Source organism: Hyla sarda, chromosome 4 (genome assembly GCF_029499605.1).
Source record: "Hyla sarda isolate aHylSar1 chromosome 4, aHylSar1.hap1, whole genome shotgun sequence".
In the NCBI taxonomy this organism is placed as follows: Eukaryota; Metazoa; Chordata; class Amphibia; order Anura; family Hylidae; genus Hyla; species Hyla sarda.
In genome coordinates, this window is record NC_079192.1 from 76,333,577 (window position 1) to 76,455,472 (window position 121,896).

The 121,896-nt window shown below is 43.0% G+C and overlaps 4 protein-coding genes across 5 annotated transcripts; all 4 read left to right on the plus strand.

Annotated features, from left to right (window-relative positions):
* Positions 1–3,667: 3,667 nt before the first annotated feature.
* LOC130366838 (gastrokine-1-like) lies at positions 3,668–15,002 on the plus strand (the record flags this gene model as incomplete). The annotated part of the gene is made up of 6 exons (XM_056569217.1): positions 3,668–3,706; positions 7,133–7,180; positions 8,202–8,339; positions 10,684–10,791; positions 13,372–13,501; positions 14,157–15,002. Coding segments are annotated over 6 exons (537 nt in total), but the record flags the coding sequence as incomplete, so codon positions are not given.
* A 17,588-nt stretch (positions 15,003–32,590) lies between these two features.
* On the plus strand, positions 32,591–43,039 carry LOC130367376 (gastrokine-1-like). Its single transcript, XM_056569793.1, has 7 exons — positions 32,591–32,757; positions 34,258–34,333; positions 38,462–38,515; positions 39,444–39,581; positions 40,753–40,863; positions 41,380–41,518; positions 42,839–43,039. Exons 1-7 carry the CDS (start codon positions 32,591–32,593, stop codon positions 42,928–42,930), a joined length of 777 nt encoding a protein of 258 aa, XP_056425768.1. The 3' UTR covers positions 42,931–43,039.
* Positions 43,040–67,987: 24,948 nt separating this feature from the next.
* On the plus strand, positions 67,988–118,669 carry LOC130368112 (gastrokine-2-like). Of its 2 annotated transcripts, XM_056571411.1 has the most exons (8): positions 67,988–68,385; positions 71,938–72,000; positions 99,993–100,135; positions 109,040–109,093; positions 113,894–114,031; positions 115,445–115,555; positions 117,723–117,861; positions 118,449–118,669. In XM_056571411.1, the coding sequence occupies exons 3-8, from the start codon at positions 100,124–100,126 to the stop codon at positions 118,535–118,537; spliced, it is 543 nt and encodes a 180-aa protein (XP_056427386.1). In that variant the 5' UTR covers positions 67,988–68,385; positions 71,938–72,000; positions 99,993–100,123; the 3' UTR covers positions 118,538–118,669. The 2 variants fall into 2 exon arrangements, with proteins under 2 accessions (XP_056427386.1, XP_056427385.1); XM_056571410.1 differs by lacking the exons at positions 67,988–68,385; positions 71,938–72,000 and adding an exon at positions 95,564–95,620.
* Positions 84,254–87,078, plus strand: LOC130368111 (protein spinster homolog 1-like). Its single transcript, XM_056571408.1, has 2 exons — positions 84,254–84,375; positions 85,516–87,078. The coding sequence occupies exon 2, from the start codon at positions 85,541–85,543 to the stop codon at positions 87,053–87,055; it is 1,515 nt and encodes a 504-aa protein (XP_056427383.1). The 5' UTR covers positions 84,254–84,375; positions 85,516–85,540; the 3' UTR covers positions 87,056–87,078.
* Positions 118,670–121,896: the final 3,227 nt, after the last annotated feature.

Below are 121,896 nucleotides of genomic sequence, written 5' to 3' on the forward strand. Positions count from 1 at the left end.
GACAGCCACTGACTGTCCAGGCATGCTGGGAGTTTAGCAACAGCTGGAGGCACCCTGTTTGGGAATCACTGGCGTAGAATACCCCTATGTCCACCCCTATGCAATCCCTAATTTAGTCCTCAAATGCGCATGGCGCTCTCTCACTTCAGAGCCCTGTCGTATTTCAAGGAAACAGTTTAGGGCCACATATGGGGTATTTCCGTAATCGGGAGCAATTGCACTACAAATTTTGGGGGGCTTTTTATCCTTTTATCCCTTATGAAAAGGAAAAGTTGGGGGCTACACCAGCCTGTCAGTGTAAAAAAAATTAAAATTTTACACTAACATGCTGGTGTTGTCCTTTACTTTTTATTTTCACAAGTGTTAAAAGGAAAAAAAGCACCCCAAAATTTGTAACGCAATTTCTCCCGAGTACAGAAATACCCCATATGTGGGCGTAAAATGCTCTGCGGGCGCATAACATGGCTCAAGAGTGAGAGCGCACTATGTACATTTGAGGCCTAAATTGGTGATTTGCACAGGGGTGGCTGATTTTACAGCGGTTCTGACATAAACGCACAAAAATAAATACCCACATGTGACCCCATTTTGGAAACTACACCCCTCACGGAAAGTAACAAGGGGTATAGTGAGCCTTTACACCCCACAGGTGTTTGATGAATTTGGATGGAAAAATGAAAAAAAAAGAACATTTTCACAAAAATGCTGGTGTTACCCAAAATTTTTCATTTTCACAAGGAAACATAGGAAAAAAGCCCCTCAAAATTTGTAACCCCATTTTTTCTGAGTAAGAACATACCCCATATGTGGATGTAAAGTGCTCGGCGGGCGAACTACAATGCTCAGAAGAGAAGGAGCACCATTGGGATTTTGAAGATAAAATTTGTCCGGAATTGAAGGCTACGTGTGTTTACAAAGCCCCCATAGAGCCAGAACAATGGAACCCCCCACATATGACCCAATTTTGGAAACTACACCCCTCACGTAATGTAATAAGGGGTACAGTGAGCATTTACGCCCCACAGGTGTCTGACAGATTTTTGGAACAGTGGTCCGTGAAAATGAAAAATGTAATTTTTTTGTTTGCACAGCCCACTGTTCCAAAGATCTGTCAAACGCCAGTGGGGTGTAAATACTCACTGCACCCCTTATTAAATTCTGTGGGTGGTGTAGTTTCCAAAATGGGGTCACGTGGGGGGGTCCACTGTTCTGGCACCACGGGGGGGGGGGGCTTTGTAAACGCACATGGCCCCCGACTTCTATTCCAACCAAATTCTGTCTTCAAAAGCTCAATGGTGCTCCTTCTCTTCTGAGCAATGTAGTGGGCCAGCAGATCACTTGATGTCCACACATTGGGTATTTCCATACAAATTTTGGGGGTCATTTTCTCCTATTACCCCTTGTAAAAATATAAAATGTAGGGGAAAACCAGCAATTTAGTAAAAAAAAATTTTTTTTTCATTTACACATCCGACTTTAGCAAAAAGTCGTCAAATACCTGTGGGGTGTTAAGACCTCACTGTACCCCTTAATGTGTTCCTTGAGGGGTGTAGTTTCTAAAATAGTATGCCATGTGTTTTTTTTTTTTTTGCTGTTCTGGCACCATAGGGGCTTCCTAAATGCGACATATCCCACAAAAACCATTTCAGAAAAACTCACTCTCCAAAATCCCATTGTCGCTCCTTCCCTTCTGAGCCCTCTACTGCACCCGCCGTACACTTGACATACACATATGAGGTATTTCCTTACTCGAGAGAAATTGGGCTACACATTTTAGGAATATTTCTCTCCTTTTACCCCTTGTAAAAATTCAAAAACTGGGTCTACAAGAACATGCCAGTGTAAAAAATGAAGATTTAGAATTTTCTCCTTTTGCTGCTATTCCTGTGAAACACCTAAAGGGTTAACAAACCTTTTGAATGTCATTTTGAATACTTTGGGGGGTGCAGTTTTTATAATGGGGTCATTTTTGGGGTATTTCTAATAAGAAGGCCCTTCAAATCCACTTCAAAACGGAACTGGTCCCGGAAAAATTTTGATTTTGAAAATTTGGTGAAAAATTGGAAAATTGCTGCTGAACTTTGAAGCCCTCTGGTGTCTTCCAAAAGTAAAAACATGTCAACGTTATGATGCAATCATATAGTAGACATGTTGTATATGTGAATCAATATATAATTTATTTGGAATATTAATTTTCCTTATAAGCAGAGAGCTTCAAAGTAAAAAAAAATGCAAAATTTTCAATTTTTTCATCAAATTTTTGAATTTTTCACCAAGAAACGATGCAAGTATCGACAAAATTTTACCACTAACGTAAAGTAGAATATGTCACGAAAAAACAATCTCGGAATCAGAATGAAAGGTAAAAGCATTCCAGAGTTATTAATGCTTAAAGTGACAGTGGTCAGATGTGCAAAAAATGGCCGGGTCCTACAGTGAAAATTGGCTGGGTCCTTAAAGGGTTAAATGTTATAGCTGACCCATCAGATTTGAATTTTTTGAAGGCTATTTTTTTGTTGTTTATTGCTCTTTTCACCTCATTTTTCAGCCATGTAGGATTTAGTTTTAATCGTTTATATTTGTTCCCCTTTGGTACATATTTAGCTGTATAGTTATTTAGAGTTGATTTAAAGATGTCCCATTTACCTTCTGTATCAGTATTTGAGAACACCTTCCCCCAGTCTATGTCCTGTAGTGCAGCTCTCAGCCCAGGGAAATTTGCCTTTTTAAAGTTATATGTTTTTGCTTTCCCCGTCTGTCTTTGTTTTCTACATTTTAAGTCAAAAGTAACTATATTGTGGTCGCTATTACCAAGGTTTTCCCGCACAGTTACATTACCAACCAGCTCTGCGTTGTAGGAAATGATCAGATCCAACAAGGCATCACTTCTTGTTGGGTCCTCCACAAACTGGCCCAGAAAATTATCCTGCAATAAATTTAGGAATTGTCGCCCCTTTGTAGTTTTAGCCAACCCCGGACCCCAATCTATATCTGAATAGTTAAAATCTCCCATTATTACCACTGTACCTGCCCGGGCGGCCCTCTCTATTTGTTTATACAGCCGACCTTCTATCTCTTCAGTGATATTAGGGGGTCTGTAGATTACACCAAATATTATTTTTTCAGTATTTCCCTCCTTTTGTAATTCTACCCACAGTGATTCCACATCCTCAGAATCATCACACACTATGGCATCGTTCCCACTGACTTTCATACCACTTCTTACATACAGACAGACTCCACCACCTTTTCTGTTCATTCTATCCTTGCGAAACAATGTAAACCCCTGCAGATTAACAGCCCAGTCATGCGAGGAGTCCAGCCATGTCTCAGTGACCCCAACTATATCAATATGTTCCTCCAGTATCAAGGCCTCAAGCTCCCAAGCTATGGGAAAGAAGGGGGATGTAGCGTAGCTCTGCATATACCTATGGGAAAGAGGGGGGGATGTAACTCTGCATATACCTATGAGAAAGAGGGGGTTACCTGGCTACCTACCTACCTGCCCTTTTACTGTGCAGGACACCAAGGAGGGAATTATTACAGTTTGTGGGCCTATAGATGGAAAGATTGTGTAGAGGAGGGCAATGAATATATGCAGAGTCTGACATGTTTTTCCTGTAGATATTAAGAGATCCACATGGCGGTCATATACAGACGGAGAAGAAAAGGAAAAAGGACGCCACTGATCAGAAAAGATGTAATTGTGAGTCCCAAAATGTAACTGTAATCACTTATATGGTATACACATCCTGTGTACAGCTGATATCTACCGCCATATGGTCCTGTATATAATCACTTATATTGTATACAGATCCTTTATAGTATACTGGTCTGTATATAGTGGTTTTATACAGTATGGCGGTATTATCCAGTTATTGTGTGGTGGTATACATTTACTCCTTGTATCCCAGTATTATTGGTCATGGAAATTTACCTACGTTAAAGTGTTTCTTACATATATAAATTTTAATTTATTGTGTGTGGGATTTTGGTGGAATAGTAGCACGGCAGAAGATTGACGAGCTGCAGAGCCTAGCAGGGGCCCTTGCCTTTTCTTTGGTCCGGGGGCCCAGAGTGTTGTCAGTCTGCCCCTGGGGGTGGGGAGGGAGGGGGTGTAATTAAGGGGGGGGGGGGTGTGTGTGGGGGGGGTGCCAAACAAAGGGTCCGCCCCGGGTGCCAAATGCTCTAGGTACGCCCCTGCTCAGAAGAGAAGGAGTCATATTTGGCTTTTTGAGAGCAAATTTTGCTCGGTGGGCATGTCACATTTAGGAAGCCCCTATGATGCCAGGACAGCAAAATAACCCCCACATGGCATACCATTTTGGAAACTAGACCCCTCGAGGAACGTAACAAGGGGTACAGTGAGCATTTACCCCCCACTGGTGTCTGTCAGATCTTTGGAACAGTGGGCTGTACAAAATTTTTAATTTGCACACTGTTCCAAAGATCTGTCAGACACCAGTGGGGTGTAAATTCTCATTGCACCCCTCATTACATTCCGTGAGGGGTGTAGTTTCCGAAATGGTGTGACATGTGGGGTTTTGTTTTTTTTGCGTTTGTCAAAACCGCTGTAACAATCAGCCACCCCTGTGCAAATCACCTCAAATGTACATGGTGCACTCTCCCTTCTGGGCCTTGTTGTGCGCCCCCAGAGCACTTTGCGCCCACATATGGGGTATCTCCGTAGTCAGGAGAAACTGCATTACAAATTTTGGGGGGCTTTTTTCCCTTTTACCTCTTGTCAAAAGGAAAAGTATAGGGCAACACCAGCATGTTAGTGTAAAAAGTTTTTTTTTACACTAACATGCTGGTGTAGACCCCAACTTCACCTTTTCATAAGGGGTAAAAGGAGAAAGAGCCCCCCAAAATTTGTTAGGCAATTTCTCCCGAGTTCGGCAATACCCCATATGTGGCCCTAAACTGTTGCCTTGAAATACAACAGGGCTCCGAAGTGAGAGCGCCATGCGCATTTGAGGCCTGAATTAGGGATTTGCATAGGGGTGGACATAGGGGTATTCTACGCCAGTGATTCCCAAACAGGGTGCCTCCAGCTGTTGCAAAACTTCCAGCATGCTTGGACAGTCAACAGCTGTCCGGCAATACTGGGAGTTGTTGTTTTGCAACAGCTGGAGGCTCCATTTTGGAAACAGTGGCATACCAGACGTTTTTCATTTTTATTGGGGAGCGGGGCTGTGTAGGGGTGTGTGTATATGTAGTGTTTTTTACTTTTTATTTTATTTTGTGTTAGTGTAGGGTAGTGTAGTGTTTTTAGGGTACAGTCATCGCAAACTTGCAGCCTGATACTCACTGTAAGCCCCCTGTCCATGTGAATGTACCCTGTACATTCACAGGGGGGGACGGGACCTCCAGCTGTTGCAAAACTACAACTCCCAGCATGCACAGTCTATCAGTGCATGTTGGTAGTTATAGTTTTGCAACAGCTGGAGGCACACGGGTTGGGAAACACTGAGTTAGGAAACAGACAATGTTTTCCAACCAGTGTGCCTCCATTTGGTGCAAAACCACAACTTCCAAACATTCTCAGGCATGCTGGAAGTAGTAGTTCGGCAACATCTTTAGAGACAGATTTTGCCGAACTACAACTCCCAGCATGCTTGGAGTTGTAGTTTTGCAACATCTGGAGGACTACAGTTTGCAGACCACTAATACAGTGGTTCCCAATCTGTGCCCTTCCAGATGTTACAGAACTACAACTCCCAGCATGCCTGGACAGTAAGTGCATGCTGAGGATGTGTAGTTTTGCAACATCTGGAAGGGCACAGTGGTCTCCAAACTGTGGACCTCCAGATGTTGCAAAACTGCAAATCCCAGCATGCCCAGACGCCAAGTGCTGTCTGGGCATGCTGGGAGTTGTAGTGTAAGGGGACCAGATGGAGCAGTCCAGATCGCATTACGGCGGTCTGGACTGCTGCAAAGGTCCCGCGCCGCCGCCGAAGATCAACTCACCTGTCGCCACCGCCGCCGCCTCCTCCGATGGGATCCGGGTGTTCAGGGACGAGGTAAGTATCGAGGCCGGGCCCCAGCACTCCCCCGTCTCCTGTTGCGTCCTCCGGTCTTCCTTCCGTTCTCCCCGGACTTCCAGGGGCCGGGCAGGGAGGGAGGAAGTAACCCCCCCCCCCCCTGCGATTGGTCGGTTATCTAACCGAAGAATCGCAGGGGATAGGAGGAGGTGGCAGGCTTGCCACCTCGCTCCTATACTCCAGCATGGCCCTGGCTGTCTGTGACAACGGGGATCATGCAAAATTACTGGGCGGTCGTATCCCAGAGACCCGATCAGCCCGGTATCGCTGCAGATCGCTGTTGTGATGTGATGACGTACCCTCCCATAGACTTGCATTGAGGGGGAATGGTCATGACATCATGAGGGGCATGGCTGACCTCCGCAGTGTGAAAAACACCATTCAGAACATTTAGTTCCGAACTCTGGCCAGTGGAGTACCCCTTTAAGGGGTTCACAAGCCTAATTGTATTGGTCCCGAAGGGGTTACAGAAAAAATCCCCCTACATCAAAAAGTTTGGACAGCCCTGGATCAGTCAATAGTAACTCCTATAAATTAATATTCTCAGTACTATTTCCATCTACAACACGTTATAGAATTCTCAATAGCAGGTTCATTCTATCTGCAATGAAGGACCAGATCCCAATTTTAATGACTATTACGTTGCACAATACTTGGCTTATTGGCTTTAATTCCGCTTCTACTGTGCCCCTCCTTTAGCATATAGCACAGATTAAATAATGCTATAAGTCCTCAACCTAATGGTATCAGTAGTCTATGTATAAGTCATTTTTAATGAGAACGGTACATAGAAATGGGCAGAGCCTTCTGTGCTGTTATCTTGACCCTTCCATCATATCAGCTCAGATAGTGAGTGTGAACTCAGCTCAGAACAGTAAACAAGGAATTTGATGCCATTCCTTGGGTAAATATGGTTCTTGTATATAAAATAATAATGTCAATTGGATTATACACTAGAGGTGCAATATCCCTTCACCCGACAAGAATCCACAATGAAATTCCTGGTGAGAATATGTTTGAATGGCTTATCATGTAAAGTAAAGGCTTTTAAGGATTTTTATAACAGTTCATTATGTTCCTCTCCTTAGATTGTGACCATCCTTGGAGTCTTCCTGACTCAAGCTCTAGCAAATGATGTAAGTAACTGGATGTATGTGGTTGGGTTCATAGTGGGAAGTAATAGAAGTTTTCTTACATTATAGGGGTTGTCCAGTGCAAGAAACAACCTGTGTATAGTGTCAAAAAGTCTAAGAAAGCAACTTAATAATATGATGTTGTTATCCATAGTGCAGAGATCTCTCCATATCAGCTCAGCTCTTTCCGTCATTGCTGTGATGTACCGTCAAACTCAAAGTTCTATCCCTGACCTTCTGTCTGCTCAGGAAGAGACCAATAATGTGAAGGAAGAGGCTCATTAGATTTTAAGGCAGACGGAATCCTTTCTCAGTCACAATAGTTTTAGTCAGAACAGGCTCACTACTGTCTTATCTGACAAATACTTCTAGCGGCCTTAAACTCTAATGAGCAGTGATAGGAGCTCTTCTCTTCACATGATTGGTCTGATCCTGAGCAGACAGAAGAGGAGAAGGGAGCAGGGAAACATTAGTAGCATAGAAACATTGTTTATGGAAGGCCATATATTAGTTCCCTAAATACCTAAAGCAGTGTATCCCAACCAGGGTGCCTCCAGCTGTTGCAAAACTACAACTCCCAGCATACCTGGACAGCCATTTGCTGGGAGTTGTCGTTTTGCAACAGCTGGAAGCACAATGGTTGGGAAACAATGACATGATTATACCTAGAAGCCATGTTTTCTTTACACAAAGATATGACAGGCAGCATGAATACCTTATATTTGATATTTGTCATCAAAGTATATGCATCTACTATGATAGTAAATGTAAATTGCTATTATTTGGTACCTATAAAAATGTTTGTTTTTCTGTTTCAAAGACTAGAAATGAACCACATACATTTTTATTTACTTCACTTCATCTTAATATCAGACAGAATAACTTACCCACATCAACTTTGTCACTAAAATAAAGTTTTTATGATTTCACCAGTTGTAAATTCACAAAAAAAATACAAATAAATTGAATTAGAATTCTAATTCAAATTTTTTTATTTTTATTCTATTTTTTTTTTTTTTTTCAGAATGTCAATATAAACAATTCAGGTAATGATGGCGGCAGTGTTAACCAGCAAGTGAACATTAACAATCAGGATCAAGTAGCCAACATCAATTACCCCAATGGCTGGAACTCTTGGGACTCCGTCTGTGATTTTGCCAAGGTAAGTATTCTTTAAATGCTTTGCATGTATTAGTTTTTAGCCCTTTGCTTTCTAGGTACAGCTAGTGAGAAGGGAAATTTATAAAGGAAAAATAATTTATTGAGGCACAATTTGTGTCATAATGTATATCAGATCTTCTTCTCAACAGAAAACTAACATAATGGAGCTAGAAGGCAAAAAGCCATCACCGGGGCAAATTTACTTATCCTGTTTAATAGACTGCTCAAAAAAAATTAAGGGAACACTTAAACCACACAATCTAACTCCAAATCAATGACACTTCTGTGAAATCACACTGTCCACTCAGGAAGCAACACTGATTGACAATCAATTTCACATGCTGTTGTGCAAATGGAACAGACAACAGGTGAAAATTATAGTCAAATAAAGACACCCCCAATAAAGGAGTGGTTCTGTGGATGGTGACCACAGACCATTTCTCAGTTCCTATGCTTCCTGGCTGATGTTTTGGTCCCTTTTGAATGCTGGCGGTGCTTTCACTCTAGTGGTACCATGAGACGGAATCTACAACCCACACAAGTGGCTTAGGTAGTGCAGCTCATCCAGGATGGCACATCAATGCGAGCTGTGGCAAGAAGAATTGCTGTGTCTGTCAGCGTAGTGTCCAGAGCATGGAGGCGCTACCAGGAGACAGGCCAGTACATCAGGAGATGTGGAAGAGGCCATAGGTGGGTAACAACCAAGCAACAGGACTGCTACCTCCACTTTTGTGCACAGAGGAGCAGGAGGAGCACTGCCAGAGCCCAGCAAAATTACCTCCAGCAGGCCACAAATGGGTATGTGTCCACTCAAATGGTCAGAAACAGACTTCATGAGGGTGGTGTGAGGACTCGGCATCCACAGGTGGGGGTTGTGCTTACAGCCCAACACTGTGAAGGACGTTTGGCAAAGATTGGCAAATTTGCCACTGGCACCCTGTGCTCTTCACAGATGAAAGCAGGTTCACACAGAGCACATGTGACAGACGTGACAGAGTCTGGAGACGCTGTGGAGAATGTTCTGCTGCCTGCAACATACTCCAGCATGACTGGTTTGGGGGTGGGTCAGTAATGGTGTGGGGTGGCATTTCTTTGGGGGGGGGGACCACAGCCCTCCATGTGCTTGCCAGAGGTAGCCTGACTGCCATTAGGTACCGTGATGAGATACTCAGACCCCTTGTGAGACCATATGCTGGTGCAGTTGGCCCTGAGTTCCTCCAAATGCAATACTATGCTAGACCCCATGTGGCTGGAGTGTGTCAGCAGTTTCTGCAAGAGGAAGGCATTGATGCTATGGACTGGCCCACCCGTTCCCCAGACCTGAATCTGATTGAGCACATCTGGTACATCATGTCTCACTCCATTCACCAACGCTACATTGTACCACAGACTGTCCAGGAGTTGGCCATCTCATCAGGAGCATGCCCAGGCATTGTAGGGAGGTCATACGGGCATGTGGAGGCCACACACACTACTTAGCCTCATTTTGACTTGCTTTAAGGACATTACATCAAAGTTGGATCAGCCTATAGTGTGGTTTTCCACTTTGATTTTGAGAGTGAATCCATATCCAGACCTCCGTGGGTTGATAAATTTGATTTCCATTGAAAATGTTTGTGTTATTTTGTTATCAGCACATTCAACTATGTAAATATGAAAGTATTTCATATGATTAGTTCATTCATTCAGATCTAGGATATTGTTATCTTAGTGTCCCCTTAATTTATTTGAGCAGTGTATAAAGATAGTATAAACTTAGACCAGGCATTCTGAAGATGCATCAATTTTATTATAGGGGCCTTAATTATACATTTGGTGCAGTTAAGACACTGCTGTCTAAATTAAAGGGGTAATCCAGGAATTAAAAAAACAGAGCTAATTTATTTCAAACTGCTCCCCATTTGTCCCCAGGTTGGATGTGGTTCTGCAGCTCAATTCCATTGAAATAAATGGAGCCAAGTTGTGATACCACACCCAACCTGGGGACAGACATGGAGCTGATTTTGCAATAAATTTCTTCTCTTTTTCTATTCCTGGATGACTTCTTTAAAACCGCCTATTGGTTGGCTTACCTTGCCACAATTTTGGTGCATGGTGTTACATTTCCGACCAACATCTAATATTATAGAGTCAACAAAGTTCAAGGCATATACTATAGTATCTGGTGCAAATAGAGCAAGATTTTTTTGTACGCTTGAAAAAGGAAATTTGCCCCCAATGTTCCTATAATCAATCTCCTATTTCCTAAAGTGCTACATAGAGGGTAGAAAAGCATAATTGGTTCCAACAGTGAGAAATTGCAATGTTATTTTCTTCTACCTTAAACTTTCCTATTTGCACCATAGGGATTTGCTGCCACAAGACTGTACAACAAGAAGATCTGTGTGGTCACCAAGATCAAGCCAAGTTTCCCCACCCTGGCACAGCTCAGCACCATTGCCAAGACTAAGAAGGTAAATAATATCAATATTCTTTTCATGCCAGAAACACATTGACTAGCCCTGGAAGTGGTGGAATCAGTTCTTTTCGACCTTGAATTTTGTAGCATAAATGGAGAAGAGACTTTTTAAAGAACTTCTCATCTCTAGATGGCATATGGAAGTCGGGTTCATCCAGGAGAGCTAATTTAGGGAGATTCTGCTTAAACCACAGACTTCATAAAATACTAAATTGATGCCCAGCTCTTGGCCCTACAACTATGAAGTAAAGGATTTCAGAGACATTCACAATGGCTTTTTGGACAAACCCTTTTTGAATTGTGGGTTTAATTATGATCATCATTATAGGGGTCTTTCTGCCAGGAGTCCTACACTTTGTTCTTTGTATATGGTAATCTCAACCTGCCCAGGAACACCCCCAAACAACTTGGAATGCCCAATCTGCCCAATTGCCCTGAGAAATTGTGACTCTTAAACATATCCATCATATTTAATAGCTAAGAGAAGTCTTTCATGGCCTTAGGAAATACTTTCCAGCTAGAGACATACGGCATGCCAATTTAATATTACTGTCAATAGGGGACAAATCACACCAGGGAGAGTGGCTTATATCTGTGTAAAAACATTCATATATGAAGATTTAGTTCCCCTTACAAAAACATGTCCTCATAGTCCGTGGTTGGAAAGAGAAGCAGCCAAATGACAGTGAAAGTCGTATTATCTTGAAGGGATAGTGACTAGATTTAACTTCTCCCGATTCTAAAGTTGAATTCTAAAGCTGTACTGCAGCTGTAATTCAGCCTTTGCCATTCTGTGATCAATCTGACTGCTGGCAAACTCTACTGTATGACTGCCAAACACTCCAATAGAGGCTGAAAAGTGTAACACAGAAATAATATTTTCAATACAATGAAAAATTTACTTATAGACACGCATAGTGATAGTAAAGAATTATACATAATCTGAAAAATAAGACATATAAATCACTTAGTTGTGATAAATTAATCTATTCCACAATAAAGCATGCAGTGTTGTTCTTTATTATGTCCAGTAGATGTCTCCAGAGTAACTGTTAAATGCCATTGACTGGATGCCGGTACACCGGAGCTCAGTTCCTGTATCTTTTTCTTTGTCTCTCTCCAGCTGCTCCGCCACCTCCCCCCTTCCCTCTATACAGAGATCTATATGCAGCATGGCACTCACCTCAAGGAGAAACATTTACTTTTTGGTCCTATGGGAAACATGTAACATGATCCCTAAGTGAATTAATAGTCAGTCTCATTTGTCAGATTATTCGCAGTAAATTTATAGTTAATGATTGAGGAGACAGGAGGAAAAATTGCTTAAAAAATGGAGAAAGGCATTTTTCTCTAATAATATTATCTTGCACTATTGATTTTTAACCGCTTAACACGATTGAATGTAAATGCAGGTCTTGGTGCTCTGATACTTAATGTATTAGAATGTACATTTACATCCTAAAGGGCATTTTGACTTTGAAGTGAGCAAAGAGGCAGAAAATACAAGCAGATCGACAGTTTTACTGATCGGTGCTATGCCTGAACAGTAATAGCAATCCAAAGACTGCTGTAAATAGAAAATTGACCCTCTCCTAAGGGCAAAGGGATGCCTATACCCATCATAGATTAAGATCATATATCATATAAATAGTGCTATATTTATCTGTTCATTTGTCCAGTTATTTTAGAATACACTGTTATTTAGAGCATGGGGTCATTATGTTTCGGCAGAAAGAATGAAGAATGCACTCACCCGATGGATTAAATTGCTAGAAGAACTTTATTCTAAAAAGCATTGAACGTACTGCGGGAAGGATCAGGAAACACCCCGCTGTACATTCACTGTTTTTTAGAATAAAGTTCTTCTAGCAAGTTAATCCATCGGGTGAGTGCCTTCTTCATTCGTTCTTCACTTTTTGCTATTGCTGAAAGACTCTGCTTTTATAGAATAGCACCCCTGTGATCCTCCGTTTGTGCCTCAGTCTCTCCAGCGTTTTAGACACATTACAGACTGTGCAGTACCGGACATACCTTTTCTTCTATTGAGTGACTATTTTATTATCTACTAGCTTAATACCCGGCGTTGCCCGGTTTTTCCTTCCTAATCCTGGGGAGGAAAATAAACAAGGTAGGAAGCTTTTGACTAAATATCCCGTCCTCATATATTGTTGTCATATCCCAACCCCATATCCCGTCCTCCTATCCCGACTTCCTATCCCGACCTCCTATCCCGTCATCATATCTCGACCTCATATCCAGTCCTCATATCCCGTCCTCCTATCCCGACCTCCTATCCTGACCTCCTATCTCGACCTCCTATCCCGACCTCCTATCCTGACTTCCTATCCCAACCTCCTATCCCATCCTCCTATCTTTTCCTCCTATCTCGACCTCCAATCACGACCTCCTATCCTGTCCTATTTAGCCGTTTGGATGTGATGCTGGAACATACACACACACACACACACACACACATACACACGTTGAGTTTTATATATATAGATTTAGATATATGATATACAATTCTAAATCTCTTCTGGCTATGATTTGCAATGTATGTATCTTTTATTTAAAGGTCCCTACCAACACCCAGCTGGTGACCTACACAATCAACCAGAAACCTATTGTTAACATCGAAGAGTATGGCCAGCATATCAATGCTCTGTGCAAGGGAATGCCAGCCTACACTGCTCAGGAGATGCCCAGTAAGTATCTTTCTTTTCTGCTATCTTTGCAGCAAAATACTTGTACAGAACAAACAAAAGCTTGTACAGAACATACAAGAGTCTTTAATGTGAAATTGACAGTCAGTTCATTGGCAATAGACCCAATAGAGTTATAGTGCAGGTGATCTGGATTAAAATGAGGTATTACTTACGCGTCAATTAACATATTAGCAATGCCAGCTTATAACAGATCTCCCAAACCGGACCCCGGTTTCTGGAAAGTTATACCTCATTTTTATGTGGTTCACCTCTGCTATATGCCCCTGTATTGGGTTTAGTGCCAGTGAACATTTTATTGAGTTTAGTGTGTAAACAGTATGTAGTGTGTCTATGCTCCCTCTAGTGTTTGGTGCAGGTAACAAGAATTAATTAAAATTTTACTCCAAGAAGCCCTGTATGAGGAAAATGTGAATCAGCACACATTTTTTTTACCTGTTAAGATTAAATTAAGTTGTGTTCAAAGGTAGATATTCATTTTAAGGCTCAAGTCATCCTCTCATCCCATACCACAGTGGACCAATGTTTTTCTGCAAAATCTCCACATTCTTGCTTTCCATCCAGATTCTGTTTCCTACGTGATTTCACTCCTAAACTTTACATGACTGTTAGAGCTATAACAAGAATGTCTTTTCAGATGTCGGAGAAGACTTTGCCTACTGCAAAGCCAACAGCATAATCACAATTTTGGGAATCAACTTCTGTTTTTAAGATGCCAGTACAACCGACCCCAGCCCACTAAATGGACACACATTGAAACTACTTCGAATTGTGGATCCTTGCAATATTCCCTAAATCACATCTAATAAAATATTATCTGTCGCTATTGGCTAGTTGTCTCTTCTTATAAAATGCAATGAGAAAGCATTTATGTAGAATGTGCTCTAACAGACGTCCCTTTTCAGGTTCTGCCAGAGGGTACGGGGTCTGCTGCAGCTCAAGCCAAATCACCATTTTGGGTATCAACTTCTGTTTTTAAGATGAACGTTCTTAAGTCAGAATCATTTGGATACTCAACAATCCCAGAGACTCCCCCATGATCTTCTTGACACTGAACACCTGCAATAAAACTGCTTTTTTCAGGGAAAGATGTCTCTTTGTATAATGCAACACTAAAGGTGGTCTCAGAAACTGTCTGGGGGTCTGTGGATCAGGATGTATAATAAATCCACTTCTTTTATTGTTATATAACAATATGGAGAGAATAAATGCAACAATACAGGTGTAATGACTAAAGAAAAGTTATGTGATACCCTGGGGGAGTAGGGTTTATGGGGTGTAGCTGTGCGGTGACTAAAGGGTGTCTGGTTAACCCTTTCTATTCGTGAGGCCAGGGTGAGGGCTATTCTCTGTATGCTTGTCCTACCACCAACCTTCCCAAGAGCGATAGGGAGATAGGAAATAATCGATTGTCCACAACCGGAGATTTGCAGAAACTTGTCAATAATGAACAGGAACAGAGTCTATTAGAGCTTGACAAGTGTTTGGGACCTTGTGAGTCTATTGAGCTTAGGAAGATAATTGTTGCGGTGATCCACTGGATTTAGGGGTTTAGATTCGGTCCAGTAATCACGCTAGCTTTAGCGGGGATCTAGATGTTAACTCAGGTCCTCCAACATTCCATAGAGGAATTAACATAGTCACATGACCGAAGGTCCTGCGACGCTAACAAGGCAAGAAGACTAATATACACTATATTAAGTATACACACTATTAAATATATACATGATAGCATTATAAAATTAGTAGGAGGAGGCGGAGGCGAGGAAGAGGAGGCTACTAGGGGCTGTCCCACCTGGGGAACCCTACCTGAACGTAGTAACTCTGACTTTGGGGACCACCATACAAGGTACGGTATGCAATATGGTACCGGGACATCACAGTTACAGCACAGAAATAATAGTCCCAGTGATGTCACAGGACATAAAATAATAAGTACCATGGGGTCATAGGAAATTATTTTTGCATACAGTGATATAATGATGTCACAGAACAGCAGTAATGTCCAACACAGTCATAAATAACATAATGATGATATGGATAATGGCTAAGGACCACAGGGATGTCACAGCCCAGGAATGATACACGTAGCAACATGATACAAGAATATACATGTACAATGTACACAGTAATGTCACAGTGATGAACACTAAAGGGGTACAACACAAACACTGAGTTTTCCAACGTGCAGAGGGTTAGCAATTGCATCTTCAAAGCATTTTTTTGAACAGTAGAAGTAAGAAAATAGTCACAACTCAGACTCCTAGCCAATAACTGCACGAGTTGTCTAAACTCCACCAATCAAGGCTGGGAGAAGACTTGGATCTTGATGTCTAGTTAGTGAGTCCTGTCTACAACTAAGATAAGCCTGGGCCTAGCCCAAGTACTTCTGTAAGGATTGTCCAGCTCTTAAAAATTCTTGTAAAGCCTTGTTCACACGACCAATGTGCTTCGGTAAAGGGAGCTTTGTCTCTCAGCCTGTTAGAAGGAAAGAAAAAAGCTTCAGCCTCTCCTGTTTAGTGGCAGCATCATATGTTAGGAAACTAGGGCCAGTGAGGAGGAGAGATCGACTAGCCAATTGTGTCTGGCCTTAGCGACTACATCCTCTGAAACTGGTCTATTTGAGCTGCACTCTGCTTTCAGACACTTGCCTGAGATAAAGGATTCTTCTTTGTCCCTGGATCTGGTTTTGTTATATCCTGTGCATCTTTGTATTTTCTTGGCTGATTCTCTGACTCCTCTATTGCTTACTGTATCTGTACTGTTTGCTCTCTCTGTTACCCTCTTGGCTTGTTTCTCCCTCATTTGTATGTGCTCTCCCTCTTTGTCTTTTTGCTTTGCTCTACCAAAAAGGTAGAGACAGAGGGTGTGAGTCAGTTCAGGGCCACACTTATCCCAGCCCAGCTTGACAATTCTCCTTTAAAGGGTTTCACAGGTTTAAAATAAACAGGACCCTATTTTCTTCATACTGGATCTAATTTTACCCACCCAGAACTTTGCCTGTATATGTTTCTCTGACTGTCTTGTTACAGTATGTCACAAAAATAAGTGGAGTTCTACAGTCTCCTTTGCCACATTTCACCCTTACCCGTGAGATCCTTGTTGAGTTAGCTGAAGCAAGGAGGACCTTAACCTGTTCAGGACGCCGGGCGTATGCATACACCCTGCATCCCGAGTCCTTAAGGACGTGGAGCGTATGCATACGTCCGTGGGAATTCCGGTCCCCGCCGCTAGCCGGTTGGGGACCGGATAGGGATGCCTGCTGAAATCATTCAGCAGGCACCCCGACACATCGCCCAGGGGGGTCCTGAGACCCCCCCCATGTCGGCGATCGCAGAAAATCGTACGTCAATTCAGACATGCGATTTTCTGCTATTCCGGGCTGATCGGGTCTCTGGTGAAAATAGCGATGATCGGAGCTGTCAGGGACAGCCCTGATCATCTTGAGGGCTAAGAGTGAGGTCGCAGAGCTGCGATCTCCTCCTATCCCCTGCCATTGGTCAGAACTGATTCTGACTAATGGCAGAGCAGGACAGTGGGTTGCCATGGCAACCCCCGTTCTGCCCTCCCCTGGATGTCGAGAGGATCGTGGGAAGAAGATGGAGGTCGGTACCTGCAGGAGAAGATGCCTGGAGATCCCCGATCGTCGCTGGAGACTGCTGGATCCTGGGTCAGGTAGGGAAACTACAGTGGGGGGAATTGAAAGTGAAAGTAAAGTGATCTTTACAGTGGCATCCACTAGGAAGGCCAAACTGCAACTCCCAGCATGCCCAGACAGCCAAAGGCTGTCTGGGCATGCTGGGAGTTGTAGTTTTGCAACATCTGGAGGGTCACAGTTTGGAGACCACTATTACAGTGGTGCCCAAACGGTAGCCCTCCATATGTTGCCAAACTACAACTCTCAGCATGCCTGGAATGCCCAGGCATGCTGGGAGTTGTAATTCTGTAACATCTGTCCCTTCAGATTTAGCAATTTCCATGAATTTTTTGAAAATTGCTGCTCTACTTTGAAGCCCTCAAATGTTTTCAAAAAGCAAGAACATGTCCATTTTATGATGCCAACATAAAGTGGACATATTGTATTTGTGAATAAAAATAAAATTTATTGTGAATATCCATTTTCCTTACAAGTAGAGAGCTTCAAAGTTAGAAAAATGCAACATTTTCAAAATTTTCATGAAATTTGGTTTTGATGTTTCACCAAAAAAGGATGCAAGTAATGCCAAAAATTTACCAACAAAATAAAGTAGAATATGCCACGAAAAAACAATCTCAGAATCACAATATTCTGTAAAAGTGTTTTCGGGTTATTAATTCGTAAAGCGACGGTGGTCAGAAATGCGAAAAAGGGCTCAGTCCTTAAGGTGAAAAAGGGCTGCGTCCTTAAGGGGTTAAGCTAGGGCATCAGAGTCACTGACATCTGTCTATATCTGTAGTAGACCCATTCAAGTTTACATACAAAATCACAAAAAAATAATTTCCTGCTAAAAGCATAGTATGCCAAAGGGACAGGGACTAGAATTAGTTTCTCCTGAGGCTAAAGTTGAATTCTAAAGCTTAACTTCTCTAAGCTACATTTCAAGTATATGTGCTATATTGAATTGCATCAGAAGTTAAAGTTGTTCACCAAAACAGGGGCTCTCATTCACAGGCTTTGCATAAGCTACATTGAAAAAGGACATTGTGGGGTTCACAGAACGACAATGACATGCACCACTTAGCCATGTGACATATTATGGACTACTACCTTCAACATCCCCTGCTACATCAACCCAGTGACCTGCCACAATACTCACAATACTCTTGGAAAAGCAGATCTGTTTTTCTGACCATGGACAACCCCTCTAAAAGTATCCTGACAGATTCGGCCCCTTTCCTGAAGCTATTCAGCAGTAATGTTGAGCGGCATAGGCCATATTCGAATTCGCGAATATTCGCGAATATATGGACGAATATTCGTCATATTCGCGAATATTCGCATATTCGTAATATTCTCGTTTTATTTTCGCATATGCGAATATTCGCATGTGCGAAAATTAACATATGCAAAAATTTACGTAAACATAAATGTGCATAAAACAAAAATTCGCATATGCGAAAATTAGCATATGCAAATTTTCACATATGCGACAATTCGCTCACCAGTCTCACACAGTAGTATTAGAGCTTTCTTACACCACATAAGCTGGAAGCAGAGAGGGATGATCACTGTGATGTGTACTGTGAAAAAAAAAATATATATATTCGTAATTATGAATATATAGCGCTATATTCGCGAATATTCGCGAATTTGCGAATATGCGATATTCGTGAATAAAATTCGAATTGCGAATATTCGCGAGCAACACTATTCAGCAGTAGGAAAAAATAGGCTCAGTTCTTACTCTCTTATCAAATTTTACATAAACCTTCATAGGAATATTTGTAATATTGGACTTTAAATAAAGTCCATGTGTTTTTACCATAGTATATGGAAACTTTTGGGTAATAAAAAAAAGAAATGCAAATGATTAAAATCCCTAAAATAAAGATGTCATTGTGTCTGCATTACATAGTTACACATTTTTCTTTGTAAGTGTTTGTGGCCACATCAGGCATAAGATCAAAAATGTAAATTTCAGTTTGATACATTCCGGGGGGAAAAAAAATTCAACACTTTGCAAATGTATAAAATGAGAAGATGAAAGCTTTTCAGCTGAGACTTGTATTAAAGGGGTTGTTTCACAAAAAATATAGGCCCAGATTTATCTGTTTTAGACAAAATACTGCCTGACTTCCCCATAACAACCAATCACAACTCAGCATTCATATTATAATGAGCTCTGGTAAATGAAAGCTGAGCTGTGATTGGTTGTTATGGGGAAATCAGGTAGTTCTTGTCTCAGATTGGTAAATCCGGGCCACGGTGTATTTGAACAGAATGTACGAATATAAAGTTGATAAAAAATCTCTTTTATGATTATACTGATGTCTGCGATAGCGTCCCTGTTGTTCCTTGCTCTGCTGATTTCTATGCCCACCTTCTGCAGCCTCTAGGGGTGGACACACAAGTTTGAGTGCTGGGCTCCTTACCAGGTGCATTGATACCGGTGTTGCAGTTTATACTGTACATCACATACTTCCTTTATGCACTTAAATAAGCCTGTACAGGTAAATATAGAGTACTTTTACAATACAGAAATTCATAAAAATATGTATTTCCCTAAGATAAAGAAAAAAAATGGATATATGCATCTCTCTCTAGTTACATACCGTATTTATTGGCGTATAACACGCACTTTTTAGGCAAAATTTTTTAGCCTAAAGTCTACCTGCGTGTTATACGCCGATAAGCCGCTGCAGTTCAATGATTTAAAGCGGGCGCTTTAAATCAATGAACTGCAGCGGGCTTGCAGGTGCAGAGACCGCCAGCACTGCCGGCTTCTCTGCCCCTGCCTGTGCTGGGGTCTAGAGCCCTCCTGCCGGCCCTTCTCTCCCCTGGCTTTCGGTGCCGCTGCCCGTTCTCTCCCCCTGACTATCGGTGCCGGCGCCCCATTGCCGGCGCCGACAGACAGGAGGAGAGAAGGTGCAGGGACACCCATTGCCGGCGCCGCTGCCCCGTTGCCTCCCCAATCCCCGGTTGTATAATTACCTGTTGCCGGGGTCGGGTCCGCGCTGCTTCAGGCCTCCGGTGTGCGTCCCCTGCGTCGTTGCTATGCGCTGCATGACGCGGCGCAATGACGTCACGGGCGCCTCTCTCCCCCTGCCTTTCCTGGGGGTGTATCAGGGTATGCGCATGCACACACACACACCCTCATTTTACCAAGGATATTTGGGTAAAAAACTTTTTTTACCCAAATATCCCTGGTAAAATGAGGATGCGTGTTATAGGCCGGTGCGTGGTATGCCCCGATAAATACGGTATACAGGCTTTGGGGCAAGCACACTACATTTCGTGAATTCACCAGCTGGATCCAGCAGGAGAATTTCAAAACTGTCTGCTGCCGTATTACTGCAGGATCTGTGCCATACCCTATTCAATCCAATGAGCCGAACAGAGTCAGCTAGTGACTCTGGTCGTCTCATTTTCTGACCACATCCGGCTTTTGACTCGGACTGAAAACAGTAGCAGAAAAGCTGGATACGGTCAGAAAATGACATGACCAGAGTCAATAGTTAGATTAAATAGGGTACGGAATGAATACAACAGGGATAGGGCAGCAAACCCTGGCTACTGGATGCACAAAACGTGGAAGTTCATAAAGGAAGAATATGAATATGAATCACAAATAATAAATACGAAGGATAAAATGGTGGGGAAAATGGAGAGGAAAATTAAGGCAAATAAGATCCCATAGAACAATTCAGTAGTGAGATTTCCAGAGCTATAAGTGAGGAATTACTTTATATGCGGGTCAGTGGAGGGAGGCAGGAGAAGTACCATCTGGTAACTAGGGAGTTTACCTAGGAACCAGACTGCAATGCATTCCTGGGAAAAACAACACCATCCCGGTCACATGATCACACTGGTTTCCGATTATAGAAAGTGAAGAGAGCTACAGAGAGACCAAGAAATTAGCTAAAAAGAGTAATGTAAACAACTTACGGTAACTTATGAGGCTCATGGGGAATTCTGGATCCATTGTGCAATGGAGCTCAATGGGCCCACTGGACCCCACTCAATTATAAATGGGTCTGTAAAGGTTCAGTTGTTTTGTCTGCAAGAATGGATAAAGTACTATCATCTTGCTAGCAAGTCTGATGAAATTGAAACTCCGGAGTCTCAATTTCATATGTGAACAGTCCCTGAACCTACTGCAGCCCTTTGTTTACTCTACTTTGCGATTTTAGGATGAAGTGACGCGACCATAAGGTGAGACAATAAAATGCAGCATGTTTTCTGCATATAGTGGGAGATTTATCAAAACCTGTCCAGAGGAACCAATCAGCTCACTTTCCAATCAGCTTTCATTTTTAACAAGGCCGCTGCAAAATGAAAGAAGCGTCCTGATTGGTTGCTATGGACAACTGGGCAACTTTTCCTCTGGACAGGTTTTGACAAATCTCCCCCATAATGTTTTATTTTATTCTACATAAAGGGTTATGTTTTATATCCTTATTGAAAACAGGAGAAATTGTTCTAAAATTATACACAAAACATTTTTAAGTAATAAAATAGATATTTGTGCTGCAGGGCATATAAAGCCATAGTTCTACTTAGGAAATATAGATACACTGCCAGATGAGCCACACTTAATGAATATACAAGGCATTTGCTTCATTTTTCTGCCAGTTCCTGCCTTCCCTCTAGCCACATTTATAGGGCTGTATTCCATAATTCATATTAAAAAGGTGATTCCACCCAAAACTGAAATGATGATTTCCAGTGAAATATCCCCACACACTGACTTATCCCTCATTCTGAATCCAGAGATCCGAAGTAATTTATCTGTTATTGAAAATATTGATAACAACTATCAGGGGTTATTTCCTATACACGGCGGCTCAGTGGTTAGCACCGTGGCTCAGTGGTACCGTTGCCTTGCAGCGCTGAAGTCATAGGTACAAATCTCACCAACGACAAAATCTGCAACAAGTTTATATGTTTGTATGTTCTCACTGTTTTTTGACCTGACGAAGAGGAGAGCAATCCCTTTGAAACGTGTTGTCCTTATTTGTGGCATTAAAGGGGTACTCCGGCACTTAGACATTTTATCCCCTATCCAAAGGATAGGGGATAAGATGCCTGATGGTGGGGGGCCGCACCCCGTTAAAATCAGTCCCCGGAGCGTGTTCGCTCCGGGTCTGATTACTGTCGATCACGGGGCCAGAGCCTTGTGACGTCAAGGCTCCGCCCCGTGTGACATCATGCTCCACCCCCCTCAATGCAAGCCTATGGGAGGGGGTTCCGGCCCATGATCGAGAGTAATCAGACCTGGAGCGAACACGGGGTTCAGCATGCAAGATCACGGGGGTCCCCAGTGGCGGGACCCCCACAATCAGGCATCTTATCCCTTATATTTTGGATGGGGGATAAGATGTCTAAGCGCCGGAGTACCCCTTTAAAAGCTGTTTTATTTTTTTATTAATTTATTGTCAGACATCGGTTATTTCTAATCCTTTCCTCCGACCAAGTGAGTGCCAATGAAGCATCAATTTTTACTTGCTTAAGGATCCACTGCTTCTTCCTGATGTTTTATTGTGGCTTTGTTTGGGTTGGAGCCATAATAGGAGTCTATATAAATGCAAAAAAAAAAGTGGTATGCTCTACAAGATCATTGCTTCTAGGGTTAAATATCTCCTTTCATACAGCACCTTACAGAACAGTTACAGTGATATACAGAGGTAGTACAGCTTCATATAAAGGAGCTATACAGCCTACATGCACCACAATGACCAACATTTGAAGTGGACTCCAAACCGTGGCCCTCCAAATGTTGCAAAACTACAACTTCCAGCATGTCCAGACAGCCGTTGGCTGTCCGGGCATGCTGGAAGTTGTAATTTTGCAATATCTTGAGATGCGCAGTTTGGAGACCACTGCCTTAGGGTAAAAAACAAATTTATTGAGTTATTATTTAAGAATAATATTTATTATTATTTGAATTGTTATTATTAATTATTATTGATATCATATTAAAATATAGAAAGACACTAGAGATGAGCGAACTTTTGAAAAATTTGATACGGCCGATTAGATGAAATTTTCAAAAAAATTTGGTTTGATTCGAATTTATTTGCGGACCATCTATATTAAAAACTGCTATTTCTGGACTACAGACAGCCGCAATAGGGGTGTAGAACACTTTGCTGTGTTCTAACACGCATATGGAGTGTGCTGGGGTAGTGAAATAATACTGTTATTCAGTATGACATGCAGATTACAGGCATCACTTTTACAATCACTGCCGCAAAGCGGCACAATGACAGAGCCTGGAGGTGGCATCAGTATGAGAAGACCATTGCTGAATGACACAGTGTGGAGGCTGAATGACACAGCTTGGATGTGGCTGAAGCACGAGGAGACCATATAGTGGCTTAATGACACAGCGTGGAGGTGTTGGCAGCATGAGGAGACCATATAGTAGCTGAATGACACAGCTTGGATGTGGCTGAATCATGAGGAGACCATATAATGGCTGAATGACACAGCGTGGAGGTGTTGGCAGCATGAGGAGACGATATAGTGGCTGAATGACACAGTGTGGAGGTGTTGGCAGCATGAGGAGACCATATAGTTGCTGAATGACTCCCGCCATGGCTTCCCGCCTTCCCAGAGTTTCTTGCCATATGTACTGACATTTGGATCCGCCATTTTAGATGCCCTGGAGCCTGGACCGCAGTAAATGGAGTTTAATGAAGCGGTTTGCATGACAGAATCTTGGCAATATTTGCATTTGTTGCAATTTGAATACTTCCTGAAATTCGCAATGAATTCGGGGGGGTTAGCTTTGATTCACTCATTTCTAAAATACACCAATGTGCAACATGAGGGGGTTAATATGCCGCAAAAAGAAATGTATGGTGTATGCATACAATAGCAAGTATATGAACAGCTTTTATGTGAAACAAGGTTTTGGAACTAGTGAAACGTCCCAATATATGGGGTCAATAACACCCTAGAATATAATCACATTGGTAAAAGCTCTAGGCTAATGTACAGAAAGATATATCACATAGGTTACCACATAGGTAAAAGCTCTCAGCAATACACAGAGAATATACATACATATACACCGTATAAGGCAAAAAAGAAAAACTTAATATTAACAGTTTTTGGAGAGATGACATCATAGAGAGACACATTAGCAGGGTGTTGGAGTCGGTAATATCACACTGTGGTGTCCCGGTACTGTACGTGTACTGTACCTTGTGTAATAAGTCCCCAAAGTCAGAGTTCTTCGGTACTGATAGGAAGCTCTTGGTGGAATAACCCCTAGTCGCCTCTTCCTTCTTCAATTTTATGCATATATTTTATATATTGTATAGTGTAAATGTTGCTTCCAGGACCTTAGGTCACATGATTAATAATTATATTGTTCTGCTAAGGTTAATTACCTTCCAGGTCTTGTGCTCATGTCACGTCGTGTACCACAATACTTTGTAATAGGACTGACAGGTCTGGAGGACCAATAAGCTTGAAACCTGCCCCTTTAGATATAAGGGCGCTGTCATTCAATCCTTGCTCTCTCGGGTTCCGGACTAGCAGAGAGAGAGAGAAGCTCCGTGTATACCTTCAAGACAAATCTAGGCCTGAAGCCTGCTATCTTCAGCCGAATACAAGACCGTGAGTTCAATCTAACGCAATCCTAATCCTACGTGACTGCTGGACCTAAAGAATACCTGTTACGCCGAGCGCTCCGGGTCCCCGCTCCTCCCCGGAGCGCTCGCAACATCCTCGCTACTGCAGCGCCCCGGTCAGATCTACTGACCGGGTGCGCTGCGATACCGCCCCCAGCCGGGATGCGATTCGCGATGCGGGTGGCGCCCGCTCGCGATGCGCACCCCGGCTCCCGTACCTGACTCGCTCTCCGTCGGTCCTGTCCCGGCGCGCGCGGCCCCGCTCCCTAGGGCGCGCGCGCGCCGGGTCTCTGCAATTTAAAGGGCCACTGCGCCGCTGATTGGCGCAGTTGGTCTAATTAGTGTGTTCACCTGTGCACTCCCTATGTATACCTCACTTCCCCTGCACTCCCTCGCCGGATCTTGTTGCCATCGTGCCAGTGAAAGCGTTCCCTTGTGTGTTCCTAGCCTGTGTTCCAGACCTCCTGCCGTTGCCCCTGACTACGATCCTTGCTGCCTGCCTCGACCTTCTGCTACGTCCGACCTTGCTCTTGTCTACTCCCTTGTACCGCGCCTATCTTCAGCAGTCAGAGAGGTTGAGCCGTTGCTAGTGGATACGACCTGGTTACTACCGCCGCTGCAAGACCATCCCGCTTTGCGGCGGGCTCTGGTGAAAACCAGTAGTAACTTAGAACCGGTCCACTAGCACGGTCCACGCCAATCCCTCTCTGGCACAGAGGATCCACCTCCTGCCAGCCGAATCGTGACAATACCCCTAAATCTAGTGGAACAGCGTAAAGCAATTACTTCAAGCTTATTCCCTACAAGGTCCCAACCAAACCTGTGAAGAGCCTAAAGTCCGGTCCTCTGTAAAGACTGTTGCTACGTTTAACCTGCATAAAATCTGCAGTAAAGTTATCCTCAGTTTACTAAAATTCCGGTTGAGGACAATCCTTTATTCCTCCCTATCGTTCCTGGGAAGGGAGGCGGTAGAATATATATACAGAGAGGAGCCCGCACCCTGGCATCACGACAGTTAAGGGTTAATCCAACACCCTTTCATCACTGCACAGCTACACCACCTACACCCCCAAGCTACCACAACACCATGATTTCTTCTGGTGGAGGGACAGTATGAATAAATTACTACATCACTACTTTCCCTACTCACTCACTCCAACCTATACTCACCCTACCCCCCACTTCAATCGCCGGCTGTCCACTATATGGCTCTAGATCACCCTACTGACCATATGAAAATTGCCCTAATGATGATGCATCACCATTTACAAATCTTAGAAATAGTAGTGAAAAAGTGCAAACAATGTTCTCTAAATTATATACAGAAATATACAATAAAAACTATTCAACACATTTTTAATTTTTTTTGGTCATTAACCCCTTAAGGACGCAGGACGTAAATGTACGTCCTGGTGAGGTGGTACTTAACGCACCAGGACGTACATTTACGTCCTAAGCATAACCGCGGGCATCGGAGCGATGCCCGTGTCATGCGCGGCTGATCCTGGCTGCTGATCGCAGCCAGGGACCCGCCGGCAATGGCCGAAGCCCGCGATCTCGCGGGCGTCCGCCATTAACCCCTCAGGTGCCGGGATCAATACAGATCCCGGCATCTGCGGCAGTTCGCGATTTAAATGAACGATCTGATCGCCCGCAGCGCTGCTGCGGGGAGCCGATCATTCATAACGCCGCACGGAGGTCCCCTCTCCTTCCTCCGTGCGGCTCCCGGCGTCTCCTGCTCTGGTCTGTGATCGAGCAGACCAGAGCAGGAGATGACCAATAATACTGATCTTTTCTATGTCCTATACATAGAACAGATCAGTATTAGCAATCATGGTATTGCTATGAATAGTCCCCTATGGGGACTATTCAAGTGTAAAAAAAAATGTAAAAAAATGTAAAAGTAAAAGTAAAAAAAAAGTGAAAAATCCCCTCCCCCAATAAAAAAATAAAACGTCCGTTTTTTCCTATTTTACCCCCAAAAAGCGTAAAAAACATTTTTTATAGACATATTTGGTATCGCCGCGTGCATAAATGTCTGAACTATTAAAATAAAATGTTAATGATCCCGTACGGTGAACGGCGTGAACGAAAAAAATAAAAAAAGTCCAAAATTCCTACTTTTTTAATACATTTTATTAAAAAAAAATTATAAAAAATGTATTAAAAGTTTTTTATATGCAAATGTGGTATCAAAAAAAATTACAGATCATGGCGCAAAAAATGAGCCCCCATACCGCCAATTATACAGAAAAATAAAAAAGTTAGAGGTCATCAAAATAAAGGGATTATAAACGTACTAATTTGGTTAAAAAGTTTGTGATTTTTTTTAAGCGCAACAATAATATAAAAGTATATAATAATGGGTATCATTTTAATCGTATTGACCCTCAGAATAAAGAACACATGTCATTTTTACCATAAATTGTACGGCGTGAAAACAAAACCTTCCAAAATTAGCAAAATTGCGTTTTTTGTTTTAATTTCCCCACAAAAATAGTGTTTTTTGGTTGCGCCATACATTTTATGATATAATGAGTAATGTCATTACAAAGGACAACTGGTTGCGCAAAAAACAAGCCCACATACTAGTCTGTGGATGAAAATATAAAAGTTATGATTTTTAGAAGGCGAGGAGGAAAAAATGAAAACGTAAAAATTAAATTGTCTGAGTCCTTAAGGCCAAAATGGGCTGAGTCCTTAAGGGGTTAAATACGGGGAAAATGAGTGTTTGGTCCTGATAGAAAGATATCGATTCCTTATTATTATTTTTGACAACTGTACGTTATTGGCATATCATGGCGTATAATCCTTATCTATGGTGTTCTGAACATATATAGTGAATCTTATTGTTGGTGATCTATGAGATATATCTACTGTGCATATAAACAGTGCTTGAGTCTACCTATGGAGGGCCTGGATGGTCACGTGGACTCTATGTTCAAAAACAGAGCCCATGTGACCATCTCCGGATACCAGCTCAGCTCTGTTCCATATATGGTTTACGGGCTGGCTGAGGGTTGGTGCGCTCTTACTTAGAATCTGGCTGAATGCGCAGGTCATTTCCCTTTGCACGCACCTCCGATAGACTACTGGGAGAGAACATATGTCATCTGCGGTTTGTGCGTTCCACATCGGAACACGGTGGAACGCACACGTCGGATCGGTAGCATTTGTGGTCCCTTAGTAGCTTCGGCGAAAAGGGACATTGAACCTGGAACCTTGCAGGTACCTTTTGGTGCGGATGCGAAGGGTAAGGTTTGTTGGAGGGCCTCTCTCCTATCGGAGAAGGGCTTGTGATAAACCGCATCCTTTGTGCATAGTTTTTTAAAGTGTAACACGTTTGCACTTTTTCTTTCACTTTGAGTGATTCGAGAGACCGTTCCTCGGCTAAAAAAAAATTGATAAATAAAATTGGGAAGTTTCACTAGTTCCAAAACCTTGTTTCACATAGAAGCTATACATATACTTGCTATTGTATGCATACACCATACATTTCTTGTTGTGGCATATTAACCCTGCATGTTGCACATTGGTGTATTTCTATATTTTAATATGATATCAATAAAAGTTATGTCTTAAAAGGGTATTGTGCTAAAAATTTGGTTAGTCTTTGTAATTCCGTACCCACACTGTTTAACATTATTTAGTTGGTAAATTCTTTAATTATTGTTATTGTTATAAAAAAGATTTTTTGTTGAGTTATTTGATAATAGTACTAAAACTACTACTAATAATAATATTTTTAAATTATTATTACTATTATTATTAATAATACTATTTATTATTATTATTATTATTATTAATAATGACAATATTTAAACAATTATGATGATAACAATAATATTACTACTACTAATAATAATAAAACAATAATGTATATACTGTATAGGTAAAAAAATAAAATAAATACAGATGCCAAAGAGACTGAACTATGATGAGTTCCCACGAAAAACCTCACACATTTTCAGGTATGGTGGAGCCCATGGTCATCTGATTCTAATGTACAATGACTGCACAGGTAATCTAAGGATAACCCCACAGAAGAAGAAATGTGTATTTTGGGTGGAAATGCCTTTTAATAGTTAACAGCTGGCATATGGGGACAGTTATAGAAAAGAAAATCCTTGCAGATAAAAACATTTCAGATTTACTATTTGGAGAAAATAAGCCACACCTAGCTGAACCATGTCCAAAGATGTCTGGGAGATATCATGACCGTCTAACATCTCTGCTAACAATTTATAGGATTATGCCTGTTGTAGCCCAACATGATGATGCTAGTTTTCCATCCATTGTGGGATTGGAAGGCCCAATACACAAAAAAATGTGGATTCACTTTAGTCTAATGTACACTTACTGCCCATTTTATTAAGTACACTTGTTCAGTTTCTTGGTAAAACAATTAGCTAATCAGCTAATCACATGGCAGCAACTCAAAATATTTAGGCATGTAGATGTGGTCAAGACAGTTTGCTGAGTTGTATTCATCAGAATGAGAAGAAAGGGGATTTAAGTGACTCTGAACATGTCATGATTGTTGATACAGATGGGCTGGTCTGAGTATTTCAGAAATTGCTGATCTACTGGGATTTTCTGGGAATTGCTGATCTACAAGAGAAAATATCCAGTAAGCAGCAGTCATGTGGGCGAATGTTCCTTGTTCACGTCAGTGGAGAATGGGAAGACTGGTTTCAGATGAGAGAAAAGCAACAGTAACTCAAATAACCACTTGTTACAACCAAGGTATGTCAAACAGCATCTTTAAACAAACAACACGTACAACCTTGAAGCCAGTGGTGTACCAAGGCGGGGGGGGGGGGGGGGGGGGGGGCAGCCCAGGCGGCCCACCCCGGGTGTCACTGACAAGGGGGGTGCCATGATGGAGTCGCCCCCCCTCCAATCCAGTGATGTAGCGGCTGGGGTGCGGACCAAACCAGGCAACATCAGCCTGATGGGGTGACACCGTGCCGCCATGACACCATGACGCTCAGCTGCGCTCGCTCCCGTCCATTAGCACCCCATTACCTCGCTCTACCGACCCCCGTTTGCAGCTGTGCTGGCGGCCGGCCCGGGTCTGATGAGGGATGTCGCACATGTGATGTCCCTCCACAGACCCGCGCAGGAGGACGTCAGTGACGTCACTCATCAGGCCGCCGCCAGAGTGAAGAAACGCTGCCAGGTAAGTGTGTCTATGTGTGTGTGTCTGTCTGTCTATGTATGTGTGTGTGTCTGTCTATGTGTGTGTGTCTGTCTACATGTGTGTGTCTGTCTGTGTGTGTCTGTGTGTCTGTGCTTGTCGGGGGGAATCTATGCTACCTAATGTGGGGAAACTGCGCTTCCTAATGTGAGGAATCTATGCTACCTAATGTGGAAAACTATGCTACCTAATGTGGGAAATCTATGCTACCTAATATTGGGAAACTGCGCTTCCTAATGTGGGGAATCTCTGCTACCTAATATGGGGAATCTATGCTCCCTAATGTGGGGAATCTGTGCTTCCTAATGTGGGGAATCTATGCTACCTAATGTGGAATACTATGCTACCTAATATGGTAAATATATGCTACCTAATGTGGGGAATCTATGCTTCCTAATGTGGGGAAACTATGCTACCTAATGTGGGGAATGTATGCTACCTAATGTGGAGAAACTGCTACCTAATGGCCCTATCCACTGCTGCTTTTCCGCCCGGCGCCTGCATCTGTGGAGTAAGAACAGCATGGGGAGGAGTGTTGCGGTGGTGCGCAACGTGGCGTCACGACGCTGACGCCGCCTTCACCGATCTTTTAAAGGTGCAGAAGGATCCATCACCAGCGGTCAGACGGAGGCATCATCAAAATGTAAGTAAATAATTATATGTGAAGGGAGGGGGTGTAATTAAGGGGAGGGAGGGTGGGGGAAGGAGGGGGTGTAATTAAGGGGGGTGTAATTAAGGGGAGAGAGGGAGTGGGGTGTAATTAAAGGGTACCTCTCATAAAAAAAAAACTTTTGATATATTATAGATTAATGTATGCAGGATAACTTTACAATTGCATGTTATTAAAAAATATGCTTCTTTCTATTTAATTTTCCACTTTGAAGAAATGACCACTAGGGGTCTCCCTACCAGTCCTGGCAGCAAGCATTTCAGACTCAGGCTGGAGTCCTAAACACTACGAGCTGCCAGTCTGCTTTGTTCACAAAGGAGAACACTCAGAGCTGCCAGCCTGCTTTGTTCACAGAGTGTTTAGGACTCCAGCATGAGTCAGAAATGCTTGCTGACACGACAGATCGGGAAAAATACAATAGAAAGAAGCATATTTTTCATTAACATGCTATTGGAAAGTTATTCAACATTCATTAATCTAAAATATATCAAAACCTTATTTGATGAGAGGTATCCTTTAAGGGGGGGTGCGGGTGGGGGGTGTAATTAACCCCTTAAGGACCGGAGGTTTTTCCGTTTTTGCATTTTCGTTTTTTGCTCCTTGCCTTTAAAAAATCATAACTCTTTCAAATTTACACCTAAAAATCCATATGATGGCTTATTTTTTGCGCCACCAATTCTACTTTGTAATGACATCAGTCATTTTGCCCAAAAATCTATGGTGAAACGGGAAAAAAAATCATTGTGCGACAAAATTGAAAAAAAAAACGCTGTTTTGTAACTTTTGGGGGCTTCCGTTTCTACGTAGTACATTTTTCGGTAAAAATGACACCTGATATGTATTCTGTAGGTCCATACGATTAAAATGATACCCTACTTATATAGGTCTGATTTTGTCGGACTTCTGGAAAAAATCATAACTACATGCAGGAAAATTAATACGTTTAAAATTGTCATCTTCTGACCCCTATAACTTTTTTATTTTTCCGTGTATGGGGCGGTATGAGGGCTCATTTTTTGCGCCGTGATCTGAAGTTTTTAACGGTACCATTTTTGCATTGATAGGACTTATTGATCACTTTTTATTCATTTTTAAATGATATAAAAAGTGACCAAAAATGCACTATTTTGGACTTTGGAATTTTTTTGCGCGCACGCCATTGACCGAGCGGTTTAATTAATGATATATTTTTATAATTCGGACATTTCCGCACGCGGTGATACCACATATGTTTATTTTTATTTTTATTTACACTGTGTTTTTTTTTTTTATTGGAAAAGGGGGGTGATTCAAACTTTTAATAGGGGAGGAGTTAAATGATCTTTATTCACTTTTTTTTTTCACTTTTTTTTTGCAGTGTTATAGGTCCCATAGGGACCTATAACACTGCACACACTGATCTTCTATGTTGATCACTGGTTTCTCATAAGAAACCAGTGATCGATGATTCTGCCGGATGACTGCTCATGCCTGGATCTCAGGCACTGAGCAGTCATTCGGCGATCGGACAGCGAGGAGGCAGGTAGGGGCCCTCCCGCTGTCCTGTCAGCTGTTCGGGATGCCGCGATTTCACCGCGGCTATCCCGAACAGCCCACTGAGCTAGCCGGGATGCTTTCGGTTTCACTTTAGACGCGGCGTTCAACTTTGAACGCCGCGTCTAAAGGGTTAATAGCGCGCGGCACAGCGATCAATGCCGCGCGCTATTAGCCACGGGTCCCGGCCGTTGTTAGAGGCCGGGCCCGACCCGCTATGACGCGGGGCCACGCCGTGGCCCCGCGTTATAGATCGGGAGTGGACACATGACGTTCCAGTACGTCATGTGTCCTTAAGGGGTTAAGGAGGGGTGTAGGTGGGGGGGGTGCCAAACAAAGGGTCCGCCCCGGGTGCCAAATTCTCTAGGTACGCCCCTGCTTGAAGTAGATGGGCTGCGGCAGCCGAAGACCTCACCAAGTTTCACTCCTGTCAGCTAAGAACAAGAAACTGAGGTTACAATTCACACAACTCACCAGAATTGGACAGCGGAAGACTGGAAGAATGTTGCCTGGTCTGAGGAGTCTGGATTCCAGCTGCAACATTCCAAAAACAGTGTAAGAATTTGTCATAAACAACATGAAAGCATGGATCCATCCCGTTATCCTTGTATCTTTGTATCAATGGTTCAGGCTAGTGGTCCAGCAGGATAATGCATCATCTCCCATCACATCATCTTATACATTATATGTACAGATTATAAATATATATATATATATATATATATATATATATATATATATATATTTAGATAAAAGAAATGCATATAATACATAAAATTTATCTCACATATACCTCCAATGGTGTAACCAATAAAAAATTAAATACATGTTATACAGTTAATGACCTTTCCCTATATTGGAAATCGCTACAAACAAATGCTCGGATTAAAGTGCATGTTCAGACATTGTAACACCTAAACAGTGATCTCATGTGCTCATGTGCTGGATGCGAGGTTAGCAATACAGTGGGAGGTGTGTCCGGGGAGGTTGTGGGAAGTTAGAAGAGCTTTGGGGGGGACAGGCGACAGCTAAGGGACGAGGGGGGTGTAAAAATTGGCCTAGAAAGTTTCAGGTTATACCGGCACTCCTAGTTTCACATTATACTGGCGCTCACTCCTCCAGCGCTGAAGCACTGATGTCAGGACAGGGGACGTCCTCACTCTTCACAAATGTACCAGCCCAAGGTAGGTCTGCTTGGTGGCTTCTAAAGTGGCAGGCACTGATGGATCAACCAGGTATATTGTGTGGTGAAGGCTGGCACAGTTTCATAGTTACATATAGTTCTTAAGGCTGGAAAAAAAAAAGAAATCCATCAAATTCAACCGACATTCCTACTGTGCCCCTACTCTGTGGATCCAGAAGAAGGCAATAAACTTTTATGAGGCTGATGCCAATTGCGCCATGCAAAGGGAAAAAAAATTCCTTCTCAACTCCAAATATATCAGAATAAATCCGTGGAACCGCATTTTGTCAGGCGGCAGTAAAAGTATTATGGTGGTCAGTGCAGGCCCCAGTGGATTGCGACTGTTAAGACCATGATACCTATGCCGCTAGTAAAAAAAAAAACAACCATTAAAAATGTAATCCCACAACACTCCAAAAATTGTGGAAATCAATGTGTCCTTTTATTCCCCCATGATAGGAGATGCCAGTTGCAGCCTTTTTTAAGCATGCACTCAACAATTTTTGGAGTGCTGTTTGATTACTTTTGGAATAGATAGATAGATGATAGATAGAAAGTGTGGTAGCCCAGTGCGGGAGGTGTTACCCTGTACCCTTGCTGCCCTGTCAGTCAGCCTCCCTACAGTGTCCCCTGGGCCCCTTGCATCTGTCCCCCTATGTAAATATATTTCTAATGTATTATACCATGTAATGTGTTTAGAAAGCGTTGTCACTTTAAGACTGTTTACCATGTGACTTGACATGTGATTGTTACCCAGGAGGTACCAGTGACCAGTTGATCCCAGGGGTGACCTATGGGCTCCCTGCTAGTCTCCCCCATATAAGCTCTGGGTGGAGCTAGCTCTCTCTCTTTCCTTAAGAGTCTTTGCTGAGGTCAAGTCGAGTCCTAGAGAGTGTCCAGAGTCATTGGAGGCCTCAAGTCCAGTCCTGCAGCCACAGTCAATTGCAAGTAAGCTACAGTCATAGCTTTGTCAGTCATCAGTCAAATCAGTCCCTGTCGGCAACTGTCAAGTCAGCGTGGCCTGCATTAAATTGTCCAGTCCTACTACAAGTCCCAGCAAGCCCTTAGAGTCTCTGAGTCACTGGTGACCTCCGTGGACCCTGGCTGAACTGTATAGACTTAACCATCTGTCATCTCTACCTCAGTAAAGCTACTGTTATCCGTAACTTGGCGTCGGAGTCTTTATTGCCCCCGTGCCCAGCCCAGGATCTAACGGGATACCTTCGGGTGGTATCGAGGATAAACCACTCCCTGGCGTCACGAATACAAGGGGTTAATGCCATCTGCCCCTAGGGTAACAACATCTGCCCTCATCACACCCTGTTACCACAATAGATAGATATGAGAGATAGGCTGACTGATAGAGTCAAAGAAGCCTTGGCCCGACAAACAAAAGGATAACAAAACATTAAGTGTAAAACCACAAAAAAAACTATATTCATCAAAAATGTTACAAAAATGTTGAATTGCAGGGATCACCCCAACTGATAAAGAATAGTGACCATAAATAATATGTAAGCAGGTGAAATACATTTACTAACTAATTGAGTAGATTTCTATTGTTTGTGGATGTCACACCTTAGATACACCAATTATGGACTTTACAGCCAGTTATCGGGCTAGTCTAAAAACTGGTTGATGTCTTTGTATCCTAAAGTGAGGGAATGAGATATGGTTAAGTTAAGTACACTACATTATTATTATGGTACATGATTAGGAGACCTGCCTAATATTTATAGATTTGCGTTACTAGATTATGATTCACGTCTTTACTTTTTGGGCCATCACTTCGTACAAAATACATTTTCTCCTTTGTAATTAAACTCTCATTCCATTCTTCATGGCATTTCCACACCCTCATTCTGTTTGCTGTTCTGTCCTATGCTTGGTTTATCATACGTCTATGGAGGGAAAGGGTCATAATAGTGGAATATTAAACCAATCCTTTTTAACAAACATGTATCACCCACACGTAGGGTTTACTCTGGTGTATCACAGATTGGAACTCTTGGGCTTATCTCACCCCATTGTTATGTGGTGTTGGCTGGAACCTATAAAAGTGCAGATCACAACAAATCTCCACTCTAAAGGCAACACTGAGAATGGGTACTATGGTAAGTGCTGCGGCAGGTACTGTGTAAGCATACCTGTACTACAGATGTATTTATATACAACATTCTAAATTTATTATGGAATTTAGTTAGATTATAAAATAAATGTTTATATAATAACATTTTGTATAAATAATATGTCTATCTAAATATAGTAGAAAGTATTATACTATAATATTATTAGTAAAAGATTTAATATATGTGATGTTCTGAAGGCTTACCTTTTACATTACAATGTTAGCATTGGAATGGGAGCCCAAGAGTCACTTCTGTCCACCAAGTGTTAAGGGTTGGGTAACGGGCAAGCGGTGGTGTGTTGTATCGTGAATTACTTCATGAGGTTGGACACTCTTTGTTCTGTGCAAGTTCATGGTAATTAACAATAGTATTTAAGTGAAGGAACCTGACACTACTACCCAATTTTCAGGTACCTCACAACAGATTTACCAAAACTGTTCATAATTATTAGATTTTTTGGTAATTCATCATCTTGATTTTGGCATTTAAATCTCTGGCTGGGTTCCCACATTACATTTTGGTCAGATTTTTTGCCAAAGCCATGTCAAAAACACATAAATACAGTGAAGGAGTTTAAGCATGCATGGGATAGGCATACGGCTATCCTTCATATAGGGCCGAGACTATTGATAGGATTCAGAATATTGGGCTAACTGGATGGGCCAAATGGTCCTTATCTGCTGACACATTTTATGTTTCTATAAAAAGGTGCAAATCTTTCAGTTATAGGTTTTCTCTCTGCCATTTCTACTTGGTTTGTTTACTAGTATATTAAAGGAGTTGCTTAAGGGGTATTCCGCCCCCAGACAGCTTATCCCCTATACAACGGAAGGGGGTGTGGTGTGTGTCACGTCTTCTGCCACGGGAACCCAGCATTCTAAACATACTGTTTGGAATGCCCGGTGCTGCCCGGAGATTGCGGGGAGTATATTCTAGCAAGAAAAAAGGAATGACCAGCAATTTCAGGAACAGACCATGGATATGGAAAGTGACATTTATGGAAAAAAGCAGACCATTTTTCTCTAAATACAATGCTATAAAGATATTCAAGGAATTAGTTGTAATGGTTTACAAATACAGAATAAAATAAGCAACCTGAAACAACATCTAAATATGTGAAAACGTCCCCACAATTTTTTTTATTTTTATCTAAATTTTACAGATATATATATATATATATATATATATATATATATATATATATAGATAGATATAGATACAGTGATCCCTAAACTTATAATGGCCTCAACATACAATAGTTTCAACATACAATGGTCTTTTCTGGACCATTGTAACTTGAAACCAGACTCAACATACAATGCTATGGTATCTGCGTGTCAATGGCTTGAAGAACTGACCAATCAGAATGGATATTTCACTGGTAAAACCTGTGTATTCCTAAAGTGCATGCACTGACTGGTGTCTGGTAGTGCTCCCTACAGTACCGGGAGGTATTACATGTTCTGTACTCTTTACCTGTACCAGGGTTAGCTGCTCCTTTGGGCATCAGGTGAGGGTGGCACCATTTTCCTTTTTTTAGGACATTGCGTGTTCTTTACAGGACCCTGAAGAAGCTTCTATCCTCTACATAGACCAGTGTTTCTCAAAGAGGTTGCCTCCAGCTGTTGCAAAACTACAACTCCCAGCATTCCCGGACAGCCTTTGGCTGTCTGGGCATGCTGGGAGTTGTAGTTTTGCAACAGCTGGAGGCACCCTGGTTGGGAAACACTGAAATAGACAGTGATTTACAGCTCCCAACAGCTCTTTCTTACTTTTAACTGTAAGGATTTGCTTTATCTGTATTAGTTATCTACCTATTTATCTTTAATCCTCACTTTTTCCTATTTTTGGATGACATTTTGGTGGTTTCAGAACCAATTACCAGGTTTCCATAGAGTTATGGTCTCAACGTACGATGGTTTCAACATACAATGGTTGTCCTCTGGAACCAATTTATATTGTAACTTGAGCAACATGCATCCAAATTTCAGGTATAGACATAGATTACAACACAATATACTGGCTGCCTACAGCTGCCACTGGGACTAGTTTCTGTGCTTACTGCATACAGTGTTCTTATAAAGTTCAATGAACAGCCAGTATTCATTTAGGTTCCTTAGCTCCCTCCAGTGGTGGCTGGCATCCAAAACCAGAACTTCTAGACACATTTCTATCCAGGAAATTTGGAGCGCTGTATCATAAAACATATATGTCTCAGGGTCTTCTTTCAATATGATTGGACCACATTAATTATATAGTTAATTACTTGTTGTATAAATGGTGCAGTTGGTGGCTAGGGATCCCAAATGCTGCTGTCTCTGGTGGATACTAGGTGAGCCTGTGGCTGATGGGGGTTGTCAGGGTAGAGATCATGCTGGGGGGCACTCCTGACATCACAAGTGACATGTGCCGCAAAATTTACTGGGCCGCGGGCACATGCATATCTGGTGGCCAGGCGAGGAGCAGCTCCTCCTTCTGACCCATTATCCTGCATGCATCATCAGTAACACACGCAGAGACAGGCCGAGTCAACCAGGGAGGAGCAGGCATGCTATTGATGTTATTGTTAACGAATAAAGTTTTGGACGGGCAGCACAGCTGCTTTGGGCTATCTAGAAATCACTGGGACCAGGGCAGCTGCCCCTTCAGCCAGCCCTGATATGTCCCTGCAGGGTTTAAGCAATGAAGATCAGGAATTAGCACAGAATTATGTACTTAAAAATGATATTATAAAAGGTGTAAATTCACTTTAAGGTCAGAAAAAAATCAATTGTGCATCAACTGGTGCAGAGAGACTAATCACGTCAGTACTGCCCATAACCCATTTGATACAGAAGGCTAAGATTTCTTATAATCTGTTAAAGTACTCATCCTTTGCTTATATTCAGTTCTTGCACAAAGATAATTTTTTGGATAATTTTTTTCCCCTTATTCTCTCTTTCCATAGCTGCTGTTTCTGGGCTTTTTGGCCGTCTTCATAAACCCACTACGGGGAGATGAGGTAAGAGATTGATAATCCTTAAATTGTTTTATGAGCCTTTTGTGGCATATCACATATGGTATTGGCCAACAATATATTTTGTCTGCATGTCATTTTTTTTTTTTAAATATAGTCTTAAAGATGCAAAGTGCTGTGTCCAATGTAGACTTCAACAACAATACAATTACAATACAATTATTCTGTAATGTTAGTAGCAAAGTAACATTTGCTGAGGTTTCTTTCTTCATATCATTTCATTAACTTAATTAATGTTCTATTATATGCTTAGCACAAACAAATCATAACTAAGCAGTTTGTCCCCTGTTTACCTTAAAGCGGTACTCCGCCCCTAGACATCTTATCCCCTATCGAAAAGATAGGGGATAAGATGTCTCTACGCAGGGGTCCCCCCGCTGAGGACCCCCGCGATCTCCCTTCTACACACGGCATCCGTTTAGAGCGCTGGGTGCACCGTCGAAGGCTTGTGATGTCACGGCCCCGCCCTCAATACAAGTCTTTGAGAAGGGGCGTGACATCACGAGCCTCCGCCCCCACATCGCCAGTTATCAGGCATGGAGCAAAGTTCGCTCCGTGCACCAGATGTCTGGGGTGCCACAGCAAAGATCGCAGGGGTCCTTTGGATAATGGGGTATAAGATGTCTAGGGGCAGAGTACCCCTTTAAGCTGACTTGACATGCATAGAGCATAGTTATCCCAGATTGGACCACCCAAGCCCATTGAGCCCTTACATCTGCCCAGGTTTGTTTGTTGCTTATCCCAGCTCTTAATGTAAGCTGTAAGGGGCGTTGGGGGTAAGAAGAACATTCCCAAAACCTCCTCCCTATATTTTCATTTAGCTTTTGTTTGACAATAATGCATATGGTGTAGCAGAGCATCTGTCACCTGACCATGCAGTGCCTAAATTCATGTTATAAAATATGTCTTCCAGTCATTCCAGTACTTAGGAACAGGATACAATGGAGAGAATGAATACCACACTGTGACGGTCAATGAGCAAGTCAAGGTTGCTGTGTTTAATGTGTACTCTGGAAGACAGTCAGCCAATGCCGTCTTCGATTACAGCCAGGTAAGAGGCTAGGATGTAAACCTTACTTTTCGTATAAACGGTGTCACTGTCTCACTCATCATCGTACTGTGTATTTTTCGTGGTTAGGAGATTAAACAAATAATATAGATTGTTTCTTCAAGAAATATTGCCAATATGTATAAATGGACTTGAGTTGAACTGGAGAAACCATCCATGCTTGCTTTAAGGGGAACTCCGGTGGAAACAAGAGGAATACAAATGTTTTCAAATCAACTGGTCCCAGAAAGTTAAACAGATTTGTAAATCACTTCCATTAAAAATATGAAGCCTTCCAGTACTTAGCTGCTGTATACTACAGAGAAATTTGCGAAGTTCTTTCCAGTCTAACAACAGTGCTCTCTGCTGACACCTCTGTCCGTGTCAGGAACTGTCCAGATTAGAAGCAAATGCCCATTGAAAACCTCCCCTGCTCTGGACAGTTCCTGATACGGACAGAGGTGTCAGCAGAGAGCACTGTTGTCAGACTTTACAGAACTTTACAAATTTCTCTGTAGTATATCTGTAGCATAGAGCAGCTGATAAGTACTGGAAGAGTTGATATTTTTAAATAGAAGTAATTTACAAATCTGTTTAACTTTCTGGAGCCAGTTGATTTGAAAAAATATGTTTCCACCGGAGTCCCTTTTTAATTTCATCAAACCCCCTTAACATATATTGTATCTGCACCGGGATGACTTGTACCTACTATCGTTTTACAATGTAATGTTGCCAGTTGATTGTACCAATCTCAGAGCACCCATTGGTCCCTTACAGAAAACAACTCATTATGCTAGGGCTATCTGACATCACATGGCACATAGTACACAGTGTTGCTACAGTGTATTTTAAATACTGAATGCGCATGTGGTCATGTTACGGCAGAATCAATCTATGATTAATTTCCATTTAGAATGTGATCATAGCAATTTACAACCACATTCACATTCATTAGTTGTGAGGCAGGTAGCACAACACTGTGATCTTTGGCCATGCAATGTGTTGCTGTATATCTCCAACCTAACGCTGCTCCATATAAGTACATATGGGTAAAAGGCATTTACATACAATTTCCTTGTAGAGTCATTTCTCATGTCTACCATTCAGGCAACAAGTGTAATATCTGCTTTAATAAAATACAATGATAACAATCAATCATTTTCTTTGTTTTCAGAACATTGTTGCCTACCACATGCCCTACAAAGGTATCTGTGTCCTGGCACACATGGATATTGCTACCTTTCCAGGCCTTGGAAGGATAAATGAGTGGATTCACACCAAGAGGGTAACTATCTTTGCCATTTTTTTGTTAAGACACCTGGGAGGACAATGGGACATATTAGACCTATTTCTTAAATGTATATGGCCTGCAAAAGTTGGAGTTTACTATCATATAAACTTACACAACAAATTAGGCTGAAAGGTTGAAACTGTCTCCCAAACCCTAAGCAGTTTCCGCCTTCTTCACCACATTGTATAAACATTTTAGATATTCGAATCCTCTCATAGAATATGGCCAGATTGTACCCTGCATACATCTAGAATACATCTTGAAGAAGATCTCTGTCATGGGTCCTCTAATGACTTGAAATGATCCTAATTAAATTTACTAAAGTGATATTAGTGTCCAGCCCAGATCCATAATACATAAAGAATTACATTTCCATTAATATTAAGGTGACATAATTATACCTACATACCTATGTTACAAGGTTCCTAACATTTCATGCAATACTATAGCAATGTGTACAGTTATGGGGGAGTTTCAGATATTGACATTGATGTTTTTTTCCTGCTACAGGAACAGAAAAAGGACCTAGAAGAGCTGCGCAAACATTACTTTGTGACCAACCAGCAAGTGTACGATCTTGCCCAGTACGGTAACGCCATTCAAAGCCTTTGCTGGGGAATTCCAACCTACTGGGCTCGTGAATACACTAGTAAGTACAAACCTGGTTGTCCTTTTGCGTATCTCTGCCCAGTACTTCACCAATGTCAGACACTCTTTTAAAGGGGTACTGCGGTGCTAAGACATCTTACTAAGACATCCAAAGGATAGGGGATAAGATGTCTTAGCACCAGAGTACCCCTTTAAACTTCATCGGTAACCATTGGGGAGATTTACCAAAACCTATGCAGAAGAAAAGAAGTGCAGTTCCCCATAGCAACCAATCAGATTGCTTCTATCATTTTTATATAGGCCTCTGAAAAATGAAAGAAGTGATCTGATTGGTTGCTGTTGACAACAGCACCTCTCTTCCTCTACACAAGTTTTGATAGATCTCCCCCATTGTCTCTGTTCCCAAATGTTTACACGTGTTATCTAGCTAGTAGTGTTGCTCGCGAATATTCGCAATGCGAATTTTATTCGCGAATATCGCATATTCGCGAATTCGCGAATATTCGCGAATATAGCACACTATATATTCGTAATTACGAATATTCGTTTTATTTTTTTTTGTAATTTTTTTTTTTTAGTAATTTTTTTTTCACATTACACATCACAGTGATCATCCCTCTCTGCTTTCAGCTTGTGTGGTGTAAAGAAGGCTCTAATACTACCGCGCGAAGTTTCGCATATGCGAACATTTGCATATGCTAATTTTCGCATATTCGAATTTTCGCTTGTGTTAATTTTGTATATGCTAATTTTCGCATATGTTAATTTTCGCATTCACGAATTTTCGCTTAAGCGAAAATAAAATGCCAATATTACAAATATGCGAATATTCGCGAATATATGACGAATATTCGTCCATATATTCGCGAATATTCGCGAATTCGAATATGGCCTATGCCGCTCAACACTACTAGCTAGGACAATTCATTTTTTTAGCAGAAAGGTTTCCCATTACTAAGCTGATAGCATGGTATGCCAATCGATCAGTTAAAGTCAGTGCTGGAACCCAGTGGCAACTGTTCAGTTTTCCTGCTGCACCCCCACAGGTGAAAGATAGTATTACAAGATGCTCATTTAGATAAATAAAATCCCTGAGATTCTGGCTTCTTTAGATTGCGACATGTTCATTGTAGCTGTTCTCCAGTGTGGCTTATAAATGAAGGGCCAAATAAAGTACCAACTTTTATTAACTCAGAATACTCTGATAAAGTATTTTCAAACCAGACACCCCTTCAATGCCAAGATGATTTATATTTTATATTCCTCCAACCCACAGTCTGAAGAGTACTTTGAAATGAAACAAGAGATATCAAAATGAATGATGAATATATTGTAAATGACGCAATGTTCTTTTCCCCAGGTCCTCATGAAGGTTTTGCTGGTGCTAATGGATGTGCTGGTATTCATTTATTCTGCCTGCGTATCGGTCTCTGTGCAGGATTCAATCTGTAAACTTCAATCTGTACAACATCTACAAACACTATGGTGCTGTCCTCAATAAACCCTGACTATCCAGCTGCAAGTGGTGAACCAGTAGAATATGTAACATGCTGGGGTTACAGACCACTAATAAAATAAAAATAAACTATTAAAAAATGACTGTGTTTTCATTAAGCAGTAACTTATTGAAATTCAATGGTAGTACAATTACTTTGTCTTTAGAAGTATTTTCTGATGAGTGTATATAATGAGTATATTAGTCATCATATCCACATTGTATAATACTGGGCCTCATCTTATGTCTATAAACAGTACATAAGTAATAAACAAGACAGTAATAAACAAGACAGTAATGGACAGAAACAGTAGGCTCCAATCCAGAAATGAAAATTCTAATGAATTGATGCTCTCTAGATAGACTAATATCCCATATAAGGGAGAATGAGGGCTGAATAATAATGATAATAATATTTATATATGTGTGTGTGTGTGTGGATTTTAACCTTTAAACATTTAATACATATTTTTTACTTAAAATAAACTTCAGTTTATTATTATATTTTAGGGTTTTCCACATTTTAGGGGTTGTCCTGTAAAAGACAACATATTCCCTACAGGATAGGGGATAAGTGTCTGATCATGGTGGTCTGACTGGTGGGACTCCCCGCAATCTCCAGATTGGGGCCCTGGCCCTCAGAAAAAGCATGTGCTGCATCTGCACTGTATTCTCTTCCATGGCAGCTCCAAAGATATCTGAGTGCTGTACTCTCCAGTGTAATGAAGAACTGTGTCCCTGTAGTGGAATATGACCCTCCAAACAGGGACACGGTTTTCTGGTTTGAAGCCTGCTCCCTCTTACTCCATCCCCACTACCCTCTGTCAGGGGGACACATTTCCCTGCCTTTCTCCCACCCACACCAAACATCTCCCCCCTATTCTTTATCCTGTGGATGGGAAATATTGTCTTTCACTGGACAACCAGTTCAGTGTAGAAAAGTCTAAAATATATTAACAAGCTGAAGGTTATTTATTTCAATTCATATAGAGAAAACAGACATGGTCGCACATCCACATCATGCACAATGATCTAATACTTCTCAGCAATATTCATTAAACTAACAGGTCGTTGGTGTACTTTATGATCATGAAGTGCAAGCCTACCAGCCACGTCTTGGCCACCTGTAAGTGGTGGGTCCCTAGCATAAAATGGCGAAGCACTGGGTGGCGACCACCACTGCTGCAACACCGGTGCCCACAAGGGGAGCGACCCACTGGCAGAGCAGCCCCAATGCCACTCAAACCAGTCCCAGGGCCGCGCCTCCCCACAGACATGGCACCCAGGCAGCAATGGATGCCGCACAGCACCAAACCAGTGTGAACAAGGTGTAAAAGCTCACTTACCATGTGCTCCCAGTCAGAAGCTGGGAAGCGGCCAAAAAGGAAGGAGCCCTGTGCAGCTTCCTGCTAATTTATATATGCATGGGCTGAGGGGGAGGGGCAGATTGCAGACCGAGGCAGTGGTCACCACTCGGCGCTACACCAGTATCAGGTTATGGACCCACTCTGACTAAGTGGCCTTGACGTGGTGAGTGGGCTTGTACTTTTTGATCAAAATGTATACTAACAACCTGCTAGTTTTTGAAATTCTGCTGAGAAACAAGTACCGTATTTATCGGCGTATAACACGCACTTTTTAGGCTAAAATTTTTAGCCTAAAGTCTATGTGCGTGTTATACGCCGATACACCCCCAGGAAAGGCAGGGGGAGAGAGGCCGTCGCTCCCTGCTTCTCTCCCCCTGCCTTTCCTTGGATCTAGAGCCCTGCTGCTGGCCCTTCTCTCCCCCTGGCTATCGGCGCTGCTGCCCGTTCTGTCCACCTGACTATCGGTGCCGGCGCCCCATTGCTGGCGCCGATAGCCAAGGGGAGAGAAGCGGCGCCGACAGCCAGGGAGAGAGAAAGGGCAGCGGCACCCATTGCCGGCGCCTCTGCCCCGTTGCCTCCCCCCATCCCCGGTGGCATAATTACCTGGGTCGGGTCCGCGCTGCTGCAGGCCTCCGGCGTGCGTTCCCGGCGTCATTGCTATGCGCTGCACGGCGCGTCGCATGACGTCAGTACGCCGCGCCGTGCATAGCAACGATGCAGGGGACGCGCGCCGGAGGCCTGCAGCAGCGCGGACCCGACCCAGGTAATTATGCCACCGGGGATGGGGGGAGGCAACGGGGCAGCGGCGCCGCTCAATGGGTGCCGCTGCCCCTTCTCTCCCCCTGGCTGTCGGCGCCGCTTCTCGCCCCTGGCTATCGGCGCAAGGGGGAGAGAAGGGCCGGCAACAGGGCTCTAGACCCCAGGAAAGGCAGGGGGAGAGAAGCGGGCAGCGACGGCCTCTCTACCCCTGCCTTTCCTGGTGGTGTATCGGGGTATATACGCGCACACAAAAACTTTTTTTTACCCAAATATCCTTGGTAAAATGAGGGTGCGTGTTATAGGCCGGTGCGTGGTATACCCCGATAAATACGGTAGATCAAAATACAAATGGTGCATGTGCGGCTTTGTTTCTCTATTTGTGTTGTGTTATTTATAAACTATCCTGTGGTCTGGTTGTCTTTCACTGAACAACCCTTCTATTTTTGTTAATTACATTTCTATGGTTCTATTTAAAGTTCAAAAGTTAGACTGCTCTAGATTGAACAGCTGTGAGTCCACAATAATTGTCTATAACATTATAAGTTCCAAGCCTTAAAATTGCAATTGTTGCATGCATACTAGTATTTCATTTTGTCATATGGCTGGTTGTATTTTGTGGTATTAAAAAAAAAAAAAATTTAAGAAAAACAAGTAATAAGTATACTTAGCATTGAGTTTACATATCAGGAGCCTTTAGAAAAATAATGCTTACTGTAGATTATTATGTCTTAATTCTTATTCTAGAGACATATAATGGAGCAAAGCACTTGCAGTTTTCAGTCAATTAACATTCTTAGAGCTGGTTCTTCAAAAAATAAAGTACAAAATGGAGTCAAACTAAATTTGTTCCCCCTGGTTTATAAGTTGTTATCAGAGTCTGCCTTTCTCCACAGTAGACACAGCATGACTGGTGTGGTTTAAGATTCCCCTTATAACCTTAATCCCTTCACCCCTTTATCCTCCTAACATGGCTCCCCTTAGCTTACCTGAAAAACTTTTTTTTAAATCAACTAGTGCCAGAAAGTTAAACAGATTTGTAAATTATTCTATAAAAAATTCTTAATCCTTCCAATACTTATCAGCTGCTGTTATGATCCACATGAAGTTCTTTTCTTTTTTAATTTACTTTTTGCCTGACCAGAGTGTTCTCTGCTGACACCTCTGTCCATTTTAGGAGCTGTCCAGAGCAGGATAGGTTTTCTATGGGGATTTGCTCCTGCTTTGGACAGTTCCTAAAATGGACAGAGGTGTCAGCAGAGAGCACCGTGGTCAGGCAGAAAGGAAATTCAAAAAGTAAAGAACTTCCTGTGGATCATAACAGCAGCTGATAACTACTGGAAGGATTAAGATTTTTTAATATAAGTAATTTACAAATCTGTTTAACTTTCTGGCACCAGTTGATTTAAAAAAACAAAAAAAAATTTCAAGTGGAGTGCCCCTTTAACCTGTTCAGGACCAAGGGCGTAATTTTACGCCTTTGCGCCCTGGTACTTAAAGACCAAGGGCGTAAACTTACGCCCTGGCGTTTTCCGATCCCTGCCGTGCGCCGGGCAGAGATCGGAACGGCATGCCTGCAGAAATCGTTCAGCAGGCATGCCGTGCAAATGCCGAGGGGGGTGCCAGGACCTCCACATGATCGCAGCAGAGCACTCGCAAATTCACGCGAGCGATCTGCTCTGATTCCGGTTATTCTGGTCACTTGTGATCCAATGACCCGGAAAAAGAAGGTGATCGGCGGTTTACAATACACCGCCAATCACCTCCAGTTGCTGGGGAGCGGTGACAATACTGTCACCGCCCTAGCAACGCTGCTATTGGCCAACGATCCTCCGGCCAATAGTAGTCCAGCAGAGGAGGGGTTAACGGTCCCCTGACGCAGCTCTGCGCGCTCGCTGAGTTCAGTCAGCGGGTAGAGCTGCCATGAGAGGACCAGGACCCCCCCCCTCTGCACCATCGGAGCCCCCTCAGGAGCCCCTAGATCAGGGAGAGCAGTATTCAGGGCAAGGTAGGCATTCTGTGTCCCAAAAAAAGTTTTAAAAAAATCCCCCCCCTGACCCCCTAATAGGTCCCCAAGGGTCTGCTGTCACCTTATCCGTGTGACATTGGGCCCTATTAGGGGTTCAGGGTGCTGCGAGTGCCACCCATTTTTTTTTTGGGCCGCAGCTTTTTTTTTTCCCTGTAAGTTTACACCAAGCACCACAGACTACATACTTCCCTGCCCCCCACCCGCACACAGACCCCCCCCCCCCCCGCTACCGCCCCTCCCGCCACTAGAAAAAAGGCGATGGCCCGCCGGGCATTTTCGGCAGAGGAGGCTTACGCTTTTTTAGCCTCCGACTCCGAATCTGCCAATGAGGACAAGGAAGATCCTAATTTTTTGTGTTCTTCCTCGCCCTCCTCATCATCTAGCAGTGATAATGAGTCCCCTGTACGGCGACGGAGACGCCGCCAGGCGAGGCCACGCACCCCCAAGGAGAGTGACCCAGTGGCCGACACTAGTACGATTGGCAATGCCGCTCGTAATAGGAGTCCGGCCCCCCAGACAAGTGCACCGGAGCCCCCTTCTGATGACCCTGTCTGGAGCCCCCCAGAGGGTTATCAGACACGGATTCCTGAGTTTGTTGGCGACTCAGGAATCCGGATTGACCATGCTGGATTCACTGATCTGGACTTTTTAAAGTTTTTTTTTCAGTGACAGCCTGGTCAATCACATGGTGGAGCAAAAGAACTTGTATGCCCAGCAGTTCATTGCCAACCAACCAGATTCGCTTTTGGCCAGGTCCAATGAATGGCACGCCATTGATGCAGCGGAAATGAGGACATTTTGGGTCCTCACGCTGCATATTGGCCTGGACAAAAAACCAAGTGCTCGTCATTACTGGAGCCGGGACGTCCTCTATCAGACCCCGCTTTGCAGTATAGCGATGACACGGAGACGGTACGAGGCCATTCGGAAATGCCTGCATTATGCAGATAATGCGGCATGTCCGCCCCAAGGTGATCCCAAAAGTTGCGGTCTACATGGTACAGGTTGCCATGTACAACGCTTTTGTACTATCCCAGTACGCTGGCAACACAGGGACATTCCTCCAGTACCAAGAAGAAGTCCTAAGGTTCCGTATCTTTGGCGACCGGGAAAGATCAGGCCGGACTTCCCAAGGGTCTGGAGTTATAGGTGCCAGGATCGTCCCCGGCCAACACTTTCCAGGTGAGGTCCCCCACACTCGAAAGAAGGGACGATCCCAGAAAAAATGCAGAGTGTGTTGCAGGAAGGGGATGCGGAGGGACACCAGGTACCAATAATCCCAGATGCCCAGATAATCCAGGCCTCTGCATAGGCTGCTTCAGGGAGCATCACACTTCCATGGAGCCCTAAATTTTCACTTTACATTTTGAAATGTCCATAATTTGACCAATGTACCAAGTCCAGAGTACATTCCAAATGTTAACCCCATAAATCACTAAATTGCCCAAAAAACTGGAAAAAACAAAACAAAAAAAAACCTGAAGACCTCTGTTTTTTTTTTTTTTAAAAATGGGTCATAGGTCACTGAGTAACTCTCATCGGGGACTTTTTATGTTGCCTCAAATGCGCAGCGCTCTCTCTCCACCTGAGCAGGTGCACATTTGAGGCAACAGGTTAGGGACGGCCACACACAACCAAAATGATGACTCAGAGCATAGGGTTTGGGGCGGGCATATTTTTTTAAAGTTTTGGCTATGCTCTGGGACATCATTCTGGGAACATATCCTGTTTTATTGTGATTTATAATTTTCTGACCCACTGTACCCCATATTACGGGCCTCTGTACCCCACTTGTGTACTCCAGTTATGGCCCGTTGTCCCCCATAGTGTTCCCCTATTTTAGGGCTCAGTGCTCCCCCCATTAATGCTCCTTGAGGGGGGGTCCCACATCCTGGCTCCATATGAAGCTCAAGGCCCCTGACTGACCTCACGCTATACCAAGACCCGCCTCCGCCAAGCCATAATCATTCAAAAATAAGGTATGTCCTTACTCCAAAGAAATGTATTTACAAATTGTGGGGGGTCTTTTTTGCTATTAACCCTTGTAAAAATGTTAAATGTTGGTGAAAACATAAATTTTTTGTGAAACATTTTTTTTTTACATATGCAAACGTTGTGAAACCCCTGTGGGGTATTAAGGCTCACTTAATTCCTTGTTACGTTCCCCAAGGGGTCTTTTCCAAAATGGTATGCCATATGGGGGGATTTCTGCTGTCCTGGCACCATAGGGACTTCCTAAATGCGACATGCCCCCCGAGCAAAATTTGATCTCAAAAAGCCAAATGTTACTCTTTCTCTTCTGAGCATTGTAGTTCGCCCGCAGTACACTTCAGCTCCACTTATGGGGTACTCCCATATTCAGAAGAGATGGGGTTACAAATTTTGGGGGGTCTTTTCTGCTATTAACCCTTGCAAAAATGTGAAATTTGGGGGGAAACATGCATTTTAGTGCAAACATTTTTTTTTTTACATATGCAAAAGTCGTGAAACCCTGGTGGGGTATTAAGGCTCACTTAATTCCTTGTTACATTCCCCAAGGAGTCTAGTTTCCAAAATGGTATGGCATGTGTTTTTTTTTTGCTGTCCTGGTACCATAGGGGCTTCCTAAATGCGACATGCCCCCCGAGCAAAATTTGCTCTCAAAAAGCCAAATTTTACTCCTTCTCTTCTGAGCATTGTAGTTCGCCGCAGTTCAGATCCACTGATGGGGTACTCCCATACTCAGAAAATATGGGGTTACAAATTTTGGGGGGTCTTTTCTGCTATTAACACTTGCAAAAATGTGAAATTTGGAGGGAAACATGCATTTTAGTGAAATGTTTTTTTTTTTTTTTACATATGCAAAAGTCGTGAAACCCCTGTGGGGTATTAAGGCTCACTTAATTCCTTGTTACATTCCCCAAGGAGTCTAGTTTCCAAAATGGTATGACATGTGTTTTCTTTTTCTGTCCTGGCACCATAGGGGCTTCCTAAATGCGACATGCCCCCCGAGCAAAATTTGCTCTCAAAAAGCCAAATGTTACTCCTTCTCTTTTGAGCATTGTAGTTCGCCCGCACTTCAGCTCCACTTATGGGGTACTCCCATACTCAGAAGAGATGGGGTTATAAATTTTGGGGGTCTTTTCTGCTATTAACCCTTGCAAAAATGTGAAATTTGGGGGGAAACACGCATTTTAGAGAAATGTTTTTTTTTTTTTTTACATATGTAAAAGTCGTGAAACCCCTGTGGGGTATTAAGGCTCACTTAATTCCTTGTTACATTCCCCAAGGGGTCTAGTTTCCAAAAGGGTATGGCATGTGGTTTTTTTTTCGCTGTCCTGGTACCATAGGGGCTTCCTAAATGCGACATGCCCCCCGAGCAAAATTTGCTCTCAAAAAGCCAAATTTTACTCCTTTTGGGGGGTATTTTCTGCTATTAACCCTTGCAAAAAATGTGAAATTTGGGGGGAAACACACATTTTAGTAAAAATTATTATTATTTTTTCACATATGCAAAAGTCGTGAAACCCATGTGGGGTATTAAGGCTCACTTAATTCCTTGTTACGTTCCTCAAGGGGTCTAGTTTCCAAAGTTTCCAAAATGTTATGGCATGTGTTTTTTTTTTTTTTGCTGTTCTGGCACCATAGGAGCTTCCTAACTGCAACATGCCCCCCAAAAACCATTTCAGAAAAACGTACTCTCCAAAATCCCCTCGTCGCTCCTTCTCTTCTGAGCCCTCTACTGCGCCCGCCGAACAATTTACATAGACATATGAGGTATGTGCTTACTCGAGAGAAATTGGGCTACAAATATAAGTATACATTTTCTCCTTTTACCCCTTGTAAAAAAAAAAATTGGGTCTACAAGAACATGCGAGTGTAAAAAATGAAGATTGTGAATTTTCTCCTTCACTTTGCTGCTATTCCTGTGAAACACCTATAGGGTTAAAACGCTGAATGAATGTCATTTTTAATACTTTGGGGGGTGAAGTTTTTATAATGGGGTCATTTGTGGAGTATTTCTAATATGAAGACCCTTCAAATCCACTTCAAACCTGAACTGGTCCCTGAAAAATAGTGAGTTTGAAAATTTTGTGAAAAATTGGAAAATTGCTGCTGAACTTTGAAGCCCTCTGGTGTCTTCCAAAAGTAAAAACATGTCAACTTTATGATGCAAACATAAAGCAGACATATTGTATATGTGAATCAAAAAAAATTATTTGGAATATCCATTTTTTTTTACAAGCAGAGAGCTTCAAAGTTAGAAAAATGCAAAATTTTCAATTTTTTCATAAAATTTTGTTATTTTTCACCAAGAAAGGATGCAAGTTACCACAAAAATTTACCACCATGTTAAAATAGAATATGTCACGAAAAAACTATCTCGGAATCAGAATGATAAGTAAAAGCATCCCAGAGTTATTAATGTTTAAAGTGACAGTGGTCAGATGTTCAAAAAACGCTCTGGTCCTAAGGTGTAAAATGGCCTGGTCCTTAAGGGGTTAAAGGATACTCCGCTGCCCCAGCATTCAGAACAATTTGTTCCGAATGCTTGGAGCGGGCGGTGGGGGTCTTAACGTCACGCCATGCCCCCTCAATGCAAGTCAATGGGAGGGGGCATGGCCGCACCCTTTCCCATAAACTTGCATTGAGGGCGTGTGATGTCACAACCCCTGCCAATGGCACCCAGCATTCTAAATTAACGCAGGATGCTGCACAGAGATTGCAGGGGTCACAGCTCTGGGACACCCGCGATCACACATCTTATCCCCTATTGTTTGGATAGGGGATAAGATGTCTAGGAGCGGAGTACCCCTTTAATTATGGTTGAAAAAGCCAAAGCAACTATTTTATTGAACATAACAAAATTGTTAAAATGGTCAACATTTCATATCATATCATATCATTAAACAAATTTAAATAACTTTAAATAGCATTTCAAACAATAAGATTTGCAAAAAGGGTTCCTGGAGGTCTTCAATGTTTTTTTCTACATCAGTTCACGAAAACCCATGCACGTAAGAACTTTTTATGCTTGGCTTCCTCCACCTGACCCAAGGACACCTATATATATTTACCTAGTGCAGCAACACAAATTATTCCTGGGCCGCCCAGAACCAAGAGGAAGGAGGAAAATTCTCTCTTTCCTGTGCTCTCTGGACCAATTATGGTTCACTGCAATCATAACTTGATCACTGCAGCTGCAATGGCCATCGTTTCTACCCTTGGACCTCTACTCAACCTAGTCACATCCAGGATGGAGACCTTCCTGTCCTCTTTCACCCAGGCCTCTTCCTTCCAGGGGCCTTTTCCCTACACACAACTAGTGCTACACTCCTCAACATGGCACCTGGCTTTTTCCATGTTTAGGTAATGCCCTACCACATCACCATTTTTCTCACCAAAGAGTTCAGTACCTCCCTATCTTGGTTACATTTACTCTGTCCACTAAGGGCTTGGCACTTGTCAGAGCAACAGCACTGTTCGACATTTAAAAGGGTCATGGTGCTCCTCACTGGTGAGGTGGTGGATAAGTGGCAGCGCTGATTATCTCCTCCACACCTTACATCTAGTCAAATCAGCTCCGATTTATTCCAGAAATTACAATGTCCTTTTGCCTCCCAGATCAAAAACATCAGCTATAGTGATCAAAGTAATGCATTTATTTCATATAATAATTGTTGGAGTGCCCTTAAACCCCAGTAATAGCAACACTGGCCCTTTCTCTCCTTAGTACTCACAGAATGCCCTACTAACCCCAGTAACCACATCAAGGTCCTTCTAATGCTAATAAAGTGAATTTTACCAAAAGAAAACAACCTCATATAAACCAAGACAGCAAAGGCATTTGTACATTTGTATATCGTCCAAACAGTGAAACAGTCACAGATGCAAGAGGATTAGGCGCTGTACATCAAAATAAGGAAAACTGGGATAAACAGCATGTATGGAATGTCGAGCAATCGTTTGTTCTGGTTTTTCCCCTAAAGATGTAACCATCATATGGATCACACCCATCTCGGCCAAGTACAGTTAGATTTGGCAGGACTTAAGTGAGAATTCTGTTCATTCATTGCCAGAACGCCATACGTTTACTTTGTCTTCTCACATCCTGTGTTGATGGGGTCCTACTGTTTTGGGATTTATTCTTTGTTCCATTTTAAAGAACATAAATCTATGGTCACAATAATTCTCAAAATGTGTTTAGAGGATTTCATCTTAAAAGTGAAGACAAATGTTTGTAAAAACTGTTTCAATTATCTTGAGTAAAGGAAAACTAAAAAGTAAAAACATTTTTTTTTAAATTGGCGGTATTCTATTAAAAATGTAAAATAGATAAAAATAAGACACGTCTCTTTAATCCCGTTTCTTTAACCAAGCAAATTTAATATTTTCAGTTTCTGTTTCTCCTTTAAAAGGACAAATGTTTTCCTCTTTGATCTTTTTTCTTTTCGGGGCCACTTTTGTGTAGATTGTTTCGATAATGTTGTTTCAGTATTTTTATATCTTTGACAATTCCACATGTGCTCATACCAAAAATGTTTATCTTTCTTTGATTTACATTTATTATATGAAAAATAGGATAATGGAGGTACATTTTTCCCCCCTAGGGCACTTGTATAAGCTAGTTGTCACGATGCCGGCTGGCAGGAGGTGGATCCTCTGTGCCAGAGAGGGATTGGCGTGGACCGTGCTAGTGCACCGGTTCTAAGTCACTACTGGTATTCACCAGAGCCCGCCGCAAAGCGGGATGGTCTTGCTGCGGCGGTAGTGACCAGGTCGTATCCACTAGCAACGGCTCAACCTCTCTGACTGCTGAAGATAGGCGCGGTACAAGGGAGTAGACAGAAGCAAGGTCGGACGTAGCAGAAGGTCGGGGCAGGCAGCAAGGATCGTAGTCAGGGGCAACGGCAGGAGGTCGGAACACAGGCTAAGAACACACAAGGGAACGCTTTCACTAGGCACAAGGGCAACAAGATCCGGCGAGGGAGTGCAGGGGAAGTGAGGTATACATAGGGAGTGCACAGGTGAACACACTGATTAGACCCACTGCGCCAATCAGCGGCGCAGTGGCCCTTTAAATTGCAGAGACCCGGCGCGCGCGCGCCCTAGGGAGCGGGACCGCGCGCGCCGGGACAGGACCGACGGAGAGCGAGTCAGGTACGGGAGCCGGGGTGCGCACCGCGAGCGGGCGCCACCCGCATCGCAAATTGCATCCCGGCTGGGGGCGGTATCGCAGCGCACCCGGTCAGTAGATCTGACCGGGGCGCTGCAGCAGCGAGGATGCCGCGAGCGCTCCGGGGAGGAGCGGGGACCCGGAGCGCTCGGCCTAACAGTACCCCCCCCCTTGGGTCTCCCCCTCTTCTTGGAGCCTGGGAACCTGAGGAGCAGACTTTTGTCTAGGATGTTGTCCTCAGGTTCCCAGGATCTCTCTTCAGGTCCACAGCCCTCCCAATCCACCAAAAAGAACCTTTTTCCTCTGACCGTCTTGGAGGCCAGTATCTCCTTCACTGAGAAGACGTCAGAAGAACCGGAAACAGGAGTGGGAGAAACAAGCTTGGGAGAGAAACGGTTGATGATGAGTGGTTTAAGAAGAGAGACATGAAAGGCATTAGGAATACGAAGAGAAGGAGGAAGAAGAAGTTTGTAAGAGACAGGATTAATTTGGCACAAGACTTTGAAAGGACCAAGATAGCGTGGTCCCAGTTTGTAACTGGGGACACGAAAGCGGACATATTTAGCGGAGAGCCATACCTTGTCTCCGGGAGCAAAAATGGGGGGAGCTCTTCTTTTCTTATCGGCAAACTTTTTCATGCGAGATGAAGCCTGTAAAAGAGAATTTTGGGTCTCTTTCCATATGGTGGAAAGATCACGAGTCACTTCATCTACAGCGGGCAAACCAGAGGACAAGGGAATAGGGAGGGGGGGGAAGAGGGTGACGGCCGTACACCACGAAAAATGGGGATTTAGCAGAAGATTCAGAGACTCTGAAGTTATACGAGAATTCGGCCCATGGTAGAAGATCTGCCCAGTCATCCTGGCGGGAGGAAACAAAATGCCGTAAATAATCACCCAGGACCTGGTTAATTCTTTCTACTTGCCCATTGGATTGAGGATGATAAGCAGAAGAAAAGTTTAATTTAATCTTGAGTTGTTTACAGAGGGCCCTCCAGAATTTTGACACGAATTGGACGCCTCTATCCGAGACGATCTGCGTGGGCAACCCGTGAAGACGAAAAATGTGTACAAAAAATTGTTTAGCCAACTGAGGCGCTGAAGGAAGACCAGGAAGAGGAATAAAATGTGCCATCTTGGAAAATCGATCAACGACCACCCAAACAACAGTGTTGCCACGGGATGGGGGTAAGTCTGTAATAAAGTCCATACCAATCAGAGACCAAGGCTGTTCGGGGACAGGCAGAGGGTGAAGGAGACCAGCAGGCTTCTGGCGAGGAGTCTTGTCCCGGGCACAGACAGTGCAGGCCCGCACAAAATCAACAACATCCGTCTCCAGAGTCGGCCACCAATAGAAACGAGAGATGAGTTGCACGGATTTCTTGATGCCCGCATGACCTGCGAGATGGGAGGAGTGACCCCATTTGAGGATTCCGAGGCGTTGGCGTGGAGAGACGAAGGTCTTCCCTGGAGGAGTTTGCCTGATGGAGGCTGGAGAAGTGGAGATCAGGCAGTCAGGAGGAATGATGTGTTGCGGAGAGAGCTCTACTTCCGAGGCATCCGAGGAACGAGAGAGAGCATCGGCCCTGATGTTCTTATCGGCAGGGCGAAAGTGAATTTCAAAATTAAACCGGGCAAAGAACAGAGACCACCTGGCCTGGCGAGGATTCAGCCGTTGGGCAGACTGGAGATAGAAGAGATTCTTGTGATCGGTGTAAATAATAACTGGAAATTTAGATCCCTCCAGCAGATGCCTCCATTCCTCAAGTGCTAATTTAATGGCCAGTAGCTCTCGATCCCCGATGGAGTAGTTCCTCTCCGCCGGAGAGAAGGTCCTAGAAAAAAAACCACAGGTAACAGCATGCCCGGAAGAATTTTTTTGTAGAAGAACCGCTCCAGCTCCTACTGAGGAGGCATCAACCTCCAATAGGAAGGGTTTAGATGGGTCAGGTCTGGAGAGCACGGGAGCAGAAGAAAAGGCCGACTTGAGCCGTTTAAAGGCGTCTTCCGCTTGAGGAGGCCAGGACTTAGGATTGGCATTCTTCTTGGTTAAAGCCACGATAGGAGCCACAATGGTGGAAAAATGTGGAATAAATTGTCTGTAATAATTGGCGAACCCCAAAAAACTTTGGGTAGCACGGAGTCCGGAGGGGCGTGGCCAATCTAAGACGGCAGAGAGTTTGTCTGGATCCATTTGTAGTCCCTGGCCAGAGACCAAGTATCCTAGGAAAGGAAGAGATTGACATTCAAACAGACATTTCTCCATTTTGGCATAAAGTTGATTGTCACGAAGTCTCTGAAGAACCATGCGGACATGCTGGCGGTGTTCTTCTAGGTTGGCAGAAAAAATCTGAATATCGTCCAGATACACAACAACACAGGAATATAAGAGATCACGAAAAATTTCATTAACAAAGTCTTGGAAGACGGCAGGGGCGTTGCACAGGCCAAAGGGCATGACCAGATACTCAAAGTGTCCATCTCTAGTGTTAAATGCCGTTTTCCATTCATCCCCCTCCCTGATGCGGATGAGATTATAAGCACCTCTTAAGTCCAGTTTGGTAAAGATGTGGGCACCTTGGAGGCGATCAAAGAGTTCAGAGATAAGAGGTAGAGGGTAGCGGTTCTTTACCGTGATTTTATTAAGACCGCGGTAGTCAATGCAAGGACGTAGGGAGCCATCTTTTTTGGACACAAAGAAAAATCCAGCTCCGGCAGGAGAGGAGGATTTGCGGATAAACCCCTTTTTTAAATTTTCCTGGATGTACTCAGACATAGTAAGAGTCTCTGGGGCGGACAGAGGATAAATTCTGCCCCGGGGTGGAGTAGTGCCCGGGAGGAGGTCAATAGGACAGTCATAAGGCCTGTGAGGAGGTAGAGTCTCAGCTTGTTTTTTGCAAAACACATCAGCAAAGTCCATATAGGCCTTAGGGAGACCGGTTACAGGGGGAACCACAGGGTCACGGCAGGGAGTACTGGGAACCGGTTTAAGGCAGTCCTTGAAACAAGAGATACCCCAGCTCTTGATCTCCCCTGTGGACCAATCCAGGGTTGGGGAATGGCGTTGGAGCCACGGTAGTCCAAGGAGAATTTCGGAAGTGCAATTGGGGAGGACCAAGAACTCAATTTTTTCTTGATGAGGTCCGATGCACATTAGAAGGGGCTCCGTGCGGTAACGTATGGTACAGTCCAATCTTTCATTGTTAACACAATTGATGTAGAGGGGCCTGGCGAGACTGGTTACCGGGATGTTGAACCTGTTGATGAGAGAGGCCAAAATAAAGTTTCCTGCAGATCCGGAATCCAAGAAGGCCATAGTAGAGAAGGAGAAGGTAGATGCAGATATCCGCACAGGCACAGTAAGATGTGGAGAAGCAGAGTAGACATCAAGGACTGTCTCACTTTTGTGCGGAGTCTGCGTGCGTCTTTCCAGGCGGGGAGGACGGATAGGACAATCCTTCAGGAAGTGTTCGGTACCGGCACAGTACAGGCAGAGATTCTCCATGCGGCGTCGTGTCCTCTCTTGAGGTGTCAGACGAGACAGGTCAACTTGCATAGCCTCCACGGCGGGAGGCACAGGAACGGATTGCAGAGGTCCAGAGGAGAGAGGAGCCGGGGAGAAAAAACGCCTCGTGCGAACAAAGTCCATATCCTGGCGGAGCTCCTGACGCCTTTCGGAAAAACGCATGTCAATGCGAGTGGCAAGATGAATGAGTTCATGTAGATTAGCAGGAATTTCTCGTGCGGCCAGAACATCTTTAATGTTGCTGGATAGGCCTTTTTTAAAGGTCGCGCAGAGGGCCTCATTATTCCAGGATAGTTCAGAAGCAAGAGTACGGAATTGTATGGCGTACTCGCCAACGGAAGAATTACCCTGGACCAGGTTCAGCAGGGCAGTCTCAGCAGAGGAGGCTCGGGCAGGTTCCTCAAAGACACTACAAAATTCCGAGAAGAAGGAGTGTACAGAGGCAGTGACGGGGTCATTGCGGTCCCAGAGCGGTGTGGCCCATGACAGAGCTTTTCCAGACAGAAGGCTGACTACGAAAGCCACCTTAGACCTTTCAGTAGGAAACTGGTCCGACATCATCTCCAAGTGCAGGGAACATTGTGAAAGAAAGCCACGGCAAAACTTAGAGTCCCCATCAAATTTATCCGGCAAGGATAGTCGTAGGCCTGAAGCGGCCACTCGCTGCGGAGGGGGTGCAGGAGCTGGCGGAGGAGATGATTGCTGAAGCTGTGGTAGTAGCTGCTGTAGCATCACGGTCAGTTGAGACAGCTGGTGGCCTTGTTGCGCTATCTGTTGTGACTGCTGGGCGACCACCGTGGTGAGGTCAGCGACAACTGGCAGAGGTACTTCAGCGGGATCCATGGCCGGATCTACTGTCACGATGCCGGCTGGCAGGAGGTGGATCCTCTGTGCCAGAGAGGGATTGGCGTGGACCGTGCTAGTGGACCGGTTCTAAGTCACTACTGGTATTCACCAGAGCCCGCCGCAAAGCGGGATGGTCTTGCTGCGGCGGTAGTGACCAGGTCGTATCCACTAGCAACGGCTCAACCTCTCTGACTGCTGAAGATAGGCGCGGTACAAGGGAGTAGACAGAAGCAAGGTCGGACGTAGCAGAAGGTCGGGGCAGGCAGCAAGGATCGTAGTCAGGGGCAACGGCAGGAGGTCGGAACACAGGCTAAGAACACACAAGGGAACGCTTTCACTAGGCACAAGGGCAACAAGATCCGGCGAGGGAGTGCAGGGGAAGTGAGGTATACATAGGGAGTGCACAGGTGAACACACTGATTAGACCCACTGCGCCAATCAGCAGCGCAGTGGCCCTTTAAATCGCAGAGACCCGGCGCGCGCGCCCTAGGGAGCGGGACCGCGCGCGCCGGGACAGGACCGACGGAGAGCGAGTCAGGTACGGGAGCCGGGGTGCGCACCGCGAGCGGGCGCCACCCGCATCGCGAATCGCATCCCGGCTGGGGGCGGTATCGCAGCGCACCCGGTCAGTAGATCTGACCGGGGCGCTGCAGCAGCGAGGATGCCGCGAGCGCTCCGGGGAGGAGCGGGGACCCGGAGCGCTCGGCGTAACACTAGTATTCAGTTGCTTATACAGGTTAATCACTTGATTGCTTAAACAGATGAATACAATGCCATTCTATTGCACTAATCCATTAAATTGTTGATTGACTATAGCAACCTGTACAAGTGGTCATTAATGGCAGCCAAAGTGGCCTAATAAAGGCCTCAAACTGCCATAACAATGGATTGACTTCCCAAGTCGCAAGTTCATGATCACTATATCATGTTCACGAACTGTGCACGCAACTGCTGTTTAAATTCTGCAGTCAGCATGAAGACTCAAATGAGCTTCTCAGTGTGTGTGTGCGCATAGTGGGGGTGGGGGGGGGGTAATTTATCATAGATTTTACCCTAGTTTTGTGGTGTACATTTGTCACACAGTTTGTCTCAGATGCTGTTTTGAGACTTTTCATTGCGACTTTTGCTTTAGAAGGTTTTTCAATAAGAACATACCAAGTTGTGATTTCAGTTGATATCATACAGTGGTCCGGAATTAATCTATCCCCAAAAAAAAGACCTTTATAGCTAGAGCGTGAAAACAATCAGCACCCACTTTTGTTTTGAGCTCATTTCTAGACTGAAGGAAATTCGTTGACTGTCTCTCTTCACATCACTGTAGATGGACCTCAAGGAGCTTTGAACTCCTGCGATTCCTCCCTTTCCTGGGACTTCATTCTCTCCTCTCTGAACGTTCACAGTTATTCTCGGAGACCGGTGCATTATATCTTTTTATCCTCCTTTGTGTTCCAATTCATGTTTTACCTCTCTAATGTCTTTATTTGTTTCTTAGCCTTTGTCTATGTCTTAGTCTTTCTCATCAGATACATCTTCTTTTTTGTGACATCTAATATTCGTTTTTATGCATTTTTTAACAAGACTCATTGCTTTCTAATGTTCTTATGTGAATTATTCTTACAGACTTGCTTCTGATATTGCTGATATCTGCTTTGTTTTGTGGATTATGCTGGAGTCACGTGACACACTGTATTCAGATGTAGCTGTGTAAAGGACTGCTGATACATGTATTATATAATCTTAAATGAAAAGCTATAATTTTACATGTGATGCAAATCTAGCTCTGCTACATCTGTAAGAGCAACTTTTCTTTCTGTATATGAAAAGTATTATTGCTGATCTTGAAGATATTTCTTGTATGATATCCGGCAGCAAAGTTTTTAAATGTTATTTGTGGCGAGGGTGTGATGAAAGGGTAGATGTTATCACTCTAGGGGCAGATGGCATTAACCCCTTGTATTTGTGATGCCAGGGCGTGGTTATCCTCTACACCACCCAAGGTATGCCCGCTGGTTCCCGGGCCAGGTGCGGGGCAAATAATCACTCCGATGCAAGGTTACGGAACAACGGCAGCTTTACTGAGGCAGACGAGTGTTATAGTCTCTACAGCTCAGTTAGGACCAAGGAGATGACCAGTCACTTTAGGAGACTTGCAGGCTCGCTGGGACTTGTAGTGGACTTCGCCTTAATTATGCAATCCCACACTGACTTTAGCAGACTTGACAGACTTGACTATGACTGACTAGACTTCTCACCTGTGGTTGCTTACCAGGTTTTGACTTTTACCTGAAGGGGTACACGGTTAATGGAAGCGTGGCTGCGTGGTTAGGCCTTGGTCTCCCTTAGGACACCAGACAATCTCAGGTCTTGACTGTACTGTTCCTCAGCTTAGACTGACTAGGCTAGCTCCTCCCTGGTATATAAGGGAGGAGCAATTTGGAGGACTCCCATATGTCACCCAAAAGTCATCTGGTAACTGACAGCTTCCCTGGTTACATGACTTAACATGACTTAAAGACATATTCACTTAATACAACACATTCAATCTTTAGATAACCATAGTGTGCCGAGAGTCCTGAGGAGAGTGGGGCCAGGGGACTGAAACTGAGTCCACCTGAAAGGACCAAACAGTGTACAGAAGGGCCACTTCTGTACTGGGCCACCGCATATTCTTTTACCAATAAGAAACTACGACTGGTTGCAGACCCACCCATGCAGGATCAATGGCATACAGATGTAAACTTGTGGAACATTGTGTTAAATACCTCAATAGAATACATCACATTCACCTTCTCCATATTTACTTACATTACATAATATGAATATAGCTCTAACTGATAACATTATGAGGTGGATAGATTAAAGGATATAAAAATGAACAGATACAGTATATGGGAAATGTACTGTATAATCAACATGGCATCAGCTCATATTCAGTATGAATTCTAACAAGTAAAGTGACAAATCCAGCCATGTTACATCCTTATATTAACCTCTTGGGGATGCCCGCTCCCACGATATAACGCATATCGGGTTGGTCCCAGCAGCTAACGGTAGCCGGGACCCGGGGATAATAGGGAGCGCCACCGATTGAGGTGATGTGCGCTATTAACCCTTTAGATGCGGCGATCAAAGTTGATCGCCGCATCTAAAATGTAAAAAAAAAGCATTTCTGGCAGCTTAGTCGGGCTGATCAGGACCAGTGCAGTGAAACCGCGGTGTTCCCATCAGCTAGGACGTAGCAGGAGGATCCCTTACCTGCCTCCGGTACGTCCAATCGGCAATTGCTCCAAGCCTGAGACCTGTTGACCGCCGATAACACTGATCAATGCAATGCTATGGCATACAACTGAACAGTCCTGGCAATCAATGTACTGCATGTTATAGCCCCCTATATTGTGGGTTTGTTGGTGCAGTTTTGTGGTGCTCTGTTGCAATACCATTGCTGTTTTGCCATAATTTTTAAAAATCATGGCAACACTGAGACACTGTGAAGTGTTGTTTTCTTTATGGAATCCAGGTAAAGAAGAAGAGACTTCCTTCCTCGAAACTTAACGTGTCTTGCTGGTCATTCTACAATATACCTCAGGGTTAAGCTCACATCTTTGCAGCCCTGCTTTAGCCTTCTAGAAGAGAGGGATACCTGTGGAGTTTATGAGCCCATGACCATACCAGCTGGGGCAACAAAAGTTCCAGACTGCCCACAGGTATTCTTCCCAGGGAAGCCAGGTGCTAGTAATGACACATGGTTGTGCAGGTCTGCTTCCGACACCAGATGCTTATCTAACTTCACTACATCATCCATAAAAGACTCTTCCCCTCCATCCTTTCACCTGATGTGTCTGGACGAGAGAAGTCACACAGTTGATCTACTTCAAACAGCAAACTTAAAGGGGTACTTCACTTCATCCCCTATCCAAAGGATAGGGGATAAGATGTCTGATCGCAGGGGTCCCACTGTTGGGGACCCCCACGATATCCCTGCTGCACCCGGCGTTCATTTAGAGTGTCGGGTGCAGCGCCGAAGGCTCATGACGTCATAGCCGTGGCCCGCCCATGTTGTCACAGCCACGCCCACTCAATGCAAGTCTATGGGAGGGGGCGTGATGGCAATCACGCCCCCTCCCATATATTTGCATTGAGGGGGCATGGCTGTGACATCACCAGCGGGCCGTGGCCGTGACGTCACGAGCCTCTGCCCCGCATCGCCAGTCATCCACCAGTCATACTTATGAAGCACCAGTACAGTCTGCCTAAGCACTGCTTGATCTGTGACGTTTCAACTCGCTGGAATTCTACCTTGCATATGTTGGACCATCTGTAGAAGCAGTGTAAAGTGCTAAATGATAACATCATGCACCATGCCACCATAACTGGGAGCATGACTTTTTAAGCTCAGGCAGCTCTTAGGGAGGCCTTCTCAGGACCTTTGATGAGTTCACCATGTTTGTGGGACAACAACAGCATAATTGAAGTCCTCTTCCTGATATTTACTGTCTATTGGAGCAAACATTCATAATGATGCAACAGGTAGTGGAGGAAGTACAGCTTCCACATCTTATTCGCCACCTCAGGGACCAGCATGGATGACATCACATGCAGGAGAAAGTAGTAGTGGATAAGTAGCTCGGACAGTGACAAGGTTCAGCTCTTGCTTGGATGCCTGAAGAATTTTCGGAATGCTACAATCTGCTAAACCAAGTGCAAAATGTTCCACATACACCAACTCCTCAAAGCATGCATCCTGCAACACTGCTAACAATTGGCCCCCATTGAAGGAAAGGAGATATAAGGTTTTTGTTGATAATTAAAGAGGTACTCCCGTGGAGAACTTTTTTTTTTATCAACTGGTGCCAGAAAGTTAAACAGATTTGTAAATTAAGGGAAAAAAGGGGAGGTACCAAATGCCTCTAGACTAATACCATACAATGGTACATGATGATGGAATTACAGAAAAAATAAATCGGACTGTGCTTCACTTTAAATGATGTACAAATTTAATATAAATTAATATAAAATATTACAAATAAGACATAAAATAAATATGCAAATCTAATACATAAATGCCTCCTACCACAGGGCCCAGGAGGCATTTATGTATTAGATTTGCATATTTATTTTATGTCTTATTTGTAATATTTTATATTAATTTCTATTAAATTTGTACATCATTTAAAGTGAAGCACAGTCCGATTTATTTTTTCTGTAATTCCATCATCATGTACCATTGTATGGTATTAGTCTAGAGGCATTTGGTACCTCCCCTTTTTTCCCTTATATATTATTTTGTACTAGTATTTTTTTTTGGTGTAAATACTTTCCATTTAGCCTCGATTAATTTATATTGTGAGCTGCACATACCCTATTTTTTAGATTTGTAAATTACTTCTATTAAAAAATCTTAATCCTTCCAGTACTTTTTAGGGGTATATACTACAGAAGAAATGCTTTTCTTTTTGGATTTCTCTGATGTCACGACCACAGTGCTCTCTGCTGACCTCTGCTGTCCATTTTTGGAACTGTCCAGAGCAGGAGAAAATCCCCATAGCAAACATATGCTGCTCTGGACAGTTCCTAAAATGGACAGCAGAGGTCAGCAGAGTGCACTGTGGTCCTGGCATCAAAGAAATCCAAAAAGAAAAGCATTTCCTCTGTAGTATACAGCCCATAAAATGTATTGGAAGGATTAAGATTTTTTAATAGAAGTAATTTACAAATCTATAAGGGAAAAAAAGGGGGGGTACCAAATGCCTCTAGACTAATACCATAAAATGGTACATGATGATGGAATTACAGAAAAAATAAATCGGACTGTGCTTCACTTTAAATGATGTACAAATTTAATATAAATTAATATAAAATATTACAAATGAGACATAAAATAAATAATACAAATCTAATACATAAATGCCTCCTACCACAGGGCCCTTGTGGGGAGGTATGATATTTGAATACAAAGCATATATTAAAATTTTTTTAAATATAGCATGTGAATTATGTTCTACCGCTATCCCAATATATTTCAAACCGACATAGTGTACTTTTGTGCGGTACACTCCATTCTCATGTGATTTAGAACAGTTCACAAAGTGATATAGTTACCAACTCCTAAGGGTAGTTTTGGCTGGACGTCCGAGAGATGGATATATGGGGGCTGTATCCAGCGCTAGCGTGCGCTTACGGTGACGGGCCCGGATGCCACAGGCCAAAAAAGGTCACCGGTCACGGAGTAATTGCAGGCTCGATGGCAGATGTAGTGGAGGCTGTGTCCAGCTCTGGCATGCGCTTGCGGTGACGGGCCCGGTTGCCGCAGGCCGAGGAGAAGTCACCGGTCACGGAGTGGCTCCGGAGGTGGAAATGTACTCGGAGATAGATGGATCTTGCTCCGGAAACAAGGAAAGGAAAGCCTCGTGGAAGATCTCTCGGCGATTTAATTTACAAATCTGTTTAACTTTCTGGCACCAGTTGATTTAAAAAAAAAGTTTTCCACGGGAGTACCCCTTTAATACGATACAACAGCAGTGGTTTATGTCTTTTACTCGTCAAAACAAAATGGAGACAGAGAAAGAGAACCAAAGAGATATTTACATAAAAGACAAACAAGATAATAACTGACACTGCTAAACTACTTAAGAAACTCTCAGCTACAGAGCCATCTAGTGGCACCAGACATACATAACAGGAAATAACAACAGACAATACATAACAAGTCCAGAATTATGTACTAGTTCAGTAAAATATAGGAGTGTGTTTAGGACACATCTCCTTTGCTTGCCTCAGCAGGAAGAATGAGTTATATACAATCGGTGTGTATAGTGTTTTGCTGAGGGCGGTCATAGGAAACGGCTGTGAACTCTATAGAAAGACATTAGAAGCACAACAGGGAATTGTTTTTCTGGTTCCATGGTTGATCTAATTTCTGTTACTGGAAAGAGAGAAATAAAGTTTCTGTAGAAGAGACGTCTCCGTAGTGTTTCTGGGAAACATGAGACATCCATGTAACATCAAAGCTGCATGACCACACAGATGAAGGGCCTACGAGAAGATTTCCCAACACTGCCAAAAAGCATAGATCATAACTGGAGGCCAGACTAGAGACACAGGTTTTATTACAGGAAAAGTGCAGTGAGTTGAAAGGTAGACAATGTAATGTCCATGTTATTACAATTCTAAACAGTTATAACATAGTTATCTTACACTTTAGTACAGTATGAAGGAAGACTCTTAAATTAACAAGAAATCAAATGAAAGCAAACCACAAATATAGATCCTTCATTTGTTTTGAATTCTGATCAGGCATTTCTCTGTTATTCTTCCTTCTGGGAAAACAGTGTGACAACCTATATGGATGCCATTATAGCTACCATATGGACTGTTACACAGCTTTTCCAGAGTCTATTTCAGCTATATAGATGTCTTCATATGCAGTGTTACAGGAGTGGAAGATATATAACTATTGAATATAACTAGACACATATGCCCACCAGAATTCTGAAAAAGATGGGTGGAGACCCCCACGTGAGCTGTAATGGCAGTAATGGCACTTCTTACCCTATTGCAATATCGGCAAAAAAAAAAAAAAAGATTTTGGATTGGCGCATTCAAAAAGTAAAAGCCTGGGGACCCAAACCCTCTATAGAATTCCAACCCCTACTGAGTCTACTTAAGCCCCCCACATGGACACAGTCTGCCACTCGGACAACCCTGGCATTAACCCAGCGGCTGCTGGATTGCATCCCCCAGGAAAGCACTGTCCTCTTACCCCTGCTACTCCACACACAGGGCCTCAGCTCCTGGCCTCAGCACCCAGTCACTCTGCCTCAAATGGTCCCACTGTGTACCAGCAGGGAATCCCAGAGTTCTGATCAGCCTCTACATATGGACTGTGCCTCACCCCACTCAGGAAGGGACTCCTCTGGCAGTACTGATGTCCATGATTGTAAAAAAAAAATATTTAAAACTCCAGCTAAAATGCGTCTGAGAACTAAGACCTATGCAGAGCATTCTTCCTCTGATGACTCAAGGAGATCCCCCCGAGATAGAGGTACTGGGTCACGTACCCCTACCAATGACCTGTACCAAAACAGCGGGCCTGTTGTGAGGGGTCCATCCCTCAGTGCCACCCCACCAACACTCCCTAGTCCAGAAGCGGCTGCTGACACCCTCAAACACCACCCAGAACTGCAAGCCCTGCTTGCCCTGTTGCCCACAAAAATGGACATGCTATCCTTAGCGGCTGATATGAAAAAATCCTGGCGACAAGACTTAGCTCCGGTCCAGCAGGAAGTGACCAAATTGACTACTCGAGTGTCGGAGCTGGAAACTTTTAGCTCGGCTGTATCTGCTGAAGTCCATACCCTGAGGGCGGCCACTACATCTATTATGCATCACCAATCTCAGATCATTGATCACATTGACGACATGGACAACCGTAACAGATGTAATAACCTACGTATCAAGGGACTTCCAGAGAGCGTGGGCCCTCAAGACCTGGCGCCAACCTTACAGCACATATTCAATGACTTCTTGCAAAGACCTAAAGACTCCAAGCTGGAACTAGACAGAGCTCACAGGGCTCTGAAAGCAAAGAGCCCTGACCTCTCTAAACCCAGAGACGTGATCTGTCCATCATTACCTCCTGAAAGAGGATATTATGCGAAAGGCCCGCAATACCAAAAGTTTGAAATTCCAAGGGACTGATATCCATCTCTTTCCAGACCTGTCCCTCCGCACGCTCCGTCTTAGGGCAACACTGAAACCCCTCCTGACGATGCTCCAGAAAGCAAAGATCCTGTACAGATGGGGGTACCTGTTTTCTCTCACGGCACGTCACAGATCTACGGTTGGACTGTTGCGGAGACCTGAGGATCTGCCGGAATTCCTAGAAACTTTTAGGTTACCTCTTGTGTCTCTGCCTGACTGGGAACGACTCTATTCTCCGACGACTCTTTCAGCTAGACATCCAGTTGATATCCGACGACAAGAGAGAAAATCCAGAGATGATGTGCCTGACCCTGTACCAAGGAGACTTGGCCACAAAACCAGAAATGCTGTGGCTGTGGATTAAGTGGTTTCTCCTATTTATTCTACGCTTTATATAGTGTATTGCGGCTCTGTGCCCTGACCCCTACTCTGGTAGAGCCTCCCTGACTTGTTCTAAGGACCTTAGTTGTGACCCTTTCTACGCCACCTAGTTCTAGCTCTTAAGCTGTACGGGCCGTCCCTCGCTCACTTCTCCCCCCCCCCCTTGTGTTCCTTGCCTTTCCATGTTCCTATGCATTGTTGGTGTAACTCTCTCCCACCAGATGTTTTACTGGTTGTTAATGATTTCCGCCTCCCATTACTTGTTGTCTCATTAGGTTCCTGACCTATTTTGGTTCATTTAGTCCTATTTGTTTCCGTTGCTCTTCCCACCATACAGTGGAAGGGTTCATTTTATGTGCCACGTGGCCCTAGGACCCCTTATTGTTCCTTCTCTGAGTTGGTTGGTTTCTGGTGTTCCTCTGACGCTACCCCACTAGCCTGGCACTCGGACTGGCTCTGTTGGTGCCTTCATTGGCCCTTATGACCTACCTCTTTAGCACCCTCGCGCTCATAATCTTATGGGTGCTGTTCCTCATACTGACCTGTCCTCTAATTTCTTCTTTTCTATACCCTTTTGTTTCTCGCAGGTGGTGCTCAAGACTATTCCGATGCTGCAGGTGTGGGCGTGCGAGGGTGAGACTCTGGACCGGTGGTAAGTCCTCTAATTTCCACATCTTCATCAATGGCGGCTGACATTAATGTGACGTCTCTCAATATCAAAGGGTTTAACACGCCCAAGAAACGGTCCCAAATATTAGACTCCTTCCATAAATCCCGCACCCACATCCTCGCCCTACAGGAAACACACTTTATGGAAGGCCATATCCCCGCTATACCTACAAGATACTACCCTAAGTGGATACACAGTGCCAACCCGGAAGGTAGAACCAAGGGAGTTTCTCTAGCCTTCCATAGATCCTTGCCAATTAACATACTGGACACCACAACTGACTCTGAGGCCAGATATGTTTTTGTGAATTGTGAAATCTTAAACCAAACTTTTACCATAGCATCAGTTTACGCCCCCAACCACAACCAAGTGCCCTTCCTAATACGAACCCAAAATAAACTAACTGCTTTTGCATCTGGACAGATCATTCTCTGTGGTGAATTCAATCTCCCGTTGTCCCCGCTGCTCGATATGTCCTCAGGCCACTCCACTCTAACATTCCGTAACTTACGTGCCTTGCATTCCAAACTGCATTCACTACAGCTGAGCGATACCTGGCGTGCACTCCATCCTAATGGTCGAGACTATACTTTCTACTCACACCCTCGTAACCCTCAACCCTCGCTTTCACACTCCTCCATAGGCTCCATCACTCTGTCGGACCACGCCCCTGTTTCCATGTCCTTCTCCCTTCCCTCCTTTCCCAAGCCCCAGGCTACTTGGAAGTTAGATGAAACTCTGCTGCTGGATCCCTTGTGTCTCAAGGACCTGCAGGAAACTATTGTTCATTTCCAATCAGACCACTGCTCAGATGGTTCTTCCCCATTATTTAAATGGGAGACCCTGAAATGTGTTTTGAGAGGCATCCTTATGAAGCATGGGGCGAGGTTAACGAGGGAAAAATCGGCCAAACTTACCTTCCTCTAATCCGAACTCCACTCCCTAGAGCATAAACACAAGAGATCCCAGTACGAGAGCACCCTACGTGATGTAATTCGCATTCGACAGGAGCTGCTGTCCTTGCTGAACGTGAAGCACCGATATTATAGACAGTTAACGGGTAGGGTCTTCTACGAATGGGGTAATAAATCGGGTAAGCTCCTGGCTAGAGCACTACAGGAAAAAAGGTCCTTTCGATTTGTTCCCGCCATTCGCAATTCCGCCAACTCGATCACCCACCTCACCCCTGATATTCTGCAAGCCTTTCGCCAATACTACTCCGCTCTCTACCATTTACCCTCCCCGGGCGCTACACCTTCTGCCAATTCTACCCTTCCATCTCTCCGTACATACATAGATTCCACGGCTTTGCCGACTCTCTCTGATGGGGATGTGTCCATGCTTGAGGAGCCGTTCTCGCTGGAGGAACTTGGCATGAATGGCAAAATTTAATAAACTACTCCTCATGGAACTGTCCCAGACACTTCTCTCGGCCATTAATGATGTTTCTGAGACCTCTCCTCCACCCCAATCCTTCCTACGGATCCTACATCACCGTGATTCCAAAAGAGGGTAAGGACCCGATGCTGTGCCAGAGTTACAGGCCGATCTCCCTACTCAACACGGACACAAAGCTTTTTGCGAAGCTAATAGCAAACAGACTGGCCCCACTCATGCCCGACCTGATACACGTTGACCAGGTTGGTTTCATCCGTGGACGTGAAGCCAGAGACAACACGCTCAGAACTTTCTATGTCATCCGTCATGCTCAAAAAACGAAAACACCGCTTTTCCTCTTATCCCTAGATGCAAAGAGGGCCTTTGACCGCGTTGATTGGGGATTTCTGAGGGCTACTCTGGCACAGATTGGACTAGGCCCACAGATTGGACTAGGCCTCAAGCCCAAGTTAAGATAAACGGCCAGCTATCCCCTCCTTTCAGCATTTGTAATGGAACGAGACAGGGCTGCCCCTTGTCCCCCCTACTCTTCGTACTATGCATGGAGCACCTCCTGATTGCCATTCGACAAAACCCTGACATTAGGGGTATAGGGTCTGACTCTTGCCATCACAAATGCTCGGCCTTCGCCGATGACTTGCTGCTCTTCGTGACCTCCCCACTTACCTCCCTCCCTTCCCTTCTTTCCACGATTCATACCTTTGCGAGATACTCTAATTATAAACTTAACTCCACCAAAAGTGAGGCACTGAATATTTCACTCCCAACGGCCATGGTAGAGCAGCTGAAAGGTAACTACCCCTACAAGTGGTGTGATGACTCCCTCAAATACTTAGGGATCAGAGTCCCTTGTAAATTAGATGATACCTTCCCGCTCAACTTCCCCCCCCTACTCCAGACCATCAAATCTGACCTGACCAAGTGGGAGAAAAAGGATTTCTCCTGGTTGGGGCGCATTAATGTAATTAAAATGAATATACTGCCCCGACTTCTCTACCTCTTCTCTGGTCTCCCTGCCGGCCCACCCAAGTCTTTCTTCAAAAAGTTGACTACACTTCATTCTACTTTTGTGTGGGCGGGTGGGCGACCTCGGGTGGCGAGACATGTTCTGTCCAGATGCAAACCGGAAGATGGACTGGGCCTGCCTGATTGCCAATTCTACTACATTGCTGCAGTTCTCTCCCGGGTCCTGGACTGCTGCCAGGTGCCTGTTACTAAACAATGGATTTCCATAGAATCCACCACCTCACATCTCCACCCGAAAAACCGTCAACTGTCTAATGCTATCCTGACCGGATTACCCCCAGTTACGGCCTCCATAGCTAAGACCCATTGCACCCTCTTGCCTGATTCCCTCCTATTCCAGTCAGATGGTCCTCTTACCCCTGTGTTTGGCAACCGGATGTTCCCACCAGCCCTTAGGACGGCTAATTTTTTGGGTTGCTCTAGAACTGTAGGTACTTCTCTCTTACATTTTTTTAGCTCCCTCGGGTCTTAGACCTTTAAATGACCTGGTGGCTGGTGCCTCACCCACACCCTTGGCTAGTTTTCAATATGAGCAACAACGAACATCTAAAACATCTATATCTAGCAAGGCTCAAATGACTAACTATAAAGTATTGACGAGATGGTACAGGGTTCCTGCCCTGCTATCACATATTTATCCCACTGTCCCGGATGTTTGTTGGAGATGTGGGGAGCAGGGAGGTACCATGACTCACATTTGGCTCAACAGCCCAAAACTACTTCCCTTCTGGAAACAGATAGTAGACCTATTCTTTAAACTGACCAAGGTCAGTCTGGCGCTAGACCCTGCTCCCCTCCTCCTATCCATCCTCCGCCCCTCGGTCCCCAAGTGCAGTGCCCGCTTGATCGGATTCATGACCCTGGCCGCCAGGTCAGTCATCCCCCAAAAATGGAAAACCACCTCTCCACCCTCCTTCTCTGACTACCTACAGGAACTATTCCGTATCCATAGAATGGAGGAGCTCTTGGCGGACTCAGCCCGACGCTTATCGAAATATTATCAGATATGGGGTCCCTGGACCTCTTTTGTGTCCTCCCCAGACTATAGAACACTGCACATTTCCAACATGTCCTCCTTATTGGCTATATGGCCCTTTCTCGTGCATGTAGCCCGCCCAGTACTGTCAAGCCGCTAACCGGATGGAGTCTTGCCCGCGCCCGTGACCACTGAAGGTACGCCACCTGCCTTTCTATTTCCTCTGCACCTTAGCACATCTGGCTTGTCATACCATTTTCTTGACTATAGATAATTGTTTCAGTTGATGTGACCAAATACATACTCAATGTTATGTTTGTATAACCTGTTGTAAAACTTTAATAAAATCTTTAATTTAAAAAAAAAAAAAAAGAATTCCAACCCTTAAAATATAACTTAAAGTGTGCTAATGAAATAAGAACAATGGATGCTCTTTTCTTTCTGAAAAGGTTGTTGTTACTGCAAATCACTGTCATATTTTTTAATACAGCAGTAGTGTGTGGTGATATTTGGAGTTTTGCAGGCTCCGATTCATTCTTGGCAGATATTGCGAATCAAGGGCTTATGTCCAGATATGATAGAATATATATAACATCTAACAACCACATACAACTGCTTTTCATTATAAGGGTACGTTCGCACTTACGCAGATTTGATGCACAAGATTTTTTGCAGCAGATTTCAATGTAAACTAAATGACTGAGCACAGCTTCTAATCGGCAGTTACAAATCCTGCTCATCAAATCTGCGCAGGATCCTGTACGTGTGAACGTACCCTAAATCTTTTGGACCATTTGCACGCTTCTGATTTTATTAGCAGACTTTACCAAAAGTTATATTTGGGGGATGGGAATTATGTAAAGGTTTTCTTTTTTGCCCTTTTTTATATTTTAGATATTTGGAATTGTTTTAGCCCCTAACCCACCTTATAGGGGTGTTTCATTTTTATTTTTTTATTTTAATATACAGGCTTATTAGCAAAAACCGTCTGATAGATGGCGTCCATCAATAAGCTGGGGCTTAGCTCCCCAAAACAACTATGGCTAACTTGACCATTATTACCTTGGTACCTACCACCACTGGGTACTGGGAAGATCCTGTAACAGGCGCAGAGCCTATAAAAATGCAGGCAATCCATAAGCTATGGAATAAGCATTAGCCTGCAAATATTTGCCTACACAGCCTCTTTATACATGCTGTCCAGCTGCATCTGGCGAAATCATGGTGTTCGACTTTGGTAAAAAAAAAAAAAATGTCTGCCTTGTGTTTGGCTTTGGAGCTCCTTCCACTCTTGTTAATAAAACTGTAATACACATAACCTATGGAGAGATATGTGGTAAGCACTAGAGAGCATGATGAGGGTTATGTTGGATATGTAAGTCCTTGATGAATACCCCATGGCAGAATAGTACTAACCCAATGTTCCTTTATGGGCACTTGGAAAAGAACAAATACAGAGAATAAGATGTAGCAGGGGCGGACACAGACAACAGAGGGCCCCTGTGCAAAGAATATGCCTGCCCCCCCCCCCCCCCCCAGGTAATATGTTTGCTAGGTAAGCAGGTAGTACGTTTGCAAGTAGTAAATTAGGTAAGTAGAACATTCTCTAAGTAGGTAGGCAAGTAGTAAGTTTGCAAGTTATTTAGGCAGGTAGTAAGTTCAGTTGGTAGAAAGGCAAGTAAAAGGTTTGCCGCTAGGTAGGTAGGTTACCGTATATACTCGAGTATAAGCCGACCCCAATATAAACCGAGGCCCCTAATTTCACCCCAAAATCCCAGGAAAAGTTATTGACTCGAGTATAAGCCTAGGGTGGGAAATACATAATTCCCCCTGTCATCATCCAGACCCCCGTCATTAACACCCTCACCATCATCACCCTGTCATCATCCCCCCTTCATCATCCCCCCTTCATCATCACCGCCTGTCATCATCCCCCCTTCATCATCCCACACCATCCTTCATCATCCCCTTGTCATCATCCCACACCCCCCCTTCATCATCCCCTTGTCATCATCCCCACCCCCCTTCATCATCCCCTTGTCATCATCCCACACACCCCCTTCATCATCCCCTTGTCATCATCCCCTTGTCATCATCCCCTTGTCATCATCCTCTTGTCATCATCCTCTTGTCATCATCCCACACCCCCCCTTCATCATCCCCCTGTCATCATCCCACACACCCCCCCTTCATCATCCCCTTGTCATAATCCCACCCCCCCTTCATCATCACCACATGTCATCATCATCACCACTTGTCAATGTCTGATACAGTGGTCTTCAACCTGCGGACCTCCAGATGTTTCAAAACTACAACTCCCAGCAAGCCCGGGCAGCCATCGGCTGTCCGGGCTTGCTGGGAGTTGCAGTTTTGAAACCTCTGGAGGTCCGCAGGTTGAAGACCACTGCGGCCTTCGACATCATTCAGCCCCCTCTCACCCCCTTTAGTTCTGTACTCACCTCCGCTCGGCGCTGGTCCGGTGCTGCAGGACTGTCCGGTGGGGAGGTTGTCCGGTGGGATAGTGGTTCCGGGCTGCCATCTTCACCCGGGGGGCCTCTTCTCCGCGCTTCGGGCCCGGAATAGAGGCGTTGCCTTGACGATGACGCAGAGGGACGTTGGTAATGAACGTACCTCTGCGTCGTCGTCAAGGCAACGTGACTATTCCGGGCCCGAAGCGCGGAGAAGAGGCCCCCCCCGATGAAGATGGCAGCCCGGAACCACTATCCCACCGGACGACCTCCCCACCGGACAGTCCTGCAGCACCGGACCAGCGCCGAGCGGAGATGAGTACAGAACTAAAGGGGGTGAGAGGGGCTGGATGATGTCGAAGGCCACAGTGGTCTTCAACCTGCGGACCTCCAGAGGTTTCAAAACTACAACTCCCAGCAAGCCCGGACAGCCGATGGCTGCCCGGGCTTGCTGGGAGTTGTAGTTTTGAAACCTCTGGAGGTCCGCAGGTTGAAGACCACTGAGGGCGGAGAGTTCACTCGAATATAAGCCGAGGAGGGTGTTTTCAGCACGAAAAATCGTGCTGAAAAACTCGGCTTATACTCAAGTATATACGGTATACGTTTGTTAGGTAGGCAGCAAAAGCATTTGCTAGGTAGGTAATATGTTTGGTTGGTAGGTAGGCAGGTATATGTTTGGTTGGTAGGTGGGTGGCCACATTACATTTGGTAGGTAGGCCCTTAGTCCAGTGTTTTCCAAACAGGCTTTGGCTGTTTGGGCATGCTGGGAGTTGTAGTTTTGCACCAGCTGGAGGCACTCAGGTTGGGAAACACTGGACTAAGGGCCCAACTACCCACCAAAATGCCACCTTCTGCTGCAAAACTCTAACTTCCAGCTTAAGACTGTCCGAGCATGCTGGGAGTTGCTGTTGCAAAAATACAACTCCCAGCATGCCCGGACAGTCTTAAGCTGGGAGTTAGAGTTTTTCAACAGCTGGAGGCACCCAGGTTGGAAAACAATGGACTAAGGACCTACCTTCCAAACCTGAGTGTCTCCAGCTGTTGCAGAACTATAACTCCCAGCATGCCTGGACAGCTAAAGACTGTCAGGGGAATGCTGGGAGTTGTAGTTTTGCAACAGCTGGAAGTCCCCAGGTTGGAAAATACTGACTAAGGCAGTGTTTTCAAAACAGTGTCTCTCCAGGTGGTCCAAAACTACAACTCCCAGCATTCCCGGACAGTCTCTAGCTGTCAAGGCATGCTGGAAGTTATAGTTTTGCAACAGCTGGAGGCACACTGATTTGTAAACACTGGTGTAACACTGGAGGCACACTGATTTGTAAAACTGGTGCTGAAACAATGATGACACTGAGCGCAGCGTGATTCACTGACCTGCAGGAAAAGCAGAAGGCGGCGAACAGAGAACGGGACACCAATATTGGAGCAACGGGGGAGAATAGACAGTTGAGTTAGTTTCTTTTGGAATAATTTTCATCCCTGGCACAGTGGATAAAACTAAAATAAAATACTAAAAAAGCCAGCAAGTAGAAGTAAAACGTCCGTCTTTATTCAGGGTTCTTCCTTAAAAGCCTTCACGGTGGCAGACAAACCGTGAACATATCAAAAATATGAAATATTGCACAAACAGAGGGGGGTCCCAAGCATGGCTGACGCGTTTCTGATCTATCGATCCTTACTCATAGCCTGTAGATCCTCAAATGAGGCACCCTTATATACTCCAGGGCATATTCCCCATTCCCACAGGAAGGGGAGGGACAGGTCCACATCACATGTGCACGTGATTAAAACAAAAACATGGGACCAAACACAGATAAATTAATCGGAGACATATCAGTAATGTAATATTAAATCTGTTTTGCTATTTAGACCATGGGGTTGAATGCAATTCAAAAGATGAATCCACATGATTTCCCTATTGTGGAGGGATCGAATATGGTCACCTCCCCTTTTATTTAGCTTCACCTTCTCAATGCCTGAGAACCTGAGGGAAGTGGTGTCTGAATTATGACATATTAGAAAATGTTTAGATATGTTAGAAATGTTCGAGCTTAACCTCTTCAGGACATAGGGCGTATGGATACGCCCTGAATCCCGAGTCCTTAAGGACCGAGGGCGTATCCATACGCCCGTGGGAATTCCGGCCCCCACCGCTAGCCGGTTGGGGACCGGAGCCGGATGCCTGCTGAAATCGTTCAGCAGGCATCCCGGCATATCGCCCAGGGGGGTCATTATGCCCCCCCATGTCGGCGATCGCCGCAGATCGCTGGACAATTCAGTCCAGCGATCTGCGGCGATTCCGGGTCAATCGGGTCTCCAGTGACCCGATGACCCGGAATTACTGGCTGTTCGGGGCCGTCAGAGACGGCCCCGAACAGCCAGAGCCTGCAGGGGTGAGGTGGCACTGGTGCCACCTCACGATCGCCCTGATTCGTCGGCCGGATTACCGGCCGACCAATCAGGGCGCCTGCTGCGGGTGTCACTCCCGCACCCGCTCCGCCCCTCTTCCGGAGGACGTGAGCGGGTGCGGGACGTGCACCCCGGGTGCTGGGGACCCCGATCCCCGGCGCCCCTGTTGGGATCGGGGCCCCAGGAGCAGCTGCGGCGGCGGGACTGACCTGCAGCGTCTGGATCGTTGGAGGTGAGTGACAGCCTCCTGCTGTTGCTTAGCAACAGCTCCCAGCATGCAAAAAGGGCATGCTGGGAGCTGTAGTTATGCAACAGCAGGAGGCAGACCACCACAACTCCCAGCATTCCCTTATGGGCATGCTGGGACTTATGGTTTTGCAACAGCTGGAGGCACATTCTTTCTATGGAAAAGTGTACCTTCAGCTGTTGTCTAACTACAACTCCCAGCTTGCACAAACAGCTAAAGTGCATGCTGGGAGTTGTAGTGGTGCATCTGCTGGTTGCATAACTACAACTCCCAGCATGCCCGTTGGCTGTCGGTGACTGCTGAGAGTTGTAGTTTTGCAACAGCTGAAGGCACACTGGTTGTGAAACTCAGAGTTTTTTTTTACCTAACTCAGTGTTTCACGACCGGTGTGCCTCCAGCTGTTGCAAACTACAACTCTCAGCAGTCACCGTACACCATGCACCGTACATGCTGGGAGTTGTAGTTTTGCAACAGCTGGAGGCACACTGGTTGCGAAACACTGAGTTAGGTCACAAACTCAGTGATACATAACCAGTGTGCCTACAGTTGTTGCAAAACTGCAACTCTCAGCAGTCACCGACAGCCAACGGGCATGCTGGGAGTTGTAGTTATGCAACAGCTGGATGTCCCCCCCCCAATGTGAATGTACAGGGCACACTCACATGGGCGGAGGATTACAGTAAGTATCTGGCTGCAAATTTGAGCTGCCGCAAACTTTCTGCTGCAGCTCAAATTGCCAGCGAGAAACTACTGTGAACCCCCGCCCGTGTGACTGTACCCTAAAAACACTACACTACACTACCACAAAAAATAAAATAAAAAGTAAAAAACACTACATATACACATACCCCTACACAGCCCCCCTCCCCAATAAAAATGAAAAACGTCTGGTACGCCACTGTTTCCAGAACGGAGCCTCCAGCTGTTGCAAAACAACTCCCAGTATTGTCGGACAGCCGTTGACTGTCCAGGCATGCTGGGAGTTTTGCAACAGCTGGAGGCACCCTGTTTGGGAATCACTGGCGTAGAATACCCCTATGTCCACCCCTATGCAATCCCTAATTTAGGCCTCAAATGCGCATGGCGGTCTCTCACTTTGGAGCCCTGTCGTATTTCAAGGCAACAGTTTAGGGTCACATATGGGGTATCGCCGTACTCGGGAGAAATTGTGTTACAAATTTTGGGGGGTATTTTCTGCTTTTACCCTTTTTAAAAATGTAAAATTTTTGGGAAAACAAGCATTTTAGGTAAAAAAAAATTATTTTTTTTACATATGCAAAAGTCGTGAAACACCTGTGGGGTATAAAGGTTCACTTAACCCCTTGTTACGTTCCCCGAGGGGTCTAGTTTCCAAAATGGTATGCCATGTGGGGTTTTTTTTGCTATCCTGGCACCATAGGGGCTTCCTAAATGCGGCATGCCCCCAGAGAAAAATTTGCGTTCAAAAAGCCAAATGTGACTCCTTCTCTTCCGAGACCTGTAGTGCGCCAGCAGAGCACTTTTCACCCCCATATGGGGTGTTTTCTGAATCGGGAGAAATTGGGCTTAAAATTTTTAGGGGTATTTTCTGCTATTACCCTTTTTAAAAATACAATTTTTTTGGGAAAACAAGCATTTTAGGTAAAATTTTTTTTTTTTTTTTTACATTTGCAAAAGTCGTGAAACACCTGTGGGGTATTAAGGTTCACTTTATCCCATGTTACATTCCCCGAGGGGTCTAGTTTCCAAAATGGTATGCCATGTGTTTTTTTTTTTGCTGTTCTGGCACCATAAGGGCTTCCTAAAGGTAACATGCCCCCCCAAAAACCATTTCAGAAAAACGTACTCTCCAAAATCTCCTTGTCGCTCCTTCCCTTCTGAGCCCTCTACTGCGTCCGCCGAACACTTTACATAGACATATGAGGTATGTGCTTACTCGAGAGAAATTGGGCTACAAATACAAGTAAAAATTTTGTCCTTTTATCCCTTGTAAAAATTCAAAAATTGGGTCTACAAGAACATGTGAGTGTAAAAAATGAAGATTGTGAATTTTCTCCTTCACTTTGCTGCTATTCGTGTGAAACACCTAAAGGGTTAAAACGCTGACTGAATGTCATTTTGAATACTTTGGGGGGTGTAGTTTTTATAATGGGGTCATTTATGGGGTATTTCTAATATGAAGACCCTTCAAATCCACTTCAAACCTGAACTGGTCCCTGAAAAATACTGAGTTTGAAAATTTTGTCAAAAATTGCTGCTGACCGTTGAAGCCCTCTGGTGTCTTCCAAAAGTAAAAACACGTCAATTTTATGATGCAAACATAAAGTAGACATATTGTATATGTGAACCAAAAAAAAATGTATTCGTAATATCCATTTTCCTTACAAGCAGAGAGCTTCAAAGTTAGAAAAATGCTAAATTTTCAAATTTTTCATCAAATTTACGTATTTTTCACCAAGAAAGGATGCAAGTATCGACAAAAATTTACCACTATGTTAAAGTAGAATATGTCACGAAAAAACAATCTCGGAATCAGAATGATAACTAAAAGCATTCCAGAGTTATTAATGTTTAAAGTGACAGTGGTCAGATGTGCAAAAAACGCTCCGGTCCTTAAGGCCAAAATGGGCTCCGTCCTGAAGGGGTTAAAGGGCCAGCAGCATGTCTAATGTGCTCTTGCATGCCTTTTTTAAGGGACCTTTTGGTGGAACCCACATATGTTAAGTGACATTGTGTGCACTTGATTTTATATAAAACAAAAGTGCTATCACAGTTTATAAAGTTGTGAATGACATGGCATTTGCCATCCACCGTACCTTCTATTTTCTGGCATTTTTCGGCAAAGGGACATACCGCACTTGTGGAAGCCCTTGGTGCTAATCCACTGGGTGGTAACACTAGCCGTGTCTAGTGTTGCTCGCGAATATTCGCAATTCGAATATTATTCGCGAATATCGCATATTCGCGAATTCGCGAATTTCGCGAATATAGCGTTATATATTCGTAATTACGAATATTCGTTTTTTTTATTTTTATTTTTTCACAGTACACATCACAGTGATCATCCCTCTCTGCTTCCAGCTCGTGTGGTGTAAAGAAGACTCTAATACTACTGTGTGAGACTGGCGTGCGAAGTTTCGCATATGCGAACATTTGCATATGCAAATATTCGCATATTCGAATTTTCGCTTGCGATGTTTTTGCATATGTAAATTTTCGCATATGCAAAATTTCGCATACGCGAATTTTTCGCATTGCGAAAATAAAGCGAGAATACTACGAATATGCGAATATTCGCGAATATATGACGAATATTCGTCCATATATTCGCGAATATTCGCGAATTCGAATATGGCCTATGCCGCTCAACACTAGCCGTGTCCACCATACTGGGAACAAGGAGATTGGATAGAGTAGATGCCCGCCTCGCTGCAAATCTCACACCTGACTTTATAATCTCCCCTACCGTGGGATCTGTTGATAGCAAAGGTAAGTGTTTAATTACAATGCGTTTGATGTCATTAAATTCTGGACTGTACGTGCTGACAAATGTAGGACAATCTTGTGATTCAGTTGGTTGCTTACTTGTAAAAAGGGATTTTCGATCCATAGGATTCACTCTCGACCGAGCTTTTTTCAAGAGCCATCCAGGGTAACCTCGAGCCACCAGGCGTGTGCATGCTGCATCAGCTTCCCTGCGGTACACCTTGGCGGAAGAACTGTTCCACTTAATTCGTATAAGTTCACCTACTAGTATGGCTCTTACCGTTTGTTTGGAATGGCATGAATTCGCCCTTCGGATGGTATTGCCTGATATCTTTTTTCTGTAAGGATCAACCTCAATTTTATTTGTATCAGGGTTGCCACGTAATAGGACATCCAAAAAGGGGGTTTCACTTTTACACCATGTGTGGGTAAACGTAAGATTGAACCGATTATTATTGATATATGTCATGAATGCATCAACGGTCAGATGGTCGGATGACCAAATGATGACCACATCGTCTACATACCTCCCATACCATGTGAGGCATGTGGAAAATGGATTGGTGTCAGAAAAAATTAACTGCTCCTCCCACCAAAAAACAAAAAGCTTAGCCCGAGCTGGTGATGACTTTGCTCCCATTGAAGCACCCGTGCGCTGCAAATAAAAATTGTTACCAAACAAAAAATAATTGTGTTTTAACACAAAACCTACCACCTCAATAATGTAATGTCTCAAATCCACAGAATATTTAGAAAATCTCATCAGTATATCCGAGATAGCTGATAATGCCAGGTTTTGCGGAATACTGGAATAGAGCGATTCAATGTCGCAAGTAAGCCACGACAGAGAATCGCTCCATGTGAATTCATCCATGATTTTTAGTGCTTAGTGTCCTTGATATAACTTGGGCATTGCATAACCAGAGGTTGCAGTACTGAGTCCAACCACTCGCATAGGTGCTCGTTATGGGATCTGATCCCCGCCACGATCGGACACATCGGCGGCGGGAATCGGTCCTTATGCAGCTTGGGTAGCGAGTGGAAGATAGGAATAATTGGAGCAGGCACGAAAATATAATCCACTTCTTTTTGGGTCAAAATACATCTGGCTTTCCCCTCTTCCAACAGAGTCAACAGTTCTTTTTTAAAAGGTTCAGTGGGATCCCCACAAAGTTTAAGGTAAGTTTTATCATCAGATAGTAGATTTTCATTTAAATTGATATACAGTCCCGTGTCCATACATACTACCGAGCCGCCTTTATCGGCGGATCGGATCGTCAAATTTTTGTTTTTCTTTAATTTCTTTATGGCAGCAGCTTCCTTTTTATTCAAATTAGGACGAGTTGTATTGGACATTACTTTTGATTGTAGATTAACCAAATCTTTCATGATAAGGTCCTGGAACCAATCAAAAATTGCTGGTCTGGTCTGTATGGGGTAAAAATTTTGGTTTTTAGTGGAGAAGGTATGTGCAGTATTCACTTCATCACAAATTGATCCACTATTTTCAAGGAGACAGAGATCTCTAAAAGCAATTTGTTCTGCTAACGTATGCATTAGTGGTAAATCAGGGTTTATAGAAAGTTGAGGTGGGTCCGATGGTTCATCAGCATTTTCCACAAAAAATGTTTCTTAACTGTTAAAGTTCTCACAAATTAATTTATATCCAAAATTGGCCGATAAACATCAAAATGATGTGTAGGAGAGAAACCCAGTCCTTTCCACAGGACCGAGGTTTCTTCATCTGTAATGATTTGTGCAGAATGTTAATGACTTGAAAATCCTCTTTTATTACTTTTTCCGTTTGTCCTTGTTACGCTCCGAAGCTCTTCTTCCTATGTTTTCTGCCACTGCACCTTCCTCGTTTTTTGACTGTCTTCTCGCATTGCGATTCTTGTGAGTGTTCACATATTGCGGTTCTGAGTCCCCGCTAGTGTCCGTGGTATCTGAACAATCTGAATTTTCAGTAAACTCCTGGTCAGAAGAACTAAATTCACATGGAGCGATTCTCTGTCGTGGCTTACTTGGACATTGAATCGCTCTATTCCAGTATTCCGAAAAACCTGGCATTATCAGCTATCTCGGATATACTGATGAGATTTTCTAAATATTCTGTGGATTTGAGATATTACATTATTGAGGTGGTAGATTTTGTGTTAAAATACAATTATTTTATGTTTGGTAACAATTTTTATTTGCAGCGCACGGGTGCTTCAATGGGAGCAAAGTCATCACCAGCTCGGGCTAACCTTTTTGTTTTTTGGTGGGAGGAGCAGTTTATTTTTTCTGACACCAATCCATTTTCCACATGCCTCGCATGGTATGGGAGGTATGTAGACGATGTGGTCATCATTTGGTCGTCCGACCATCTGACCGTTGATGCATTCATGACATATATCAATAATAATCGGTTCAATCTTAAAGGGGTATTCCAGGCAAAAACTTTTTTATATATATTAACTGGCTCCAGAAAGTTAAACAGATTTGTAAATTACTTCTATTAAAAAATCTTAACCCTTTCAGTACTTATGAGCTTCTGAAGTTAAGGTTGTTATTTTCTGTCTAAGTGCTCTCTGATGACACCTGTCTCGGGAAAGGCCCAGTTTAGAAGAGGTTTGCTATGGGGATTTGCTTCTAAACTGGGCGTTGCCCGAGACAGGTGTCATCAGAGAGGACTTAGACAGAAAAAAACAACCTTAACTTCAGAAGGTCATAAGTACTAAAAAGATTAAGATTTTTTAATAGAAGTCATTTACAAATCTGTTTAACTTTCTGGAGCCAGTTGATATGTAAAAAAAAAGTTTTGGCCTGGAATACCCCTTTAAGTCCCAGGATGCCCTTGGTCCTAGTGGGGTTAAAAGGTCAAAAGATTAAAATATATAAACTAAGAAGACACTGTGAAGTAAGGGGATATACTCGGCAGGCCTGGAGAAATATTTTTCTAAAAGATGCTTTTATGTACTTTATGTATTTCTAGGTGTATATTAATATATATACATATATATATATATATATATATATATATATGTATATATATATATATATATATATATATATATAAATATATATATATATGTATATATATATATATATATATATGTCAAAGAAGAAAGCAGCACTCCTAAAGCGTGAGTAGGTGCCTCCAGCTAGGATCCGGGTCCAGGATCCTGCATACGTAGTTCCAAGGAAAATGCTGTGGCACTCAAGGTATGGTGAAAAAATGAAAACTATTTATTCATCCCAAATGTGCAAAGAGCAACGTTTCAATGGTCTCAGACCCTCATTATCAAGTGGCTTGATAATGATGGTGTGAGACCATTGAAACGTTGCTCTTTGCACATTTGGGATGAATAAATAGTTTTCATTTTTTTCACCATACCTTGAGTGCCACAGCATTTTCCTTGGAACTACGTATGCAGAATCCTGGACCCGGATCCTAGCTGGAGGCACCTACTCACGCTTGGAACTATATATATATATATATATATATATATATATATATATATATATATATATACACAAATCAAAAAATATGTTGCAGTCTCTTGTAATACCTTTTTTATTGGACTAACAGAATTTTGTAGAGACAAGCTTTCAGGATTCCTCCCTTTATCAAGTCCAATAGTCAAGGACTAATGATCAAAGGACTTTATAAATTATCAGGGAGGAATCCCAAAAGCTTGTCTCTACAAAATTCTGTTAGTCCAATAAAAAAGGTATTACAATCTGCATCACTGGACTAATATGGCTACTCACATTTACTATACAGATATACACATACCTGAAGATGGTTTAGAACCCTGTGATGTCACACATGCTTGTGATGATGTCACCGTAAGCTGTACAAGGAGGTACGCGTCGGCTGCAGTCTCTTCAGTGTGTTTTGCATTCACAACCTGTGTTGCAAAGTGTTTGTTAGAGAGTTTCTATTTGCGATAGAGAATTCAAGATTTTGACCGTTCCTTGTCTGAAGAGAGAACCACAAGGTAAGTCTCAGCCTCTTCTATTCATACATACACAGGGCTTTTTGTTTGACAGTTTTTTTTTTTATTGTTGTTGCTTTTTTTTTTTAGCAAAAAAAAACAAGAAATTAATTTCCAAAAGAAATAACAAAAGTTATATTTCTCATAGCATTGTGACAATACTTGGCTTAGGCATTAAACATAATAAAACGCACAGATAGTATCATGACCAGAGCTTTTTCTTGCAAAACTGCTAAAATGCAATTATGCCCAAAAAAGCCCCCAAGAAAAAGAGTCCTAATTCATGAAGTTCTAAAAGATATAAGTCTATGAGAAAGATTTGGTGGTGTAGTAAAAGAATGACAGAAAGATTAGGGCAGAAATATAATAGTATATAATAGAATTCTGTGTGTACTAACAATAGAAATACTCTGGGTACTCCGAAAGGGAAAACATTTTTCAAATCAACTAGTGGCAGAAAGTCATATAGGGGACGGATAGATCCCAATGAGGTGGGGTAGGTTCATTAATAGTAAATGTATATAGCAGGATAGCCCAATTGTATCTACAGTATGAAGTTCACATGGCCCAGTGACCATACAGCCAAGCCCTTATAATCCGCCATTACTAGGACAGATTCAGGGTTGTCAGATATTACTAGGACCGGAGAGGTTTAGGGTTATCAGATATTACTAGGACCGGACAGGTTCAGGGTTATCAGATATTACAAGGACTGGACAGGTTCAGGGTTATCAGATATTACTAAGACTGGATAGGTTCAGGGTTATCAGATATTACTAGGACCGGACAGGTGCAGGGTTATCAGATATTACTAGGACCGGACAGGTTCAGGGTTATCAGATATTACTAGGACCGGACAGGTTCAGGGTTATCCGATATTACTAGGACCGGACAGGTTCAGGGTTATCAGATATTACTAGGACCGGACAGGTTCAGGGTTATCAGACATTGGAAACCTCAGGGAAGACGTCTCCATATAAAACACTTATAGAGAAGCGTCTTCTTCTGAGGCTGCGATGGTCTTAGTGTTATCTTGTGGTTCTGTGCTGGACATTTCTGCTCTGTATGAAGGATCTATTGTATAATGACAGGAATGATGACATGTTGTCTAATGTGTTCACTTATCTCTCTCTCTCTCTCTAGTGTTTTCAGGCTCTGACCTGTGACCATGGCCTCTCCACAAGACCCATTGCTGAAGGAGGAGGAAGAAGCAATGGAGGACCATAGTGATATGGATGTAGAAAAGGGCGATATCCCTGAGAGGCAGAACCTGCCATCTCTAAGCGTGATGTCCACCGCACGTTCCATCATCACCGTAGTGATCCTCGCCTTTGTTAATTTGCTCATCTATGCAAATCGCTCCAGCGTGGCGGGGGTGCTGCCTTATATACAGAAAGCATATGACACCAATGCTAGTCTGTCCGGCTTATTGAATACATTGTTCATTGGAAGCTACGTGCTGGTCGCACCAATTGCCGGATATTTGGGCGACCACTGTAATAAGAAATATACTGTTTGCGCAGGAGTCATCGTTTGGCTGAGCATGACACTTACCCTGTCATTCATCCCTGACGGGTATTTTCTGCTCTTCCTGCTGACGAGTGGACTGGTTGGAGCCGGAGAGGCGACTTTCTGCACCATCGCCCCCTCCATCATTGCAGACCTTTTTACAAGTGACCAGCGGACCCGCATGCTGAACGTGTTTTATTCCGTCATACCTGTAGGCTGCGGACTAGGATACATCATCGGGCCCAAAGTGACTGATGCAGCAAGGGGTGATTGGCACTGGGCATTTCGGGTCACCCCTGGCCTGGGCCTCATAGCTGTGGCTTTGATGATTTTGGTCACAAAAGAGCTTCCAAGAACGACTACAAACGGGAAGAAGAACAACAAATCCCAGAAGTTTGCCAAATGGGCGACAGATCTGAAAAACATATTTAAAAATCGAAGCTTCATGTTAACCACCATGGGATCGACGGCGGTATCCTTCATAGTGGGAGCCATAGGTGTATGGGGTCCGTCATACCTGACCCACGCACGAACACTCCTACAAGAGAAGGACCCTTGCCGTGCTGAACCGTGTGACTATCACGACATCCTAATATTTGGTGTGGTTACAGTCATTTCCGGCATTCTGGGAGTTGTAGCAGGGACGGAGATAAGTAAAAGATATCGCAAATCCAACCCACGGGCGGACCCGCTTGTGTGTGGATGCGCGATGATGCTCTCTGCCCCTTTTCTTCTGTTGGCATTGACTTTTGGCAACATCAGCCTCGTTGCCACCAACATCTTCATCTTCATCGGAGAGACGCTTCTGTCAGTAAATTTCACCCTCATATCTGACATTATACTAAAAGTAGTAACTCCGTGGAGGAGATCTTCAGCCCTGGCCGTGCAGATGACAATCTATCACCTCCTAGGTGACGCCGGCAGCCCGTACCTCATCGGCCTGATATCTGACACCTACGAACGGGGATATGCCAAATCCCCTCTTCTGAAATACCGCAGCCTGGAGTATGCCCTCATGACCTGCACCATAATGGCAGTCATCGGAGGGGCCTTCTTCATGGCCACGGCCCTATATATAGAGAGGGACGAAAAAGAAGCAGAGATGGAATCAGAACCTCCGTCATCCTCCTCCTCCTCACTGCTTCCTGCCGATGAGGACCGCGCTTCAGACTGAGAAAAAGTCATTGCTTACCTTTATCTCGTTTACTTCATTAAAAAAAAATTAAGAAAAAAATAACTGCATTTGTTCTATGTTCCACTTTACCCCTTATTCTCTACCCAGGGGCGGACACAGACAGCAGAGGGCCCTTGAGCAAAGAATGTGCCTATGCCCCACCCCCCAAAACATCAATTGTTCAGCACCCCTCCTCCATGTGTCACTTACTCAGGTGGACCCCCATATGTCACTTGCTGTATAAGTTTCTAATTATTTATTAAGGCCTCCCATATGCCGCAGCTCATTCAAGCCCCCCACATTAAGTAGCAGAGATTCCCAACATTAGGTAGCATAGATTCCCCCACATTAGGTAGCATAGTTTCCTCACATTAGGTAGCATAGTTTCCCACATTATGTAGCATAGATTCCCTACATTAGGTAGCAGTTTCCCCACATTAGGTAGCATAGTTTGCCCACATTAGGTAGCATAGTTTTCCCACATTAGGTAGCATAGTTTCCCCACAACAGGTAGCACAGATTCCCCACATTAGGTAACATAGTTTCCCCACATTAGGTAGCATAGTTTCCCCACATTAGGTAGCACAGATTCCCCACATTAGGTAACATAGTTTCCCCACATTAGGTAGCATAGTTTCCCCACATTAGGTAGCACAGATTCCCCACATTAGGTAACATCGTTTCCCCACATTAGGTAGCATAGCTTCCCCACATTAGGTAGCATACTTTCCCCACATTAGGTAGCATAGTTTCCCCACATTAGGTAGCACAGATTCCCCACATTAGGTAACATAGTTTCCGCACATTAGGTAGCATAGATTCCTCACATTAGGTAGTCATAGCCCCCCCAAACACACAGAAAGACACAGACACACACAGAGACACACTTACCTGCCCTGCACAGCGCTTCTCTCCGGCAGCGGCCTGACGAGTGACGTCACTGACGTCCTCCTGAGCGGGTCTGCAGAAGTACGTCACTTGTGCGACATCCCTCGTCAGACCCCGGTCGGCCGGAGGCAGACTCACTGTCTAAAGTGCCCGCTGCGCTATTATACCCCGCAGCTGCTTTAGAACAGTGAGCAGCGGCGGCGCCAACCCTACCATGAACCTACTAGGCACACAAAAAAAGGGGGGGGCAGCAAAATGCCGCCCCTGAAAAGTGCCACCTGGGACTTATGGTCCCACCGGGTCCCATGGTAGGGCCGACCAGAGGCGGCTCTAGACTTTGTGAGGCCTTAGGCGAAACTTGAAACATGAGGCCCTGCTTTATTTTCTGCTGAAATTACATGGTGGTCCGGCTGTGAGATGGTTATACTGTCACGTCACTGTGTATTATCCCTGTACTGTGACATCACTGTGTATTATCTCTGTACTGTGCCATCACTCTGTGTATTATCCCTGTAATGTGACATCACTGTGTATTAACTCTGTACTGTGCCATCACTGTGTATTATCCCTGTACTGTGACATCACTGTGTATTATCTCTGTACTGTGCCATCACTCTGTGTATTATCCCTGTACTGTGACATCACTGTGTGTATTATCCCTGTACTGTAACATCACTGTGTGTATTATCCCTGTACGGTGACATCACTGTGTATTATCTCTGTACTGTGCCATCACTCTGTGTATTATCCCTGTAATGTGACATCACTGTGTATTAACTCTGTACTGTGCCATCACTGTGTATTATCTCTGTACTGTGACGTCACTGTGTATTATCTCTGTACTGTGCCATCACTCTGTGTATTATCCCTGTACTGTGACATCACTGTGTGTATTATCCCTGTACTGTGACATCACTGTGTATTATCCCTGTACTGTGACATCACTGTGTATTATCTCTGTACTGTGACATCACTGTGTATTGTCCCTGTACTGGGACATCACTGTGTGTATTATCCCTGTAATGTGACATCACTGTGTATTATCCCTGCACTGTGACATCACTCTGTATATTATCCCTGTACTGTGACATCACTCTGTATATTATCCCTGTACTGTGACATCACTGTGTGTATTATCCCTGTACTGTGACATCACTGTGTATTATCCCTGTACTGTGATATCACTGTGTATTATCTCTGTACTGTGACATCACTGTGTATTATCCCAGTACTGTGACATCACTCTGTATATTATCCCTGTACTGTGACATCAATCTGTATATTATGCCGGTACTGTGACATCACTGTGTATTATTCCTGTACTGTGACATCACTGTGTATTATTTCTGTACTGTGACATCACTGTGTATTATTCCTGTACTGTGACATCACTGTGTATTATTCCTGTACTGTGACATCACTGTGTGTATTATCTCTGTACTGTGACATCACTGTGTATTATCCCTGTACTGTGACGTCACTGTGTATTATCCCTGTACTGTGACGTCACTGTGTATTATCCCTGTACTGTGACTTCACTGTGTATTATCCCTGTACTATGACATCACTGTGTATATTATCCCTCCCTGTACTGTGACATCACTGTGTGTATTATCTCTGTACTGTGACATCACTGTGTATTATCCCTGTACTGTGACATCGCTGTGTGTATTATCTCTGTACTGTGACATCACTGTGTAGTATCCCTGTACTGTGACATCACTGTGTGTATTATCCCTGTACTGTCACATCACTGTGTATTATCCCTGTACTGTGACATCACTGTGTATATTATCCCTGTACTGTGACATCACTGTGTATTATCCCTGTACTGTGACATCACTGTGTATTATCCCTGTACTGTGACATCACTGTGTATATTATCCCTGTACTGTGACATCACTGTGTGTATTATCCCTGTACTGTGACATCACTGTGTATATTATCCCTGTACTGTGACATCACTGTGTGTATTATCCCTGTACTGTGACATCACTGTGTATATTATCCCTGTACTGTGACATCACTGTGTGTATTATCCCTGTACTGTGGCATCACTGTGTGTATTATCTCTGTACTGTGACATCACTGTGTGTATTATCCCTGTACTGTGACGTCACTGTGTATTATCCCTGTACTGTGACATCACTCTGTATATTATCCCTGTACTGTGACATCACTCTGTATATTATCCCTGTACTGTGACATTACTGTTTATTATTACTGTACTGTGACATCACTGTGTATTATTCCTGTACTGTGACATCACTGTGTATTATTCCTGTACTGTGACATCACTGTGTATTATTCCTGTACTGTGACATCCCTGTGTGTATTATCTCTGTACTGTCACATCACTGTGTATTATCCCTGTACTGTGACATCACTGTGTATTATCCCTGTACTGTGACGTCACTGTGTGTATTATCCCTGTACTGTGACATCACTGTGTATTATCCATGTACTGTGACGTCACTGTGTATTATCCCTGTACTATGACATCACTGTGTATATTATCCCTCCCTGTACTGTGACATCACTGTATGTATTATCTCTGTACTGTGACATCACTGTGTATTATGCCTGTACTGTGACATCACTGTGTGTATTATCTCTGTACTGTGACATCACTGTGAGTATTATCTCTGTACTGTGACATCACTGTGTATTATCCCTGTACTGTGACGTCACTGTGTATTATCCCTGTACTGTGACGTCACTGTGTATTATCCCTGTACTATGACATCACTGTGTATATTATCCCTCCCTGTACTGTGACATCACTGTATGTATTATCTCTGTACTGTGACATCACTGTGTATTATCCCTGTACTGTGACATCACTGTGTGTATTATCTCTGTACTGTGACATCACTGTGAGTATTATCTCTGTACTGTGACATCACTGTGTATTATCCCTGTACTGTGACGTCACTGTGTATTATCCCTGTACTGTGACGTCACTGTGTATTATCCCTGTACTATGACATCACTGTGTATATTATCCCTCCCTGTACTGTGACATCACTGTGTATATTATCCCTGAACTGTGACATCACTGTGTGTATTATCCCTGTACTGTGACATCACTGTGTATATTATCTCTGAACTATAACATCACTGTGTGTTATCTCTATACTGCAACATCACTGTTGATACTTACACTGCACTGTGACATCACTGTATATATTAAGCCTGTATACCATAATGTCACTGTACATATTTACCTTGCACTGCGAGTGACAATACAGGGTAAATATGCACAGTGACATCACAGTTCAGAGTTAATATAAACAGTAATGTCTCTGTACAGGGACAATAAACAGTTTTGTCACTACAGGGTTAATAAACGCAGTGTTGTCACAGTAGAGGGTAACTATACAGTGATGTCATTGTACCGGGAAAATATACACAGTGAAGTCAGCATTCAAGAATAATAAACTGTGATGTCACTACAGGGTTGTTATACACAGTGACATCAAATTACAGGATGAAGCACAGTGATGTCACAGTTTATTATGAAGCACAGTGATGTCACAGTTTATTATGAAGCACAGTGATGTCAGTTTATTATGAAGCACAGTGACGTCACAGTTTATTATGAAGCACAGTGATGTCACAGTTTATTATGAAGCACAGTGATGTCACAGTTTATTTTGAAGCACAGTGATGTCACAGTTTATTTTGAAGCACGGTGATGTCACAGTTTATTATGAAGCACAGTGATGTCACAGTTTATTATGAAGCACAGTGATGTCACAGTTTATTATGAAGCACGGTGATGTCACAGTTTATTATGAAGCACGGTGATGTCACAGTTTATTATGAAGCACAGTGATGTCACAGTTTATTATGAAGCACAGTGATGTCACAGTTTATTATGAAGCACAGTGATGTCACAGTTTATTATGAAGCACAGTGATGTCACAGTTTATTATGAAGCACAGTGATGTCACAGTTTATTATGAAGCACAGTGATGTCACAGTTTATTATGAAGCACAGTGATGTCACAGTTTATTATGAAGCACGGTGATGTCACAGTTTATTATGAAGCACGGTGATGTCACAGTTTATTATGAAGCACAGTGATGTCACAGTTTATTATGAAGCACAGTGATGTCACAGTTTATTATGAAGCACAGTGATGTCACAGTTTATTATGAAGCACAGTGATGTCACAGTTTATTATGAAGCACAGTGATGTCACAGTTTATTATGAAGCACAGTGATGTCACAGTTTATTATGAAGCACAGTGATGTCACAGTTTATTATGAAGCACAGTGATGTCACAGTTTATTATGAAGCCCAGTGATGTCACAGTTTATTATGAAGCACAGTGATGTCACAGTTTATTATGAAGCACAGTGATGTCACAGAGACTACAGAATCTACAACTGTACGTATGATGAAGATGGCGGATGCTATCGAAACGTCACACATACATGGGGGAATAAAACACTGTTTTTGCACCTTATCTGGGAGTGCCGCTGGATCTTTAGTTTTGTAGATAGATAGATGATAGATAGATAGATAGATAGATAGATAATAGATATGAGATAGATAGATAGATATGAGATAGATAGATCAGTGTATCCCAACCAGGGGGCCTCTAGCTATTCCAAAACGACAACTCCCAGCATGTCTTTGGCTTTAAGAGCATACTGGGAGCTGTAGTTTTGCAACAGCTGGAGGCCCCCTGGTTGGGAAACACTGCTCTATCTATCTATCAATCATCTATCTATCCATCTATCTCCTATCGATCTATCTATCTATCTATATCATATCTATCATCTATCTATCTATCATCTATTAATCTATCTTTCTATCTGTCTCATATCTATCTATATATCTATATATCATCTATCTATCTCTCATATCTATCTATCTTTCATCTATCTCTCATCTATCTGAGATAGATATGAGATAGATAGATAAATAGAAAGATAGATAGATACATAAATAGATGGATATAGATAGATGGATAGATAGATAGATAGATAGATATGAGATAGATAAATATGAGATAGATAGATATGAGATAGATAGATATGAGATAGATAGATAGATATGAGATAGATAGATATGAGATAGATAGATATGAGATAGATAGATATGAGATAGATAGATAGATAGATAGATATGAGATAGATAAATAGATAGATATGAGATAGATAGATATGAGATAGATAGATATGAGATAGATAGACAGATATACAGCAACAGAAGAATGCAGCAGCACACTGCCAGCACAAGGATATAGGTGCAACATGAATATGCAGTTAAAACATGGAGAGCTCTACAGCTATGGTGTAATAGATGCAAATGTGAAACTATGAAATAGTGAGGCACTTAGCTCGCAAATTTGTCTCCGCCGGCGGTCAAATAGCTTGGACCGTCCCACCGCGATAAGGTGGCCTCATTGGGACGGACCCTACACTGTGAATATGCCTCTGTGTGAACAGTTCAGTAAGCATGGCAGGGTCTGGAACATCCAAGACACCTTATATACACACCTGATAGAGGTGGGTGGGGTGCAAGGCCAATATGGAGGTAGCCACTGCCCCGTATGTGCAATACAGACAAAGAATAAGTCAGCCAGCACTTTAGTTGATACCAAACTATTATATGGACCTGGCCTACAGGTGCACGCTACTAGGCTAGATATACAGCCGGCGGAGACAAATTTGCGAGCTAAGTGCCTCACTATTTCATAGTTTCACATTTGCATCTATTACACCATAGCTGTATAGCTCTCCATGTTTTAACAGCATTTTCATGTTTCACCTATGTCCTTGTGCTGGCAGTGTGCTGCTGCATTCTTCTGTTGCTGTATATCTAGCCTAGTAGCGTGCACCTGTAGGCCAGGTCCATATAATAGTTTGGTATCAACTAAAGTGCTGGCTGACTTATTCTTTGTCTAGATAGATAGATAGGAGATAGATAGATAGATAGGAGATAGATAGATAGATAGATAGATAGGAGATAGATAGGAGATAGATAGATAGGGGATAGATGGTTAGATAGATAGATAGATAGGAGATAGATAGGAGATAGATAGATAGATAGGGGATAGATGGATAGATAGATAGATAGATAGATAGATAGATAGATAGATAGGAGATAGATAGATAGGAGATAGATGGATAGATAGATAGATAAAAAAAAAAAAAAAAACTCCAGAAGAGCAGCACAACAAAATTAAGAAAACCAATGCAATGGTGCACGCTGGGTGTGGACCTTGGTGAGAGGTTCACTTGTACTAGAAAAAAGCAAGAGACCAGCAGCACACAGAAAAATTAGTGCAAAAAAGGTGGAGATTTATTGCATTATCCCAGTGTAAAAAAGAAGCGTCGTTTCAGCGACCTCTCGTCGCCGTTCACAAGCTCCTTGAGAACGGCGACAAGAGGTCGCTGAAACGTCGCTTCTTTTGTAGACTGGGATAATGCAATAAATCTCCACCTTTTTTGCACTAATTTTTCTGTATGCTGCTGGTCTCTTGCTTTTTTTTTTTTTTTTTGGATAGATAGATAATAAATAGATGATTGATATAGATCAGTGTTTCCCAACTAGGGGGGCCTCCAGCTGTTGCAAAACTACAACTCCCAGTATGCTCATAAATCCAAAGGAATGCTGGGAGTTGTAGTTTTGCAACAGCTGGAGGCCCCCTGGTTTGGAAACTGATATATATATATATATATATATATATATATATATCATATAAATGTATCTATATCATATCCATCTATCTATATCATATCCATCTATCTCCTATCTATCTATCTATCTATCTAATCTATCTATCTGTCTATATCATATCTATCTATCATCTATCTATCTATATCATATCCATCTATCTATATCATATCCATCTATCTCCTATCTATCTATCTATCTATCTATCTAATCTATCTATCTGTCTATATCATATCTATCTATCATCTATCTATCTATATCATATCTATGTATCTATCATCTATCTATCGATCTGTCTATCATCTATCTATCCATCTATTTATATATCTATCTATATATCATCTATTTATCTATCTTTCTATCTATCTCATATCTATATATATATATATATATATATATATATATATATATTTATGTATCTATCTATCTATATATCATCCATCTACCTATTTATCTCTCATATTTATTTATCTATCTATCTATCTCTCATCTATCTGAGTTAGATAGATAGATAGATAGATAGATATGAGATAGATAGATATGAGATAGATAGATATGAGATAGATAGATAGATAGATAGATGGATATGAGAGATAGATAGATAGATAGATATGAGATAGATAGATAGATATGAGATAGATATGAGGATAGATAGATAGATATGAGAAAGATAGATAGATAGATGCATAAATAGATGGATATAGATAGATGGATGGATAGATATGAGATAGATATATAATAGATTGATAGATAGATAGATAGATCAGTGTTTCCCAACCTGGGGGCCTCCAGCTGTTGCAAAACTACAACTCCCAGTATGCTCATAAAGCCAAAGGAATGCTGGGAGTTGTAGTTTTGCAACAGCTGGAGGCCCCCTGGTTGGGAAACACTGAACTACCTCCCACTGTCTCCTACAACTTTCCCCCTCTCCCCCAAGCAAGTTACTTAATTTAAAAGGGCATCAGCAGTGGGCAGTGGGCAGGTAAGTCTTCCATACTGGTGGTGTCCGGGCCTGTATACACACAGCGGGCCTGCTCCACAAGGTCCAGTATACAGGGGAGTGAGAGAGGGGGAGGAGCTTCCTGTCTGCTCTTCCCAGTCTGCATAGCGCGGCCCCTGCGTGGTGACAGGGCTGCAGGCTGAAGATTTATAAAAAAAAAGGATAGCGGAGTAGATGGCTTCGGGGGGGGCGGGGGGCGCAATGGGGGCTCGGGCCCCTTACTGGTGGCCATGAGAGCTGCTAGTGACCTACTGCTGCTAGGGGGGGCACAAGGGGGGGGGGGCAATCATGCTGTAGGGGGGCCGTTGCCCCCTCTGGCCCCCCTAACCCCGAAACCCCCCCCAGAGACGCCACTGGCTGCAGGGGTGGTTGAACCCAGCTTCCATCCGGGTGCTGTCAAACTTGCTGTGGTCGGGGAGTATGCGGTGGTATGTGGCCTAATGCTCGCCTCTGGGGCCGGACCTGGAGAGGGCAGCGGCCCCCTCTCACGCTGGGCCCCTGTGCAGCTGAACCGGCTGCACAGGCGATATGTCCGCCCCTGAGATGTAGGTATCCAAGGGGTACTATTAAAGTGTGATAATACAGAGTGTGCATTGTACAATAGTAATACATGCAAGATAATGTCAAGTCAAAGCTTGGCAAAAAATACCTGCCATGAACCCAGATGGAGACCAATACACCTACACCCCAATGCATGTTTTGCGTATTGGCTTCATCAAGGGGCGTGACACCCCCTGATGAAGCCCGTATGTGAAACGTGTGTTGGGGTGTAGGTTTATTGGTCTCCATCTGGGTACATGGCAGGTATTATAGCTATATTAGGTTTGCCTATGACCATATCTCAATGCATGCACATAGTCTAAACATGACCATACCCGTAAATTAGTTATCTATCCAACAGCCTCACAAACAGAGGGTAAGGAAAACAATGCTAGACAACTAAAGTTTATTTCCTGGTAAAACAAGGGATTTGCCATGTTGGGTCTTTACTTGTTCTAAATCTGTCATGGGACTAATGTGATTGGTACAATCTAATCTGGTCCCATCTGCTCCTTGACAGCATATTCTATAAAGAGAAATGTTGAATATTATTTCCAATTCTTTAATTTTACAGGCAAAAGGCCAGTGACAGAGGGTGTTGGCAGTAGATAAATCATCACCCCCCCCCCCCCCCCCCCCCCCAATGGAATAAACACATGTTACACATTATCAGTAACAATTATTGTTTCTGCTTTAAATCGTATTACATGTATGTAATAATGTTGTATCAGCAGTGACACAGCATGTAAAGCTGGATTCACATATGTCTATGGCATACGGCTTAGTGAACCCAGCCTAAAACTTGCCGCAACTGATAACAACGCGCATCACATGACATGATTTGTTTAGAATCCGGCGGTCATTATTTGTAAACACTGGACAGGGGGAATGCAAGATGCCTGCCCAGCGCCTGAGCAGCAGATGGGATATATATTTTTCATTTTCCATAAGAAATGTCATGACTTTTAACATTGTAGGAATAAAATTTTGTAAAACTCCACTGAAATTGAACATCCAGTAAATGACCTCACTAGTAAAACCACAGCAAAACCACAGCATCTTAACAGAGCATTCACTTTCCTCCTATCAAGATGTAGCACATTATAAAGAGGTAGCACTTAAGACCGGGTTATTTAACAGTTCTAGCCCACAAATGTGTCAGGATATTGACAATAAGAAATCCAAAGTATTGAAATCAGAAACCCGCTTTATTGGAACAACTTCTTAAAGGGGCACTCCACTGGCCAGCGTTCTGAAGTAAATGTTCTGAACGCTGTTTTCGCGCTGCAGGGGTCGGCCATGCTCCTTGTGTCATCACGGCCATGCCCCATCAATGCAAGTCTATGGGAGGGGGCGTGACGGCTGTCACGAGCCCTCCCATAGACTTGCATTGAGGGGGCATGGCCGTGATGGCACGAGGAGCGTGGTCGACCAACTGCAGTGCAAAAACAGCGTTCGGAACATTTACTTTAGAACGCTGGCAAGTGGAGTACTGCTTTAAAAAGTAAAAAGTAACTATGTAGTAGTAAACAGAGGGTGGCTTTATCCCCTTAACTATCAAGAAAGTTTTCCTCACCTCCTAAAATCTAGAACTCTTATTTTCCATCCGTGGGGCCATATGAGGGCTTGTTTCTTTTTCTTTTTTTGAAAAAGTGGGGTTTGAAACTGTAAAATGGGTTGATATATAGATTTCTCAAGCCCAGTCCTCAAGTTCCCCCAACAGGTCATGTTTTCAGGATTTCACAGTGCATCATGCATCACCACAGTGTTCTCTGTATGGGATATCCTGAAATCATAACCTGTTAGAGATACTCGAGGACTGTGCTTAAAAATTACTACCCTAGAGGACTTTTATAAGCAATCATTTGATTGCTTATGCAATTCAGTGCGTTACTATTACAATGCATTGAGTTCATTTATTTGTGATCTGCTAGTATAGCCTCCCTTGTCCGTTTAGTCCATTGAATGTTTTAGTCCCCATAGGGCACTTGTATGAGCAATCACTAATGACAGCCACAGAGGCCTAGTAAAAGCCTAGGGGTTGCCATGACAATGGATATATGCCCAGTAGAGTTAAGTAGAGTGAGCGTGAGTAGAGGTAAGTAGAGTGAGCGGGTCCCATCAGAAGTGAGGCCACCTCCACATAGTAGATGGGAGGACACATTTTGATCAAAAAGTGCACTAAGAGCCTCAATTTTTGGTCTACAGTACTGCTGCAACCTTCTTTTTTTTTTTAATGTTCAGCGTGTAACACAAAAACGGACAGTATACTGCTCCAAACAGATCGGGATGAGTATGTGGCTTGTAAAGAGAAATGGCAAATTACATTTAACAGTGATAAATGTAAAGTTGTGAACATGGGAACATATCATATAGGATAGGGATAAGATGTCTGTGGGCAGCTTTTTGTCTTAATGTGATTTTTAAGTGGGGTTCATTAAATATTTTAATACATTTTTATCAGTAATCAATTCAAGTTTTAGTAAAGAAAATAATAATTATATGATATGATCATAATGTGGGACTATATGTATTCTACATAAAGGGTTATGTTTTATATCCATATAGAAAACAGGAGAAATTGTTTTAAAATTGTGCAAAAAAATGTTTAAGTAATAAAATAGATATTTGTGCTGCAGGGCATATAAAGCCATAGTTCTACTTAGGAAATATAGATACGCTGCCAGATGAGCCACACTTAATGAATATACAAGGCATTTGCCTTGTTTTTCTGCCAGTTCCTGCCTTCCCTCTAGCCACATTTATAGGGCTGTATTCCATTATTCATATTAAAAGGTGATTCCACCCAAAACTAAATGATGATTTCTAGTGAAATATCCCCACACACTGACTTATCCCTCATTCTAAATCCAGGGGTCTATGTAATAGAAAGTGTAACAACTCTCTTAGATAGAAGTATCAGGCTTAACCTATAGCAGCCACCTTTCTGGGTCCTATCTGTGATCCTAGAACTCACATACCACCAGGCAGGTAGTCACACGCAATAGATACAAAGCACATATCGATGCCAGCAGGTAACAGGAACAAGAATAACAACTCACCATTAACACTTTAACTGGAGATGACAAAAAGGAGTTATAATGGTTGCAGCAAAGAATGAAGCAGAAGAGGACAAAAACAGGAACAAATTAAAGGGGTACTCCGGTGGAATATTATTATTTTTTTTTTCGGATGGGACCCTAACATGTTTACTCTACATACCTCTGCTGGGCTTATAGACATGCAGGATGCACGTCTATAAAGGGTGCCACTTTTCTTTTTTGCACAACTACCTAACACACAATCACCTTTTGTTTGCACACTTTGTATTTGCACCAGTGCACCTGTGTATTAGGTATTTGTGTTGGCTATTTTTCTGTGTTTTTTTTTTGCAATGCAAGTGAGGGGGAGTGGCATCCTCTATAGACATGCACCCCTAAATTGATAGTAGATCCCGCATGTCACTCAGGCTATGTGCCCAGTAGAGGTATGTAGAGTAAACATGTGGTTAAGAGTGATAGCCTTGTATCTACTGGTCCTATGTAACTAATAACATTTATGATGGAGGTATATTTAGAAGGTATTTATCAGTTCACATTACTAAATTATGATTTTTTGGGACATAACTTTGAATAAAAATACTTTTCTCCCTTATAATTAAATACTCATTCCATTTTCCATGACAACTCCACACCCTCTGTTTGCAGTTCAGTCCGATACCTGGCTTTTCTTATGCCTATGGAGGGAAAGGGTCAAAAAAGTGGAATATTAAACCAATCCTATTTAACAAACATGTATCACGTATGGTTTTCAGGGTTTACTCTGGTGTATCATAGAATGGAACTTTTGGTCTTATCTCATCCCATTGTCACCTGTTTCTGCTGGAACATATAAAAGTTCAGAGCACGCCAACCCTCCATTCTTGACCTGAAGGCAACACTGAGAATGGGCATAATGGTAAGTGTCAGATGTATTTATATGTTGTTAGTATGGCATTTATTGTAGTGGGAACATTTTATATATATACACACTGTAGATATAGACATGTGAAGTAAAGAAAAATATTATAAGGTAATATAATGTTAAAAGTAATACATGTTATATATGTGGAGTCCTGCCGAAGTCCACAAGGCAATGTTAAACATTATAGAGGACCTAAGAGTAGCTTCTCTCCACCAATGGTTGAAGGTAGAAATCAGGGAAGGTCACAGATAGGGGGAGATTTATCATTGTCTTTAGACAGTTTATTGTGTCTACAAAAGGCGCAAAAAAGGCACAAGCAGAGTTTATTTACGCCTTTTTGTGCCTTTTGGTTTACACATTTCTGCTGATTTTGAGTTGTAATCCACTGATTTTGGCAATACACATGATATGGACGGGTTTCATGAACTGCGCAAAGCACCTGAAAAGTCTCTAAAACTACACCAGCCCAGACTTAGCTTAGCTTTTTGGTGTATGAGAAATTTCAGAAAATGTGATCTGCACAAAATGTATCAAATGCTCTGCGGCCATTTAATAAACCTGGTGCTCCTACACATTACAGCACACAAAAAAAAAGGTGTAGAAAAATGCTTCTCTTACACTACAATGATAAATGCCGGCCATAGACTCAGAAGGTAGCTTGAGCCCCTGCCCTTTAAAATGACCTGCCCTATGATGCTCTCACTGAGTTGAACCTCTGTGGGGTGATGCGGGTCCCATTCAGCTGACAAGACTTGCAGAGGTCCCTTACTTCATGAAATGTAAGGTTTTTACAAAAATTTTTTTTTTATATAATAAGAAGTACCCTTTTTTTTCCTACTTGAGCCCCTGCCCCCCCAAAATGTCTGTGCACGTCCCTGGTAGAGATTAATAGAAAGTAGACATGTGCAATCCGTTTCGGACGTAATTCGCTTTTGTCTGAATTGTTCATATTTCGTACACTCGGATTGATCTGAAGGTCCAAAATATTTACATCCGAATGAATCTGAAATCCGAACAAAACGAATTGTACATGCCTACGAAATTGTGAAAAACAAATTTTATTTTTGTTAAAACAAAATTCGTTTTCATTTAGAAGCAAGGGACCATTATCGGGAGCACGGAAAAGAAGAGACCCGCGGAGATCAGAACATTAACCCCTTAACGTCCTGCGCCGGCTCCCGTGATATGAAGCAGGGTTGCGCCGCGATCCCGCATCCTACCGCGTCTGTCCCGGCGCTCATCAACGGCCGGGACCCGCGGCTAATACCACATTAACCCTTTAGAAGCGGCGGTCAAAGCTGTCCCGGCTAGTCAGTCGGGCTGTTCGGGACCGCCGCGGTGAAATCGGGCCTGTCCCGAACAGCTTACAGGACACCTGGAGGGCTCTTACCTGCCTCCTCGGTGTCCGATCGACGACTGACTGCTCCGTGCCTGAGATCCAGGCAGGAGCAGTCAAGCGCCGATAACACTGATCACAGGCGTGTTAATATACGCCAGTGATCAGCATGAGAGATCAATGTGTTCAGTGTTATAGGTCCCTATGGGACCTATAACACTGCAAAAAAAAAAGTTAAAAAAAGTGTTAATAAAAGTCATTTAACCCCTTCCCTAATAAAAGTTTGAATCACCCCCCTTTTCCCATAAAAAAAATAAAACAGTGTAAATAAAAAAATATATAAACATATGTGGTAGCGCCGCATGCGTAAATGTCCGAACTATAAAAATATATTGTTAATAAAACCACATGGTCAATGGCGTACGCGCAAAAAAACTCCAAAATGAATAAAAAGTGATCAAAAAGTCCGATCAAAACAAAAATTGTACCCATAAAAACTTCAGATCACGGCGCAAAAAATGAGCCCTCATACCGCCCTGTAAGTGGAAAAATAAAAAAGTTATAGGGGTCAGAAGATGACATTTTTAAACGTATAAATTTTCCTGCATGTAGTTATGATTTTTTCCAGAAGTGCGACAAAATCAAACCTATATAAGTAGGGTATCATTTTAACCGTATGGACCTACAGAATAATGATAAGGTGTCATTTTTACTGAAATATGCACTGTGTAGAAACGGAAGCCCCCAAAAGTTTTTTCTTCGATTTTGTTGCACAATGATTTTTTTTTCTGTTTTGCCGTGAATTTTTGGTAAAATGACTAATGTCCCTGCAAAGTAGAATTGGTGACGCAAAATATAAGGCATAATATGGATTTTTAGTTGGAAAATTGAAAGGGTTAGGATTTTTAAAATGTAAGGAGGAAAAAACAAAAGTGCAAAAACTGAAAAACCCTGTGTCCTTAAGGGTTAAGACAGGTAAGATAATGTATAATTCTATGTGATTCATTAATACATGATGTAATGTTGAATGAATGAATGAATAAATGAATGCTGTATGAATGATTAATGTGTTTAATCACGCATAAATCACCTGACAATCAAACACATCGATCAAACACATCAATAATTCATACAGCATTCATTCATTCATTCAACATTACAGCATGTATTAATGAATCACATAACATTATATATTATCTTACCTGTCTTAATTTAATGTTGTAATGTAATGTTGGATGAATGAATGAATGCTGTATGAATTATTGATGTGTTTGATCGATGTGTTTGATTGTCAAGTGATTTATGTATAACATGTCATGACACTTGCGCTAACACTGTTTCTGTAAGGCTAGAATTCCACTGAGATTTTTTCAAACCAGCAAAAACGCCAGAAAAAACTGCCAGGAAAACTGCCATGAATTTTCCTTGCATGTTGGTAGTTTTTTCAGGTCTTTTCCCTGGTGTGTGGAAATAGCCAGATTTGTCCCCTGTGACAGTTTTCTCACTGTCTTCAGGTACCACTCCGTGGGTCGGATGCTGAGCGCCCGGTCCACAGAGTGTAAGGAGGTGAGGAATGATGTATAGAATCACTACTCACCTCTCTGGCAGTATAGTATACAGGGGGCATAGTGTACTATACTGACAGGACTCCCTGCTCCTATAGCCGCCTGGGCAGTTTACAGAATATACAGCTATCTATAGATAGCTGTATATAGTATATACCGCCCAAAGGGTTAACCTACACTGTCCAGCAGTGTAAGTTAACTTTTTCCTTGCTGGGCTTGTGCATAGCGCACAGCTCAGCAAGGGGTTAAGTGAGCCAGCAATGTGTATATTGTATACACATTGCAGGCTCACTGTAAGTTCTTGCTGGGCAGTAGATATACAATGTATTCCTACAGCTCAGCATCAGCTGTTCTCCCGGCTCTGTAGCCCTGAGAACAGCTGATCCCCACATTCACATCAGGAGGATCGCAGCGGGTGTCAGGAGGAGTGACATCCGCTGTGATTTGGCCCTTACTGAAGGTACTACTACTCCCAACATGGAGCACACTCTGCTCCATGCTGGGAGTTGTAGTACCTGCATTAATAGACAGATCGCAGCGAGTGTAATTTCTGACACATGATGCGATCTGTCTATTAATGCAGGTACTACAGCTCCCAGCATGGAGCAGAGTGTACTCCATGTTGGGAGTAGTAGTACTTGTAGTAAAGAAAAGATCACTGCGGGTATCACTCCTGACAACCGCTGTGATCCTCCTGTATAATGTATAGATGCAGCGGCCGCTCTTCTATGGTCCCCTGCACTGCCGTATATATACACATATTCCTAGAGCTGTGATTGGCTGGAACTATCTGGCCAATCACAACTCTCTATGGGAAATATGAATATGTGTATATATAGGTCAGTGCAGGGACCATAGAAGAGCTGCCGGACGCATCTATACAATATACAGAAGGATCTCAAAGGGCTATCTGTCAATTAGTACAGGTAGTACTACTCCCATCATGGAACAGTGTGTTCCATGCTGGGAGTAGTAGTACTACCTAAAAAATATATTTTTTTTTAAGTGAAAAAAATACACGCACAATACAACCCCAAACGTTCTAAACGGCAATTATCCAATTAAGTCTGCGGTTTTATGAATAAAACGTGTTCCCACGGCAATTACTTTGCATTTCATTGACCTATACTAACCCAGTTCAGAAAAGAGCGAGGGATATTTAAAAATGAAAGTAGTTAGAACATAGCGCATGTTTGCCAACCACCCAGGGTGTCTCCAGCTGTTGCAAAACTGCAACTCCCAGCATGCCTAGACTACCTTTGGCTGTCAGGGCATGCTGGGTGGGTGTTGTAGTTTTGCAACAGCTGGAGACACCCTGGTAACAGTAACAGAAACTGTGTTAGCGCAAGTGACATGACATGTTATACATAAATCCCCCGACAATCAAACACATCAATAATTCATACAGCATTCATGCATTCATTCAACATTACATCATGTATTAATAAATCACATAAAATGATAATATCTTACCTGGCTTCCAATGTTCCGATCTCTGCAGCTGCCCTCTTTTCCTGCACCCGCTCCCGATAATAGTCCATGCTTAAAAAAGATTTACCCGAATGTACCCGAATACCGAATGTATCCGGAAAAAATCACACCGAATACCGAATGTTTTCGAAAAATCAAGCCCCAACAAATTACCGAACCGAAAATTTTACCAACATTGAAAAAACTAAACGAAACGAACATTTTTCTTGTGCACATGTCTAATAGAAAGGGGTGATGTGTTGTAGTGTAAATTACACCTGATAATTCACAATAGTGATACTGTGAGGTACCTACCACTACTACCCAATCGCCATACAAGGCCAGATTCAAATTACAGACTCTTTGGAAGGAAATAATTCAAGCAGAGATTCCGAGGGCAGCCGATGCCTACTGAGTCAGTTCCCTTAAATGGTAATGTATTCCAAGCGGTATTCTGTGAAATAATGAACAAAAGGAATTTCACTGAAAGTTCCACCGCTAAAATTCTGTAGTGTGTACTATGCAGCGAAATCCTATTGACAGCAATGTGACTCTGCTGCACGGGAATTTCCGAGGTGAACTCCAGAGTGGAATTCCATTTGGAAATTATGTTGTGTGAACCCAATCTAACAGCATCCCCCAGAGATAATTTAGGTTTACTAAAAGTGTTCATAAATATTCGATTTAAAGTAGAACATCATCTTAATGTTGTCATTGATACACTGCTCAAAAAAAAATAAAGGGAACACTTCTGTGAAATCACACTGTCCACTCAGGAAAAACACTGATTGTCAATCAATTTCACATGTTGTAGTGCAAATGGAACAGACAACAGGTGGAAATTATAGGCAATTAGCAAGACAGGAGTGGATCTGCAGGTGGTGACCACAGACCACTTCTCAGTTCATATGCTTCCTGGCTGATGATTTGGTCACTTTTGAATGCTGGCGGTGTTTTCACTCTAGTGGTAGCATGAGACGGAGTCTACAACCCACACAAGTGGCTCAGGTAGTGCAGCACATCCAGGATGGCACATCAATGCGAGCTGTGGCAAGAAGGTTTGCGGTGTCTGTCAGCATAGTGTCCAGAGCATGGAGACGCTACCAGGAGACAGGCCAGTACATCAGGAGACGTGGAGGAGGCTGTAGCAGGGCAACAACCTCTGCCTTTGCGCAAGGAGGAGCAGGAGGAGCACTGCCAGAGCCCTGCAAAATGACCCCCAGCAGGCCACAAATGTGCATGTGTCCACTCAAACGGTCAGAAACAGACTCCATGAGGGTGGTGTGAGGGCCCAACATCCACAGGTGGGGGTTGTGCTCCCAGCCCAACACCCTGCAGGATGTTTGGCATGTGCCAGAGAACACCAAGATTGGCAAATTCTCCAATGGCGCTCTGTGCTCTTCACAGGTGAAAGCAGGTTCACACTGAGCACATGTGACACAGTCTATAGATGCCATGGAGAATGTTCTTCTGCCTGCAACATCATCCAGCATGACAGATTAGGCGGGGGGTCAGTAATGGTGTGGGAAGGCATTTCTTTGGGGGGCCGCACAGCCCTCCATGTGCTTGCCAGAGGTAGCCTGACTGCCATTAGGTACCGAGATGAGATCCTCAGACTCCTTGTGAGACCATATGCTGGTGCGGTTGGCCCTGGGTTCCTCCTAATGCAAGACAATGCTAGACCTCATGTGGCTGGAGTGTGTCAGCAGTTCCTGCAAGAGGAAGGCATTGATGCTATGGACTGGCCCAACCGTTCCCCAGACCTGAATCCGATTGATCACATCTGGGACCTCATGTCTCGCTCCATCCACCAACGATACGTTGCAACACAGACTGTCCAGAAGTTGGCAGATGCTTTATTCCAGGTCTGGAAGGACATCCCTCAGGAGACCATCTCATCAGGAGCATGCCCAGGCATTGTAGGGAGGTCATACGGGCACGTGGAGGCCACACACACTACTGAGCCTCATTTTGACTTGTTTTAAGGACATTACATCAAAGTTGGTTCAGCCTGTAGTGTGGTTTTCCACTTTGATTTTGAGGGTGACTCCATATCTAGACCTCCATGGGTTGATAAATTTGATTTCCATTGATAATTTTTGTGTGATTTTGTTGTCAGCACATTCAACTACGTAAAGACAAAAGTATTTCATACGATTAGTTCATTCATTCAGATCTAGGATAAGTTATCTTAGTGTTCCCTTTATTTTTTTGAGCTGTGTAGGTATGTCTGGTTTCACACATACTATTTAGGTCATAATTTGGTCAGCATTTTGGTTAGTATTTTTTGCCAAAATCAGGAGTGGGTCCAAAAAGGTGAAAAACCTTGGCATAAAAAACTCAGGCTATGTTCACATACAGTAAAAATGGCCAATGTTTAGCCATAAAAAAAACCTGTAAAAAAATTAAATAAAAATGGTCAGATTTTCCTATAATAATGTGTTCCATTGTTGTGAATGGACAATCTGTCCACACATGAGCAAAAAAAAAAAATTATAGTTAAAGCGTACCCGTCAGATCCAACAAATTTTTTTTAAATATATCACTCAGTACCTAATTTTAATGTGTCTAGCACCTTTATTTTTTTTATTACACTTTTAATTTAGCTCACTAGTCTTAATTTCTCTCAAAGGGAGGGGGCGTGGTCTCACTGTGCAGATCTCCGCCCCCTCCCTCAGTATGATGTCTGCTCACATCTCCCCTAGCATTAGCAAAACTACAACTCGCAGCTTGTCCTCATTGACAGTAGCCGGACACAAGCTGACAGTGGGAGGATTTTTCCTCCAGCTGTGAGCCCTGTAATCACACCTGTCAATCAAGCAAGTGTGTCCATGACATAGGTGATGATGCATGGACACAGCAGGACTAGTATGTGTCCAAGCAGGCGGGGGGGGGGCAGTTGTTTTGCTTTTTCAGTATGAAATACTGAAAATTTTCTAATGAAAGCAATTGCAAAACCTATTGGTTATACATGCTTTACAACATATCAAAAATGTTTGTATTTGACAGTGCCCATTTAATTTAATAACTATAAAATAAATGTCTTTACTTTTGTCTGATTCAAGGCACAAAACAAAAATCAATAAGAGTTTTTTAATGTCAACATAAAAAGGCCGGAAAACTATGCGAATGGGTTGTTTAAGATTAGATCATTTTTTTTTGCCATCATCCTCTTCATGGGGGTTGGGGTGAAGGGAATCTGAAAAATGTTAATACTTGTAGTATTTAAATACATTGTATATGTACCCTATTTGTATAAAATAAAATAAAACAAAAAATGGATTGGAGAACAAATGTGCTTACAAGAACATTGGGGTGACCTAGAATACCAGGTACAGGACATGGACAGAAGAGGTGACATTAGTAGAAAAGACTATTTTCATCTTTAAATTCATATAACACCTGAAAGATATTCAAGGAATATGAAGATTCAGGCTTTAGAGAGTTACAATTTCAGAGCTTCATACTGAATAGGGTTAAAGCAAATGTGCACCTATAAATAGATAAGTTCAAAAGCCTGTGCTGATTTTTTTGTTAATCTCTAATGCTACATTCATAAAGTTTCAAATATCTGTATACGGGGTAGAGTTTTATTACTAAAACAAAGCTCCAAATCCCCTGCATGAAAATTGATTAAAACATAATATATCCAATACCTGCGGCTGCAACCTGGTGTCGTTTAGGAGCTTACTGCATACACTGTCATTGCTGAGTTCAATGAATGACCAGTATTTATTAAGCTCCTTATCTCCCTCTAGTGGCCACTGCAGGGAGTCAGAACAATGATTTCTGAATACATTTCCATGCAGAACATTTGTAGCTCTGTGTCATGAATATATGACTATGCAGGGTATTGCCAATCACTATAAAGCTATATTAGAATGTTTTTAAAATGCTATGATAATAAAATATACAAATTAATTTTAATGGGGTACTCCGGTACATTAAAACGTATCACCTATTTCAAGTATAGGGGATAAGCATCTGATTGTGATGATTCTGACTGCTGGGACCCCTGTGATTAGAGATGAGCGAACTTACAGTAAATTCGATTCGTCACGAAAGTCTCGGCTCGGCAGTTGATGACTTTTCCTGCATAAATTAGTTCAGCTTTCAGGTGCTCCGGAGGGCTGGAAAAGGTGGATACAATCCTAGGAGACTCTTTCCACCTTTTCCAGCCCACCGGAGCACCTGAAGGCTGAACTAATTTACGCAGGATAAGTCATCAACTGCCGAGCCGAGAAGTTCGTGACGAATCGAATTTACTGTAAGTTAGCTCATCTCTACCTGTGATCTCCAGAACTTTAGTACTCCTTTAGGGTCAGAGAAAAAGAAAACAAATTGGAGCTGTGCTCCCTACTGGTACAGGGATACTAAGTACATGTGTGTAGTGCCCAATGCCCATTTAATACAGACTGCTAAAATTTTTTATTGTATGTTAAAGTATTCTTTCTTTTTTGATATATTTGAATCTTGGAATGACAAAATTCTTTGGTTACACATTTTCCTTATTTCCTCTTTCCATAGCTGCTGCTTCTGGGCTTTTTGTCCGTCTTCATAAACCCACTACAGGGAGATGAGGTAAGAGATTGGTAATCCTTAAATAGTTTTATGAGCCTTTTGAGTCATATTAAATACAGTATTGGTCAACAATATCTTGTCTGGATGGGAATTCCTTATATATATATATATATATATATATATATATATATATGGTATATAAAAAACTCAAAGTGTGTGTGTGCATGTGTGTGTATGTATGTATGTATGTGTGTATGTTCCAGCATCACTTACAAACCGTTAAAGATATTAACATGAAACTTGGCACACATGTTACTTATATATGTCAACAACAAATATAGAATAGGTAATTTAAGCCTAACCCCCCCCCCCCCCCCCATTTGTTGGTTTTTGTTTAAAGTCCCATGCAAGTCAATGGGAAATGTATGTTCCAGCATAAATTCCAAATAGCTGTAGATATTTTGATGAAACTTAGTACACATGTTACTTTTATGTCAAATAAAAATATAAGATTAACCCTAACCTACCCCCTAATGTGAAAGATGGGGTAGTATATGCAAATATATGGGATTTCCAGTACCTTACTCCAACCTCTGCTCTGCATCTCCTGGTGAGTGCGTCAGTCACACCCCTCCCACATGCCAGGGCCGGATTATCATTGGAGCTTTTAGAGCTCCTGCTCTGGGCCCCGTATGGCCAGGAAAGAAAGGAGGCCCCGCTCGCTCTGCATCATGCAGGTCCTGGTCGGCAGTCACGAAAAAACAGGGATCTCCACACAGAACATAATGGCAGTTACTTCCCGATCAGGACCTGCTTTGTACCTTCTGAATACTGGAGGGGGTAATTGCTTTGAGGACCTGTGGTGATGTCACGATCATGTGACTGGGGGGGCGGTGCTAAAGTTACCGGAGCAGCCAGGAGAGTAGTGTGGTGAGTTCTTCCTGCAGTCTGTTGGTGTGAAGTCACTGTATACAGCAGTGTTTCCTAACCAGGGTGCCTCCAGCTGTTATAAAAACTACAATTCCCAGCAAGCTAGAGGCTCTACTGTGTACGTACATTACATTACTTATCCTGTACTGAACCTGGGTTATATCCTGTATTATACCCCAAAGCTGTACTCACTATTCTGCTGGTGAGGTCATTGTGTACATACATTACTTGTTGGGGGTTGATGTCAGTGAGCACTTAGTGGTGATATCAGGGGGGATGTCACCGGATAAGTAAGGTGGTGATATCTGAGCACTTAATGGTGATGTCGGGGGGGTGATATCTGAGCACTCAGTGGGGATGTCAGGGGATGATGTCAGTCAGCACTCAGTGGTGAGATTAGGGGAGGACAACGAATGGCATAAATGTAAAAAAAAATACCAAAGTCTGGAATTGCTGCTTTTTGGTCACATCATTTACCATAAAAACTTAATAAAAAACGATCAAAAATTCCCATCTAAACAAAAATGATACTGCTAAAAACTACAGATGATGGCACAAAAAATTATCCCTCGTATAGCCTTGTATACGGAAAAATAAAAGTGTTAAAGGGTTCAGAAAGGGAACATTTTATGCATGTTAATTTTCTCACAAAAAGTAGTAAAATCATTGTAATAGTCATAGTCATAGTAGTAATCATATAGACCTACAGAGCGAAGATAATGTGTAATTTTAACCGTAAAAATTTATTGTGTAGAAACAAACCCACAACCCCAAAACCGTTCCAAAATTGCGTTATTTTGCTATTTTTTCTTTATGAATTGAAAAATGTCTTTATTGTATGTGGGCAGGGCATCTATATGGTTGCTGGTGCATGGGGGGCCCCATGACTTTTCAGTCCACCCCTGCTAGCCGGCAACAAGTCTCAGTCGGAGGGAAGGGGGGCTGTCTTGGAGGTATTGTTTGGGGGCCTCATCAAACTGGAGTGCTCCGTCTTCCAGGCAGCCTTAATCTGGCCCAGCCGCATGCCACACCCCATATCACAAAGCCACACCCACCATTTAAGCCAAACCACTTTTGTTTTCTACCCTTTTTGTACATTTGTCCAGCTTACAAGTCACGCCCTCTTCCACAAAACCATGCCTCCTTCTATTTTCAGTCTACAATCTCTTCATCACAACTCAGCCTCACCTGAGGATGGGATATGAGGATGGGATATGAGGATGGGATATGAGGTCGGGATATGAGGACGGGATATGAGGACAGGATATGAGGACAGGATATTAGGTCGGGATATTAGGTCGGGATAGGAGGTCGGGATATGAGGATGGGATATGAGGAAGGGATATGAGGTCGGGATAATAGGACGGGATATGAGGACGGGTTATGAGTTCGGGTTATGAGTTCGGGATATGAGTTCGGGATATGAGTTCGGGATATGAGTTCGGGATATGAGTTCGGGATATGAGGTCAGGATTTGAGGATAAGATATGAGGACAGGAAATGAGGACGGAATATGAGGCCGGGATATGAGGCCGAGATATGAGGTCGGGATATGAGGTCGGGATATGAGGTCAGGATATGAGGTCAGGATATGAGGATGGGATATGAGAACGGGATATAAGGACGGCATATGAGGACGGGATATGAGGTCGGGATATGAGGAAGGGATATGAGGTCGGGATATGAGGTCGGGATATGAGGACGGGATATGAGTTCGGGAAATGAGTTCGGGAAATGAGTTCGGGAAATGAGTTCGGGAAATGAGTTCGGGATATGAGTTCAGGATATGAGTTCGGGATATGAGTTCGGGATATGAGTTCGGGATATGAGGTCAGGATTTGAGGATAAGATATGAGGACAGGAAATGAGGACGGAATATGAGGCCGGGATATGAGGCCGAGATATGAGGTCGGGATATGAGGTCGGGATATGAGGTCAGGATATGAGGATGGGATATGAGGACGGTATATGAGAACGGGATATAAGGACGGCATATGAGGACGGGATATGAGGTCGGGATATGAGGAAGGGATATGAGGTCGGGATACGAGGTCGGGATATGAGGACGGGATATGAGTTCGGGAAATGAGTTCGGGAAATGAGTTCGGGAAATGAGTTCGGGATATGAGTTTGGGATATGAGTTCGGGATATGAGGACGGGATATGAGGTCGGGATATGAGGAAGGGATATGAGGTCGGGATACGAGGTCGGGATATGAGGACGGGATATGAGTTCGGGAAATGAGTTCGGGAAATGAGTTCGGGAAATGAGTTCGGGATATGAGTTTGGGATATGAGTTCGGGATATGAGGACGGGATATGAGGTCGGGATATGAGGTCGGGATATGAGGCCGGGATATGAGGATGGGATATGAGGTCGTGATATGAGGTCGGGATATGAGGACGGGATATGAGATCAAGTACTTCCTCCTATGTTGCTTTTCCTCGCCCTCAAGGATTCAGTAGGAAAAACCGGGAAGTGCCGGGTACTCAGCTAGTATAGTCTGAGAAAGTGGAATGTGCTGCATCTGTTATAAAATAATAGCCTAATATAGAGGATGGGATATGAGGTCGGGATATGAGGACGGGATATGAGGACAGGATATGAGGACAGGATATTAGGTCGGGATATTAGGTCGGGATAGGAGGTCGGGATATGAGGATGGGATATGAGGTCGGGATATGAGGTCGGGATATGAGGACGGGATATGAGGACGGGTTATGAGTTCGGGTAATGAGTTCGGGATATGAGTTCGGGATATGAGTTCGGCATATGAGGAGGGGATATGAGGACGGGATATGAGGTCAGGATTTGAGGATAAGATATGAGGACAGGAAATGAGGACGGAATATGAGGCCGGGATATGAGGCCGAGATATGAGGTCGTGATATGAGGTCGGGATATGAGTTCGGGATATGAGGTCAGGATATGAGGATGGGATATGAGGACGGTATATGAGAACGGGATATGAAGACGGGATATGAGGACGGCATATGAGGACGGGATATGAGGTCGGGATATGAGGAAGGGATATGAGGTCGGGATATGAGGTCGGGATATGAGGACGGGATATGAGGACGGGATATGAGTTTGGGAAATGAGTTCGGGAAATTAGTTTGGGATATGAGTTCGGGATATGAGGACAGGATATGAGGTCGGGATATGAGGTCGGGATATGAGGATGGGATATGAGTTCAGGAAATGAGTTCGGGAAATTAGTTTGGGATATGAGTTCGGGATATGAGGACGGGATATGAGTTCGGGATATGAGGACAGGATATGAGGACGGGATATGAGGTCGGGATATGAGGTCGGGATATGAGGCCGAGATATGAGGATGGGATATGAGGTCGTGATATGAGGTCGGGATATGAGGACGGGATATGAGATCAAGTACTTCCTCCTATGTTGCTTTTCCTCCCCCTCAAGGATTCAGTAGGAAAAACCGGGAAGTGCCGGGTACTCAGCTAGTGAAGTCTGAGAAAGTGGAATGTGCTGCATCTGTTATAAAATAATAGCCTAATATAGACTGCATCAAGCCTCAAACTGGAATTATAACTAAAATCTGCTAAAGGCCCTTACTTTATATGATTTAAGATAGTTCTACTTAGTTCTAAGAATTATTCTATGTCTAGCACAACCAGGCAATATATGTGGTGTTAGCTCCAGGTGGACCTTTGGCAGCATTACTATTGTCCTCCTCTACTATCCTACACTTGATATGCATAGAGCATAGTAGCCCTATGGACTATCAAAGGCTATTGGGCCCTTGCATTTACCTAAGTTTGCCTAATGCTTATTTTAGCTCTTTATGTAGGCTATGTGGAGTATGGACAACGTTCCCAGAACTTTCTCCTTTTTATTTTCATTCATCTTTTTGGTTTATAATAAAGTATATAATAAATTTACGTTATAAATATGTCTTCCAGTCATTCCAATACTATGGTACAGGAGACAATGGTGAGAATGAATACCACACTGTGACGGTCAATGAGCAAGTCAAGGTTGCAGTGGTTAATGTGTACTCTGGAAGACAGTCAGCCAACGCCATCTTCGATTACAGCCAGGTAAGAAGCTGTGGTGCAAACCACACATTAGGGTCCATCTATGGTGTCACTTATCATAGAACTATGCATTTATCTTATTTATGAGGTTTGAAAAACATGGATGGTTTCTTCATAAGTAGTGTCAATGTGGGGCATTTATCAATTTTGCCTGTTGAAAGTTTCTTTTTACCCTTTTTTTTTTCCCTTTGGTTTTCGTGGACATGCACCAAATTTATCATTTGGTGCAAGTTGTTAGTAATTTTGGCTCAAATGTTGAAATCAGCTGTTCACAGCGCCTTTTACACAGAACTTACCACCACAGAGGATGCATATTTTACCCTGTAGAGCAGCCATTTCGGAGTCCCTCCTGCAGTATATCAGTAAGCGACATGAGTTATTTTCTTTTGTGGGGTTTATAGTCACCATGTGAAATGGATTTTATTTTCAACTTGAGTATTTTTTTTTTTTTTTTTTGGTTACTTTAGTGCTTACCTTTCCTTAACCTGTGTGGCCATGTCCAATGCTGGCTCAACGGAGGGTGAAGGTCCCTCAGAGACAACTATGTCGCAGGATAGTATTGCGCAGCCCCGGAGATGTCGCTGCTTTCACAATAAAATGTTTTAATGTATTTTGACGCCATTTTCTGACATTGCTAAGTGTGTTTTCCATGTGCAAAATGTATTGGCGGTGAATTGCGCAAAAAAAATACTAAAGGCGCAAAATTGCACCAAAGATCGATTGGCGCAAATGATGAATTACTGACTAAAGTTAAAATCACACACAGGACCGTGTGATTTTGAGAAAGTTGTAAAAACGACAGTGGAGAAAATGTGCCAAACTTTGGTTCAAAAAGGCACTGCGCCAAAGTATTGCGCCAAAGTTACGTGAAAAAAAACCACATAAATCCTTTGATAAATACCCCACAATATGTATAAAGGCTGTGTCTGCTATTGAGGCTAAGCTCCATTTATTTTGTGCTGATGGGTTGTTATGATGGCACTTTACTCCTCACCTTCATTTGTTGTGATACAACATTGTGGGGGAGATTTATCAAAACCTGTGCAGAGGAAAACCTGTGCAGAATCAATCAGATCGCTTATTTCATTTTTAAAAGGGCCTGTGCAAAATTAAAGAAGCGATCTGATTGGTTGCTATGGGCAACTGAGCAACTTTTCCTCTGCACAGGTTTTGATAAATCTCCCCCTGTGTTTTTTGCCTTTGACTTGGTCAAAATCACTAAATAGCTATGACCAACGCTTCCGTTACTGGGAGCACGAGGAATTGTCCATAAAATTCACATACAAATCCCTGGTAGAGTAAGTTCTTATTTCCAGTATACAGAAAGATGTTTATTTAAGATACTATTTCAAGAACAAGTTTATGGGCTGTATCAACTAAATACTTGCAATGACCAATCCTGTTCTTTAATTCCAGAACATTGTTGCCTACCACATGCCCTACAAAGGGATCTGTGTATTGGCACACATGGATATTGCTACCTTTCCACACCTTGGATTCATAAACGAGTGGATTCACACCAAGAGGGTAACTATCTGTGTCACATTTGTGAAGACACTTGTGAGGAAAAAGGGGAATATTTCATTGTTTTGAAGAGGAACTCAAAATATTGAGTTTTCAATACTGAGTTTTGAGTTGCCTATCCTCTCATCCTCTTCTCTGCTCTACAGTCCTCCCATGAGATCCCCATTTTGTTCTCTGCAGTTGAAGCTTTGGGCATGCACCTGTGTATGTGGGGAGGGAGATTTCTGAAATTTAGTTTCTTCAAGCTGATACAGCATGTGTACATTCTCCCCATATTAGTCTCCTTTCTCATTTATACTTATTTACTTATTTCCAACTCAGCCCACACAGCGTACCAAACACCCTTTTGTCTAATTTTAGGAATGGAACTTACCGTTGTAAGGTGAAAATGCAGAGTGGTCTATAACATGACTTTAGTCTAGATACCATCTCCAAATGTTGCATCAATGTCACCTCTTTGTAATCTGCATATAAAAGTCCTAATGAGGTGGTAATGCTCTAAAGCAGGGGTCTCAAACTCCCGGCCCGCGGGCCAATTGCTGCTCATGGAACAAAATTTTGCAGCCCAGGCACTGGGCAGGTGATTTCTTCAGGCATTTAGCCCAGCTTTGGGCAAGCAGCGCTAAATGCCGGAAGACTTCACACACGTCAGCACACACTGCTACTGTACCCATATCTCCCTGCTGCAGCCTATAACGAGCCTTCCTGGAGGGATGCGCGCGATTGATGATGTCATCTCATCCGCAGCAACGGACGCCGGGACGCTGACGTCCTGACGTCACCTAATGCACTCATCCCCGCAAAGAAGGCTCGTTTTAGGATGCAGCAGAGAGATGTAAGTACTGTAGCTGTGAAACTTAACTTGCCTAATTACTTGCCTAATAAGAGAGGACCTGCTTATCACCAGGGGCTAACCTATCTTCTTAGGGGGCATAATTGTTTAAATAAGAGCCCTACCTGCCTGGGGTAATATCTATCTTGAGGCCTGTACACCTATTGAGAACCCCTACCTGATCATCAGGTAGGGCTCCCCAGTAGATAGACAGGCCCCCAGATAGATATTACCCCTATCAGTGATGGGGATCATATCTATCTGAGGCCTCTATACCTACTGGGGAGCCCTACCTTATAGGGGTCATATCTATCTGGGGGCCTGTGTACCTACTAGGGAGCCCTACCTGATAGGGGTCATATCTATATGGGGGCCTATGTACCTACTGGGGAGCCCTACCAGATGGGGGTCATATCTTTTTGGGGGCCTGTGTACCTACTGGGGAACCCTAACTGATAGGGGTCACATATATCTGGGGGCCTGTGTACCTACTGGGGAGCCCTACCAGATAGGGGTCATATCTATATGGGGGCCTGTAAACCTCTACTGGGGAGCCCTACCTGATGGGGGTCATATCTATCTGGGGCCTGTCTGGGGGGCATGATGGGGGCATTATATGTGAGGGGCGCATGATGGGTGCATTATATGTGAGGGGCGCATGATGGGGGCATTATATGTGAGGGGTGCATGATGGGGGCATTATATGTGAGGGGCACATGATGGGGGCATTATATGTGAGGGGCGCATGATGGGGGCATTATATGTGAGGGGCGCATGATGGGGGTAATATATGTGAGGGGCACATGATGGGGGCATTATATGTGAGGGGCGCATGATGGGGGCATTATATGTGAGGGGCGCATGATGGGGGCATTATATGTGAGGGGCGCATGATGGGGGCATTATATGTGAGGGGCGCATGATGGGGGCATTATATGTGAGGGGCGCATGATGGGGGCATTATATGTGAGGGGCGCATGATGGGGGCATTATATGTGAGGGGTGCATGTGGCCCAGCCTCACCCAGCCTCTACCTCCAGTGGCCCCCAGATCATTTGAGTTTCAGACCCCTGATCTAAAGGATAGCTCATTGTGTCACTGGCTACCCCTCCCCTTGCTTCAGATCTCTCTTTTTTCTTTCTCTTGAAACATCCTTTACCTGAATTTAATAAAATATTTGAAATAGAATTAGATTTCCATTTATATTAAGTAGAGAATTATACCTAACTACCTAGGTTACAAGGTTTCTCACACAAGAATAACTCATGCAATTCTCTATCAACATGTACAGTTATGGGGAGTTTTCATTATTGACGGTGATATTTTCTCCTGCTACAGGAACAAAAGAAGGAACTGGAAGAGCTGCGCAAACATTACTTTGTGACCAACCAGATGGTATACGATCTTGGCCATTTTGGTAACGCCGTGAGAAGCCTTTGCTGGGGAGTTCCAACCTACTGGGCTCGAGAATACCCTCGTGAGTACAAATCTTTTTTTCTTTTGTGGATATCTGTCAAGTACTTCACCAATGTCAGAGACTCCTTTAAACTGCACTGCATCAGTACCCATTGTCTCTGTCCACAAATGTTTACACGTGTTATCTACATGGGACAGTTAATTTTTAATATAAGGGTTACGGGTTTCTTAATATTAAGCTGGTAACGTGGTTTCCAGCTGCTAGTATGTCAAGTGATCAGTTATAGTGTGTAGTGCATCTCAGCAGGAAGTGTTTAGTTCTCCTGCAGCACCCCCACAGGTGAAAGAAGGCATTACATGATGCTAATTTTGATCTATTAAATGTCTGATACTCTGGCCCCACAAGGCTGGTGCATGGTTATTGTAGCTGCTCTTCACTGTGGCTTAAAAATATAAGTCCTAAATGGATTATAAACCTTTGTTAACTCAGAAAACCCTAATAGTGTATTTTCAACCAGAAAACCCCTTTAATACCAAGATAGATTATACTTTATGCTGCCCTAGCCTTCACAATACTATGAAATGAAACAAGATATTTTAAATTGAACGCTGAATAGGTTACAAATTACACAATGTTCTTTTCCACAGGTCCACAACGTAATTTTGGTGCTAGTGCATGTGCTGGTATTCATTTTTTCTTCATACGTATTGGTCTCTGTGGAGGATTCAGTCTGTAATCTTCAGTATGTACAACGTCTGAAAACACTTGGTGCCATCCACATTAAAGTATGACTTGCTACAGATTATAACACAGTATATGTGTAACATGTTGTGGTTACAGACCAATTATAATAATAAAAAAAGTATTTGTGCTTTCTTTAGTGAAATAATTGGTTATTAATAAACTTTGTTATTTCTTATGACAACTGTATCTGAAAAATTGCAAGACTGTAATGGACAGTAACAGTAGTTACCGATCCAAAAAATTCAGGTTGCAATGCATAAAGTGTTCACCAGGTGGAGCAATATCCCATACGAAGGAAATATGAGGGCTAAAGAATAAAATATAAAATATATATTAATATACAGTATATATATATATATATATATATATATTTATATCTATATATATATATATATACACATATATATATTTTTTTTTTCAACCTCTAAATATCAAATACATATTTTAACTGTGTGTTTAAAATACCACTTCTGAATACTTACACTACTTACTTTCACGTTTAAATACATTTTAGAGTTTTTGACATCAGATTTGTAAATGACATTTCTAGGACTCTGTTAAAAGTTTAGAAGACCTTGCGACAATTGAAAGACCTTGCACATAATTTTCCCCATGCCTCAATAATGGCATTGCTTTTGCATTCATACTAACATTTAACATCGTAACATCTTATGTTTGATATGATCTGTGCCACAGCAATAAAAAAAAAAAAAAAAATACCATAACAATATATTTATTGAATCCAGTTTATATGTTAAGAACTGTTAGACAAAGACTGCTTGGGTCCTTTAAGTCACAACTCTTATTCTAGAAAAATAAAATGAATCTGCATGCCTGTAGTCATTTTTACTAGCAATAAAAAACTGTACACCCCCCAGAAAAACACTTCCAGAATCTTTCCATAGGAGGGTACAAATACTTAAATGTTACAGAAGGGCTACAGTTTACAATTATAAACAGTACATAGTGAGTCGGCACAACCCTCTAGTTGTTACAAAATACAGTAGAATGAATATGCTGCACTCACCACTTGAGTAAATGCTCTCACAGAATGGATGAGAAAACGACAGACCAGCAGGGAGCACAAACAAAACAATAGCCATTTCATGCAAGACACGCACGTCCGCTAGCCTTCAGTCCACTACTATGTACAGTCTAAAAGTCACAAGGTACATAGTGAGTCAGCACAACCCATTGGTTGTAACACTTGTCTCAAAATAAAAAATGGAATTAATGAAGCAACAATAAACACCCATCCGATGGTGCTCTGCTGCACTGAGAGCCCACACAACCAATTCCTGTTGGGGAGTAGAAATCAGTGGCACACGCTACCATTGTAAAATTCCAAGTGTCTTTATTGTTTAAAACACCAGACCAGTTGAATCGCTAGATTGCTGTGAAACAGCCATAGCCCATTTACCCTCTGTACTTTCCATGTGTGTACTCGGGTGTTGTCTACACTAAAGACATTTGAACATTCATACCTGAAATCTGATCTCTACTCCTCTATTGGAATTGGCTATATACAGTCTTTTGGCTCCAAGGGGCAAGTGCAAAGAACTAAGTAGTTACCTTAAAACATAACTTTTAATTAATAGATAAAAAATCCACACCAAATAACCAGGAGTAAGGTGTATGTGTCAGCATAACCTCCCACCAATGGGAAACAACTGAAAAAGGAGGGGACAAACAATGCACTTCCCCGGTTATCGCATTACAATTCTATGTTACTGTACACCAATAACTATTATATCAGAGAGACCCCTTTAAATATCCAACGCGTTTCTGTTCTCAAAAGAACTTCATCAGGAGTAAATAAAAAAAAAGAGGTAACAAAAAAGGCACAAAAATAAGGTATGTATAGGTGTCAGAACTAGTAAAATACTTGCAGCACAAAGCCCCATCAATTTACATAACGTATATTTAAAGATATTTTAGCAGCTATGTAATACTTAATACAAAACCCTGGCAGGAATGATAACCTGCTAATGGACAATGCCGGTTATACAGGGAGTAAGAACAAGAGACCCCTATCCACAGCACATGACGTATCGCAGGGGTAGGGGATCACACAACATGCTGCATAGGCGCTGATACAAGGCTGCAAGGTCCGAGCGGGGTGCCACACAAAGCTCTGCAGTGGCAGAGCACCCGTATGATGCCGGGAGCTTCAAGGGGCACCTGCCTTATACAGCGGCGTGGTCTCGCGTGCCCAGCGTTGGGTCCCTCACAGTTATTTCCACTACTATTTCAGGGCATCTGTCCAAGCTAGCAGGCCCCAGGGGCTAATGCATCAACCAAAGTGTAGGTTTCTTTTCACGCTTGGCGGCACTAATTCTGCTCTTTCCAGCTTCCTTTTCCCTCTCTCTACAGACTAGTGTTGAGGGCGAATATTTGAAATGCAAATTTTTACAGCAAATATAGGCACTACGCGATTTCGTGAACATTTCGAATGTAGCGCCATATATATATGTAATGACGAATATTCCTTTTTTTTTTCACAGTACACATAACAACAATTATGTGTGCTGTGGGGAAAAAAAAAAAAGTGATCATCCCTCCCTTCTTCCAGCTTGTGGTCCAAAGAAGGCTCCAATATTATTTATTGTGTGTGTTGGTGTGGAGCGCGAATATTTTGTATATGTGAATATGCAAATATTCGCGAATATCGGCTCTTTCATTAAGATTTTTGCATGGAAAAAAAAGTGAACGAACATAGCGAATATGCGAATTTCACAAACATAGGACAAATATTCATCCACATATTCGCAAGACATCGTGAATTCGAATTTGGCCCCTGCCGCTCATCACTACTACAGACTAGTGTTGAGCACGAATATTCGAAATGCAAATTTTTACTGTGAATATCTGCACTTCACGATTTCACGATTATTTAGAATATAGCGATATATATTCGTAATGACGAATATTCATTTTTTATTTCTTCACAGTACACATAACAACATTGATGTGTACTGTGTAAAAAAAAAAAAAAAAGTGATCATCCCTCCCTGCTTCCAGCTTGTGGTCCAAGGAAGGCTCCAATATTATTTACTGTGTGAGTCGGTGTGGAGCCAGAATATCTCGTATATGCGAATATGCAAATATTTGCCAATATCGGCACTTCCAGAGGACACTGACTCCTCCCTTCTTTTAGGTGAAAGATATAATTGCGCATGAGCACTATGCAAATTTCATTATGAATTTTCGCATGGAAAAAAAAGGGAGCAAACATAGCGAATATGCAAATTTGGCGAACATAGGACGAATATTCGTCCATATATTCGTGAAATATCGCAAATTCGAATATGCTCCTGCTGCTCATCACTACTACAGACCAGGCTGTCTCAC

Bases quoted from the DNA above. Each gene is read 5' to 3' on its own strand.
- LOC130367376 (XM_056569793.1), top strand. From the start codon at position 32,591: ATGGGCTGCGGCAGCCGAAGACCTCACCAAGTTTCACTCCTGTCAGCT. The intron at 32,758-34,257 runs GTAAGAATTTGT...GTCTTTGCTGAG, and splicing joins TGCAACATTCCAAAAACAGT to GTCAAGTCGAGTCCTAGAGA. The intron at 38,516-39,443 runs GTAAGAGATTGA...TATGTCTTCCAG, and splicing joins ACCCACTACGGGGAGATGAG to TCATTCCAGTACTTAGGAAC.
- LOC130368111 (XM_056571408.1), top strand. From the start codon at position 85,541: ATGGCCTCTCCACAAGACCCATTGCTGAAGGAGGAGGAAGAAGCAATG.
- LOC130368112 (XM_056571411.1), top strand. The intron at 115,556-117,722 runs GTAACTATCTGT...CTCCTGCTACAG, and splicing joins AGTGGATTCACACCAAGAGG to GAACAAAAGAAGGAACTGGA. The intron at 117,862-118,448 runs GTGAGTACAAAT...TCTTTTCCACAG, and splicing joins CTGGGCTCGAGAATACCCTC to GTCCACAACGTAATTTTGGT.